We start from the raw sequence: 144,179 nt of genomic DNA, 5'->3' as shown, positions 1-144,179 counted from the left end.
TTAAACAGCACATCGACAAATATCAAAATAATATTCTGCGAATGTAATTTTGGTTTTAAAATATTGATTTTCAGCCAAAATCACACTCGTCTATAAATGTCGAAAAGCACGAGTACAGATCCTTAATACATTTTGGATTGCCAAACTGGTCGACAGACTTTCCGTTAGCAGCTGTAAACGAGATGATATCGCCCCTCTGTGGTTAAGACGACTTGTGAATTGGGTCGTAGAGTCCACCGACAGATATCTGGGGAGAACACAACATATATTTACACTGCGAGAGCTATACTGATCACATAACAGATCACGAGGTATACGAGTTCCGTCACAACAAGCGTACAATCCGGACGTAAGGTGCACACCTATGTATACAAATTCCCAGTTAGGCTCGGACAGGTTACTGTAGCCCGGGGCCCTGTAGGAAGCGCGCTGCATCCTTGTCACATGCTGATCATCACATACTGAAGGCAGTAAATTCCTTTACACAGCATGGCGTCCATCGAAAAAACAGGTTTCTTTCATTTGATGACAGTGGTAGTAAGTCGAATTCCATTCTTTAGAAGTGCTATTTGGTCCGTTATTCAAGTGAGCTGTGTAGGTGAGGTAGCTGAGTGGTTAAAGTGATATCTCGTTACGACCGGGTTTGGATCCACCATATGGGTATAACGTGTGAAGCTCATTTCTGGTGTCCCAGACCTTAATGTTTCTAAGAGCGACGTAAAACTAAACTCACTCAGTGGAGTGCCCTGTTATGTAAGGCGTCGCATCCCGCAGTACAGAGAAGAGTGTTTTAAGTGTGCAAGAATCATGGTCGTTGGTTGGAAACTGACTACACACACGCACGCACGCGTGCGCACACACACACACATGTTATGTACTACTCTCTTAGCATCAAGCAAAGGCCTATATTTTCGAAGTTCTCTTACAGTTAAGTAGTCGTAAGTTAAATGTTGATGTATGACACTTACGAACATCTTATCACTAGGAGAGCTTCGAAAATCTGGGTCCCGAAGGGTATGGTGCTGACAACCAAAGACTAGTTATGAGGACGGATCCTGGACCTGGATCCTCTACGCATATAATTCTGACTCACCTTATGAACTCAACTCTGCATTTGAAGATACAACGCCTAAAACAAGCTATATTCAGTGTGGGTTTGACCCACGTAGCTCACCTGAGAAAGACAGAGTGAGTGAGTAAATGCTTGTTTCACGTCGCACACAGCAATATTCCAGCTATATGGCAGGGGTATGCAAACATTCGAGCTTGGACCAAACAACCCAGTGATCAACATCATGAGCATCGATCTGCGCTTTTCGGGAACCGATGACGTGTGTCATCCAAGTCTGTGAGCTTGACCACCCGATCCCATTAGTCGCCTCTTACGACAAGCGTGGGTTACTGAAGACCTTCGACAGGTATTTCGAAAGGACCTTTGAAATCACGTGTTGAACAAGATAGAAATGTTATAGAAGAACGCCATGCCCTGACAATCAGACATGTCCCGAAATTACCTATGACATGACCTCGTTTTGAGGCTGATCTGTTAACACAAGTGGTCACGAGTAGCCACTGTCAGAAGTGAGGCTAGCCGTCTAGTGGTGATACTGGGACAGGTTGTCGGAACAACCACTCCACTCAACTTGGGAGTAATATTACTCCTGCCTTGCAGGCAGACACTGGTCCAGTGTTATATATGGCGGCTTACACTGTCGCGGGCGGTGCAGTTAAAGGCTGTACGTCTGGGTTTGTCAGCTGAACACTTTCCCACGATATGTGTGGTAGAAACTATTATGACACACCTGGTTTCACAACATAACGTATACCGTGTAATGGAAGCATATGGTTTTACGTTTGAGTCAACCTGTAAAGGGGAAACATGTATTCTATGATAAAAACCATATGTCCTTTAATACTGTACATATATATTTGAATAAATGATTGTATATATATCGGTATAGATAAATACATCTTTAAGAACATATGCCTAGAATTATTAATGTGTTTACACACTTTACGTGCATAGAGATTGAGCATTTTTTATTTTGTGTATAATTCTATTCTAATTATACATGTTGATCTCATACACACATACACTTATCTAATATACCGTATTTCTAGAACCTGTTACTGAGTCATTCTTTTATATCCTATGAAGGTGTCCACTTGTGCACACACGCACTCACGCACAGACACATACATACACACACACACACACACACACACACATACATACATACATACATACATACATATTATCCGAGTACTCTTTCATCATAAATACTCTATCTAGTATAACTATATATAGCTACTGCTTATTTAATCATCAACATACAAAAAAGCTGTTGAAGGAAGAAAACAGTGACACCTTTTAGCGCAATAACGAGCAACTCAAGCCTCTCCCATTATATTATCAGTAGTCGTTAGCGGAGGGGAGGGTGTGTGTGTGCAATGTCTGGTAGGTGTATGGAGACACAAAGACGCACGCTTGTCCTTCCAGTGCCATAGAATCACTTGCAATATACTTCCGGATTTATATCTCTGAATACATGAATATATATCAGTGAATGAGTGCGCATGTATGTTTGACCACATGTACGAGTAATATCTTTGAAAAACATGCTCATATATCTTTGAATATATCCACATATGTTTTTGAACACATCGTAAGAGGGTGATCCATTTAAGGTCATTTTGTTTAACGACAGTCCGTATACTTTAGTCATTTCACTTAATAACTTAATCCACAAAAGTGGATCACAATTTCAACATCACTTATTGTCACTAGCAGTTAAAACTGTTGTGACAGCGACTGTTGCACTTCAGCTTCGCTTTGAGGCATCACACCGGTTTTTCGACACATGCTGTGTCAAGAACAGCCACACCCAACAAATCCCTGTCCACCACATATAGATGAAATGAAATTTCATGAAATGGCTGAAGAACATTGATTGTTGTTACAAAAATGAAGAGAAATGGCTGACCCTCTCAGTCATTTCTCGAAATGACTGATGTCACAATCTGACTGTAACATGTATAGTTTTTAATACTCAATACTTGCAGCCGAGTGGCAAAACATTTGACAAAGGGATCTAATGCGCGGCCTTCTGTTTGGCATGGTGGGCGTCCGCTGTCCGTTATATAGTGAGGCAATTGCTCACTATACCTCTACACCGTAATGTTTTGCAAACTTTGTGTATGTTAATCCTACATGGCCATATGTAGGCTTAATCATACGCATATATTGTTATTACTAAACGTTTTTGTGTTTAAACATTTCCATAATTATGTACTTCCGCTGCAAAGACTAAAAACACACACAACTGTGCAGTGTAGGAATATTTTGTCTGTTGTGAGAAAATTATTTAGGAATATTTATTGAATAGCTCTGTGTGATCTTTTAACATTTAAGTCGGATATGACGCATTGTGGGTTATTCCAAACGAAAATACGTTTCACAGCAATATGTCTAAGTCATTGTTCATAGAAGAGATTGGATATGTCAGCATACATGTTAGTGGATATTATAGTCCGTGTCACCATTTATGGGTATGTCCATTTGTTTGTTCGTCCGCCTTACAGCGCTGCAGTTGGTTAGCCTAGTGGTTATTGCGTTTGCTCGTAACGCAGAAAGCCCAGGTTCTATTCCTCACATGGGTACAAAGTGTGAGGTCATTTCTGGCGTGCCCCTGCTTTGATATTGCTGAAATATTGCTGACTATAAAGCCTAGAACCATACTCACTCACTCACTCACATTCTGAATCTCCCAAGTCACATGAGTTCCTCTTCAATCGAAATGGGTTTATTGGTTACCATAAAAAATTAAATGTATTCTGGGACTAAGTGTAGTCTAAACTGCCCCAGACGACCAGCTTTACTGCAGAGAGATCCTGCGAAACATCTCCAACACATCACGCCTATGTATCAACTACCGGCTGTGAAGGAACATACTGTTTCATATCCGACTTCCAGTACAGTCTTACATGTATGCACTGATTGAGACGGTCATATACATAACTGTATATTTCCTTTAACATCTGTATTAAAAAAACCTCGATATTCTATTTATGAATACAATACATACACTTGAAATCTTGCGACAAACATGAAAAAGAAGTTGATTTGGATTGCGACAAAGAGGTATTCTTAGCCCGTACCTATTATCACAGTTGTGAAAAACACCGTACCCTTCCGTCTCCCTGATGACTGGCCGCGGTGGGGGAGCCGGGGCGCTGTGGTCGACACGGGGACAGATGGACAACACATGGCTCCACCTACCGGCAGATCCGACTCTGCTTCATTCCTGTGTATTATGAGGGAATTTTCTCTAAGTGCTTGTCTATGGCGAGGTGCTCAGTGCAATTCACAGTACTGTTCAGACGCACACACGAGTTGGGAATCATACTACCAGATATACGGGCATACAATTAGACAGACAAAGAGACATACAGTGATACTGACCAGCGGACATACAGATTGCATGAGATGGTGACTTTGACAATGGGTTAGATAGAATGTCTGAAGCACCCTGTTACTCAATCGCCCCGATACAAGGAAGAAAGAACGATTTAACCTCTAGACTGCCCCCATCAAAACCTGTGGAAATATACTTAGTCTAGTAAACTGTTTCATTTAGGGTTTTAGCCCTGCAGGGAGTGACAGGTAGTTGGGAAAATAATGTGATTCGGGGATTGTGAGACAGACTAGGGACCACTCATTCTTGGCAGTATTGCGTCCCCTATGTACGCCACAAAATGAACATAGGGAGTTCGAATCCCGGTTTGTCTCGATCATTTTTCAGACATGTTGTCATCATGCAGATGTCGAAGAGTTTTCCACGTGGTGAACGCGTTAGAGCTGCATCTCTCTGGACTTTCTTCTCACATTAAGTGTGAGTGAGTGAGTTAATATTTTATGCCACATCGGCAATCTTTCAGCCATATCGTGACTATAGCAAGGCATTATTTATGATTAAAATTAAATTTTATACATGTGTCAATGAAGCACAGTAAAACAACTAGATTTTCACAGATAGATATCTACTGTTTGCAATTAAATCTAAAAAAGCTTAACTACAGAGGAAGATATAATATGAAAATGGGCTATAGATCACCAACAAGTGAATGTACCATACTAGGGATCTCATATTAAGATATGATGCGATATAACTAGAAGACTGTTCAAACTGGCTGTAAACCCAATTCACTCACTCACACATGACATCTTCAACTTCAACCTGAAAAAGCTCAGATTGGAGCAGATAGCGGTGTCTATTCGAGGACAAAAGAAACCGGCACATTCGGGATGACAAACGAGAACATTAATGCATTCACGCAGGCAGGAATACTTTGAATCAGGAGAAATTATTTTGACAATTTAGTTTAGACAGGAAACACAATGCCATCTTTGTTTGACGGGATCCAGTGTTGCGAGTAAAATAAAAATATTTATATTCCGGCGGCACAGGTGATATAGACCCTCCTACATGACATTTAAACTCGGTTCTTGAGTACATGACACACAAACTGGGTTAATGGCATCCGAATGTGTTAACAAACTGGAACTCGTGATATTGTGATATATGAATATGTACATCAAGATATACCTCGTCCTTTGCTTTGAAAATGATAACAATAAAACTAAAGGACTAAAACGTGTATCGCCACGTAGAACAACGATACAACTATATTTAGCACATATGGTTGCTGAGACGGGACACCGCAGTTTTGCGGTCTCGAGGAAGCAATTCCAGTGTTAGCTGTCAATAATACAGCCCTTCTGACACTTTGGTTCATGCAGAAGGCTGCGGTGTTGGTGAGTCTTCACGTTTTCCGTAAGTTCATAGTTGGTTTGACAAGGCAGCGGTTCCTGGAAGAAGTCCCATTCGCTGCCTAGGCTGCAACCATGGAACAAATTTGTGCGTTGGGTTTTACGCCGCGTTCAGCAATATTCCAGTGGCTGGAACACCAGAAATAGACTTCATTAATTGGACCCATATGGGGAATCGAACTCAGGTCTTACATTTACAGTGTTAACTTTACCTAAAGGTTGCAGTTTATTGCCACAAATGTGTGACATTGTTTTGGCAGCGTACAACAAAACCAAAGACTGGACTCCAATACCACGAGAAAGTCGAACACATCCCTCAATTAACAAAAAAGTTGGAGAAATAAAACAAGCAAACCCAAGCACAGCTGGACTAAGTGTGCGGTACACTGTCCATTTCATTGCACTATTTAGAACATGATACAATACCAAAATCTCTATTTGCACGAACATAAGCAAGACACTTTGTTAAAAGACCACCGGCATATATCGTATAGTACGTATGAAACGGTGAAGGTAGCTGAAGCCCGACGCGTAAAACAGGAGATTTAAACTTTAAGAAAAAGCTCCCTCAACGAATGCAGCACTACCTATACTACTGGAGAGTTTACACTACCAGACACCCGTGGTACATTGTCACGAAATATACAATCAACACATGATTAAGCCTCGTAAATACATATATGAGTATAAAACGACTCCGCAGTCAAATGAATTACGCAGAAGAGTGTCATAACGTAACAAGTATACAGACTATTACGAATCTCCGCTCCATGGAACATGGATAAGTGATGAACAGTGGAACACTGTATAGCCACACCACATGCTGCTCATACGAAATCATTTAATGACGTCAGTACACCCGTTACACATAGACTACATAAATTACAGAGTATTGCATATATGTCCATGGCTCCTTCCTACAGACACGTTGGTAGGGTATGGAAAACCAGACTCCAACACCACGATAAGGTCCGACACATTAATTTCGAACTGAAATATTGCAGTACCTCACCATCATGTGGTCCCAGTCTTAAGTGGGAGCAGAGATACTTCGGGGCTACCATTAGACAAAACTCGTCCCATCGGTCGCTCGGAAAAGCAGTGTACTGAGGTGTAGAAGTGAGATACAATGACACAACACCAAAATCCAGAATGCACCAAGGATCCTGCATCTGAAAGAAACATGTCATGGATAAGTATAATTATTGACGCTTGTCACTTTTGTTGAGGTGTTTGAGTACAATGGATCAGAATGGTTTTACGCCGGTTTTAGCAATATCCAAACTGTATCATGGTGGGGGATATCAGAAATGGGCTTCACACATGTATCTACGTGGGGAATGGATCCACGACCCTCGGGATGACGAGCTCACACATTAAAAGCTAGGCTAACATTAACAGTTTATAAATGCAGGCAAATAAATACTGATGAATTGGTGAGATCTGCCAAATACGTCACACAAAGATTCTAATAAAGATGATGTTAATTTCAAATATTTTCAGTCGGAATATAAGAAAAATGGCAAAATATAGAATGACAATCTTTGTCAGTAGCTGATGCATTACCTGGAAGAAGTAACGTTGCACTACATGTACAGCCAACGATCTCTACACGCATTAAAAGGTTGTGCGGTTTACACAAGACATCATCGTGATCAACCATATTGTCATTGTTTTCTTCATAAATTGGTTTGAAACAATTACCTGCATGGCCCTCTGCTGTATTGTTGGCAACCGTTTCTTCCCCCTGAAGGGTCTTGTGAGTCTGGGAGTCTTCTAGGCGTTCCCTCGCCGCAGAATCCTTTAGCTGGTCTATTGCATCGCCTAGTCAGAATAGGCATATTTGTCAAGACTCGGTGTAAATAAAACGAACGAATCTGCAATACAAGAAGCATCGATCACAACCATCATTTATCAACAGTGTACCACAACCTGAGACATTAGCATCACTCTAAAAATTATAGTGAGTGAGTGAGTGAGTGTGTGAGTTTAGTTTCACGCCACACTCGGCAATATTCCAGCTATATGACGGCGATCTGTAAATAATCGAGGCTGGGTCAGACAATCCAGTGCTCAACAGCATGAGCATCGATCTGAGCAGTTGGGAACCGATGACATGAGTCAACCAAGCCAGCGAGCCTGACCACCCGATCCCGTCACTCGCCTCTTATTGACAAGCGTAGTCACCTTTCATGGCAAGCAGGATGAAGGTCTATTCTACCCCTGATGTTCACGGGCCATCACTGTATAGGACACCACCACAGTAGTATCGAATTGCTTTAAATTAGTCAAATAACATATTCAACATTTGTCACAACTTGTCTTGAGGTTACAACGTAGTAGTGCAAGGTCAAATCTGATATGTATGGAATACAAGAATGGACACTATCGCATTGCCTGCTTTGGTCTGTTGTCGCCCTTGCTGGAACAAGTACAAAGTGTCAGAATGAACTAACGAACTAACGCGAAACTATGCGACAACGCGACAATGGCCCTTCCAGGATTTCATTCGTAAGCGGTTTTGCATCCATTTGACAAGCATTAACAGTGTGACAAGTCAAGGTCTTCATCTCTCATGCGTAAACAGTCATGCCCATTTTATGTTCATTTGCTTGATATTGAGTGCCTCGATGTTGCAGATATATAACTACAGCAGAGAAATCAGAGACTTTTGACCAAACGATCCAATGATTGACGTCATGAGCATCGAAAACGCAATTAGCATAAGATGACACGCACCAGCCACATAACCCAGTCGGGCTAGTCATCCAACCAGCGTTATGGTCCGTATGGATGCTGTCGGCCAATAACCTAAGCTTGCATGAAGTACCCATTGACAACCCCAGAACAAAAATCCTGTGAAATATGTGAAACCCGGTAAACAATCAATGTGAAGACAATGCGAAATACTTTCCAGTGCTGCCATATATTATTATATGTATAAGTATGAATATAACATACAAAATGCAAAAGTTAAAAACACAAATTGGTTTTGCTTTCACTTATAGCTCACCCTGCAGTTTTTATCAGCCTGTAGTTTTTATCAGCCTATAGTTCTGATGGGAGTTTACCAAGTTTTCCGACTCATTGGATCGGTCCACCTGTCCCGACATGGATATAAGCCTGATGCAACCGACCGTGACCAGTATTGTGTTCGACAGTTCAAATGGGACACTAACAGGTCACTTCGCAGTGTTGCAACGTGCCTCCTGTAATGGTGTCAGAAATCTGCATATAAATCGCAGTTTTGACTCAGTTCCTGTAACACAAACCGACCGATACCAATCACCAGACTGTAACTATGTAACTACATGCAGTATGTTATTGGGTCTAGGCTAGAGCATCGTGTTACTTAGACCAGACCTTGCGCAGAACAGGAGTTTATGGTTTGAAAATTGATTTGAACAGCCGGGAGAAATAACGCACCCACGTTTGATGGACAGTAGAGTATGGATGTGCTAAGGGGTTTGTCATATTTAAAAAAATCTAAACAAACTAAACCGTAATTCAGTGATAACGTCTTTGATGTCATAGCTCTGTTTTGAATAAAAATCTTTGATGACATTTTTCAGTCTAGCAATGATTTTATAGAACATGAAGTTTGGGCGAATCCAGTGTTCAAGTGCTTTCAGCCAATTAGAATTAAAAGGTCTTGAAGCATGGTAATAAAACATGTATGAGTTCTCATCATTACGTTTATCTTTTGACTCCGATGATGCTTACAAATAGGTTGAAAAATGTTAAAGCATTGATATATAAGCATAGCTACAAAATTGGCTGTCATCATTACATTTCTGTCTTACTCCAAACAAACATCTGGACCACGGCGACAGCTGTATGTGCCGTGCTGAACAATGCCACACAACACGTGATTGCATGGTGATGTATGTTGATCATATTTTCATCTATTACAGCATGAATTAGAACCGCGCTCGGCCCTACTATCTGAATGACTTGTGCACCGCGTGATTTACGACAGGGATTTCCAAAGGCCCCATCCTTGGGCGCCGGAAACGACGCTACATATGCCGTCAAGGTGCTGAAACCAAAGCATCGTCGCTACAGAACCGGTTTCCTGCTACAGCGAAACGTGCATGCATCTTGTGGTTATGTTTTAACAATGCACGCGTCTCACGACTGCACAATGCAATGTATGCTGCACTTAGTGATATTGTCTGAGAAAGATGAAAAATGTCGGGCGTGTTATCGAGTTTTTAAAAAGAATAATGAAATGACCCATTTTTCATGGACAATTGTGGTGTCAAGGGACATACCGCCGGTTTCAGTGTAATAACTCAACGAACGAGTTTGTAGTGGAGGTGATCGATATCACGATGTTTAATATCGATAAATATAGTTGTAGTTTTAGAATAACAACAGGAAAATTTCTGCTTGTATTTGCATTATTTTTTTCATTTTGTATCATGCATTAAAGTGGGTGGGAGGAATGAGTAAATTTTAGACAGCATAAATCCTTTGACCTGTGGGTATTATCAGTTGGCTGCAAACTCAAACATGAAGGTGTGTCGCTGAATATGGACTATATACGTTGTAATTCAGAGAACAACTTTTTAATTGGGTTGCGGGAACATTAAAGCAGAAACTAAACGTATAAGTTAAGGGGGTGAAGTTTGGGGGGTTAGGGGGGGGGGGTATTTTGTTGAGGCGTAAACTGAGTACAGTGGTACAGATTATGTGAATGGATCCATGAAAAAAAATTAAAATCGCCAAACAAAGAAGATTCTAACACGTTTTTTTTTTTTAAAAAAAAATCTCTCCCAGGTGAATTAACATGGGACAAACCTGCTAAAGGTTGACGTGCCTCCGCCTGACATTTTCTCAAAGCAAGGGTGTAGGCACCGCCATCCTGGGTGACCCATACCCTAAGTCACTCTGATTCACACGGATGGCATATGGCATCCGAAAAAGGTTAGTATTTCTCATAAATCTTTCGAATTAAACAAATCAGGGCAATCATGTGACTACAACGTCACTTAAAGTCGCGCCCATGTGTTCTGCTGTAGTCACGAGTCTGTGAATGACAGCGCCCGCCTGATATTGACACCTGTGTGAAACACAGTTCACTCGATCACGTGCTTTCGATGCTGTAGTTATGCTAACACCTCGCCGCGCTGTTTTTGTTATAAACAACTCCCTTCAGCCTTAGGCCACCTCTGGCTGCGAAAGCTTTCTTTCATGAAAACCCCGGGGTGTTTTAGTTACAATTATTGAAAAAATAAACATAGTTTTTTGTTTAAGAATCAGTTTGATATTGTGTGCATTTATTATTGAAAATCTAAACATCCCATTAACGTCTAGAGTTTCGGAGCCTTACTAAAACAAATCCATGCACTTGAAGCATATTCTAATAATGGTCGTATATTTTGAAATCTTTGAAGGTGTGTAAGTTCAATTGTTTTTATTGTGGGCTACACATTATTAAAATGCTTTGGGTAATTTATATCCCACGGCGCATATTTTGGCTAACCTGTTTCACATACAAACCAAGAATATCTTTAAGCATTTCGTTTCATTGGATATACATATATGTGGTGAGAACATTTATCAAGTTTATATTCTAATAATTTAGACTTGTGGTAATAGGTTTCATGTACACAATTAGACAATTATGTGGTGGCCATATATATTCCATGAGACCAGCAGACATATTGGTCTGGGAGGAATTGCGTTCTATTGATGCCCATACTAACCCATGAAGCTGTTGAAATATAACATATTCTTTTTGTGCAGAGTTTTGTGGTTTTATTCTTGTCTATCTCTTTGTCATAAGCACGTACACGAGAAGAATTAAGATTAATGATTATTAACCAGTTGATTTAATTTAAAACTTTTGCAATTTTTTATCTAGGTAAGTAGTAGCCAAAACACGATAATTTTACAGACACAATTTCTTTATTTAAATATATAACATGGAAACACACGAGGGAACACCTGAACAGGTGTTCTTTACCCACAATATCTACAATGTACCTTGTGAAGAAACTTGGAAAAGAATAAGGGAAAACTTGTACTTTCATGTCTTGCCTTATTCGTTTCAATGAGTATGGAAGGAAACTGTCTTCAGGAAACGTGTCTTGCTTCCACGACTATTCAAGTTCTACCATTTTTGTACTGCACCAAGGTTAACTGATTCAATATTTCTAAGGATAACTATCAAACCGTATTTCGACATTAAACTTGAGAAACAGCAAAATAAACGAAATCTTAAAAATAGTTTTCACAAGCACCAAATGCGAAAAATGCAAAATTAAACATTCGCCTTAATGTCACATTTTGACAAACAAGTGTGTGCCGTTTAAATTCTATGATAATAATCGATATTGCTCAACCCATTCTGCATGTCCCTCCGATAAAAAACGATTAAATAATTTTTACGCGTATGACAGTGAATCTTAAGCACGACAGATGAAGACGAAATAAATAATGGTCTCAGTGACATTATGCTACTCATCAAAACTTTAACCTCACTTAAAGTACTTTACCCGTGAAGGTTCCGGGGTAGAATAGGCCTTCAGCAACTCATGTTTGCCATAAAAAGCGACAATGCTTGTCGTAAGAGGCGACTAACGGGATCGGGTGAGGCTCGTTGACTTGGTTGACACATGGCCGATCGATTCCCAAGTTGTTGATCACTGGATTGTCTGGTCCAGGCTCGATTATTTACAGACCGCCGCCATATAGCTGGAATATTGCTAGGTGCGGCGTAAAACGTTAACTCGCTCACTCACTCACTTAAAATACTCACTATATATTATGTTTATATTTAAGGTTGCATCGAATGTGATTTTCTAATATAACTTGAGGAACCAACTGCAAACGTTATGCAGGTGAATTGCACACGTTGGTAAAATGCATGTGCAAATATTATGCATGTGAAGCGCTGCGTTTTAGTGTACACTTTTGTTAAGAATTCGCCAAGTTTCATCATTTATTGAGCAACTTACAATAGTTTTCCACGTTACGAATTCGTTTTACAATACATTCGTTCATATGTAAACAGAATCTTTAAACAGAATCGAATACTTTGCAAAATCTAGTTTAGAACATTTGACTAAAATAAGTGGCTACATTACAATAGTGAGTTTAAACATTTGATGGATAGTATTTCCGACTGGATGTACACCTAGGCTGCGGACAGGACGCTTTTAATACTTCGGTGATTGCGAACTAGTTCCACAAGGGTCTGAAATAAGTCCCTTCCTATTCCTAGTTCACTCAAATTATAAACTGACTAGCCTAAAACATTCGACGATGACACATGCCAGGAACATCTATGAACATCCGGGTTAGAATTGGTCTTCAGCTAACCACTTGTGTCGCTAAAGGCGACCAACGGGATCCCTGACACAAGTCATTCCAACTGCGTAGACTGATGCACGCGCTGTTGATCATCGGTTTGTTTGGTTCAAGACCGCGGACTTTTAACTGGAATATTCTTGAGAGCGGCGTTAAAGAACGAACGGATTCTTGCAGGTGAAAACTGAGTCAGAATCAGACCGGGCAACAATAAGACTGCATTCGATGATGGGTACCAAAGTATAGACTCAAGTGGGAAGTCGGTTCTAGGCTATCAGTATCATGACTGGGGAAACTATATAGAAACATCCATCACAGATTCCACTCACGCGGTACCCGGAAATGGAAACACACAACAACACCACCCATCTTAACCACGACGGCGACACCCATAACTAGGTCAACTAACTCGGCTTGTATAGTTTCATAGACACAGATATCCTGTCGATCTGGGGAAGCAGGGAGTCTTCTCTCTCCAGCTGACACTGATACTAACAAGTACCCGGATGTTTACACCATGACATCATCAACCACAGTATCAACATGGCTTCATAACTTCCTCCGCTTTAAGACTAAATCTTATTTGCGACAATAACGTAAAGCTGACATTTGGAAAAGTGGATGTTTATTAGAACAATGTGGAACATGACAAAGGAAACGTAACTCTCACCCAAACACCTATATAGAAGAAGCTATATGATATTTCAAAGGTTCTTGTATTAAGCTCTGAGGTGAACATATATTGCTCAACAAGTGACATTTCCGCGGTGCTCTAGTTCAGGGGATGGAAGACATGCTTCCTCAATGTGACTGTTAATGCTTTAGGGAAACAAAGTTACTGATCACATGTGTGTTTCGTATTTAATAATAAAGTAATTAATAATCAAAACAACACCTTTGATCGTAATTATATATATATATAACATATCAAAGCAACTTCCTTTTAGCTGTTTGTCATTATAAACTATTCCTTGCAGTTTGTACATAATCAAAATGTAGGTGGGAGTTTTTTATTACTTTTTAGACCTTGCAGAAAAGTTCAGTTTTCTCGTGACATTCTGATACACCACACCCGTCTATGTGTAGTAGCTGGTATGAATAGACAATGTTTATCTCGATGGTCTGCTGCACAATGTTCTCAGAAATATTTCGCTTCAAACGATACGATTAGATCATATCGGTCCTGAAAGACCATTTCAGCCATTAATCACAGACGATTCGCATGCATTCCATGACTGACTCTGGAACTTACTCTGGAAGTATTCGTTGAATCGACCTGAGGGTACAACTGAGCTAGTCCAATAAGGACTTGGAGGGATTCTAGAGCTAGTCCATGGGACACTTGAAGGTACATTTGAGGTAATCCTTTGAAGGACCTGAAGGTATTCTAGAGCAAGTCCATTGGACACTTGAAGGCACATTTGAGGTAGTCCTTTAAAGGACCTGAAGATACACTTGAGTCAGTACATGGGCGACATGAAGATACATTTGAAATAGACACTGGGCGACATGAAGGTATATTGGAAACAGATAATAACTTGAAGAGAGCAAAAATGATTCTATTCACAGTATGTCTCAAGAATTTCCTTTCGGTTACTCCAGTCATGTCATTACCGAAATTCTGGAGACTGGCACCACTTATCACTGGGTGACAAAGTGTATATTCTGACCAGGCTATGTATATCTTCAAAGAGGTACGTCTATGAATTGTCACATCTCATGAAGTGCAACACAATAAGAAGATATACACCAACAAATGATTCGCCACTTTCTTCATAAATTCAGGGGCAGTTTGGTGGTTAAAACGTTCGCTCGTCACGTCGAAAGCACGGGTTCGATACAGCGTGTGAAGTCCATTATTGTTGTCCTCGCTGTGATATATTAGTGCTAAATGCGGCTGAGAACCATTCTCATTCAGTCAGTCATCAATTACGGTTGGTGTCGTTGAGGCGTCATCACACATTTAAATAAAAAAAACAAACTTTGATTTATAAATGCAAACATTTACGTACGAAAGTAAAACAAATGGCATATGACGTGTTCGAAACAGAGTTCCCTGTTCCATCTGTCTGAAACAACCGCAGATCCTCCTCTTGCATCCGAATTGTTTAGGCTGCAGCTTTTAGAGACATGGAATAATTGTAGGCGGATACCACGTATTCATCTGTTTATCTATTTATTCACATTGTGCCTGTGTAATGAGGATGCGGTGATTGCGGTCGTGGGTTGATTGCAAACATGTGTCCAATACCAGCCCCATGTGCACCATGCCTCAATGTGCCACCGAGCCATGAAGGAACAGAGTGACTTTTGTATATGCGGGTCTGGCATGTTAGACTTATGTTTGGCAGCACTCGTGACACTGTTTCGTTCGTGTGAAGTCACAATAGTAGAACTTTCCATCGCTGGCCGTGCCCGACTTTCAGCTCCAACATTTACACAGAAGGTTGTGTGTATTACAACAGCTATAAGCTACGCTTGTTTTTTTGTGCCTCTCTTGAATAATAGTGACATGATTGTTTGGCAGGTTCAGATGCCATCAGAAGTTCATAAAGAGCATTTTGTGCTTTTAAGTACTTTTAATACCGCCATGTGGGCGGTTGGGTAGTCCATGTTCGATTCCTCATATTCTGATGTCTCCCGCCGCGACATTGCTGGAATATACCCCAAAGCGGCGTAAAACTAAACTCACTCATTTTAATACCTAATAGTATGTGTGTGTGTGTGTGTGTGTGTGTGTGTGTGTGTGTGTGTATGTGTGTGTGTGTGTGTGTGTGTGTGTGTGTGTGTGTGTGTGTGTGTATCTATGTGTATTTCATCTTAGAACCATATCGCACGCCTTTGGGGAAGAGTGGGTCTTTTCACAGTGACATCGCTGACTTTCGACTTGTAAATATTGCGAATCAACGCTTCGATTATTCCACCAAAACTATTCCTTTGTGCGCGGAAAAGGTAAAATAGCAGGAAGCACTCTTTGAGTGGATCACCGAAAATCACCACCAGAAGCTAAAACTGAATATATCTTGCATTCACCTACAGTGTCCATTCTTATTTCCCCTTTCCCATCAAACCTTCACTCATCAGTTTAAGGGACCCGCGAAGGTCCGGGGTAGAATAGGCCTTCAGCAACCCATGCTTGCCATAAAAGGCGACTGTGCTTATCGTAAGAGGTGACTATCGGGATCTGGTGGTCAGCCTCGCTGACTAGGTGGACAAGTGCCAGTGACTGTGACTTGCTCTTTTCTCTACATCCTGTGAATATTCGTGTTAGAATATTGATCTTTAGCAACCCATGCTTGTTGTGACTAACGGGATCGGGTGGTTCCCATTTCCACAGATCGATGCCCATGCTGTTGATCACTGGATTGTCTGGTCCAGGCTCGATTATTTTCAGACCACCGCCATATAGCTGGAATATTGCTGAGTGTGGCGTAAAACTAAACTAAACTCGCTCACTCACTCACTCCAGTTCAAGGACTCAAGGGTTTATTTTCAGTCGTATTTTATATCTAACACTTTATGTACTATTACCCGGACACACTGTCATTATAATGGTATAAGTGTAACAAAACATTTCACATGTACATTACTTTACTGTCAGTTACGTATACACTGAACATTAAAAGAAACTTTATGAGATTTTGCTTTTTCGAAACTTTCGTTTCTTTTGCTTTTTAGTATGTAATTTTCTGGGGCATTTGTTGTTTGAAGTATTATATCTTTTTACACCGAGCTGTAAATTTCCTATCATCGAATCTTGCCCAGACAAGAGCGATGGGGTAGTGGTTAAAGCGTTTGCTCGACACGGTGAACCCAAATGTCTTGAGCCTATTTCTGGTGTTCCCCGTCGCGAATTTACTGGAATGTTGCTGAAAGCGACCAACTCACCCACTCATTTGGCCAGACAATTCAGAGATTGATATCATGAGTACCGATCCACCCCGCTAGAGGCCAATAACCAGCAGTCAATCAGGTTACTGAATCTGACCACCTGATCCACTTGGCCATCTCGGACACGAAGGGGAGGTAGCTTGGACGCAAACAGAACCCAGAAAAAATAACGCGGGATCCCTGCCTGTGGAAGACTTTGCCAAACGTGACGCACAGTATGTTCGTATAAACAAGTACCACAGCAACATGTCGAAATGTTTGCTGATGAATTAGTGCTCGGGGTATTGATCATCAGGACAGGACTGGGTGGTCAGGTTCTCTGACTTGGTTGATCCTATTCCAATTGCGTTAATCGATGCTCATGTAGCTTTGTTTGTTTGTTTGTTGCTTAACACCGCATCAGCTGTATTCCATCTATAGATGTCAAGTCACTGGATTGTCTGGTCCAAACCAGATTATTTAGCTTCCATATTGCTGAGACAGTACTAATCACACCGTTGAATAGTTTTGAGCAGTGTATAATGATTCAATGTGTTGTTGCGGGTGTTCGGTGTCGTTCACCTCATACCCGCAGGCGCTCGTACAAATAATATCTTCACTCAGAGACCCGCCGTCTGCTTTCAGCTGAGCGTCAACAGTTTACACTAGGAGGCGAAAGTTGATGTTTAAACTAACTTTACAAAGGAAATCTGCCTTTTGTCTGTCACTGTAATTTTTGTGGCACCCCTTTTCCATATGCGTGGAATCTGCACCAGACTGGGTGCGCAATATTGGTCTGTGCTAGGAGTCTAGCGTTGTCCTTCAATCGATGTTATCAATTCTACGTCCTTCATACGGTTTCATCTCGACTGGGCTCGTTCAGGGCACTGATCTTTGAATCACAAATCGTAAGACAATAGTCTGTCGTACAGACCCTGAACAAATATACTCAATACAACTCGTGCAAGTTCAGAATGTGTGCCAAGTCCAGATTACCACAGTATCGGGATGAAGAAAGTCACTGGATTCCTTTTCAGTGACATTTTAAAAATAAAATTATAAAAAGATCCGCTTACTCTGTACAATAGGTTCATCGCAGTATAGCAAGAAACGAGCAAAGCTTTTTTAGGAAAGTGTTGTTTTCTGAAGTTTTACAATGACGTCACTTTGAGTGTACTACGCGTTTAAGACGGGGACATTTGTATGTTCTGTTTGGTTATCATATTGTATTGTACTTTGTACTACAGTAGTGATGTACGGATAGAGTAAAAAAAACGCTGTTACTGCTTGACAAGTATTAAATGAGTCACGATCTGACAAATTTGTCATTCAATGTTGAGTGGTGACGATGAGAAATGAGCCTTTCGTTTTGTTGTCAAGTCGTGCTTGATATCTCAAGTCAAAAGAAACATATCACTCCTGAGAAAAAAACCCCCAAAACAAACAAACACACACAACAAAAACACGTACAACATAGAATGTACATGTGCAGGACAGTTGGGTAGCCCGGTGGTAGACACAATCCAAAAACAAGAATGTAAGGACGTGAAAAGTTGGCACAACCGTTCAAAAAGATTTTGTTTGTCTTGTTTGGTGTTTGACGCCGCACTCAGATATATTCCGATTACATAGCGATGTTCTTTAAATAATCGAGTCTGGACAATCAGGTGATTAACATATCGTGAGCATCGATCTTCGCAGTTGGGACACGATGACATGTGTCAACCAGGTTAGTGAGTCTGACCACCCGATCCCGTTACTTGCCAATTACGATAAGCATGGGTTACTGAAGACCATTTCTTACCAAGATCTTCACGGTTCCGTTCAACGAGAGGTTATGATTAAATAAGAATACAACCCACCTGGCTGGAATGAGTGTTAAATCTGTTTATTCCCTAATTTACGGAGACTGCAAGTGCGATGTTTGTTTGTTGTTTCACGGCGATATTTCAGCAATTTGACTGCGGTCTTGACTGCATGATCTAGTGACTGACCACATGGGCTACAAGTCGGATGCAATCCCGTTTAGCCGCCATTTATGACAAGCATGGGTTACTGAAGACAGATTTTATCCCTGGTATTAAAATGCATTAACACTTACCCGTTCATCCGGGTGACAATTTTGCAAACTGGGTGAACATTATGGGATAAGGAAGCCTGGGCATATCAGAATGTTTGTTGCTACTGTCTCACAGTCACATGTGACAGTTTTGCAAAGCAGCGATACACCACTATTACATGCCACACTTTGCATCCCCTTCATGAGACAACAGGACACATCACCGCATTTAACGATTCGAATATATTTTATATTGCTGACAGACACAAGAATATGATCCGTATGCGAAATGGAACACCCAATATGAACCACAAAAAATATCATGACGTAGACGTAGGTCACAAGGAATTCACCATGTGGGTAATCGAACTCGTCTTCGGAGTGACGAACAGACGTTTGGCTACCCCACTGTCCTATACACTGGGGATTTTTATATTTAACGTTTAGTTTACATTCCAAGCTAATGTTACGTGTCTCTGATATTAGGCAGAGATATAGCAATGCTTCAAACTGAGCCAATGCAACGCTGCACAGTTAGTTAGCTGGTCTTAGTCGAAGAGTGATTACTGGGAGGAAGATCACTAGGATGAAGATCACCAGACCTTTAGACCACATATCCATTCAGTAACATGCAGGTGGAGGACAGCACTCAAACACACAGTGGGAAATCTTTCAGCACGTCGTGATCACCATATTTAGAAACCTTTTTCGGTACGCTAGTGCCGTTACAATTTTCTTTGTCAGACTGGTCTTCATGCATTCCCATCCCACTGATGGGACTGGCAACCTCACATACAGGCAATGCTGAATTTGTCATACTACAGTTGATCAAACCAGGACTGTGCTACAAGAATCAAGAAGCATCGTCGTGCCCGAGTATGAGTTGATAAAGAGAACGATATCAGGATTCCATGACTGCTATGGAAGCAGGATTCACTTATGATTTGGTTAGGCATCACTAGGACAGCTGCATGATGACACTGTTCGTGTATTGTGGAACCATATGCCTGCCTAAGCGGTCATTAGAGGTCAAGTCCGGTCATTAGTAACCAGAACAAGGAGTAACGAGCTGCTCATCATCCACTCACATATGTAGCTATCAGGATAGCTACACAAACCTGGCAATGCTCTTACAGAAGAGGGGAATAATCTTCCATTCGAAACCCGACAACACTGCTCCGTGAACTGGAGAGGCCAGAAATATTCAATATAGGGTAAAATCAGAGTTGAAGCTCCAACAGATAAAGCCTCTAGTGTAAACCACGGGATTATGATTTAACCTGTTAGCGAAAATATCTTAAAACGTGTGAAATTTAAAGAAATCACCAAACATAAACAAATGGTTTGCACATCTGATGGGATGTATGAAAATGGTTAATATTCAGTGTAATTCGTCATCAAAGCAAATAAACTTCAATTTTGCTGTTGGCGTTATTTGAAATTTCTGCACAACATATTGACAAATCGGCCACGTGGCCCCTCCTGAAAGAACATCACATATATCAAATATTATCAACGCACGTTGTTGAACTGAGTAAATATGTATCAAATTAACGTTAAATCATATGCCTGAACCCCAACTCTTTCTTTTGCGCAACCATCACCGGACATGAAACAGCTTTATTTTAAAGCACCACCCTCAAACACAGACCCAGAGCTGGCCTTTCCATCATCGTCAACCACTGCGAACGACTGGTTTCTCCAGATGTGCAACGCAGTTCATTTGATCCACCAGTCGTCCCAATCCTAAACCATTTACCGAGTACCGCACACTTACCGTCTCAAGTTTACGTCATCAAAGGTCAGGGGCGCACCCTGGTGGTAACCTTGGTAAGAGGCAAAGGTATCGGGTTTTTCTGTGGCTTTCCATAACAATGGTGTATGAATGATGGAATTGTAAACGAGTGCATCTAGATTTCCAGAGAGGCGCGGGAAGAGGAAGCTATGTTCTGGCGAGGGTTCCTCCCCACATGTGGCGGCAATGGTTCTTCTGGGAGGGGAGAAACGCCCATTTATAACAATCACATCACTGTCATATCCACCATCCGCGAAAAAGTAGGGATGAAATCGCACAGACCTGACAAATATGAAAATAGCATGAAATTATTTCAGAATTGTTATAATCGTCGGTCTGCAGCGTGTTACATATGAATACATAGAAAAAGCAAATTACACGTTAATGTTGAAGGAATAAAGGTAACAGCAATGATAAAGACATTCAAACAATGATAAAGACATTCAAACAATTATACTGACAATGTGATGACTAATCGACATCGTTTTAAAGAGTTTGGTGTGATCGTTTTGAGTAAGTACACAATATTGAAATCCAACGCTGATGAATAACCATTTTGCATAAAAATTCGGACGCAGCGATATATTAGTGATGACACCAGGTGTTGGCGAAAAACGACAACATGTCCTAACTGCATCACCGTGAGGGATATAGTTGCATCAACGTTGGTAAGACAGAAAGCGTGAACGGAAATGTGATTAGAGTTATCTGCCCTTTAAAACTTAGATCCGCCCTGATGACTAAGTACCGTTGTACAAAGCGACCATAACTCCCATACCATAACATAGACTTCAGCTAGACTTACTGCTAAGGATTTTTACAGGTAGACACCAGAAGTTAATGCTTGTTGACTCAAGGTTAATTTCACGGTGTGGGATAAATATTCAAGGTGTGGGATAAATGAGCAAGGTGTGGGGAGAAAGTTCAAGGCTTGGGGTGAATATCACTATTGATATTACTGATAAATTACTGTTGATGCGATTTACTACGTCGATGGCTCTCAGTTTTGTTTTCGAGAGAAAATAACAGACAAAACATGCTTGCCATAATTGACAAGTTGTGAAATAGGATTGGCAGCAAATGCGCAGTTACTACAATCTCGCATCGTTTCCGGGTTTAGTATCGCGAGCAGCTAATGAATACGGCCTTCAATACTGTACACGATCGAGTATCACAGCGTCATAGAAAATAATCTTTTTCTTAAAAAAAACTCACTCCCAGACGTCACGTGGTGTCGGTGAAAGCTGAAACTCTTCACACCGATTTCCCCATATGGATGAAATGTGTGGAGTTCCATCGACGTGTCCTCTCTCCGTCATTCATTGCGGTTCCCTAACAGTTATCGTATCAATACACAGGAAGCCTCACGACTTAATGGGTACGATATTGATGATGATGAAGGCAATATTCACTCAGTGTTTCTTTCAATATATGTGAGGTTCATTTCACACTGTGCCTATTTTACTGAACACGTGATGTCATAAATGGGTTTTCGTGTCTGTTCACATAATTTTCACTTCTATTTTGCCTTCAGAAAGCTGTTTGTATTGTTACGACTGAAGGTTCTATTCGCCTTTTATTTTCATAATTAAACAAATAACCCCATGCAATGCTGAAGCCCTAAATATCTATATTTCATCAGGTTCAAGATCTCTGAAAAAAATAAACGCTACCCAACGGAGGTACCTCTTCAGCTTTGTTCTTATACGTGGACGTCCTTGTTATGGTCAGTGTGAGGTGATCCTAGTCTCTCTGTAACGCTGAATAAGTCATAAAACCGCGATACGGTGACACCCGGGTTCGTTGGCGACAGCATTGCATGTCGACCCCATTTGCACCACCAAATGGGGCTTTCTCTCTCTGCAGCTGTCAGTCGTCGTATATCGTACTATCAATCGTACTTGTGTATCATATCATGCATTCTAGCCTCATAGTATACCCTGTAGAATAATTCTATACGTGAAATGGATGCAAATATTGCTTAAATAATGCTGCGTTTTGGCGATTGGTATGGCTATGTGTAAACAGAAAATGGAAAAATGCTACTGTACAAGCTGTTACGAGAGAGTGTTTTTTGTCATTTGTGTTATCATTGACTACGTGATAGTTAATGTGGGGTCACAATGTTTAGCGTTTTGAGTGTGGATTGTGGGTCACATTTCGCATCATGTATGTTCAAGGGTAATAGTATTTTTAGCGGCACGCTGTTTTTGATAGCGCTCCAGAGTTGCATCCCTTGACTGGTTTATGTCGCTGACTTCTGGCTGTCGAGAAAGTTCTAAGTGAATGGCGATACACGCTTTGCTCGAATGTTCCCGACTCTTTGTCCGTATATATAAAGCTGGTTCTCGTGTTGACGGTCAAACACGGACTTACACTCGGAATTATACATGAGTTCTCTGCCTCCTGACATCGTCTGTCTGTCAAATGATCTAACCAAGAAGACTGACACTTTGTGCCTGACCACTGACTTTGTAAACTACCTTCAGTTAGTATCTCACGGTAAATGTCAAGAGTCTGGTGAATTGATATTTTATATTTGTGACCCAATACCTTAGAGTTGTGTCTCAACTGCAATTTACTAGAAATCTGTATTGTGAGTCATTGTAACTTGCTCAGTGCTTACCCAATATATTATTGAATAGTTTAGACGTGTCTGCGCTGTATTTCGCCGGTTCAAAGGGGATTTCTTATACCTTTTGTCACGGCAATGCCATTAACCGTAACAAAGCACACATGTTAGTGAAGATTATGTACATATATTCCTAAGCAATTTTTCATAATATGTATAAAGGACATGTTTTACATGTGGTCACTTTTGAAGCTCCATAGAAATTGTATGAAACGACTGAAATCACAGGAATGGTTCTCTTATAATTTTACACGCTCTACATCATTTTTTGTTTTAATAGTTGAAAAATAGTGACTTTAAATGGTTTATCTTGGTCTCAAAACAACATTTATTCCAAAGTTTCTTTTGGACGTATAAATCACTATTTTGGTTTATTTTGGCATGGTCGAGAATATCAGAATTTAAATCTTTTGAGAAAGAAATGCTTCACGTAAATATGAATGCATTTGAGAATGTTTTTGATCTGTAAAGCTGTGATTGTAAACTAATGTCTTTTAACAAATCTTTGATAGTTTTTCAGTAATTCGTTAAAGTAGAATGGTAACGTTTCTTTTGGAGTTCAGCATATAGTCTTCATCTCTGCTTCAGTGAAAGATGAAAGAGAGGACCAAAGACACAGATGGCCCAGTTCTGAACGGCGCCACACACCGCTGTGCTTCGCTGAGGCACAGCCGCGTCCTGGTGTCATTGCTTAATTTCAATGATCCATTTATGTAATTTACACAGCTGTTTTGTTCTTTTACAAACAATGAAAGCTATTTCGTCTAAACGTCGAGAGTAGTTGTTTGGCATTGACACGACATACATAAATAACTTATTAGCAATGTCCCGTATTTCTAATATAGCAATGCTCAAGATTGATGAAGGCTGTCTGTGTGTGCATAATCCAGTTTGGACCAGGCAGGCACACAACTGGCTGACATAATAAGCAACGGTGACAATCAGTCAAGTCACTCAGTCATGTCACAAAGTTTGTTTTTAACAGAGGGCATGTATAGAACTCGTTGCCTCACAGATATTGTTTTTTGCAATGTCAGAATTCACTATGCGTACAAAGAACATCATATCATGAAAGCAGCATCACGTTATGGACTGCTAGGTGCATTTGTCAACACGAAGCAAAGCAAGAACACACACAGACTAAAGCAAAAATAATAAAATAAGTAAATTACAAAACAAAAAAATAATAAAACAAGTAAAAACAGATAACCATCCAAAACAAAAGCCAAAAACAAGAATAACACACACACACACACACACACACACACACACACACACACACACACACACAAAGCAAAACAAAAACAAAACAACACAAACACAACAAAACAAAGCAAAACAAAACGTAAACCGAGAAAGGGAAAAAAAACTTAGTGCCTAATTAAAGATACAGATATGTCATGTCACGAAAGAAATACACGGATATATTAAATCAGGAATACGTGAGTTCATCTGTTAAGTATTGGGATGGAAGGAAACCAAAGGAATAAAGCAAGTAACCCATGATGTGGTTGTTATAAAGATGCTACGCCTGAAAACAAACTTGAGGCAGTCCACTGCTTCGGTATGACCGGCTAGTGTGTTATATATCACGGTCAATAACCCACTTCGACTGAGCAAGTGATCCGCACGTTGTGTACGCAGAAGGTTAATAACAGCTACAGATATGAGCCTGACTCTACTGAACATATCCAATAGCCGACTGATATCATGATAGTCCTGAGATTATAATCCTTGTTACCCAAGCTTCGATATAACTTGTCAGAGACTAACGGATTCTGGTTCTGGTGGTCAGACACGCTGACTTGACTGACACGTGTCATCCAAGTTACTTAGAATGATGCTAATGCTGTTGATCACTTGATTGTTTGCTCCAGACTCGTTTATTAACAAACCGCCGCCAAAGAACTGGAATATTGTCCGCTCACGGCGTTTCACGAAGAAATAAAACAAAACAAACTAAAGCAAACGTATGCGTCGTCTAACTAAAGACATAGACAAACCTGAGCTAGAAGATCAAAGTGCAGTAGTAACAGTAGTAACAAACTGCCCATGGACAATACACAGACCTACGATTTGGTTAGGAATATTGAATTCACCATGGAAAATGTCGAGTACAACTCAGGTGTGCTACTACCCCAGGTTGTACTGTAAAATACACCTTCAATGCCCATATTGGTTTAACAAAGCACCCGTCAAGAAAGTGAAATCAGAGTGCAGAATATTTACCTTGTGAGTACGGCATTTCGATACTGATTCTTGTACTATTCCTCATAGTTATCATTGTGGAATTTTACTCTGAAGACAACAACATCGCCATTTGTAGATTTCAAGGTGACGGCTTGGGGACGCCGCTGTACCAAATGCACAGAAGATTATAATGAAATGGAATGTGAGAACAATTTTTATTCCAGACGATTTTCTCTGTAAAACAATTCTAACCCGTTCGATTCATCCACGTAATATAACCATTTAGACCCACCCGGACATTTGGGGCGTGATGACAGCTCCTTGTCTAATGCCCAAGAATGTATGATATAATAAAGAGCCAGTTTGGCATATCTGAGCTCCCATAACTCACGGAAGATGAAAAATAACGAAGTTTTATACTCTTTAATTTTCTAACTGATTGAAACTCGTATTCTAACCTTGAATCGCCACCTGTCCCTAGTAAGCTTGTTCCATGTATATATAATACATAAACGTTTATGATGTACAAGGCTAGTTTGACATGTCACAGCAGCCTAATAGTGTAGAAAGAATTGTTTGTACGTGTCGTTGTGTGCAGATGTCCGAAATAGTTACAACTGACTCCACCGCGCCCAGAATGCCCTTGTAGAGTCGGGGGTGGCAGTTATGAGCTGCCCACAGGCGGAGATAGTGACATTAACAGCTACACCAGCTGATACTCTATCGGGATGGCAGCTTTAGACAAGAATACCGATACCAAAGTCAGGCATAGTATTAAAGACCCGTGAAAATCCAGGGTAGGATAGATCTCCATAACAGGCGACTATGCTTGTCGTCAGAGGCCACTAACGGAATCGGATGGTCAGACTTGCTTGGTTGACACATGTCATCGGTTCCTAACTGCGCAGATTGATTTTCATGTTGTTGATTACTGGATTGTCTGATCCATTATCGATTATTTACAGTCTGTCGCCATATAACTGGGATATCACTGCGTCGTAAAACTAAACTCACTTAATACAGAGTGTGACGAATAATTGGCAAGAGGACTCTTGAATTCACTATGCTTTGCACATCTATATTAGATTTACTCCCATTTTGCAGTTTCTTTGTTAGGGTATTGATTAAGGTGAACGACACAACAAGGGATATTAATTTGGATTAATTAAGGAATAACAGAGGATTCACAGTTCACTTAGAAAGACAGTTCGATTCAATATTTAAATCCATTTCACATTCACATACTGTAGTTTGACATAATGAACACACGCTACCTATATCCCCTACCTAACATGTCAGTGATGTTAAAGCACTAATCAAATGCATAACATTTTCCATCCATTTACATGAAGTGTTACGTTTTAAGCCACTGAACAGTCTCAAAATTGTTCTAGACATCTCCGTCCGTGAAGGTCCCGGGGTTGAATAGGCCTTCAGCAACCCATGCTTGCCATAAAAGGCGACTATGCTTGTCTTGTCGTAAGAGGCGACTAATGGGATCGGGTGGTCGGGCTCGCTGACTTGGTTGACACATGTCATCGGTTCCCAATTACGCAGATCGATGCTCATGTTGTTGATCACTGGATTATTTACAGACCGAAGCCATACAGCTGGAATATTGCTGAGTGCGGCGTAAAACTAAACACACTCATTCACTCACTCCAGACATCTCGCTGACCTCCTTCCACCCACTGATCAGTGAATCAGCACAAGTCCAGAATAGTCTCATTTCCTCGTCTGCCCTTATGACCTCGATATACCAAACTTTGGCCACCACGACCATTTGGTATGAAGCTGACATCTACCTTTGCCATCTTGTGATATCTGACAGATGACACTGGTTCCATATGCATAGTGTCCGCAGAAATAACAGATTGTTTATTTATGTATATGGTGAACACAGTTCACTCCATGAAACTTGCTAAATTTATTTTGTCACCCCGCCATGCATGGTCACCTTAATTATGTGTTAATTGTAATTCGATATTCGTTAACTGTCAAGGGAAAGTGGGAGGACACCCATTGTGGGTCTTATTTACAAGGCTATAGAGAAGCCTCGTGGTCAATGCGTTTGCTCGTCACGCTGAAAACCCGGATTCGATATCCTACATGGATGCAATGTGTGAAACCCATTTCTGTTGTCTCCCGCAGTGATTGCTAAAAGCGGCGTAAAATCATACTCACTCAGTCACTCTTAATTACACCAGAATCAGCAATGCAGTATATGAATCGTTGCATTCAAACTAATTCAAAACGGCAATGTCAAATATTGCCTTTTAAAAATCTATTCATCCAAAACTTAATCATTACTTTCAGATTTAAAAGAGACATCAGGTACAGAAATGAATGGATTACTAAACCAAAGGAAAAGAACACCAACTAGAGATGAGATCCGGATATCCGGGTTCGATTCCCCACACGCATATGATTTGCAATGGGCACGATGTATGAAGCCCATTTCTGATGTCCCCGCTGTGACATTGCTTGAATATTGCTAAACTAGGCGTAAAACTCACCCATTCATCTTGCAGCTGAGAGTTGATAAAATTGTGTGGTCATGAGTAGAGCAAAGATATATGTTTCAAGAAATAATAATAAAAAAACTCTCGGAAAGGTAACGATGTGAGAGTGACTGAGTGAGCCATTTTGAACAATATTTTAGTTTCATCTCCCTTTTGGAAGGAAAAGTCCATATTGTCAGGGACTCGAGTATAGAAACAAATTTTTATACAAAATCAGAGCGAATTTGGGATTCGAACCCACGATAATAGGTACTAGGTAATTTAAGTCACTCAACTCTCCACAGTAAAATGGAAAACGGTGTAAGTTTTAGCTTTACGCCACTTGGATCAACATTCCAGCAATATCACGGAGGCGGGACATCAGAAATGGGCGTCAAACATTGTACACATGAGGAATCGAACCCAGGTCTTCATCATGGCGAGCGAAACCTTTAACCACTAGACAGTCCAAAAAAGACGGCATCAACGGTAAATGGTGTTACAAGTAGTTTGATAGAAGCTTACAAAGCTGGTAGACGATATTTCATTTAGACGTCGTCCTTGCTGGCACGACGTCTAAAGTGGAATCTGGGGGTGGGGAGGTCGAAAGGGACGGGGCAGTAATGTTCCTTACCATGCCGGTTGTAATGTCTGAAACTTACACCCCTTTTAAAAGCAGGTCACGTGACATTGCTCTGATGTATAACATATTCCTGTCTGGAAATGATGAAATGTACATTTCAGCCCGATTTAAGATCACGGCTAAATGACCTTCAGCTAATTTTATTCATTTTGGGTTCTATGCAGTATGAATGAACTGCGTTCGCGAATTTGCTAGGACGGATAGAAATACTGATATATGCCACGTTCTCGCTTCTGAAATGGGAACTATTGCCTGTTATTACCAGACTATTTTCGTGTTTCCTCAAACGGTTAAAACTGAATAGCATAGATTGCCTTATATTAATATAAATATTTGATCGTTGCATAAACAGGTAAAGGTAATATGGTGCGGTTATCAATATAAAGGGTATAAGAAGAAATACAGTGAATTAACAATGCTTTTCTTAGATTCTATTTGAAATGACTCTGAGTGTCAGATCAAGGAGAGCAACCTAGTCTAGACCAGACAAACCACTGCTTGAAAGCATGAGTGACCACGTCACCGAGAAACAATACCAAGCAACTTGAGAGTCACTATGCTGACCAAGCGTTCCTTTATGATTGTCGTTTGTGGTAGTCGCGGGGCACCCGATAGGGAAGCGAAAGAAAATCGCAAAAGCGAGTTGGTACGGTAAATACTGACAAACTTGATACTCGCTATTGATCGCTTGTGGTAGTCACGGGGTACCCGGTAGGAAAAGCGGAAGAAAATCGTAAAAGCCGTAAATATCGCTCTCTGGTGCTTCATATAACGTGAACCTAATTGTTCTGAAATTTAGGATAGTTTACAAAGGTGAATTATAATGAGGGTCGATATAGATATTAGCTATATACATGCTGACATAATGTGTGTGTGTGTGTGTCTGTGTGCGTGTGTGTGTGTGTGTGTGTATTTCACTTATATCAGGGATGTGTTTCGTAGTCAGAGTTGAGTACAAAGCGTATACGAATAGATACGTAGATAATTGGTCATTTAGATCGGAATGTCCGTTGTGCAACACTTCGCATATCAAGAACATAGTTTATCAAATGGAAAGGTCATAGCCACCTTTATTGTCTCCATTGTCTGTCGAAGCGACTCTATAATATACGCAAGTGAAAGGCAGGATGTTGATAGTGAATTTTAAATTCTTGGCGATTTAATTTAATTTTATGTCTGTCGCATCACTCACTATATATTACTAATCAAACGAAAGACGAATTGAAAGCCATGAACAAAAAGAGACAAAACCTATATTGGTACACGGGAGTTGTCTGCCCATAGCAACTCCGTGACATGCAATGGTATATCATCAGACACTCCAACTGTAAAACATATATATTCATAAGATAGTGCTTTTCGATAAAGCCTTTTTATCTAAGGCGGTGAGGTAGTAATACGGATTCGATTCCTCACATGAGTACAATGTGTAAAGCCCATTCACATGTCTCCCGCTGTGAGATTGCTGGAATATTGCTAAAAGCGGCGTAAAAACAAACTCACTCTCTCGCTTGATTGATCAGTTTATGATAATGATAACGTTTGTAATCTTGTAAACTGAAAAGCAGTCTCTAGAGTTCATGTTCTTTAGCCCGGTATTGTAGGTTCTTCCGCGTGTTCTGTAATTGTGTATTGTCAGAGGTTTGACACCGATAGCTTGACAATCATGAAAGCGGACACACACCCGGCCCTCCCGAAGAATCACAAATCCATAACCTGACACACAACTTAAAATATCCACAAGACAAACAAAACCCTTCCATAAACGTCAAAACCCCAGAACACAAGACCTTCTGAAGTGCAAAGAGGTCTATTTTCTAAAACAGCCACTGCGTCTATGACAACTTCCTACAAAAGCCTACCTCTGTCACACTGACCCAGAACAAACCGGCTTTCAAGACCTTTCGCATTCTCTGACCCAAACTCTTGCCCCAATACACATCGATGTCTGTGGGAGGACACCGTAAGGTGTTTGTTGGGAAATGACCCGCGATCAAGGCGTATCCGGGGAGGGAACCAGAGAGGTGTTCATTCTCAGGCAGAAACAATGTGCTAGCCAGTCGCCACCAGAACGCTGTTCTAAGCGACTCGCCACCACGTACTCTCCTTGCCGCATACTGTACATATGTCTCTAACCACATCTACGGTAGAGACGGGACCACATGATATAGCTATCCAATCTCTTCACGGATGGAACACACACTGAAAAGACATTCTTAATGAAGAGACATGTGGATTGTTGCGTTTTTTTATGTGATAATTCTTGAGGTAAGCTGGATTTTACTTATGTTTTAATTGTTTTTCATTCGCGTTGGAGTTTTTGCATTGGATGATATATTATGGATTATACCATATGCTCACGTCCTGTTTAGAGGTAAGTAATGGTTTGTTATTTATCTACACGATTATATTTTTTAATGAATTGTTATAATTGTTTTATGCAAAGTTGCTCTGTGATTTTTAATTAATTTTAAAATAATAATGATGTTTTCTGTTCTAAAGGCATGTTGGAAATGTAAAACGTATGAAAATCACTTTTTTGCTTATACTATATAGTAAACCTTATCAGCCAAGAGTCATTTCTTTTTAAGTATTCCAATAAGACAAGTTAAATAATAGTTTTTAGTTTTCAAATAATAATATGATTTATGATAAGCATGATTAAAAAAGGATATCTGTACGCGAAGTTGACTTGGCTAAAATACCTTAACAGATGTTAAAGCATATAAACAGCCCTTATTTCAGCGTATATAACTCCCCAAGGGACTCTCGATAAATATATAGGCGTTGATCTATGAAGAAGTTGCACTTCAAGGCAGTATAATGTCTTGTTGTAGGAGGTGCATTCGAAGAATATGAGCTGTACTGGTTATAAACGTTTCAGTATGGTAAACCACCAAACAAAATAGTTAAATGTGTTCGTGAAATCATCGTATAGCACACATAATATGGGGAAAGTGTATGTTAATTCAGTTAATTCAATTTAACGATGACATTCCAAATATGAAACATATGTCATTATTATACAGATTATAGCATGAGCGGAGCATTTTACATTACATACCTGTTCCGCCTCTGAATTATGTAGCTTTTATAATATTCGGTGTCATAATAGAAGTTACAGCAGGGGCTGGGATGTGTTTGTTTCTGAGTGGCACAGAACACTTAGGTTAAAGTTGGGTCATCGGGTTCTGTGTTTTGTCTACCTGTTTCGTGTTAGCACGAGTATTTTCTGCTGGAAGTTAAAGTAAAACAGAAATTCTAAATCCGCGAAAATTTCATTTTTTGTCGCATTACTACATACGTACACGGCCTTAATAATCTGACGTATGTGTCTGTTCTTGTCCTTAAAACCTCAATTTCCAATTGAAATGAACATGTTATTCAATACTTTAACACATACACATATAAACCGAAACATATTAGCGTTTCAAAGCGTTGACAGCTATGTACATGATATCTGCTTGTCGTTTAGCTATCGAGCAGGCATGTTCCGATGGGGTACATGTGCTTGCAAGCATTTTGTTAAATTTGCTTTTTAATGGACAACAAATGTCCGTCTACCGGTTATGTCATCTGCTGTAGGAAATATCCCAGACTATGGACTAAGGTTACAATATGGAGTCCATTGTTACATTCACGTACTGGCTTCTATTTCACGCCATCACCGCCTCCACGTCCATGGGAAAAAAATGACCATCGCAGAGGTCATTAACCTCCTTGGACTTTGAGTGATTAGAATTTGGGTTAAACCTGTTGACCCAGCGCCGCTGCATCTGGTACCGGTGTGAATATAGAGGTACAGCTTCTTTCTCAATGGTATTCCATTGTGATGGAGTCTTGTGGTGATGCGGCTGAAGTGGTTGTTGTTGCAGGGCTGTCGTTACTGCTGCTGTGCTAACCGATCTCATTCATAATGATTTGTTTTAATCTTGATAAAAAGAAGCAGTGCAATATTTATTCCCTCACTCTGTTTACGTTGTCCTGTCAGTGAGTGAGAATGGTTTTACGCCGCTATCGGAAATATTCCATCAGTATCGCGACGGACGACGTCAGTTATGGGCTTCACACATTGACATTCTTCACACATTGACATTCTTCACACATTGACATTCTTCACACATTGACGTCAGCTGAGTGTGTGAGTGAGTATGGTTTTACGCCGCCTCTAGCAATATCACAGCGGAGGATACCAGAATTGGGCTCCACATATTGTACCCATGTCCAGAATCGAACCCGGGCCAATAACACCTTAACCCCTTGGCCCTCCCATCACCTCGAATCCCGTACGATATTCACTCATGCATTCTACTATAAACGTCAAAGCCACAAAACAACATTTCCATTGAGCATAAAAGGCAAACAGAAGTGAAACATACTGAATGAATGAAATCAGTGTTGACACCGGGTGCTCGGTTAAAGGTTAAGCATGTCCTACCTATCGGTGGCGCTCTCCATTCACAATTTGTAAAGGGCGTCTTCTACCACTTGTTCTGGTTTTGATATTGTTGATGCTTACATAACACAATCGTCCAACTTGACCTTTCTGAAGGAGCTAGGTTAAAGGGGTACTTCACGGTCATGGTGTCTGGGTCTAGGCACCGTAATGAACACCACGTGAGGGACATGGACATTTCTCTGTAAATAGGGTTACCATTTACCTTTATTTGTATATAATATTATTTGAACCAGCAGACCACAAACGTAAATCTGTGCGGCGCGAGATCCCCTTTAAGAGATTAGTATAACAAGCTATCCATATAGTTATGTTAAACCCCTATACTGTTGATACGGTCAAATCCATCATTATTTGTATTTGGCAGTGCTGTGGGAAATGATTACTACGCATAGGGCTCAAACACCCACAGTAAGAAGACGCCCCAGCGTCAGAGGTGTGATTCCCAATCGAGCATAAGCATGAATCACTGTCAAGGTGTGATTAAACGTAGTGTTTACGAAAAGCATGTGTCTCATAGATCTAAGCGTCACAAACAAATACAACACCATGACAATTATTTACATCAACACATTTGAGAACAGATGTAATAACCAAAAACGATTCCTTGGCTGAATTATGATTTAACCATATAGTGTTATCAAATGCTTTGGGAAAGTCACTGTAGAACTTATAGTAACTCAACACTATGCTACGATACGTTACGTTAATAATGAGTAATTCAGCAAAAAAGCCCCCCACCCCAAAGCAAAACAGACAAACAAACAAACAAACAAACAAACAAACAAACAAACAAACAAACAAACAAACAAACAAACAAACAAGCAAGCAAGCAAGCAAGCAAGCAAGCAAGCAAACAAACAGACAGACAGACAGACAGACAGACACACAAACAAACAGACAAGCAGACAAACAAACAAACAAACAAACAAACAAAAACAAAAACAAAAAACCCAAACGAACAAAAAAAACCCACACACCATAAATTATAATATCTAACGAGGTATGTTAAATCATATGACACATATAAACAAATTATTTAGATACATATGAATAAGGTATATGGTTTATACCTCCTGTACCCAGAGCAAACACACAAAATCAGAGCGCAGTTAATCGCATTAATATTTCATTCATTCACACTTTGTACTTCTTTGGTATTTTACATTTAGGTATACTACGTGTAACAGAATGTGAATACATTAATACAACAACAATTTACAAAAGTAAACGTACCAATACAATAGGCATACAACACATATACACACGCAGTGATGACAATGTTGAGTTCTCCTCTCCACGTGGTTGGGGTAACCGGAAGTCAAGTGTGCGTTACGTATGTCATGGTTACGTCATATTTATGTTACACTTATGTCACGTTTATGTCATATATATGTATGTCATACATGTGCCCTGCGTGTCCTATGCTCATTGCACATTGTTGCTATAATTATAGCATAACTGTTTTATACTTATGCCATACATACATTTGCTGATGGTATACTCTGCCAGACGTAAGACTTACTGATATGAAGAATCGGTATCTGTCATAATGGTTCATAGGCGGTTAAGGGTTTTCAGAGAGGAAGTCTATCAAGTTACATCTGGAGAGCCATTTGGTAGCAGCGTTTGTATTGATAACCATTACTGGGACGAATGTCCAAATATTCCAACGCATTGAAAGCGTGCTTCAGTGATTCAAAGGGTTCTGGCTACAGGCGGATAAACAACGCCCATTGGGATTCGTTGTTGGCGGCATGTTACTGTACATTTCACTCTTTCTCTCTCCCCACAGTTCCCTGGTACGGTAAGAGGGATCATTCATGTAACACACTTCCATGAGGTTACTAGGACACAGGTGTGTTCTTCACGGAAAACCCCAATCCAACAGATCACATGGCGTGTATACAAATATACTGTTGGTTATACATTACATCTGTCTACACCCTTCTTCCAGCTAACACGTCGAGTCGTATCGGAAATAGTGTTTAAAGCGGGTATTAAACCATCTCACTCACTCACGAACTGCCGAAAAATAATTTCTAAGGCTTTAAGAAAAAGACTGAGCATAGGACTATCAGTGTGTTGGGTGAGGGTGGTACATAAGACACCATTACGTTGCATTCAGCTTGGCAATATTAACATTACGTTATATCGACACAGAAGATAGCGCCAATATAGACAAGGATAGTTAGGGATATACGTAAATTTTGAAACTATGAGTAATGATCTACGTATTCACTGAAAATCTGATGAAATATCATTCATAAAAATACCAATATCCCTAAATTATTTTGTCCAGTGTATTATATAGATGTAAACCATATCTCTAACATGTTACATAGGTCACAGCAGGCTACATAAATGTAGGTCATGCCACAAACATATTACATAGATGTAGGCCATATCGAAATCAGCTTACACTAATGTAGGTCACGTCACCATCAGGTTACATGGATGTAGTCCACATCACCAACGTATCACATAAATGTAGGTCAAGCCACCATCATGTTACATAGATGTAGGCCATATCGAAATCAGCTTACACTAATGTAGGTCACGTCACCATCAGGTTACATGGATGTAGTCCACATCACCAACGTATCACATAAATGTAGGTCAAGCCACCATCATGTTACATAGATGTAGGGCACAATGGTATCGAGTAAAGACTTAGGCAATATGACTTACATGTTACATATACATATAGTGGTTACTTTGCTAGGGTGTTACACCAATGTAAGCATTGTCGCAATCAGATTACATATGTATGGTACACATCGTCATGGTGCATAGGTTTGGGACCCATTTGCCACAAGGTCAGATAGACTTATTTGCCTTTACCATCTGGTTATATAGGCCCCCGTTGCCATCAGGTTACGTAGATGTAGGCCATATTACAAGTATATTACGTAGATGTGGGCAATATAGAAGTCAAGTTGCGTTAATCTAGGTCGTACTCAAAGAAGTTGCATTAGTTACATATCTAGGCATATCATCGTTGGGTTACATCGTTTTAGTGCACTTTACCACTACATTACTTAGACACATGTATTAGCCGACGTTACAATGAAGGTATATAAGTATAAGGTCCGTCACCATCAGATTACATGGGAATTGCTTACATGGTCATGTTGTTACACTTATGAATGACACCTCGCCATCATGCGACACATATATATTAGCACACCATTACCATCACGTTACATTGGTGTAGGACACCCCGCAAAGGTTGCATCGATGTAGGACACTTCACCACCACGTTGCATGGGTATTGTACACTTCACTATTAGGTTACATAGATTTTGGACCCATTACCGTTAGGTTACATAGACACCGGACACTTCACCATCACGTTAAATAGGTATTGTACTGTACACCATTCGGTTACATTGATATTAGATCTATTACGAAAATACTATATGGACATAGAACACTTAACTAAAGACCAGGTGACAACGATATCTGAGACCATTATCATGTCGTTACATAGATGCAGGACACTTCACATCTAAATACAGGAGACATCAACATTCAATGAGATGGATCCGCCAACAATCACCCGTAGGCTGTGTCAGGCCAGCTGCTCAACTTAGCCGTCCGATCTGGGTTTGTATAGGAGTTCTGATGTTGTTGCCGTAACGTAGTAATTTCTTCTAAAATCTGCCTGTCAACAGCTAAATGTGTACCGAGTTTACTGATGTGTTTCCATGCTCATGTAGAGAATAGCAGGGTGTGGCAGTACAGATAAAGTCATTCACATAACATAGAACGGCATGTTCTACATCCTCATAGAAAAGATAATGCAGTTCATGTGACATATGTTCAATATTTCCACATTGTCAAAGAACAGATAAGGAAACATGAAGCTTGTTGAAGATTTCGGTTTGTTCAACATTGTCATAAGACAGATAAGAAAACATGACATATGTTCAAGATTACGGTATGTTTTACTTCGTCGTAGAACAGATAAGGAAACACACATGACATATGTTCAAGATTCTGGCTCGTCTACATTTTCTATTTTTTCTAATATTCACACAACACGTGTCCAGGATTACTGCCTCTCTGCATGTTCTACATCCTCATCAATGATACACAGAGTACTTTCACATGACGTATGACCCAGAAACACACTGCACAGGGAATCCGACCCGTGGAGAGCTAATGGTGGACAGACGGACAGATGGTCACCACCTAGCCTGTTTGAGGAGCAGCTTCAGAGGCCTGGAATTCAGAACAGCTATAGGTTACTACGCAAAGAAGGCCTCGATGGAACTTGTACGGAAGCACTTCACACACTGGCTGTCTTTGTGAGAAAATCCCCGTTTCCTATGGGATATGGGTGTGAGGGTTAGAGAAGAGGCCTTTGAGTGTATAGAAGGAAGTGTTTTCTCATGGTAATGGTGTTCGTGAATTTGGTTAAATATTTGTTCTCTAGTATATGTCCTTCACGTGGGTAGTATAGCCCTATTGCTGAAGCTTTCCTTTACCATTCCCAAGACCCTGGGGCAGTGCCTCAGTGAAATTGAAATCGGCTTAAAGCAGTAAGTGTGTCAGAAATACGTTCACACTAAAGGATTTGACCCTAGAAGTCTTTACACGTTCCCTATGTGATGGCCTGCATCCGCAAATGTTCACAGCCGTGACGAAACCGTGGCTGAAACATGAGTATATTAGGAAACTTGATTGTGTAGATTTTGCCAATCAAATGCTAATCATGGTCATCTTTTAAAAAGAAATATTATAAAGATTTGGAACAATTTCTAACGAGTTAATATGAATAGATTTGTCTTGAAACCACTAATGAGTATATCTTCCGTTATCTTCTTCCTTCTTTGTATTGTTTGCAATGTGCTGCTCTCGACCCATCTTCAAATCTGTTGGGAACTATAACGAATCGTCTTTCGATAATCTTTTATTTCACTCTATTAATCCTTTTCGAAGGATATGTCATCCAGAGGAAAGATAAAGAATCATATTTAACTGTCAAGGGGCAGTTAGAAATGTAATGTTAATATCCAACTTTTATGTTTAACTGTGTAGATGTACCTGTGGACGGAGTAGTCTTTTCGCACATAGGGGGAGGAAGAATTATTAATGGTGTAAGAAGAGCATGTCTACTCATTCTCATCCAGAAATCGACATCCGTTAAATATGGTTCTTATTTTCACCTGTTTGACAGAAACGATATTCATAAAAGAATAACGCAACGAGTGGCCCAAATGCCCGTGAAAGGCATTTGATTTCTATTAACGTTGTTTGCACAACATCTAGTAGCAAACGTATCTTACAAGCCACACAATTCGAGATTCCAATAGACATTGTACCACTTAAGTGTTCTTTCGTATATGCCTACTCACAAGCGTTTGTTCAATGAGAGATGCACAGTTGACATCACAGAACGTCTGAAATAGAGATTGAGCATGGTGTAATATCGCTTTTATCAATGTTCCATGTGACACGGGCCTCGCCTTCTGTAAGACGGATGTCATGGTTTGACCGTAATAACACCGGCGGTTCCATGTGTTTTGGACGGCACGTTCTGTAACGGATGCCATGATTGCACCGTAATGCTACCGGCGGTTCCATATGACAAGAGCCTCACCTTCTGTAACATGGATGTCAAGCTTTCACCATAATACTACCGGCGGTTCCATATGACAAGAGCCTCACCCTAAGTAAGACGGATATCATGGTTTGACCGTATTACTACCGGCGTTTCAGTGTGACACGGGCCTCACCTTCTGTAACACGGATGCCATGGTTTCACCGTAATACACCATGTGGCCACCTGTGACACGAGCATCACCGACTGTAATACTGGTGTCACGATTTGACCTTTCTAAGAACCTGACCGAGAGGAAGTCGTTGGCGCGGCGATCCTTCAAAATATATTGGCAACAATATTTGTCGTAGACCACACAAACATTGTTCTTGTGTCTCCGCCCGTCCACTTGTCGACCAGATGACACTGTAGGGCAAGGATACACAGTTACACATCCTGTGCCACAATCCCGTATATGTCGTTCCTGTTTGTTGTTTATAAAGACAACATGTTTAAAATTAACGATATGGCGGCTGTATGGCAGTTGTCTCTACATAAGTCATATTCTGGAACGGAAAATAGAGTGATCGATATTGTGAGCAAATGTCTCACTCTTATTCATTCTTACAGACGTCGGTCGCTTGAGATCTATTTTAACCTGGAATCATTCATCAGTCCGATGGACTGCTTTTCATTTATGCTCATTAAAACTATTTATTCGTTAACTCGAATCTCATATAACTTTACTATTCCACAACATAACCATAAGACTACTCTTCTTGAACATGCCAATTTATTGGAGTGGTCAAAGGCCTATTACAGTTGTCACAGATATATACTGTAGATGGACATTTGCAAGTACTCTCTCCGTCTTAAATTACAGGATTGAGATTTTCTACTTATTCATTAAAATAAAGCTTTACGATAGTGAGATTGCCACCAATTTCCTCTAAAATGCGTCTTTAGTTAGTTTTGTCTGAGCAAATTGAACACACGTTCATGTGTACGTTTCATTAGGTTACTGGGTTTTTTCAAAACGAGAAAAAACAAACCCACATGTATGTTCATATTCCGTTTTATTATTGTTATTGAGGTGATGTACAACAATTAGGGGATGGTATCGTATTGTATATTACTTCACTCTCCATCGATACTGTCCTATTGGTATTTTGACTTAGTGAGTGAGTGAGTTTAGTTTTACGCCGCACTCAGCAATTTTCCAGCTATATGGCGGCGGTCTGTAAATAATCGAGTCTGGACCAGACAATCCAGTGATCAACAACATGAGCATCGATTGCGCAGTTGGGAACCGATGACATGTATCAACCAAGTCGGCGAGTCAACCCGATCCCGTTAGTCGCCTCTTACGACAAGCATATATTGGTATTTTGCAAAAGTATGATGTCTTCGTACTATGTCTGGAAAGGATACACAACTTACGAATCCTTAACGTAATGCCAGCTGGCTATTTCACACTTCCGGATTTCATTAAACAGTTGACAAGAACGACCCTTGCTTTGTGGCCCTGATTGTTTCAATCAGTCTTGTTTCAACATGTGAATCCACTACACTGTGTAACACAGTGGTATTATTTATGAACCACCGTTGAGAGTTAAATACACCTTTCCTGCCCTGCCTCGTTGAATCTGCACTACAAACATGGATAGCATTTGGGTGTAATGTAAGACGAATGTGAAGACATGGACGTTGGAATGCATCCCGCATGGTATCGACAGCTGATCCCAGCTGTTACAGGTGGCCGGCATGTCACTCATCACCTGGGAGAAGCATCAGGAGCATCTTCTCAACGTGGGTAACATGCTTCTACGTTCATTGATAGACCGTGTTGAAATGGTGTGGTACAGATCAGAGTGGATTATTCCCGATATAGTATTGTGTTGTCAAGACTACACGTCTCATTTGCACATATTCTGACATTTAATCATTTCGTTCTTCTTAGGGTTTGTAAATATAGGTTAAATAGGATAGTGATTCATAAACACATGCTCAGTCATCATACTGCATGGTGGGAATCACTGGATTGTTCGGTCAAGGCTCGGTTGTTTACATTCAGCGTCGTGCAACTGTAATGATGCTGAATGCGGCGTCAAGCAAACACTCATGATATAGTCAGACCGTACAAATGATTCAGCAATTTGATATCTATTTGATATCATCTGGTGAGGTGAGGTGAGGTGAGGTGAGGTGAGGTGAGGTGAGGTGAGGTGAGGTGAGGTGAGGTGAGGTGAGGTGAGGTGAGGTGAGGTGAGGTGAGGTGAGGTGAGGTGAGGTGAGGTGAGGTGAAAGGGGTTTCACGTCAAGATTATTGCATAAATGTGTTTGCTCACTTGCACTAGTCTGCACAATGACACCTCACACAAACGAAATGCTGACTCCGAACCGGCCAATCGTTTTGTTATTTCTTAATGCTGAGCTCCAGGTGGACAACAAGTATCAACTTAGAAGTGTGGATCGAACCACCTACCTTTAATTTGTGGGGCAAAGTACCGGTTGTGCAATGTGTAGGTTGTGAAGATTTGTCTGGAAACTTCATTTTTATGGTCATACTGTTGACCTAAAGGGCTGGGACCTAAATAAGCATGGCATTGTTCTTGGTAATGTGCCTTAATGTCTATTCTTTTATGTTATTTCAGGTAACTGACACTTGTTACATTCACCTGTGACTATTTCTTTTTGCATTCTTAGTTTCTGTCGTTACTGTGGTATGGAACTTGTTTGCTTACTTACCTATTGTTAGTATTATTATTCGCCTTTACTATTGCTGAATACGGCGTAAAACTGAACTCACTCACCTTTATTATTTTGTGCTTCAGATGAACTGTGCATCCTCAGCTTTGTTGACTTGTGGAAGTGATTTAAACAAGGCAATTTGTATCTGACCCTACGTGAAATTTGAACGTAGTGAGATGAAAAGGTTGCCTATATCGCGGTATTGCTGTTTAGGGGACAACCGGTGTGAAAGTAATTAATGTTTTGTACAGGTTTCATTCGAGACATCTCGTCCAAGTGGTCATGGGACAAATGACCTTGATAAGAGATCATGATTCACGTTACCCGGATGTACTACTTCAGTGTTCCGATAATGTATGTTTATCGTATGAAGTACTTGTGTCATGTGATATTTATACGACAGAAACGGGCATGTGGTTGTTATTAAACATCCACTGGTCAACACACGTCTGAACTCATTGTGGTGAGATTTACATTTGGATGCATTGCACTGTCGTAGATTTGTGTTGTTTCAGGAAATGCAAGAACATGCTATAAATATATTCTGGCAATCACTGAAACTTATGCAGGTAATGTCAAGAATCCTTGCCAGCATACATAAGCTTAAACATGTCAATGTAGATAGAGATAGGTTTTTAATCCTGAATCGGGACTAGCAAGCACACTAGCTATCAGTTGTGCTTCCTGTGGTGAAAACTGAGGTAAAACCTTGGATTAAACGTCAACACTGATTTATACTGGTGTGCATCTAGGAGTGAGTATTATGACGCATATTATGCGGAAATCCGACCTCATGTAGGGATGAATATTGAACTAATACTTAGAGTAAATTACAAATTGTGAATAGTGAGGTGAATAGTTGGTTCAATATGTGGAAGCATAAAAGCATCACATGGATGTGACTACTGACATGGTCACTGAGGTGAATAAAACATTTACTAATACTAATACTGCATTAATACTGCAGTAAAGACGCTTGATTACCCTTAGGTAGATACTGAAGTGATTACTGAACTGAATATCGCGGTTATACTGAGGTGAATTGTGAGTGGAACGCAGGGTTAAATATATTACTTACTTGTGGGTCAAGGCAATTTGTCTGACGCGCCATAATATGTAAACAACATTTACACATTTGAGTTCACTTGTTAATGAAATGTTCACTTGAATCTTTAAATGTTGTAGTTCCACGTATTCAATGTTAAGAATGATATTAATTCCTAAAGATCGATTTAAATATGTATTTTTTTCTAAGACAATTGCCGAAGTGATGTGAAATTTCCACTGAGAAACTGTTTCAATATATCACGCCCACTCGAGAAAGTACCATGTCCCTACACCCGATCAACGTTTCCAGTCCCTTTGCAATAAGAACGAGTAGGAATAACACATAAATGCACGTGGCACAAACTTTGGCAAGGGTGCATTCAGGATCTCTTAAAGACCTGCGTGAATGAAATCTTGCTCTCCTCAACCCGTTTGTCTAAAATATGGTATGTTCAACAAAAACTGCTAATGGTTACACATTGTGTCTAATGATGCCATTTTCTGGTGCCATATCAGACCTCTGGTGTTTACATTCCATGGCCAGTCAGATAAAAACGCCAGCGGCACCCCTAGAATCCATTGCTTTGTCCAAGGAATCTGACCAACTCTCCAGAGCCAGAATTCTAGTGTTTACATTCAAAACAATAGTAAGTGCGAAACATTACTTGTCGGATGTAACGATAGCAGCGTATGCCAGAAATGATGGCTTGGACGGTTGTCGTCTGTCATCTATTGCTTGCAGATGACTTCCGGTGGAAACGGAAGGAGTAGGAAAACCCGAATTGATTGTTGGTAGGCACGTTTACAATTACTGTCTTGGGTTCATTGAGAAATTTAAATTTGAATATGTACATGCATTCAAGGATATTGTTTTCATTTGCTCTTTTTCGGGGTTCAGAGAGCGACACACCGAGTAACACGTGGGAAGGTTGCATTACAGGATACGCCAAGAAGCAGAAATCATGTCTCCAGTTGTTGTAAGGTGTCTCATATACTGTTAATGTCTCTGGATGAGACTCTACATGAGGTAAACACCCGTTGACGCATTGGCACTTGATTTCACGAAACTATGGATAACACTGGAAACTACAAACACACAGAGAGAAGATCTCCATTCCATTATATCTAAAAACTGAAACTACAAACACACAGAGAGAAGATCTCCATTCCATTATATCTAAAAACTGAAACTACAAACACACAGAGAGAAGATCTCAATTCCTTGTATATCTAAAAACTGACTGGTCATGTAGTGTAGTTCTGTAACAGACACGAACAAACACATAGCTGATAATAATCGAATTGATTCACAAGTCCGAGAGTGAATCAACACTTTTCATCTAGTTTCAGAATGAACGGTCCGGCCGTTATATCTTCTCGAGGGAGACACTTGATTATGTGCTCGGACATGGTCATCGTTCAATTCAAAATTACTTCCGATAATTCCAGCGAATGTGCTTACTGATCAGTCAAAATGAGTGAGCTGGTGAATTCAGTTTTAAGCCGCCTTTGGCAATATTCCTGCAATATCACGACGGGGGACACCAGAAATTGGCTTCACACATTGTACGCATATGAGGGATCGAACCCGTGGCTTCAGCGTGACGGGCGAACGCTTTATCCACTAGACTTAGTCCCTAGTTAAAATGAATTACATTATTATTACAGGTGACGGCATATGGATATACAATCATATAAACAACAGTATGGGTATGTTAACAGTTTTTGTCTAAAGAGAACTTGCTAGTTGATCAGGTAACTTAGACTCCGCAGATCACCTCAGACCAAGCGCGGCAGAAGCTTTTGTCTTTTTCTCTACCAGCCGGATGCTTCCGGCGACCCCAAGAAAATTCAAAAGGAATTGTTGCACTTCAAATACAATTACATATTCTTGAAAGTGCATGCTCATCAGTTTCGTCTTGTGTGTATATAGTGGGCTGTGACAGCGGAACAGGCCCTTGAGGAACAGTCACCATGTGTAGAAACAACTTCCTGAGCTACAGTGCCACTTGAGGTTGTTTCGAAAGAGCTGCCTGAAAGCAGTCTGCTTGTTGTAGTACCAAAGTGGTCGACGGAAAAACAGAAATTGCGGAGTGGACATGTTGACCTGATGGGATAAGACGGATTTCGTTGTTTAGTTCATGCGTTGTTACACCCCAGAATGACAAAAGTACATTCTGTTACCAATGCCATGCACACGTAGAAGAATATCTAAGTCAAGATAACATAAATGTTGTGTACAAATAAATGTCACGTCATATCATGTCATGCACCTTTAAAATTTTAAAACGTATGTCACGTCCTTAAATGAAGGTATTCATGTGTGTGACATCGAAGGACACGTGTGTATCGGCCAAGAAGAAAGACGTGTAACACCCATAAAGGACAACGTACATGTAACATCCATGACAGAAGACATGACTGCTGCATGTTTCGTCCATGAAGGAAGACATGTATGTAACATCCATTGTGTGTAACCTCCATCTATAGCGACACATGACATTCTGGAGTGTAACAACGCATGAATTAAACTACGAAAACCGTCTTTTTCCATCAAGTCAAAATGTCCACTCCGAAATTTCTGTTTAGCGACATACATGTAACATTCATGTCGGAAGACATGGCTGTTGTATGTATCGTCCATGAATGAGGACATGTTACACCCATAAAGGACAACATACATGTTACATCCTCCACGGAAGACATGACTGTTGTTTGTGTCGTCCATAGGGGAAGACATGTATGTAACATCCATGTATAACGGCACATATGTTACATCCATGACTGAAGACGCGTGTGTACCATCGAAGCAGGAAGACCTGTGTATCTGCTATGACAGAAGCCACGTGTGTAACATCAATTGTGTGTAACATCCATAGCGGACGATTTACATGTTACGCACATAAGTGAGATACGTGCGTATCGTCAGTGACAGAAAACATGTGTGTAACATTCATGATCAAGCTTCAGGTTGTAGCAAGGGTCCTCTTGAAAATGCTCCAGCTATATGGAGTACATGTATATAGTCGAGTTTGAGACAGACAAGCCATCTACACAACTGGGATAGATGGCATGTGTGAACCATGTCAGCCAGTCTGACCATCCGGTCGGGTCAGTTAACACATATATTGTTATCATGTTAAAGTCACCTTTATCATAGTATCGCCAGTGACGTATTGTCGTAAACGTGTGAAAACTTATATAATCTTCTATACGTCAGCTTCTCTTGCTGTGGTCTGCTTTGTTTATTGCCTCATTTCACTATCAAACATTTGTTTTCAGTGTTTATTATATATTTTAACATGCACTAGAATACTACATGTACAACGTAGAGCTGTGTACATCAAATACCCCCAAAGCAAAGGTATCATAATGTTGCTCTTACATCGAAAGACCGTTAAATGGTTGTAGTATGTGTATACGGGTGAAATGATGGCCAGCTAATACAAACATAAAGTGAAGGTGCAATATCACTGACCCGAATAAAGCATATCTGAAGTACCTTCAGTGTTTAAAGTGTTTGATAACATGCCCGGAATCCATATTTCTGAATTATTTGCGCCGTCTGTGGTGTTCGGTCAATGATAACATTCGTTTATCGTTGTTCCTGTAAAGGCGGACTGACGCACTTACACCTATACTATCGGCCGTCGAGAGCTTTGTTTTAACTGAATCATCGGTTCTATGTGGAAAGGAGGATAGTATAAGTAGGCCCTTGTCATTTCAGATGACTCTCACTTGGGATGTCCGTTTACATCATGAATCAATGGCCTTAGGAAATTTGTATTTAAACCTTTGGCAAAGGAATCATTATGTTGCTCTTACATCGAAAGACCGTTAAATGGTTGTAGTATGTGTATACAGGTGAAATGATGGCTAGCTAATACAAACATAAAGTGAAGGTGCAATCTGTCTCTACTAACAAGGGTCGAGTTAATGGCGGTCGACTTCTTGAACAGTCACTAGTTAAACAAGCTCTGAAAGGAATCTGACTGACTGGGTATGGTTTACCCCGCTTCAGCAATATCACGGCTAGGACACCAGAAATGGGCTTCACACATTGTTCCCATGTGCGGAATCGAACCCGGATCTTCGGTGTGACGAGCGAACATTAACCACTAGGCTACTCCAACACCCCTGAATTGAATCAAATCAACAACAATACGTGTTTGCTCACATGAGGGTTGTGCAGGGCGGGTTGGCACTTGGTGGCTTCATATGTTTGCTGCGATATACTTTCGTTAAAAGCTACTTCAACATGTATTGTCAAATGTGGATACCTTCCTTGAATTTGTTCAAATGGACACACGATAACAATGTTAGGCATTGGCAGTAGATTTGTCTTGCGGTGGTATCCAGCCTTTAAAGATACACCCTGTATGATAGTAAAAATATTCACGAAAGACTTGAATTATTGATCAAACCTACTTGTGAAAGTCATCGCGGGCACATTTTATAGGGTACCAAGACAGATAACCTTACATAAAAGAAAGGTAATTAATAGATTAAACACAAATATTTAATTGCTCCTTTAAGGTCACTGCTTGAACAAATCATTGCGATATCGTAGACGCCCACGCCCGTCGCTTCCGGGTTTCTGAAGGTCGTTTACCAATCCCTGTCTGGAACTGGAACTCCTGTTTTCGTCACTGATAACATGTTGTCTTTAGGAGCTCGGGACACATTTCGTGACGTGTACCAGAGCTATGGGCGCGATGAGAACTCCCGAGGGGATGATTCAACAGTGCAACACATGCAATGATGAGTGTGTGAACGAATGAACGATCCTGTCGTCAGTATCACATATCAGTATGTTCAGTCGAACTTGTTGACACTTAGGCCGGGGTTGTATGAACGTTTTCATGTGATTGTTCTGTATTGTCAAACTGTTGGTGCACAGGGCCCTACTTAATCCTGCTATATGAGGTGCCTACTGATATGCTGGCTCCTTTGCTAAGTGGTGGTTCCGTGGTTTCGTGGTACGAGATAATGATACTCTGTTCTCCATCATAATCACTTGGGAGAAACGGATAATGCTAGCCTGAAAGGCTCTAATTAAAGTGCAACACAAACAACAACTATATAGGAATTATGACACATAACGGTTATATTGAAAACTGTTATAAAATATGAATAGTTTTAGTTATACTTAGGGGAAAGCGTATAAGTAGTCGGTCTGGAATATTATCGCCGTTCATTCTGAGCTGAAACAGACCTGTTAGAATGACCACGCATGGAGCTGATCTGCCTCTGAGTATTTGAAAGCGATTCAGTCAGTTCCGACCAACATTCCATATGGGATTTTAATCCTCAGTTATCCTTTCGTTTCATTTAGTAATCATAAAACTGATAGTAATTGACATTATAACAAAACAGATAAATAAGAGATTCATGTTATCGCTATTACAGGATCATTTCACAATCGAAAGAAAAGTGTTTGAAGTTATGAATTGTTTTCTTAAAAACATTCATGCAAGTAAAATTGTGGGCCTCGTGGTCATATTCTCCTTCTACTCTGTCAACACCATGCCACACGATGTGTCCCAACGCACGTTGAGTGAGTGAATGTGGTTTTACGCCGCCTGTAGCAATATTGCACAACATCACGGCAATAGACACTAGAAAGGGGCTTCAGACATTGTACCCATATGAGGAGTCGAAATCAGGTCTTCGGCGTGACGATGGCACGTTTTGACCACTATGCTACCCCAAGCCTGTTGAGACTATGCACGTCAGTACTTAAAGAAGTTTTCAATGCCAATATTTTTTCTGGTAAGACATAGAGCGGTCATTTCATTCATGTAGGAACCGAGGGACATTGTAGTCCACTTTGGCAGCGATCACACTAAACGGGGGAATCTGTATCCGTCAGTGACCGCCATGCTTTGTTATTCTCTGATGTAGATGTTATAGTCCTCCGCTTAGTGACATTTCTGTCAGGATTTTGCGGGCTCAATAGTCCCTTTACAATAACAAGGTGGGATTACAATTCGATATATGAATGAATATGGATATTATTACAATATCCGTGACTCTAAAAACGTTTTAGTGAAAAATGACTTAATTTCTTAATTTTGGTCTTCATTTAATTTAATTTAGCGATACGATCGGTTAATTATCGATTAATTGTAACATTAATGTATAATCACGGATTGTCTCTTCCGAGTGAATATTTTTCGCAAATCCTGCACAGATCAGATAATCGGTAATTCAAATTTGAGAATTGCTTTCCCATGTATCAATTTTATAAAGAGAATATCTAACCATATTGCCTTCCTCATCCACAAGTAGCGACGGAAGTCGATAAAACAAAGTTCCCTAAACTCATTGTACGTCATGAACTAAAGATAACAAGATAGTGAATTATTACCAACATGGTGTTATTATTATGCCACTTTGGTGGCCTCGCATATTGTGAACAAAACAGACATACAAGCATGAACTACTCAATATGCGTTCAGCCGGAACTATAATCAGTTTGACGCGTTAAGGAGATACAGTTGAAGCTCCGGCACTCTTTGGGACTGAATAAATAATCCGGTTTTGATAATGTGCCGGATAGTAGAGCTGATGATAAATGTACAAGCCACAGACAGGACGGAAATTTCATGCCTGTGTTGCTGGATTGGACGGATGCCGGTTTTGACATCTTCCACTGTATATATGATTCGCTTGATTTGGACAAGAATATACATATGATGGGTAACTGGATGTTGTTGCTTTTTCAGAATGCATTCCGAGTGCTCTGTTCAGGAGTAGTGGAGGTCAAGTTTAAGTCTTTCGAGAACCGGGAGGGGAGGCGTTTCGATGGCTCGCTCTGTGACAGCAGCTGGTGGTGGTTCTTCAGTGATGGAACAGACCTGTGTGACCATAGATTCATCATATGCATGGGCAACATTACAGAGTGAGATTCTCGAGAGGCATTTAGAAGTTGGTGAATAGGTAAGACGAGTATATGGATGATAATAACGAAGAAGGTGCCATCCATATACTCGTCTTATATTACAGAGTGAGCTCATCGTTGTCGGGAACAGACTGAGGCACCAACTCGTCAGTGCACAGCTTGGGTTGCATGTTATTGTTTAAGTAGTAGAATGAGATACTCTTAACAGCATATGTCTTAAGTAACTTGGTGTACCCCCGTGAATATCCGGGTAAGACTTGACCTCCCTCAACCCAATCTTGTCGTAAGAGGCGACCAACGGGATCGGGTGGCCAGGCTTGCTGGCTTGGTGGACACCTCTCATCGTATGCCAGTTGTGTAGATCGGTTTTCATGCTGTTGATCATTGGTTTGTTTCGTCCAGACTGCATTATATATAGACGTCTTCCACATAGCTGTGATATTGTTGAGTGCGGCATTAACCAATGCGTTAACCAACCAGCCAGCCAAATAATAGCACGGCTAATAGCGTGCAGGTGGTTAATAGATTAGTTGACCTGAGCTACCGTGCCGAGTCGAAGTGTTGTTTAAGTAGAAGTTGTTGTAGTTGCCAAGGTGAAAAAGTGAGAACGCGTTTGTCCAGAAAAGACGACTGCAGCTGTCAATGTGAGATAACTTACAGCTGTTAAGGTGAGGCCCCAGGTACCTGTTATTAAAAGAAAATATTATGAAGCTGTCAAGGTGGAAAAAACCGAGTTGTCAAGGTAACAGCGGCACGGCGGATGTCATAGCAGTATTAGGCAATGTAGGCTTATAGGCATGTGTTAGAAATCATTCCCATCAAAATTGTGCCGTACTGCAAAAGGTACACAATGACGTGCCATCCTGCAAAAGGTACACCATGACGTGCCAGCCTGCAAAAGGTACACAATGACATGCCATCCGCCAAAAGGTACACAATGACATGCCATCCTGCAAAAGGTACACCATGACGTGCCATCCTGCAAAAGGTACATCATGACATGCCATCCTGCAAAAGGTACACCATGACATGCCATCCTGCAAAAGGTACACCATGATATGCCATCCTGCAAAAGGTACGCCATGACATGCCATCCTGCAAAAGGTACACCATGATATGCCATCCTGCAAAAGGTACATCATGACATGCCAGCCTGCAAAAGGTACATCATGACATGCCATCCTGCAAAAGGTACACCATGACATGCCATCCTGCAAACGGTACACCATGATATGCCATCCTGCAAAAGGTACATCATGACATGCCATCCTGCAAAAGGTACACCATGACATGCCATCCTGCAAAAGTTACACCATGACATGTATGACCTATCATGGCGTGTTTCAGGTCGAGTGACATGACAGCTTGTGAGTTTGGCCGCCAGGAAACAGGCTCCACGGCTGGAAACAAAATATATTTTAATGGAAACATTGGGGGGACTCCCAATCCTATGAAGTTTAATTTCAACCACTGGCCCGTAAGTATATATCCCTTTCACCATATATAACATCACTTGGTTGAAAAATGTTACATCACTGAAATAATCCCACTTAAGGCACATCAAAATAAATATCAGAATAAATATCAACATCGAAGACGCAACTCTTTAACGCAGCAGGATCCAGTAATCGTGGGTTTCAGTGTCATGAAGGTTCGTGTCTCCATTGTTTATCCATGATCTGCCAGAATTGTGCCCATGCTTATGTTTTCCACCAACGTGGTTATAATTAAATGTAATTTTGTGGCATATTTCACCGTGTGCTTATATGCTGTTGTGACATTAACTGATCGAGTGCTGATGGTATCCAGCCTACTCTTTGCTTACATACACATCCTGTTTCAGAAAGTGTCGACGGTTCGCTCTTGAATAAAAAAAAATCATTACAGTGTTAAGAGGGAAAGTCTTAATGGACATGTTTATATACGATAGATATTTCGGTTTTGGTGTAGATACCTACAACGTCATCAAGCAAGTGATGTGACAACAACGGTGTTCTACACCAAAACGTCTCATCTAATGCCTTACAGAAATTATATTGATATAACTTGTTTCTCGTCATCATACCAGCCACTTAAAGTTATAATGGAGATAAGCAAGAATTCCTTTCTACTCAGGGTATCGTGAAGGTGAAGTTAGATGTGGTTGACGACGACGATGGCAATACGTACGACTTTGTCGACCACTATGAGTACCAATATGAAACAACATCGTTGGGAAAGGAGGATGACGCTCCGGTCAAAGACCTTCTATTGACTGGAACGAGATCTAGGTAAGAACGTGGAGCCTGTTATTTGCATAAATCAATTATTGTGGCCGAATCAAGTAGTGGCCGAACATAGGTACACATAAGTGACATTATACGTGACATAATGCTCTGGAAAATGCACATCTACTTGATGAGGACACTGTTACGTGAGAGACGAAACACTTGGTGGTATACCTGTCTCTGCGATATATAACTAAAAGGTTTTATTATTTTGGCTTGGTTTTAATCTGGCAGTAATGCGAACTTCGAAGTTCAAATTAATGTTAATAAATTTGCATCCAAGAAAAGTGAATTGTTTACTATTTTGTCTGGTTTTGATCTGGCAGTAATGCGTACTTGAGAGATGACATTCATACGATGTTAGTGAATTTGCATCCAAGAAAAGTGAATTGTTTTTCAGTAAAAACAGCGACAAAAAAGAGGTTGCCAAATATTGTGTTTTTATACTTTTATGTGTATTAGGTTCTATGACATTTAAGATCCTAAGAGCAGCAATGTTCACATAAAAATACTGGACTTTTCTGGTAATGACGAAACTAACTTCCTGGCTTGGTATAGGGGTTTATCATGATTCTGTTGAAACCAGCATCGACCTACAGCTGAAGGTGTTCTGTGATGCCCATTACTACGGCCAGGAGTGTCTGAAGTTCTGCAAGCCAGCAGACGATGAGACAGGCCATTACACATGTGATTCCATCACAGGGGACAAGATCTGCCTCACGGGTAGGCATCTCGCTGCATAACAGGGCACAGTTACCTGTTGTTGTGGAACATTTAACACATGTGATAAGTTGCTAATGAATATCAGGCTACTATACGTGGTGTAAAAACTGTAATTATTAAATACAGACCTAAGTACAAGTGAGAATAACGCTCCGGGTATTCCTGGAATAGAAGTCAGGATCATTGGATCTTGGTTGAGTTGTATGCATCACAAAAACGACGGTCACATTGTAACGTGTGTAAAAAAGGGAGGTTGTTGAATGAAGTTATATGTGATTATAGGTCATTGGTTTAGAAAATGGTGCTCTTATTCTTTCAAGGTTGGACCGGTGATCTTTGCTTGGACAACGTGGACGACTGTGACGGTCATCGATGCTACCCGGGCGCTATATGTGTGGATGGCATCAACATGTATACCTGCCAGTGTCCCCCGGGCAGAACAGGTGACTGGTGTCTGTTCTTGTAATCTGTCTTGGTATGACGACACGAACATAACCTCCTGTAACAAGGTAACGACGGACATCGCTGACATGTTCCTATTGTTATCGATTAGTGCTGTTGTCATGTTTGTCATGAATCCGCAAAACAGGGGTTAGTTACAATGTCAGGTCTGACGCTCCTTTCACGAAACAACCTTTACAACTTCCATTCATTAACATTGCACTAAGGTTACCTAGTGACTTCGATCACCTTAGTGCTTTGTGATGACAGGCCATGGGCGAGTGTGTATTCAGGTTTCTCGCCAGTGGTGATGGTTGTTCATGCTATCAACCACTAGTTCCCATAGACAAGCTCATGTACACACGTCAACGTCTTCGTATGATCACGAACCTCCTAATTCTACGATGACAATTACTTCCAAGGACTATTATTTCTATGCCGACTATTTTTATAGGACTGCTTATTTGACTACAACGTTTCTGACGACTACAAAATGTACGACGACATTTATGGCAACGTCTACAATGCCGAAGGACAACTGAAGAAGCCGTTACTTCCTCTACGACAACGAACATCTCTTTGACGCCTGTCACTGCATTTATGTAAATGTGCACGGCGGTAACTTGCAGTTAGCGTTACCAGGCAATAACCATCGACTTGACAACCACTACTACTCTTTTGTAAATGTAGACAGTATTGGCATGTAGCTATGAGTTGCTAAGCAATAACCATCTCTTTGACAACAACATCTACTCCTACGTAAAAGTAAAGGGCAACAACATGTAGTTATGTGTTGCTAGGCAACAACCATCACCTTGACAACCACCACAACTCCTGTGTAAAGTAAGACCTCAACTCCTGCGTAAAAGTAATGGCAACAATATTTGGTCATGAGTTACCAGGCAATATCCATCTCCTTGATTCTACAACTTCTCCTACGTAAATGCAGCCGGCAATATCATTTAGTTATGAGTTATCTCCCTTTCCCAGGTGTCGTATGTGAAGCCGAGATTAACGAGTGCGCTAGCAACCCTTGCCTGAACGACGGCTCCTGTCAAGACGCATCAGCTGGCTTTCTCTGCATATGTCTGCCAGGTTTCACTGGACGCTTATGTGAATCCGATATCAAAGAATGCATCAGCAACCCCTGCCTGAATGAGGTGTGAACTTGTGATTACATCAGTTGGTAATGTTGACATATGGCAGTGGCAGATGCTTCTTGAAACAGAGTTAAAATGTGTTACTATAATTAATGAATAATAATATTAAAATAAATAAATAAATAATATTAACCACTAATCAAACAAATAATAACATTTACTGCAAAATAATCTAAACGGTCATAAAGCAAGGGAAACAGAGTCGAAATTTTAACATATTTCGGTTGGAGGTAGACTGTCACACAGACCCTGCAGCAAATTTATCCATTAAAGTCTAGAAAATGTGGCAAGTCTACATTTCCACAAATGAAGAATGTCTCTGAGCTCCTTTTCATTACATTTTTTATCAGCTTTACTATGGACATTTTTCTGTAAAATATGTTCATTTTAAAGACTAGTTGTTAGTCTAGGTTGGAGGATGAGGATAGGGCATGCCATTAAACCCTTCACGGCTTCCTCCAGCCAAACCCCCAAATCAGACATAATGCATTCATGTCACAGGGCACGTGTGAGGAAGGCGTAAATGGCTACAACTGCACGTGCATGCAAGGTTGGACAGGTTCTCGCTGTGAATTCAACATTGACGAATGTGCAAGTGCACCTTGCCTGCACGCCACCAACTGCCACGATGGTCTGAATGACTACACTTGTGACTGTTCCCCTGGCTACACGGGTATGTATATCTCTATCGACGCAAACATTGAAAGAAAATTACCCTAAATGACGTTGCCGACTGTGTACTCACATGTGGGTCAGTGGTACAAGTTCTAAGAATTCGTCTTGTCGAGTTGTGTCTAATATGCTACCTGCTTTGAATCCTAAATCCTAAAGACTTGGTTATGTCTCTGGGTTTGTAAGCATTATGCTCGAACTAATATGATGTTACAAGGACATGCGTCGTTAAGCAAACTCTCGTGCCAAATTACCAAGTCATAACCTACAACGTGTATTGTGTAACAAGTACATTTACCCACACGTTCAAACATACCCGTCAACATGAGGTCAATGATTGGTTTTCGTTAAACTGCCGTAACGAGTAACTGACGTGATTGACACATATAATCCCAGTTGCGCAGATCAATTACAGTTGATCACTGGATTGTCTAGTTCAGATTCGGTTACTTACAGACCGTATTAGTGGAATGATGCTGAGTGCGGGGCTACCCAACCAACCAATCAACCAACAAAATCATAGCACGGCTAATGGGTTAATAAATTAGTTGATCTCAGCTACCATGCCGAGTCGAAGTGTAGTTGCATTAGAAGTTGTTGTAGTCACCGATGTGAGAAAGTGAGATACGAAAGCAGTTGTCAAGATAAGATGACCGCAGTTGTAAAGGTGAGATAACACACTGTCCTTAAGGTGAGGCACGACGTGGATGCAAAGATAAAATAATGTGTAGCTGTCAATGTGGAGTAAGGTGAGATACCAAGGTAACATCTTCAACATAGATGCCCTTGCAGTGTATGGCATCGTGGGTTTTATTATCATGTGTTCACCATTTTGCCACATGTCATCGTATCCCAACTGCGAAGATTGATGCTCACGTTGTTGATCACTGAATTGTCTGATTACACTCAGAACGCCGCCATTTAGCTGGAATACTGCTGAGTGCGGCGTAACGCGACTGTTATCCATTATCACCTAACCGAACCGTTATATTTCAGGCAAAAGCTGTGAATTCAGTACCAACGAATGCGCCAGTAGCCCCTGCCTTAACAGTGGATTTTGTGAGGACCTAAACAACGCCTATCGCTGTCACTGTTTGAAAGGAACTTCTGGAACACATTGTGAGGTCAATGAAGATGAGTGTGAATCTGAACCCTGTCAGAATGGAGGGTCATGTTTGGATCAACTTGGAACTTATCTGTGCTACTGTGCAAAGGGATACACTGGGGAAATGTGCCAGAATAAGCTGGGCGGCTGTGATAGTGGCCCCTGTCTTAGTGGAGGGACATGTATGGACACTGTGGATGGATTTCTATGCAAATGCCCAGTCGGACTTACCGGAGAGGTGTGTGAAGTCAATATCAACGATTGTGAAAGCTTGCCTTGTCGAAACGGTGGTCAGTGCAGCGATGGAATCAACAACTTTACGTGTTCGTGTCCTGACGGATTTACTGGCTCGTTGTGTGAGATTTCAGTTGAGAATGTAACGACACAGAAAACGTCTGAAACGGCAACACTGGCATCGATCTCGACATCATCAACTACAACACCAATGGTTGTTTCATCTGAGTCAGCTGTAACTGCATCAACGGTATTTACTACAGACAGAACAACTTCACTACAAAACACGTCCGAAACATCAACTGCTTCATCGGAATTAACTCCAACGGGTAGTTTCGTTAACACGACCGATGAAGAATTGGCCACGTTTACTGTTTCCGATTCAGACATTCCGGTAACACACATAGATCTGGATCAAACATCAGACGTATTATCATCGTCTCCAACAGTAGCGTCACGATCAACGCACGATACAATAACTACCACCGCAGGTGATCACACAGCGATTGAACTCTTCCCAGCCTCAACTGACGATATTCACACCACATCCCAAACACCATCAAACAAAACGAAAAGACCCGAAGGGGAAGAGTCATCACAGAGAGTAAGTACTGAAGCGACTACTTTACACGAGCCTGATTGTTCCAAGACTGGTTGTCAGAATGGTGGTACCTGTGAAATCGTTGATGACGTAAATAAATGCGTTTGTCCAGGTGAATACACAGGTGTACGCTGTGAGAGCAAAATTGGACCCTGTCACACCCAACCCTGTTTACATAATTCTTCCTGCACTGAAATGGAAGACAGCTTTATATGCATCTGTGAAGATAACTATGACGGAAAGCTCTGTGAAATTAATCTGAAAGGATGTCTTGCAAGGCCTTGTGAAAACGATGGGACTTGCGTCGAAAATGAATTCGGATATACATGTTCTTGTACTGAAAACTGGACGGGGAGATTATGTGAAGTTAACATAGCTACACCAAAAACAGAAACAATAACTGAATCACCAAGCGGTTCAGTAGATGGAAAAACAAAACATAATTTCAGTACATCAGACACTAAGACTGGTTCTGGTCTGACAGAGGAACCACTCCTCGAATCAGGAGACGAAACCACCAGCACTTTCACACAAGAGCCTGACAGCACAGTCACTTTTCCAACAAGTACAGTTCCAGAAGGGACATCATCGGGTGATAAAGAATCAGGTGTCACAGAGGAAATGATAACATCCTCTGGGGAAGAAACAACAAGCACTGCTGAAGTGGAGACAATGTCGCCATCTACCTCAGTGACATTTGCTCCAGACGAAGAATCTCTTGTAACTGAAGAAATGGTCACCTCTTCTGGAGATGAAGTGTCTAGTGGAACAGCAGGGTATACCACAAGTGGCATGACTGACATGACCACACCTCTCAGAGAGGACACATCAGCAACCGAGACTGGTTCTGGTCTGACAGAAGAACCTTTCACTGCATCTGGAGACGAAACCACCAGCACTTTCACACAAGAGCCTGACAGCACAGTCACTTTTCCAACAAGTACAGTTCCAGAAGGGACATCATCGGGTGATGAAGAATCAGGTGTCACAGAGGAAATGATAACATCCTCTGGGGCAGAAACAACAAGCACTGCTGAAGTGGAAACAATGGTTCCATCTACCTCAGTGACATTTGCTCCAGACGAAGAATCTCTTGTAACTGAAGATATTGTCACCTCTTCTGGAGATGAAGTGTCTAGTGGAACAACAGGGTATACCACAAGTGGCATGACTGACATGACCACACCTCTCAGAGAGGACACATCAGCAACCGAGACTGGTTCTGGTCTGACAGAGGAACCTTTCACTGCACCTGCAGACGAAACCACCAGCACTTTCACACAAGAGCCTGACAGCACAGTCACTTTTCCAACAAGTACAGTTCCAGAAGGGACATCATCGGGTGATGAAGAATCAGGTGTCACAGAGGAAATGATAACATCCTCTGGGGAAGAAACAACAAGCACTGCTGAAGTGGAGACAATGTTGCCATCTACCTCAGTGACATTTGCTCCAGACGAAGAATCTCTTGTAACTGAAGAAATTGTCACCTCTTCTGGAGATGAAGTGTCTAGTGGAACAACAGAGTATACCACAAGTGGCATGACTGACATGACCACACCTCTCAGAGAGGACACATCAGCAACCGAGACTGGTTCTGGTCTGACAGAGGAACCTTTCACTGCACCTGCAGACGAAACCACCAGCACTTTCACACAAGAGCCTGACAGCACAGTCACTTTTCCAACAAGTACAGTTCCAGAAGAGACATCATCGGGTGATGAAGACTCAGGTGTCACAGAGGAAATGATAACATCCTCTGGGGAAGAAACAACAAGCACTGCTGAAGTGGAGACAATGTCGCCATCTACCTCAGTGACATTTGCTCCAGACGAAGAATCTCTTGTAACTGAAGAAATGGTCACCTCTTCTGGAGATGAAGTGTCTAGTGGAACAAAAGAGTATACCACAAGTGGCATGACTGACATGACCACACCTCTCAGAGAGGACACATCAGCAACCGAGACTGGTTCTGGTCTGACAGAGGAACCTTTCACTGAATCTGGAGACGAAACCACCAGCACTTTCACACAAGAGCCTGACAGCACAGTCACTTTTCCAACAAGTACAGTTCCAGAAGGGACATCATCGGGTGATGAAGAATCAGGTGTCACAGAGGAAATGATAACATCCTCTGGGGAAGAAACAACAAGCACTGCTGAAGTGGAGACAATGTCGCCATCTACCTCTGTGACATTTGCTCCAGACGAAGAATCTCTTGTAACTGAAGAAATGGTCACCTCTTCTGGAGATGAAGTGTCTAGTGGAACAACAGAGTATACCACAAGTGGCATGACTGACATGACCACACCTCTCAGCGAAGACACATCAGCAACCGAGACTGGTTCTGGTCTGACAGAGGAACCTTTCACTGCACCTGGAGACGAAACCACCAGCACTTTCACACAAGAGCCTGACAGCACAGTCACTTTTCCAACAAGTACAGTTCCAGAACAGACATCATCGGGTGATGAAGACTCAGGTGTCACAGAGGAAATGATAACATCCTCTGGGGAAGAAACAACAAGCACTGCTGAAGTGGAGACAATGTCGCCATCTACCTCAGTGACATTTGCTCCAGACGAAGAATCTCTTGTAACTGAAGAAATGGTCACCTCTTCTGGAGATGAAGTGTCTAGTGGAACAAAAGAGTATACCACAAGTGGCATGACTGACATGACCACACCTCTCAGAGAGGACACATCAGCAACCGAGACTGGTTCTGGTCTGACAGAGGAACCTTTCACTGCATCTGGAGACGAAACCACCAGCACTTTCACACAAGAGCCTGACAGCACAGTCACTTTTCCAACAAGTACAGTTCCAGAAGGGACATCATCGGGTGATGAAGAATCAGGTGTCACAGAGGAAATGATAACATCCTCTGGGGAAGAAACAACAAGCACTGCTGAAGTGGAGACAATGTCGCCATCTACCTCTGTGACATTTGCTCCAGACGAAGAATCTCTTGTAACTGAAGAAATGGTCACCTCTTCTGGAGATGAAGTGTCTAGTGGAACAACAGAGTATACCACAAGTGGCATGACTGACATGACCACACCTCTCAGCGAAGACACATCAGCAACCGAGACTGGTTCTGGTCTGACAGAGGAACCTTTCACTGCACCTGGAGACGAAACCACCAGCACTTTCACACAAGAGCCTGACAACACAGTCACTTTTCCAACAAGTACAGTTCCAGAAGGGACATCATCGGGAGATGAAGAATCAGGTGTCACAGAGGAAATGACAACATCCTCTGGGGAAGAAACAACAAGCACTGCTGAAGTGGAGACAATGTCGCCATCTACCTCAATGACATCTCCTCCAGACGAAGAATCTCTTGTAACTGAAGAAATGGTCACCTCTTCTGGAGATGAAGTGTCTAGTGGAACAACAGAGTATACCACAAGTGGCATGACTGACATGACCACACCTCTCAGAGAGGACACATCAGCAACCGAGACTGGTTCTGGTCTGACAGAGGAACCTTTCACTGCACCTGGAGACGAAACCACCAGCACTTTCACACAAGAGCCTGACAACACAGTCACTTTTCCAACAAGTACAGTTCCAGAAGGGACATCATCGGGAGATGAAGAATCAGGTGTCACAGAGGAAATGATAACATCCTCTGGGGAAGAAACAACAAGCACTGCTGAAGTGGAGACATTGTCGCCATCTACCTCAATGACATTTGCTCCAGACGAAGAATCTCTTGTAACTGAAGAAATGGTCACCTCTTCTGGAGATGAAGTGTCTAGTGGAACAACAGAGTATACCACAAGTGGCATGACTGACATGACCACACCTCTCAGAGAGGACACATCAGCAACCGAGACTGGTTCTGGTCTGACAGAGGAACCTTTCACTGCACCTGGAGACGAAACCACCAGCACTTTCACACAAGAGCCTGACAACACAGTCACTTTTCCAACAAGTACAGTTCCAGAAGGGACATCATCGGGAGATGAAGAATCAGGTGTCACAGAGGAAATGATAACATCCTCTGGGGAAGAAACAACAAGCACTGCTGAAGTGGAGACAATGTCGCCATCTACCTCAGTGACATTTGCTCCAGACGAAGAATCTCTTGTAACTGAAGAAATGGTCACCTCTTCTGGAGATGAAGTGTCTAGTGGAACAACAGAGTATACCACAAGTGGCATGACTGACATGACCACACCTCTCAGCGAAGACACATCAGCAACCGAGACTGGTTCTGGTCTGACAGAGGAACCTTTCACTGCACCTGGAGACGAAACCACCAGCACTTTCACACAAGAGCCTGACAACACAGTCACTTTTCCAACAAGTACAGTTCCAGAAGGGACATCATCGGGAGATGAAGAATCAGGTGTCACAGAGGAAATGATAACATCCTCTGGGGAAGAAACAACAAGCACTGCTGAAGTGGAGACATTGTCGCCATCTACCTCAATGACATTTGCTCCAGACGAAGAATCTCTTGTAACTGAAGAAATGGTCACCTCTTCTGGAGATGAAGTGTCTAGTGGAACAACAGAGTATACCACGAGTGGCATGACTGACATGACCACACCTCTCAGAGAGGACACATCAGCAACCGAGACTGGTTCTGGTCTGACAGAGGAACCTTTCACTGCACCTGGAGACGAAACCACCAGCACTTTCACACAAGAGCCTGACAACACAGTCACTTTTCCAACAAGTACAGTTCCACAAGGGACATCATCGGGTGATGAAGAATCAGGTGTCACAGAGGAAATGATAACATCCTCTGGGGAAGAAACAACAAGCACTGCTGAAGTGGAGACAATGTCGCCATCTACCTCAGTGACATTTGCTCCAGACGAAGAATCTCTTGTAACTGAAGAAATGGTCACCTCTTCTGGAGATGAAGTGTCTAGTGGAACAAAAGAGTATACCACAAGTGGCATGACTGACATGACCACACCTCTCAGAGAGGACACATCAGCAACCGAGACTGGTTCTGGTCTGACAGAGGAACCTTTCACTGCATCTGGAGACGAAACCACCAGCACTTTCACACAAGAGCCTGACAGCACAGTCACTTTTCCAGCAAGTACAGTTCCAGAAGGGACATCATCAGGTGATGAAGAATCAGGTGTCACAGAGGAAATGATAACATCCTCTGGGGAAGAAACAACAAGCACTGCTGAAGTGGAGACAATGTCGCCATCTACCTCAGTGACATTTGCTCCAGACAAAGAATCTCTTGTAACTGAAGAAATGGTCACCTCTTCTGGAGATGAAGTATCTAGTGGAACAACAGGGTATACCACAAGTGGCATGACTGACATGACCACACCTCTTAGCGAAGACACATCAGCAACCGAGACTGGTTCTGGCCTGACAGAGGAACCTTTCACTGCATCTGGAGACGAAACCAGCAGCACTTTCACACAAGAGCCTGACAGCACAGTCACTTTTCCAGCAAGTACAGTTCCAGAAGGGACATCATCGGGTGATGAAGAATCAGGTGTCATAGAGGAAATGATAACATCCTCTGGGGAAGAAACAACAAGCACTGCTGAAGTGGAGACAATGTCGCCATCTACCTCAGTGACATTTGCTCCAGACGAAGAATCTCTTGTAACTGAAGAAATGGTCACCTCTTCTGGAGATGAAGTGTCTAGTGGAACAAAAGAGTATACCACAAGTGGCATGACTGACATGACCACACCTCTCAGAGAGGACACATCAGCAACCGAGACTGGTTCTGGTCTGACAGAGGAACCTTTCACTGCATCTGGAGACGAAACCACCAGCACTTTCACACAAGAGCCTGACAGCACAGTCACTTTTCCAGCAAGTACAGTTCCAGAAGGGACATCATCAGGTGATGAAGAATCAGGTGTCACAGAGGAAATGATAACATCCTCTGGGGAAGAAACAACAAGCACTGCTGAAGTGGAGACAATGTCGCCATCTACCTCAGTGACATTTGCTCCAGACAAAGAATCTCTTGTAACTGAAGAAATGGTCACCTCTTCTGGAGATGAAGTATCTAGTGGAACAACAGGGTATACCACAAGTGGCATGACTGACATGACCACACCTCTTAGCGAAGACACATCAGCAACCGAGACTGGTTCTGGCCTGACAGAGGAACCTTTCACTGCATCTGGAGACGAAACCACCAGCACTTCCACACAAGAGCCTGACAGCACAGTCACTTTTCCAACAAGTACAATTCCAGAAGGGACATCATCAGGTGATGAAGAATCAGGTGTCACAGAGGAAATGATAACATCCTCTGGGGAAGAAACAACAAGCACTGCTGAAGTGGAGACAATGTCGCCATCTACCTCAGTGACATTTGCTCCAGACGAAGAATCTCTTGTAACTGAAGAAATGGTCACCTCTTCTGGAGATGAAGTGTCTAGTGGAACAACAGGGTATACCACAAGTGGCATGACTGACATGACCACACCTCTCAGAGAGGACACATCAGCAACCGAGACTGGTTCTGGTCTGACAGAGGAACCTTTCACTGCATCTGGAGACGAAACCACCAGCACTTCCACACAAGAGCCTGACAGCACAGTCACTTTTCCAACAAGTACAATTCCAGAAGGGACATCATCGGGTGATGAAGAATCAGGTGTCACAGAGGAAATGATAACATCCTCTGGGGAAGAAACAACAAGCACTGCTGAAGTGGAGACAATGTCGCCATCTACCTCAGTGACATTTGCTCCAGACGAAGAATCTCTTGTAACTGAAGAAATGGTCACCTCTTCTGGAGATGAAGTGTCTAGTGGAACAGCAGGGTATACCACAAGTGGCATGACTGACATGACCACACCTCTCAGAGAGGACACATCAGCAACCGAGACTGGTTCTGGTCTGACAGAGGAACCTTTCACTGCACCTGGAGACGAAACCACCAGCACTTTCACTCAAGAGCCTGACAACACAGTCACTTTTCCAACAAGTACAGTTCCAGAAGGGACATCATCGGGAGATGAAGAATCAGGTGTCACAGAGGAAATGATAACATCCTCTGGGGAAGAAACAACAAGCACTGCTGAAGTGGAGACAATGTCGCCATCTACCTCAATGACATCTGCTCCAGACGAAGAATCTCTTGTAACTGAAGAAATGGTCACCTCTTCTGGAGATGAAGTGTCTAGTGGAACAACAGAGTATACCACAAGTGGCATGACTGACATGACCACACCTCTCAGAGAGGACACATCAGCAACCGAGACTGGTTCTGGTCTGACAGAGCAACCTTTCACTGCACCTGGAGACGAAACCACCAGCACTTTCACACAAGAGCCTGACAACACAGTCACTTTTCCAACAAGTACAGTTCCAGAAGGGACATCATCGGGAGATGAAGAATCAGGTGTCACAGAGGAAATGATAACATCCTCTGGGGAAGAAACAACAAGCACTGCTGAAGTGGAGACATTGTCGCCATCTACCTCAATGACATTTGCTCCAGACGAAGAATCTCTTGTAACTGAAGAAATGGTCACCTCTTCTGGAGATGAAGTGTCTAGTGGAACAACAGAGTATACCACAAGTGGCATGACTGACATGACCACACCTCTCAGAGAGGACACATCAGCAACCGAGACTGGTTCTGGTCTGACAGAGGAACCTTTCACTGCACCTGGAGACGAAACCACCAGCACTTTCACACAAGAGCCTGACAACACAGTCACTTTTCCAACAAGTACAGTTCCAGAAGGGACATCATCGGGAGATGAAGAATCAGGTGTCACAGAGGAAATGATAACATCCTCTGGGGAAGAAACAACAAGCACTGCTGAAGTGGAGACAATGTCGCCATCTACCTCAGTGACATTTGCTCCAGACGAAGAATCTCTTGTCACTGAAGAAATGGTCACCTCTTCTGGAGATGAAGTGTCTAGTGGAACAACAGAGTATACCACGAGTGGCATGACTGACATGACCACACCTCTCAGAGAGGACACATCAGCAACCGAGACTGGTTCTGGTCTGACAGAGGAACCTTTCATTGCACCTGGAGACGAAACCACCAGCACTTTCACACAAGAGCCTGACAGCACAGTCACTTTTCCAACAAGTACAGTTCCAGAAGGGACATCATCGGGTGATGAAGAATCAGGTGTCACAGAGGAAATGATAACATCCTCTGGGGAAGAAACAACACGCACTGCTGAAGTGGAGACAATGTCGCCATCTACCTCAGTGACATTTGCTCCAGACGAAGAATCTCTTGTAACTGAAGAAATGGTCACCTCTTCTGGAGATGAAGTATCTAGTGGAACAACAGAGTATACCACAAGTGGCATGACTGACATGACCACACCTCTCAGAGAGGACACATCAGCAACCGAGACTGGTTCTGGTCTGACAGAGGAACCTTTCACTGCATCTGGAGACGAAACCACCAGCACTGTCACACAAGAGCCTGACAGCACAGTCACTTTTCCAACAAGTACAGTTCTAGAAGGGACATCATCGGGTGATGAAGAATCAGGTGTCACAGAGGAAATGATAACATCCTCTGGGGAAGAAACAACAAGCACTGCTGAAGTGGAGACAATGTCGCCATCTACCTCAGTGACATTTGCTCCAGACGAAGAATCTCTTGTAACTGAAGAAATGGTCACCTCTTCTGGAGATGAAGTGTCTAGTGGAACAACAGAGTATACCACAAGTGGCATGACTGACATGACCACACCTCTCAGCGAAGACACATCAGCAACCGAGACTGGTTCTGGTCTGACAGAGGAACCTTTCACTGCACCTGGAGACGAAACCACCAGCACTTTCACACAAGAGCCTGACAACACAGTCACTTTTCCAACAAGTACAGTTCCAGAAGGGACATCATCGGGAGATGAAGAATCAGGTGTCACAGAGGAAATGATAACATCCTCTGGGGAAGAAACAACAAGCACTGCTGAAGTGGAGACATTGTCGCCATCTACCTCAATGACATTTGCTCCAGACGAAGAATCTCTTGTAACTGAAGAAATGGTCACCTCTTCTGGAGATGAAGTGTCTAGTGGAACAACAGAGTATACCACGAGTGGCATGACTGACATGACCACACCTCTCAGAGAGGACACATCAGCAACCGAGACTGGTTCTGGTCTGACAGAGGAACCTTTCACTGCACCTGGAGACGAAACCACCAGCACTTTCACACAAGAGCCTGACAACACAGTCACTTTTCCAACAAGTACAGTTCCAGAAGGGACATCATCGGGTGATGAAGAATCAGGTGTCACAGAGGAAATGATAACATCCTCTGGGGAAGAAACAACAAGCACTGCTGAAGTGGAGACAATGTCGCCATCTACCTCAGTGACATTTGCTCCAGACGAAGAATCTCTTGTAACTGAAGAAATGGTCACCTCTTCTGGAGATGAAGTGTCTAGTGGAACAAAAGAGTATACCACAAGTGGCATGACTGACATGACCACACCTCTCAGAGAGGACACATCAGCAACCGAGACTGGTTCTGGTCTGACAGAGGAACCTTTCACTGCATCTGGAGACGAAACCACCAGCACTTTCACACAAGAGCCTGACAACACAGTCACTTTTCCAGCAAGTACAGTTCCAGAAGGGACATCATCAGGTGATGAAGAATCAGGTGTCACAGAGGAAATGATAACATCCTCTGGGGAAGAAACAACAAGCACTGCTGAAGTGGAGACAATGTCGCCATCTACCTCAGTGACATTTGCTCCAGACAAAGAATCTCTTGTAACTGAAGAAATGGTCACCTCTTCTGGAGATGAAGTATCTAGTGGAACAACAGGGTATACCACAAGTGGCATGACTGACATGACCACACCTCTTAGCGAAGACACATCAGCAACCGAGACTGGTTCTGGCCTGACAGAGGAACCTTTCACTGCATCTGGAGACGAAACCAGCAGCACTTTCACACAAGAGCCTGACAGCACAGTCACTTTTCCAGCAAGTACAGTTCCAGAAGGGACATCATCGGGTGATGAAGAATCAGGTGTCACAGAGGAAATGATAACATCCTCTGGGGAAGAAACAACAAGCACTGCTGAAGTGGAGACAATGTCGCCATCTACCTCAGTGACATTTGCTCCAGACGAAAAATCTCTTGTAACTGAAGAAATGGTCACCTCTTCTGGAGATGAAGCGTCTAGTGGAACAGCAGAGTATACCACAAGTGGCATGACTGACATGACCACACCTCTCAGAGAGGACACATCAGCAACCGAGACTGGTTCTGGTCTGACAGAGGAACCTTTCACTGCATCTGGAGACGAAACCACCAGCACTTTCACACAAGAGCCTGACAGCACAGTCACTTTTCCAACAAGTACAATTCCAGAAGGGACATCATCGGGTGATGAAGAATCAGGTGTCACAGAGGAAATGATAACATCCTCTGGGGAAGAAACAACAAGCACTGCTGAAGTGGAGACAATGTCGCCATCTACCTCAGTGACATTTGCTCCAGACGAAGAATCTCTTGTAACTGAAGAAATGGTCACCTCTTCTGGAGATGAAGTGTCTAGTGGAACAACAGGGTATACCACAAGTGGCATGACTGACATGACCACACCTCTCAGAGAGGACACATCAGCAACCGAGACTGGTTCTGGTCTGACAGAGGAACCTTTCACTGCATCTGGAGACGAAACCACCAGCACTTCCACACAAGAGCCTGACAGCACAGTCACTTTTCCAACAAGTACAATTCCAGAAGGGACATCATCGGGTGATGAAGAATCAGGTGTCACAGAGGAAATGATAACATCCTCTGGGGAAGAAACAACAAGCACTGCTGAAGTGGAGACAATGTCGCCATCTACCTCAGTGACATTTGCTCCAGACGAAGAATCTCTTGTAACTGAAGAAATGGACACCTCTTCTGGAGATGAAGTGTCTAGTGGAACAGCAGGGTATACCACAAGTGGCATGACTGACATGACCACACCTCTCAGAGAGGACACATCAGCAACCGAGACTGGTTCTGGTCTGACAGAGGAACCTTTCACTGCACCTGGAGACGAAACCACCAGCACTTTCACTCAAGAGCCTGACAACACAGTCACTTTTCCAACAAGTACAGTTCCAGAAGGGACATCATCGGGAGATGAAGAATCAGGTGTCACAGAGGAAATGATAACATCCTCTGCGGAAGAAACAACAAGCACTGTTGAAGTGGAGACAATGTCGCCATCTACCTCAGTGACATTTGCTCCAGACGAAGAATCTCTTGTAACTGAAGAAATGGCTACCTCTTCTGGAGATGAAGTGTCTAGTGGAACAACAGGGTATACCACAAATGGCATGACTGACATGACCACACCTCTCAGCGAAGACACATCAGCAACCGAGACTGGTTCTGGCCTGACAGAGGAACCTTTCACTGCATCTGGAGACGAAACCACCAGCACTTTCACACAAGAGCCTGACAGCACAGTCACTTTTCCAACAAGTACAGTTCCAGAAGGGACATCATCGGGTGATGAAGAATCAGGTGTCACAGAGGAAATGATAACATCCTCTGGGGAAGAAACAACAAGCACTGCTGAAGTGGAGACAATGTCGCCATCTACCTCAGTGACATTTGCTCCAGACGAAGAATCTCTTGTAACTGTAGAAATGGTCACCTCTTCTGGAGATGAAGTGTCTAGTGGAACAAAAGAGTATACCACAAGTGGCATGACTGACATGACCACACCTCTCAGAGAGGACACATCAGCAACCGAGACTGGTTCTGGTCTGACAGAGGAACCTTTCACTGCATCTGGAGACGAAACCAGCAGCACTTTCACACAAGAGCCTGACAGCACAGTCACTTTTCCAGCAAGTACAGTTCCAGAAGGGACATCATCAGGTGATGAAGAATCAGGTGTCACAGAGGAAATGATAACATCCTCTGGGGAAGAAACAACAAGCACTGCTGAAGTGGAGACAATGTCGCCATCTACCTCAGTGACATTTGCTCCAGACAAAGAATCTCTTGTAACTGAAGAAATGGTCACCTCTTCTGGAGATGAAGTATCTAGTGGAACAACAGGGTATACCACAAGTGGCATGACTGACATGACCACACCTCTTAGCGAAGACACATCAGCAACCGAGACTGGTTCTGGCCTGACAGAGGAACCTTTCACTGCATCTGGAGACGAAACCAGCAGCACTTTCACACAAGAGCCTGACAGCACAGTCACTTTTCCAGCAAGTACAGTTCCAGAAGGGACATCATCGGGTGATGAAGAATCAGGTGTCACAGAGGAAATGATAACATCCTCTGGGGAAGAAACAACAAGCACTGCTGAAGTGGAGACAATGTCGCCATCTACCTCAGTGACATTTGCTCCAGACGAAAAATCTCTTGTAACTGAAGAAATGGTCACCTCTTCTGGAGATGAAGCGTCTAGTGGAACAGCAGAGTATACCACAAGTGGCATGACTGACATGACCACACCTCTCAGAGAGGACACATCAGCAACCGAGACTGGTTCTGGTCTGACAGAGGAACCTTTCACTGCATCTGGAGACGAAACCACCAGCACTTCCACACAAGAGCCTGACAGCACAGTCACTTTTCCAACAAGTACAATTCCAGAAGGGACATCATCGGGTGATGAAGAATCAGGTGTCACAGAGGAAATGATAACATCCTCTGGGGAAGAAACAACAAGCACTGCTGAAGTGGAGACAATGTCGCCATCTACCTCAGTGACATTTGCTCCAGACGAAGAATCTCTTGTAACTGAAGAAATGGTCACCTCTTCTGGAGATGAAGTGTCTAGTGGAACAACAGGGTGTACCACAAGTGGCATGACTGACATGACCACACCTCTCAGAGAGGACACATCAGCAACCGAGACTGGTTCTGGTCTGACAGAGGAACCTTTCACTGCATCTGGAGACGAAACCACCAGCACTTCCACACAAGAGCCTGACAGCACAGTCACTTTTCCAACAAGTACAATTCCAGAAGGGACATCATCGGGTGATGAAGAATCAGGTGTCACAGAGGAAATGATAACATCCTCTGGGGAAGAAACAACAAGCACTGCTGAAGTGGAGACAATGTCGCCATCTACCTCAGTGACATTTGCTCCAGACGAAGAATCTCTTGTAACTGAAGAAATGGTCACCTCTTCTGGAGATGAAGTGTCTAGTGGAACAGCAGGGTATACCACAAGTGGCATGACTGACATGACCACACCTCTCAGAGAGGACACATCAGCAACCGAGACTGGTTCTGGTCTGACAGAGGAACCTTTCACTGCACCTGGAGACGAAACCACCAGCACTTTCACTCAAGAGCCTGACAACACAGTCACTTTTCCAACAAGTACAGTTCCAGAAGGGACATCATCGGGAGATGAAGAATCAGGTGTCACAGAGGAAATGATAACATCCTCTGCGGAAGAAACAACAAGCACTGTTGAAGTGGAGACAATGTCGCCATCTACCTCAGTGACATTTGCTCCAGACGAAGAATCTCTTGTAACTGAAGAAATGGCTACCTCTTCTGGAGATGAAGTGTCTAGTGGAACAACAGGGTATACCACAAATGGCATGACTGACATGACCACACCTCTCAGCGAAGACACATCAGCAACCGAGACTGGTTCTGGCCTGACAGAGGAACCTTTCACTGCATCTGGAGACGAAACCACCAGCACTTTCACACAAGAGCCTGACAGCACAGTCACTTTTCCAACAAGTACAGTTCCAGAAGGGACATCATCGGGTGATGAAGAATCAGGTGTCACAGAGGAAATGACAACATCCTCTGGGGAAGAAACAACAAACACTGCTGAAGTGGAGACAATGTCGCCATCTACCTCAGTGACATTTGCTCCAGACGAAGAATCTCTTGTAACTGAAGAAATGGTCACCTCTTCTGGAGATGAAGTGTCTAGTGGAACAGCAGGGTATACCACAAGTGGCATGACTGACATGACCACACCTCTCAGAGAGGACACATCAGCAACCGAGACTGGTTCTGGTCTGACAGAGGAACCTTTCACTGCATCTGGAGATGAAACCACCAGCACTTTCACACAAGAGCCTGACAGCACAGTCACTTTTCCAACAAGTACAGTTCCAGAAGGGACATCATCGGGTGATGAAGAATCAGGTGTCACAGAGGAAATGACAACATCCTCTGGGGAAGAAACAACAAGCACTGCTGAAGTGGAGACAATGTCGCCATCTACCTCTGTGACATTTGCTCCAGACGAAGAATCTCTTGTAACTGAAGAAATGGTCACCTCTTCTGGAGATGAAGTGTCTAGTGGAACAACAGGGTATACCACAAGTGGCATGACTGACATGACCACACCTCTCAGAGAGGACACATCAGCAACCGAGACTGGTTCTGGTCTGACAGAGGATCCTTTCACTGCATCTGGAGACGAAACCACCAGCACTTCCACACAAGAGCCTGACAGCACAGTCACTTTTCCAACAAGTACAGTTCCAGAAGGGACATCATCGGGTGATGAAGAATCAGGTGTCACAGAGGAAATGATAACATCCTCTGGGGAAGAAACAACAAGCACTGCTGAAGTGGAGACAATGTCTCCATCTACCTCAGTGACATTTGCTCCAGACGAAGAATCTCTTGTAACTGAAGAAATGGTCAACTCTTCTGGAGATGAAGCGTCTAGTGGAACAGCAGGGTATACCACAAGTGGCATGACTGACATGACCACACCTCTCAGAGAGGACACATCAGCAACCGAGACTGGTTCTGGTCTGACAGAGGAACCTTTCACTGCATCTGGAGACGAAACCACCAGCACTTCCACACAAGAGCCTGACAGCACAGTCACTTTTCCAACAAGTACAGTTCCAGAAGGGACATCATCGGGCGATGAAGAATCAGGTGTCACAGAGGAAATGATAACATCCTCTGGGGAAGAAACAACAAGCACTGCTGAAGTGGAGACAATGTCGCCATCTACCTCAGTGACATTTGCTCCAGACGAAGAATCTCTTGTAACTGAAGAAATGGTCACCTCTTCTGGAGATGAAGTGTCTAGTGGAACAACAGGGTATACCACAAGTGGCATGACTGACATGACCACACCTCTCAGAGAGGACACATCAGCAACCGAGACTGGTTCTGGTCTGACAGAGGAACCTTTCACTGCATCTGGAGACGAAACCACCAGCACTTCCACACAAGAGCCTGACAGCACAGTCACTTTTCCAACAAGTACAATTCCAGAAGGGACATCATCGGGTGATGAAGAATCAGGTGTCACAGAGGAAATGACAACATCCTCTGGGGAAGAAACAACAAGCACTGCTGAAGTGGAGACAATGTCGCCATCTACCTCAGTGACATTTGCTCCAGACGAAGAATCTCTTGTAACTGAAGAAATGGTCACCTCTTCTGGAGATGAAGTGTCTAGTGGAACAGCAGGGTATACCACAAGTGGCATGACTGACATGACCACACCTCTCAGAGAGGACACATCAGCAACCGAGACTGGTTCTGGTCTGACAGAGGAACCTTTCACTGCATCTAGAGATGAAACCACCAGCACTTTCACACAAGAGCCTGACAGCACAGTCACTTTTCCAACAAGTACAGTTCCAGAAGGGACATCATCGGGTGATGAAGAATCAGGTGTCACAGAGGAAATGACAACATCCTCTGGGGAAGAAACAACAAGCACTGCTGAAGTGGAGACAATGTCGCCATCTACCTCAGTGACATTTGCTCCAGACGAAGAATCTCTTGTAACTGAAGAAATGGTCACCTCTTCTGGAGATGAAGTGTCTAGTGGAACAACAGGGTATACCACAAGTGGCATGACTGACATGACCACACCTCTCAGAGAGGACACATCAGCAACCGAGACTGGTTCTGGTCTGACAGAGGAACCTTTCACTGCATCTAGAGACGAAACCACCAGCACTTTCAAACAAGAGCCTGACAGCACAGTCACTTTTCCAACAAGTACAGTTCCAGAAGGGACATCATCGGGTGATGAAGAATCAGGTGTCACAGAGGAAATGATAACATCCTCTGGGGAAGAAACAACAAGCACTGCTGAAGTGGAGACAATGTCTCCATCTACCTCAGTGACATTTGCTCCAGACGAAGAATCTCTTGTAACTGAAGAAATGGTCAACTCTTCTGGAGATGAAGCGTCTAGTGGAACAGCAGGGTATACCACAAGTGGCATGACTGACATGACCACACCTCTCAGCGAAGACACATCAGCAACCGAGACTGGTTCTGGTCTGACAAAGGAACCTTTCACTGCATCTGGAGATGAAACCACCAGCACTTTCACACAAGAGCCTGACAGCACAGTCACTTTTCCAACAAGTACAGTTCCAGAAGGGACATCATCGGGTGATGAAGAATCAGGTGTCACAGAGGAAATGACAACATCCTCTGGGGAAGAAACAACAAGCACTGCTGAAGTGGAGACAATGTCGCCATCTACCTCAGTGACATTTGCTCCAGACGAAGAATCTCTTGTAACTGAAGAAATGGTCACCTCTTCTGGAGATGAAGTGTCTAGTGGAACAACAGGGTATACCACAAGTGGCATGACTGACATGACCACACCTCTCAGAGAGGACACATCAGCAACCGAGACTGGTTCTGGTCTGACAGAGGAACATTTCACTGCATCTAGAGACGAAACCACCAGCACTTTCAAACAAGAGCCTGACAGCACAGTCACTTTTCCAACAAGTACAGTTCCAGAAGGGACATCATCGGGTGATGAAGAATCAGGTGTCACAGAGGAAATGATAACATCCTCTGGGGAAGAAACAACAAGCACTGCTGAAGTGGAGACAATGTCTCCATCTACCTCAGTGACATTTGCTCCAGACGAAGAATCTCTTGTAACTGAAGAAATGGTCAAATCTTCTGGAGATGAAGCGTCTAGTGGAACAGCAGGGTATACCACAAGTGGCATGACTGACATGACCACACCTCTCAGAGAGGACACATCAGCAACCGAGACTGGTTCTGGTCTGACAGAGGATCCTTTCACTGCATCTGGAGACGAAACCACCAGCACTTCCACACAAGAGCCTGACAGCACAGTCACTTTTCCAACAAGTACAGTTCCAGAAGGGACATCATCGGGTGATGAAGAATCAGGTGTCACAGAGGAAATGATAACATCCTCTGGGGAAGAAACAACAAGCACTGCTGAAGTGGAGACAATGTCTCCATCTACCTCAGTGACATTTGCTCCAGACGAAGAATCTCTTGTAACTGAAGAAATGGTCAACTCTTCTGGAGATGAAGCGTCTAGTGGAACAGCAGGGTATACCACAAGTGGCATGACTGACATGACCACACCTCTCAGAGAGGACACATCAGCAACCGAGACTGGTTCTGGTCTGACAGAGGATCCTTTCACTGCATCTGGAGACGAAACCACCAGCACTTCCACACAAGAGCCTGACAGCACAGTCACTTTTCCAACAAGTACAGTTCCAGAAGGGACATCATCGGGTGATGAAGAATCAGGTGTCACAGAGGAAATGACAACATCCTCTGGGGAAGAAACAACAAGCACTGCTGAAGTGGAGACAATGTCGCCATCTACCTCAGTGACATTTGCTCCAGACGAAGAATCTCTTGTAACTGAAGAAATGGTCACCTCTTCTGGAGATGAAGTGTCTAGTGGAACAACAGGGTATACCACAAGTGGCATGACTGACATGACCACACCTCTCAGAGAGGACACATCAGCAACCGAGACTGGTTCTGGTCTGACAGAGGAACCTTTCACTGCATCTGGAGACGAAACCACCAGCACTTCCACACAAGAGCCTGACAGCACAGTCACTTTTCCAACAAGTACAATTCCAGAAGGGACATCATCGGGTGATGAAGAATCAAGTGTCACAGAGGAAATGACAACATCCTCTGGGGAAGAAACAACAAGCACTGCTGAAGTGGAGACAATGTCGCCATCTACCTCAGTGACATTTGCTCCAGACGAAGAATCTCTTGTAACTGAAGAAATGGTCACCTCTTCTGGAGATGAAGTGTCTAGTGGAACAGCAGGGTATACCACAAGTGGCATGACTGACATGACCACACCTCTCAGAGAGGACACATCAGCAACCGAGACTGGTTCTGGTCTGACAGAGGAACCTTTCACTGCATCTGGAGATGAAACCACCAGCGCTTTCACACAAGAGCCTGACAGCACAGTCACTTTTCCAACAAGTACAGTTGAAGAGGATAGAACATCAACTTCAGAAAATACACAAAAGGGAGTAACTTCATTGCTATTTGATCCAAACTTAGCATTGACAGCATTGAACCGGGAAAAAGAAACATTTATAGGGATTTCAACAACTGATTTAAAAATATATGGACGAATACACTCGGGAGAACAAACGACTGCTGCAGATGAAAGTCTTTCCGTTCCAACTTCCACCACAGACATTGTCCAAACTGGAACACTACCGGATGAAGGGTCGGCAATAACTGGGGAAATGGTAACATATTCAGGAGAAGAGACTTCAAGTGGTGCAACCACAGAAACAACAAGTCCACTGACTCTTACCACTCTAGCAGCAGATGACAAACAAACAGTGACTGAAGACTTCTCTGGCATAACCGAAGACATGCTGACAGCCTCAGGAGATGAAACGGGAAGCACAACAGTTGAGCCCACTAGTCCTGCCACAATGGCCACTAATCAGGCAGGTGAAACGACGTCTTCAGGAGATGAAGGGTCAGGTGTGACGGAGGAAATGTTGACGTTCTCGGGAGAACAAACGACTGCTGTAGATGAAAGCCTTTCCATTCCAACTTCCACCACAGACATTGTCCAAACTGGAACACTACCGGATGAAGGGTCGGCAATAACAGAGGAAATGGTAACACATTCAGGAGAAGAGACTTCAAGTGGTGCAACCACAGAAACAACAAGTCCACTGACTCTTACCACTCTAGCAGCAGATGACAAACAAACAGTGACTGAAGACTTCTCTGGCATAACCGAAGATATGCTGACAGCCTCAGAAGATGAAACGGGAAGCACAACAGTTGAGCCCACTAGTCCTGCCACACTGGCCACCTCTCAGGCAGGTGAAATGACATCTTCAGGAGATGAAGGGTCAGGTGTGACGGAGGAAATGTTGACGTTCTCGGGAGAACAAACGACTGCTGTAGATGAAAGCCTTTCCGTTCCAACTTCCACCACAGACATTGTCCAAACTGGAACACTACCGGATGAAGGGTCGGCAATAACTGAGGAAATGGTAACATATTCAGGAGAAGAGACTTCAAGTGGTGCAACCACAGAAACAACAAGTCCACTGACTCTGACCACTCTAGCAGCAGATGACAAACAAACAGTGACTGAAGACGTCTCTGGCATAACCGAAGATATGCTGACAGCCTCAGGAGATGAAAGGGGAAGCACAACAGTTGAGCCCACTAGTCCTGCCACAATGGCCACCTCTCAGGCAGGTGAAATGACGTCTTCAGGAGATGAAGGGTCAGGTGTGACCGAGGAAATGTTGACGTTCTCGGGAGAACAAACGACTGCTGTGGATGAAAGCCTTTCCGTTCCAACTTCCACCACAGACATTGTCCAAACTGGAACACTACCGGATGAAGGGTCGGCAATAACTGAGGAAATGGTAACATATTCAGGAGAAGAGACTTCAAGTGGTGCAACCACAGAAACAACAAGTCCACTGACTCTTACCACTCTAGCAGCAGATGACAAACAAACAGTGACAGAAGACGTCTCTGGCATAACCGAAGATATGCTGACAGCCTCAGGAGATGAAACGGGAAGCACAACAGTTGAGCCCACTAGTCCTGCCACAATGGCGACCTCTCAGGCAGGTGAAATGACATCTTCAGGAGATGAAGGGTCAGGTGTGACGGAGGAAATGTTGACGTTCTCGGGAGAACAAACGACTGCTGTAGATGAAAGCCTTTCCGTTCCAACTTCCACCACAGACATTGTCCAAACTGGAACACTACCGGATGAAGGGTCGGCAATAACTGAGGAAATGGTAACATATTCAGGAGAAGAGACTTCAAGTGGTGCAACCACAGAAACAACAAGTCCACTGACTCTTACCACTCTAGCAGCAGATGACAAACAAAGAGTGACAGAAGACGTCTTTGGCATAACCGAAGATATGCTGACAGCCTCAGGAGATGAAACGGGAAGCACAACAGTTGAGCCCACCAGTCCTGCCACAATGGCCACCTCTCAGGCAGGTGAAATGACATCTTCAGGAGATGAAGGGTCAGGTGTGACGGAGGAAATGTTCACGTTCTCGGGAGAACAAACGACTGCTGTAGATGAAAGCCTTTCCGTTCCAACTTCCACCACAGACATTGTCCAAACTGGAACACTACCGGATGAAGGGTCGGCAATAACTGAGGAAATGGTAACATATTCAGGAGAAGAGACTTCAAGTGGTGCAACCACAGAAACAACAAGTCCACTGACTCTTACCACTCTAGCAGCAGATGACAAACAAACAGTGACAGAAGACGTCTCTGGCATAACCGAAGATATGCTGACAGCCTCAGGAGATGAAACGGGAAGCACAACAGTTGAGCCCACTAGTCCTGCCACAATGGCCACCTCTCAGGCAGGTGAAATGACATCTTCAGGAGATGAAGGGTCAGGTGTGACGGAGGAAATGTTGACGTTCTCGGGAGACCAAACGACTGCTGTAGATGAAAGCCTTTCTGTTCCAACTTCCACCACAGACATTGTCCAAACTGGAACACTACCGGATGAAGGGTCGGCAATAACTGAGGAAATGGTAACATATTCAGGAGAAGAGACTTCAAGTGGTGCAACCACAGAAACAACAAGTCCACTGACTCTGACCACTCTAGCAGCAGATGACAAACAAACAGTGACAGAAGACGTCTTTGGCATAACCGAAGATATGCTGACAGCCTCAGGAGATGAAACGGGAAGCACAGCAGTTGAGCCCACTAGTCCTGCCACAATGGCCACCTCTCAGGCAGGTGAAATGACATCTTCAGGAGATGAAGGGTCAGGTGTGACGGAGGAAATGTTGACGTTCTCGGGAGAACAAACGACTGCTGTAGATGAAAGCCTTTCCGTTCCAACCTCCACCACAGACATTGTCCAAACTGGAACACTACCGGATGAAGGGTCGGCAATAACTGAGGAAATGGTAACATATTCAGGAGAAGAGACTTCAAGTGGTGCAACCACAGAAACAACAAGTCCACTGACTCTTACCACTCTAGCAGCAGATGACAAACAAACAGTGACTGAAGACGTCTCTGGCATAACCGAAGATATGCTGACAGCCTCAGGAGATGAAACGGGAAGCACAACAGTTGAGCCCACTAGTCCTGCCACAATGGCCACCTCTCAGGCAGGTGAAATGACATCTTCAGGAGATGAAGGGTCAGGTGTGACGGAGGAAATGTTGACGTTCTCGGGAGAACAAACGACTGCTGTAGATGAAAGCCTTTCCGTTCCAACTTCCACCACAGACATTGTCCAAACTGGAACACTACCGGATGAAGGGTCGGCAATAACTGAGGAAATGGTAACATATTCAGGAGAAGAGACTTCAAGTGGTGCAACCACAGAAACAACAAGTCCACTGACTCTTACCACTCTAGCAGCAGATGACAAGCAAACAGTGACAGAAGACGTCTTTGGCATAACCGAAGATATGCTGACAGCCTCAGGAGATGAAACGGGAAGCACAACAGTTGAGCCCACTAGTCCTGCCACAATGGCCACCTCTCAGGCAGGTGAAATGACATCTTCAGGAGATGAAGGGTCAGGTGTGACGGAGGAAATGTTGACGTTCTCGGGAGAACAAACGACTGCTGTAGATGAAAGCCTTTCCGTTCCAACCTCCACCACAGACATTGTCCAAACTGGAACACTACCGGATGAAGGGTCGGCAATAACTGAGGAAATGGTAACATATTCAGGAGAAGAGACTTCAAGTGGTGCAACCACAGAAACAACAAGTCCACTGACTCTTTCCACTCTAGCAGCAGATGACAAACAAACAGTGACTGAAGACGTCTCTGGCATAACCGAAGATATGCTGACAGCCTCAGGAGATGAAACGGGAAGCACAACAGTTGAGCCCACTAGTCCTGCCACAATGGCCACCTCTCAAGGAGGTGAAATGACATCTTCAGGAGATGAAGGGTCAGGTGTGACGGAGGAAATGTTAACGTTCTCGGGAGAACAAACGACTGCTGTAGATGAAAGCCTTTCCGTTCCAACCTCCACCACAGACATTGGACAAACTGGAACACTACCGGATGAAGGGTCGGCAATAACTGAGGAAATGGTAACATATTCAGGAGAAGAGACTTCAAGTGGTGCAACCACAGAAACAACAAGTCCACTGACTCTTACCACTCTAGCAGCAGATGACAAACAAACAGTGACTGAAGACGTCTTTGGCATAACCGAAGATATGCTGACAGCCTCAGGAGATGAAACGGGAAGCACAACAGTTGAGCCCACCAGTCCTGCCACAATGGCCACCTCTCAGGCAGGTGAAATGACATCTTCAGGAGATGAAGGGTCAGGTGTGACGGAGGAAATCTTGACGTTCTCGGGAGAACAAACGACTGCTGTAGATGAAAGCCTTTCCGTTCCAACTTCCACCACAGACATTGTCCAAACTGGAACACTACCGGATGAAGGTATGGCAATAACTGAGGAAATGGTAACATATTCAGGAGAAGAGACTTCAAGTGGTGCAACCACAGAAACAACAAGTCCACTGACTCTTACCACTCTAGCAGCAGATGAGAAACAAACAGTGACTGAAGACGTCTTTGGCATAACCGAAGATATGCTGACAGCCTCAGGAGATGAAACGGGAAGCACAACAGTTGAGCCCACTAGTCCTGCCACAATGGCCACCTCTCAGGCAGGTGAAATGACATCTTCAGGAGATGAAGGGTCAGGTGTGACAGAGGAAATGTTGACGTTCTCGGGAGAACAAACGACTGCTGTAGATGAAAGCCTTTCTGTTCCAACTTCCACCACAGACATTGTCCAAACTGGAACACTACCGGATGAAGGGTCGGCAATAACTGAGGAAATCTTAACATATTCAGGAGAAGAGACTTCAAGTGGTGCAACCACAGAAACAACAAGTCCACTGACTCTTACCACTCTAGCAGCAGATGACAAACAAACAGTGACTGAAGACGTCTTTGGCATAACCGAAGATATGCTGACAGCCTCAGGAGATGAAACGGGAAGCACAACAGTTGAGCCCACCAGTCCTGCCACAATGGCCACCTCTCAGGCAGGTGAAATGACATCTTCAGGAGATGAAGGGTCAGGTGTGACGGAGGAAATGTTGACGTTCTCGGGAGAACAAACGACTGCTGTAGATGAAAGCCTTTCCGTTCCAACTTCCACCACAGACATTGTCCAAACTGGAACACTACCGGATGAAGGGTCGGCAATAACTGAGGAAATGGTAACATATTCAGGAGAAGAGACTTCAAGTGGTGCAACCACAGAAACAACAAGTCCACTGACTCTTACCACTCTAGCAGCAGATGACAAACAAACAGTGACAGAAGACGTCTCTGGCATAACCGAAGATATGCTGACAGCCTCAGGAGATGAAACGGGAAGCACAACAGCTGAGCCCACCAGTCCTGCCACAATGGTCACCTCTCAGGCAGGTGAAATGACATCTTCAGGAGATGAAGGGTCAGGTGTGACGGAGGAAATGTTGACGTTCTCGGGAGAACAAACGACTGCTGTAGATGAAAGCCTTTCCGTTCCAACTTCCACCACAGACATTGTCCAAACTGGAACACTACCGGATGAAGGGTCGGCAATAACTGAGGAAATGGCAACATATTCAGGAGAAGAGACTTCAAGTGGTGCAACCACAGAAACAACAAGTCCACTGACTCTTACCACTCTAGCAGCAGATGACAAACAAACAGTGACAGAAAACTTCTCTGGCATAACCGAAGATATGCTGACAGCCTCAGGAGATGAAACGGGAAGCACAACAGCTGAGCCCACTAGTCCTGCCACAATGGCCACCTCTCAGGCAGGTGAAATGACATCTTCAGGAGATGAAGGGTCAGGTGTGACGGAGGAAATGTTGACGTTCTCGGGAGAACAAACGACTGCTGTAGATGAAAGCCTTTCCGTTCCAACTTCCACCATAGACATTGTCCAAACTGGAACACTACCGGAAGAAGGGTCGGCAATAACTGAGGAAATGGTAACATATTCAGGAGAAGAGACTTCAAGTGGTGCAACCACAGAAACAACAAGTCCACTGACTCTTACCACTCTAGCAGCAGATGACAAACAAACAGTGACTGAAGACGTCTCTGGCATAACCGAAGACATGCTGACAGCCTCAGGAGATGAAACGGGAAGCACAACAGTTGAGCCCACTAGTCCTGCCAGAATGGCCACCTCTCAGGCAGGTGAAATGACATCTTCAGGAGATGAAGGGTCAGGTGTGACGGAGGAAATGTTGACGTTCTCGGGAGAACAAACGACTGCTGTAGATGAAAGCCTTTCCGTTCCAACTTCCACCACAGACATTGTCCAAACTGGAACACTACCGGAAGAAGGGTCGGCAATAACTGAGGAAATGGTAACATATTCAGGAGAAGAGACTTCAAGTGGTGCAACCACAGAAACAACAAGTCCACTGACTCTTACCACTCTAGCAGCAGATGACAAACAAACAGTGACTGAAGACGTCTTTGGCATAACCGAAGACATGCTGACAGCCTCAGGAGATGAAACGGGAAGCACAACAGTTGAGCCCACTAGTCCTGCCACAATGGCCACCTCTCAGGCAGGTGAAATGACATCTTCAGGAGATGAAGGGTCAGGTGTGACGGAGGAAATGTTGACGTTCTCGGGAGAACAAACGACTGCTGTAGATGAAAGCCTTTCTGTTCCAACCTCCACCACAGACATTGTCCAAACTGGAACACTACCGGATGAAGGGTCGGCAATAACTGAGGAAATCTTAACATATTCAGGAGAAGAGACTTCAAGTGGTGCAACCACAGAAACAACAAGTCCACTGACTCTTACCACTCTAGCAGCAGATGACAAACAAACAGTGACTGAAGACGTCTTTGGCATAACCGAAGATATGCTGACAGCCTCAGGAGATGAAACGGGAAGCACAACAGTTGAGCCCACCAGTCCTGCCACAATGGCCACCTCTCAGGCAGGTGAAATGACATCTTCAGGAGATGAAGGGTCAGGTGTGACGGAGGAAATGTTGACGTTCTCGGGAGAACAAACGACTGCTGTAGATGAAAGCCTTTCTGTTCCAACCTCCACCACAGACATTGTCCAAACTGGAACACTACCGGATGAAGGGTCGGCAATAACTGAGGAAATCTTAACATATTCAGGAGAAGAGACTTCAAGTGGTGCAACCACAGAAACAACAAGTCCACTGACTCTTACCACTCTAGCAGCAGATGACAAACAAACAGTGACTGAAGACGTCTTTGGCATAACCGAAGATATGCTGACAGCCTCAGGAGATGAAACGGGAAGCACAACAGTTGAGCCCACCAGTCCTGCCACAATGGCCACCTCTCAGGCAGGTGAAATGACATCTTCAGGAGATGAAGGGTCAGGTGTGACGGAGGAAATGTTGACGTTCTCGGGAGAACAAACGACTGCTGTAGATGAAAGCCTTTCCGTTCCAACTTCCACCACAGACATTGTCCAAACTGGAACACTACCGGATGAAGGGTCGGCAATAACTGAGGAAATGGTAACATATTCAGGAGAAGAGACTTCAAGTGGTGCAACCACAGAAACAACAAGTCCACTGACTCTTACCACTCTAGCAGCAGATGACAAACAAACAGTGACAGAAGACGTCTCTGGCATAACCGAAGATATGCTGACAGCCTCAGGAGATGAAACGGGAAGCACAACAGCTGAGCCCACCAGTCCTGCCACAATGGTCACCTCTCAGGCAGGTGAAATGACATCTTCAGGAGATGAAGGGTCAGGTGTGACGGAGGAAATGTTGACGTTCTCGGGAGAACAAACGACTGCTGTAGATGAAAGCCTTTCCGTTCCAACTTCCACCACAGACATTGTCCAAACTGGAACACTACCGGATGAAGGGTCGGCAATAACTGAGGAAATGGCAACATATTCAGGAGAAGAGACTTCAAGTGGTGCAACCACAGAAACAACAAGTCCACTGACTCTTACCACTCTAGCAGCAGATGACAAACAAACAGTGACAGAAAACTTCTCTGGCATAACCGAAGATATGCTGACAGCCTCAGGAGATGAAACGGGAAGCACAACAGCTGAGCCCACTAGTCCTGCCACAATGGCCACCTCTCAGGCAGGTGAAATGACATCTTCAGGAGATGAAGGGTCAGGTGTGACGGAGGAAATGTTGACGTTCTCGGGAGAACAAACGACTGCTGTAGATGAAAGCCTTTCCGTTCCAACTTCCACCATAGACATTGTCCAAACTGGAACACTACCGGAAGAAGGGTCGGCAATAACTGAGGAAATGGTAACATATTCAGGAGAAGAGACTTCAAGTGGTGCAACCACAGAAACAACAAGTCCACTGACTCTTTCCACTCTAGCAGCAGATGACAAACAAACAGTGACTGAAGACGTCTCTGGCATAACCGAAGACATGCTGACAGCCTCAGGAGATGAAACGGGAAGCACAACAGTTGAGCCCACTAGTCCTGCCACAATGGCCACCTCTCAGGCAGGTGAAATGACATCTTCAGGAGATGAAGGGTCAGGTGTGACGGAGGAAATGTTGACGTTCTCGGGAGAACAAACGACTGCTGTAGATGAAAGCCTTTCCGTTCCAACTTCCACCACAGACATTGTCCAAACTGGAACACTACCGGAAGAAGGGTCGGCAATAACTGAGGAAATGGTAACATATTCAGGAGAAGAGACTTCAAGTGGTGCAACCACAGAAACAACAAGTCCACTGACTCTTACCACTCTAGCAGCAGATGACAAACAAACAGTGACTGAAGACGTCTTTGGCATAACCGAAGATATGCTGACAGCCTCAGGAGATGAAACGGGAAGCACAACAGTTGAGCCCACCAGTCCTGCCACAATGGCCACCTCTCAGGCAGGTGAAATGACATCTTCAGGAGATGAAGGGTCAGGTGTGACGGAGGAAATGTTGACGTTCTCGGGAGAACAAACGACTGCTGTAGATGAAAGCCTTTCCGTTCCAACTTCCACCACAGACATTGTCCAAACTGGAACACTACCGGATGAAGGGTCGGCAATAACTGAGGAAATGGTAACATATTCAGGAGAAGAGACTTCAAGTGGTGCAACCACAGAAACAACAAGTCCACTGACTCTTACCACTCTAGCAGCAGATGACAAACAAACAGTGACAGAAGACGTCTCTGGCATAACCGAAGATATGCTGACAGCCTCAGGAGATGAAACGGGAAGCACAACAGCTGAGCCCACTAGTCCTGCCACAATGGCCACCTCTCAGGCAGGTGAAATGACATCTTCAGGAGATGAAGGGTCAGGTGTGACGGAGGAAATGTTGACGTTCTCGGGAGAACAAACGACTGCTGTAGATGAAAGCCTTTCCGTTCCAACTTCCACCATAGACATTGTCCAAACTGGAACACTACCGGAAGAAAGGTCGGCAATAACTGAGGAAATGGTAACATATTCAGGAGAAGAGACTTCAAGTGGTGCAACCACAGAAACAACAAGTCCACTGACTCTTACCACTCTAGCAGCAGATGACAAACAAACAGTGACTGAAGAAGTCTCTGGCATAACCGAAGATATGCTGACAGCCTCAGGAGATGAAACGGGAAGCACAACAGTTGAGCCCACTAGTCCTGCCACAATGGCCACCTCTCAGGCAGGTGAAATGACATCTTCAGGAGATGAAGGGTCAGGTGTGACGGAGGAAATGTTGACGTTCTCGGGAGAACAAACGACTGCTGTAGATGAAAGCCTTTCCGTTCCAACTTCCACCACAGACATTGTCCAAACTGGAACACTACCGGATGAAGGGTCGGCAATAACTGAGGAAATGGTAACATATTCAGGAGAAGAGACTTCAAGTGGTGCAACCACAGAAACAACAAGTCCACTGACTCTTACCACTCTAGCAGCAGATGACAAACAAACAGTGACTGAAGACGCCTCTGGCATAACCGAAGATATGCTGACAGCCTCAGGAGATGAAACGGGAAGCACAACAGTTGAGCCCACTAGTCCTGCCACAATGGCCACCTCTCAGGCAGGTGAAATGACATCTTCAGGAGATGAAGGGTCAGGTGTGACGGAGGAAATGTTGACGTTCTCGGGAGAACAAACGACTGCTGTAGATGAAAGCCTTTCCGTTCCAACTTCCACCACAGACATTGTCCAAACTGGAACACTACCGGAAGAAGGGTCGGCAATAACTGAGGAAATGGTAACATATTCAGGAGAAGAGACTTCAAGTGGTGCAACCACAGAAACAACAAGTCCACTGACTCTTACCACTCTAGCAGCAGATGACAAACAAACAGTGACTGAAGACGTCTTTGGCATAACCGAAGATATGCTGACAGCCTCAGGAGATGAAACGGGAAGCACAACAGTTGAGCCCACCAGTCCTGCCACAATGGCCACCTCTCAGGCAGGTGAAATGACATCTTCAGGAGATGAAGGGTCAGGTGTGACGGAGGAAATGTTGACGTTCTCGGGAGAACAAACGACTGCTGTAGATGAAAGCCTTTCCGTTCCAACTTCCACCACAGACATTGTCCAAACTGGAACACTACCGGATGAAGGGTCGGCAATAACTGAGGAAATGGCAACATATTCAGGAGAAGAGACTTCAAGTGGTGCAACCACAGAAACAACAAGTCCACTGACTCTTACCACTCTAGCAGCAGATGACAAACAAACAGTGACAGAAGACGTCTCTGGCATAACCGAAGATATGCTGACAGCCTCAGGAGATGAAACGGGAAGCACAACAGCTGAGCCCACTAGTCCTGCCACAATGGCCACCTCTCAGGCAGGTGAAATGACATCTTCAGGAGATGAAGGGTCAGGTGTGACGGAGGAAATGTTGACGTTCTCGGGAGAACAAACGACTGCTGTAGATGAAAGCCTTTCCGTTCCAACTTCCACCATAGACATTGTCCAAACTGGAACACTACCGGAAGAAAGGTCGGCAATAACTGAGGAAATGGTAACATATTCAGGAGAAGAGACTTCAAGTGGTGCAACCACAGAAACAACAAGTCCACTGACTCTTTCCACTCTAGCAGCAGATGACAAACAAACAGTGACTGAAGACGTCTCTGGCATAACCGAAGACATGCTGACAGCCTCAGGAGATGAAACGGGAAGCACAACAGTTGAGCCCACTAGTCCTGCCACAATGGCCACCTCTCAGGCAGGTGAAATGACATCTTCAGGAGATAAAGCGTCAGGTGTGACGGAGGAAATGTTGACGTTCTCGGGAGAACAAACGACTGCTGTAGATGAAAGCCTTTCCGTTCCAACCTCCACCACAGACATTGTCCAAACTGGAACACTACCGGATGAAGGGTCGGCAATAACTGAGGAAATGGTAACATATTCAGGAGAAGAGACTTCAAGTGGTGCAACCACAGAAACAACAAGTCCACTGACTCTTACCACTCTAGCAGCAGATGACAAACAAACAGTGACTGAAGAAGTCTCTGGCATAACCGAAGATATGCTGACAGCCTCAGGAGATGAAACGGGAAGCACAACAGTTGAGCCCACTAGTCCTGCCACAATGGCCACCTCTCAGGCAGGTGAAATGACATCTTCAGGAGATGAAGGGTCAGGTGTGACGGAGGAAATGTTGACGTTCTCGGGAGAACAAACGACTGCTGTAGATGAAAGCCTTTCCGTTCCAACTTCCACCACAGACATTGTCCAAACTGGAACACTACCGGATGAAGGGTCGGCAATAACTGAGGAAATGGAAACATATTCAGGAGAAGAGACTTCAAGTGGTGCAACCACAGAAACAACAAGTCCACTGACTCTTACCACTCTAGCAGCAGATGACAAACAAACAGTGACTGAAGACGCCTCTGGCATAACCGAAGATATGCTGACAGCCTCAGGAGATGAAACGGGAAGCACAACAGTTGAGCCCACTAGTCCTGCCACAATGGCCACCTCTCAGGCAGGTGAAATGACATCTTCAGGAGATGAAGGGTCAGGTGTGACGGAGGAAATGTTGACGTTCTCGGGAGAACAAACGACTGCTGTAGATGAAAGCCTTTCCGTTCCAACCTCCACCACAGACATTGTCCAAACTGGAACACTACCGGATGAAGGGTCGGCAATAACTGAGGAAATGGCAACATATTCAGGAGAAGAGACTTCAAGTGGTGCAACCACAGAAACAACAAGTCCACTGACTCTTACCACTCTAGCAGCAGATGACAAACAAACAGTGACTGAAGACGTCTCTGGCATAACCGAAGATATGCTGACAGCCTCAGGAGATGAAACGGGAAGCACAACAGTTGAGCCCACTAGTCCTGCCACAATGGCCACCTCTCAGGCAGGTGAAATGACATCTTCAGGAGATGAAGGGTCAGGTGTGACGGAGGAAATGTTGACGTTCTCGGGAGAACAAACGACTGCTGTAGATGAAAGCCTTTCCGTTCCAACTTCCACCACAGACATTGTCGAAACTGGAACACTACCGGATGAAGGGTCGGAAATAACTGAGGAAATGGCAACATATTCAGGAGAAGAGACTTCAAGTGGTGCAACCACAGAAACAACAAGTCCACTGACTCTTACCACTCTAGCAGCAGATGACAAACAAACAGTGACAGAAGACTTCTCTGGCATAACCGAAGATATGCTGACAGCCTCAGGAGATGAAACGGGAAGCACAACAGTTGAGCCCACTAGTCCTGCCACAATGGCCACCTCTCAGGCAGGTGAAATGACATCTTCAGGAGATGAAGGGTCAGGTGTGACGGAGGAAATGTTGACGTTCTCGGGAGAACAAACGACTGCTGTAGATGAAAGCCTTTCCGTTCCAACCTCCACCACAGACATTGTCCAAACTGGAACACTACCGGATGAAGGGTCAGCAATAACTGAGGAAATGGTAACATATTCAGGAGAAGAGACTTCAAGTGGTGCAACCACAGAAACAACAAGTTCACTGACTCTTACCACTCTAGCAGCAGATGACAAACAAACAGGGACTGAAGACGCCTCTGGCATAACCGAAGATATGCTGACAGCCTCAGGAGATGAAACGGGAAGCACAACAGCTGAGCCCACTAGTCCTGCCACAATGGCCACCTCTCAGGCAGGTGAAATGACATCTTCAGGAGATGAAGGGTCAGGTGTGACGGAGGAAATGTTGACGTTCTCGGGAGAACAAACGACTGCTGTAGATGAAAGCCTTTCCGTTCCAACTTCCACCACAGACATTGTCCAAACTGGAACACTACCGGAAGAAGGGTCGGCAATAACTGAGGAAATGGTAACATATTCAGGAGAAGAGACTTCAAGTGGTGCAACCACAGAAACAACAAGTCCACTGACTCTTTCCACTCTAGCAGCAGATGACAAACAAACAGTGACTGAAGACGTCTCTGGCAAAACCGAAGATATGCTGACAGCCTCAGGAGATGAAACGGGAAGCACAACAGTTGAGCCCACTAGTCCTGCCACAATGGCCACCTCTCAGGCAGGTGAAATGACATCTTCAGGAGATGAAGGGTCAGGTGTGACGGAGGAAATGTTGACGTTCTCGGGAGAACAAACGACTGCTGTAGATGAAAGCCTTTCCGTTCCAACCTCCACCACAGACATTGTCCAAACTGGAACACTACCGGATGAAGGTATGGCAATAACTGAGGAAATGGTAACATATTCAGGAGAAGAGACTTCAAGTGGTGCAACCACAGAAACAACAAGTCCACTGACTCTTACCACTCTAGCAGCAGATGACAAACAAACAGTGACTGAAGACGTCTCTGGCATAACCGAAGATATGCTGACAGCCTCAGGAGATGAAACGGGAAGCACAACAGTTGAGCCCACCAGTCCTGCCACAATGGCCACCTCTCAGGCAGGTGAAATGACATCTTCAGGAGATGAAGGGTCAGGTGTGACGGAGGAAATGTTGACGTTCTCGGGAGAACAAACGACTGCTGTAGATGAAAGCCTTTCCGTTCCAACTTCCACCACAGACATTGTCCAAACTGGAACACTACCGGATGAAGGGTCGGCAATAACTGAGGAAATGGTAACATATTCAGGAGAAGAGACTTCAAGTGGTGCAACCACAGAAACAACAAGTCCACTGACTCTTACCACTCTAGCAGCAGATGACAAACAAACAGTGACTGAAGACGTCTCTGGCATAACCGAAGATATGCTGACAGCCTCAGGAGATGAAACGGGAAGCACAACAGTTGAGCCCACTAGTCCTGCCACAATGGCCACCTCTCAGGCAGGTGAAATGACATCTTCAGGAGATGAAGGGTCAGGTGTGACGGAGGAAATGTTGACGTTCTCGGGAGAACAAACGACTGCTGTAGATGAAAGCCTTTCCGTTCCAACTTCCACCACAGACATTGTCCAAACTGGAACACTACCGGATGAAGGGTCGGCAATAACTGAGGAAATGGCAACATATTCAGGAGAAGAGACTTCAAGTGGTGCAACCACAGAAACAACAAGTCCACTGACTCTTACCACTCTAGCAGCAGATGACAAACAAACAGTGACAGAAGACTTCTCTGGCATAACCGAAGATATGCTGACAGCCTCAGGAGATGAAACGGGAAGCACAACAGTTGAGCCCACTAGTCCTGCCACAATGGCCACCTCTCAGGCAGGTGAAATGACATCTTCAGGAGATGAAGGGTCAGGTGTGACGGAGGAAATGTTGACGTTCTCGGGAGAACAAACGACTGCTGTAGATGAAAGCCTTTCCGTTCCAACTTCCACCACAGACATTGTCCAAACTGGAACACTACCGGATGAAGGGTCGGCAATAACTGAGGAAATGGTAACATATTCAGGAGAAGAGACTTCAAGTGGTGCAACCACAGAAACAACAAGTCCACTGACTCTTACCACTCTAGCAGCAGATGACAAACAAACAGTGACAGAAGATTTCTCTGGCATAACCGAAGATATGCTAACAGCCTCAGGAGATGAAACGGGAAGCACAACAGCTGAGCCCACTAGTCCTGCCACAATGGCCACCTCTCAGGCAGGTGAAATGACATCTTCAGGAGATGAAGGGTCAGGTGTGACGGAGGAAATGTTGACGTTCTCGGGAGAACAAACGACTGCTGTAGATGAAAGCCTTTCCGTTCCAACCTCCACCACAGACATTGGACAAACTGGAACACTACCGGAAGAAGGGTCGGCAATAACTGAGGAAATGGCAACATATTCAGGAGAAGAGACTTCAAGTGGTGCAACCACAGAAACAACAAGTCCACTGACTCTTTCCACTCTAGCAGCAGATGACAAACAAACAGTGACTGAAGACGTCTCTGGCAAAACCGAAGATATGCTGAGAGCCTCAGGAGATGAAACGGGAAGCACAACAGTTGAGCCCACCAGTCCTGCCACAATGGCCACCTCTCAGCCAGGTGAAATGACATCTTCAGGAGATGAAGGGTCAGGTGTGACGGAGGAAATGTTGACGTTCTCGGGAGAACAAACGACTGCTGTAGATGAAAGCCTTTCCGTTCCAACCTCCACCACAGACATTGTCCAAACTGGAACACTACCGGATGAAGGTATGGCAATAACTGAGGAAATGGTAACATATTCAGGAGAAGAGACTTCAAGTGGTGCAACCACAGAAACAACAAGTCCACTGACTCTTGCCACTCTAACAGCAGATGACAAACAAACAGTGACTGAAGACGTCTCTGGCATAACCGAAGATATGCTGACAGCCTCAGGAGATGAAACGGGAAGCACAACAGTTGAGCCCACCAGTCCTGCCACAATGGCCACCTCTCAGGCAGGTGAAATGACATCTTCAGGAGATGAAGGGTCAGGTGTGACGGAGGAAATGTTGACGTTCTCGGGAGAACAAACGACTGCTGTAGATGAAAGCCTTTCCGTTCCAACTTCCAACACAGACATTGTCCAAACTGGAACACTACCGGATGAAGGGTCGGCAATAACTGAGGAAATGGTAACATATTCAGGAGAAGAGACTTCAAGTGGTGCAACCACAGAAACAACAAGTCCACTGACTCTTACCACTCTAGCAGCAGATGACAAACAAACAGTGACTGAAGACGTCTCTGGCATAACCGAAGATATGCTGACAGCCTCAGGAGATGAAACGGGAAGCACAACAGTTGAGCCCACTAGTCCTGCCACAATGGCCACCTCTCAGGCAGGTGAAATGACATCTTCAGGAGATGAAGGGTCAGGTGTGACGGAGGAAATGTTGACGTTCTCGGGAGAACAAACGACTGCTGTAGATGAAAGCCTTTCTGTTCCAACTTCCACCACAGACATTGTCCAAACTGGAACACTACCGGATGAAGGGTCGGCAATAACTGAGGAAATGGTAACATATTCAGGAGAAGAGACTTCAAGTGGTGCAACCACAGAAACAACAAGTCCACTGACTCTTACCACTCTAGCAGCAGATGACAAACAAACAGTGACTGAAGACGTCTCTGGCATAACCGAAGATATGCTGACAGCCTCAGGAGATGAAACGGGAAGCACAACAGTTGAGCCCACTAGTCCTGCCACAATGGCCACCTCTCAGGCAGGTGAAATGACATCTTCAGGAGATGAAGGGTCAGGTGTGACGGAGGAAATGTTGACGTTCTCGGGAGAACAAACGACTGCTGTAGATGAAAGCCTTTCCGTTCCAACTTCCACCACAGACATTGTCCAAACTGGAACACTACCGGATGAAGGGTCGGCAATAACTGAGGAAATGGCAACATATTCAGGAGAAGAGACTTCAAGTGGTGCAACCACAGAAACAACAAGTCCACTGACTCTTACCACTCTAGCAGCAGATGACAAACAAACAGTGACAGAAGACTTCTCTGGCATAACCGAAGATATGCTGACAGCCTCAGGAGATGAAACGGGAAGCACAACAGTTGAGCCCACTAGTCCTGCCACAATGGCCACCTCTCAGGCAGGTGAAATGACATCTTCAGAAGATGAAGGGTCAGGTGTGACGGAGGAAATGTTGACGTTCTCGGGAGAACAAACGACTGCTGTAGATGAAAGCCTTTCCGTTCCAACCTCCACCACAGACATTGTCCAAACTGGAACACTACCGGAAGAAGGGTCGGCAATAACTGAGGAAATGGTAACATATTCAGGAGAAGAGACTTCAAGTGGTGCAACCACAGAAACAACAAGTCCACTGACTCTTACCACTCTAGCAGCAGATGACAAACAAACAGTGACTGAAGACGTCTCTGGCATAACCGAAGATATGCTGAGAGCCTCAGGAGATGAAACGGGAAGCACAACAGTTGAGCCCACCAGTCCTGCCACAATGGCCACCTCTCAGGCAGGTGAAATGACATCTTCAGGAGATGAAGGGTCAGGTGTGACGGAGGAAATGTTGACGTTCTCGGGAGAACAAACGACTGCTGTAGATGAAAGCCTTTCCGTTCCAACTTCCACCACAGACATTGTCCAAACTGGAACACTACCGGATGAAGGGTCGGCAATAACTGAGGAAATGGCAACATATTCAGGAGAAGAGACTTCAAGTGGTGCAACCACAGAAACAACAAGTCCTCTGACTCTTACCACTCTAGCAGCAGATGACAAACAAACAGTGACTGAAGACGTCTCTGGCATAACCGAAGATATGCTGACAGCCTCAGGAGATGAAACGGGAAGCGCAACAGTTGAGCCCACCAGTCCTGCCACAATGGCCACCTCTCAGGCAGGTGAAATGACATCTTCAGGAGATGAAGGGTCAGGTGTGACGGAGGAAATGTTGACGTTCTCGGGAGAACAAACGACTGCTGTAGATGAAAGCCTTTCCGTTCCAACCTTCACCAAAGACATTGTCCAAACTGGAACACTACCGGATGAAGGGTCGGCAATAACTGAGGAAATGGTAACATATTCAGGAGAAGAGACTTCAAGTGGTGCAACCACAGAAACAACAAGTCCACTGACTCTTACCACTCTAGCAGCAGATGACAAACAAACAGTGACTGAAGACGTCTCTGGCATAACCGAAGATATGCTGACAGCCTCAGGAGATGAAAGGGGAAGCACAACAGTTGAGCCCACTAGTCCTGCCACAATGGCCACCTCTCAGGCAGGTGAAATGACATCTTCAGGAGATGAAGGGTCAGGTGTGAGGGAGGAAATGTTGACGTTCTCGGGAGAACAAACGACTGCTGTAGATGAAAGCCTTTCTGTTCCAACTTCCACCACAGACATTGTCCAAACTGGAACACTACCGGATGAAGGGTCGGCAATAACTGAGGAAATGGTAACATATTCAGGAGAAGAGACTTCAAGTGGTGCAACCACAGAAACAACAAGTCCACTGACTCTTACCACTCTAGCAGCAGATGACAAACAAACAGTGACTGAAGACGTCTCTGGCATAACCGAAGATATGCTGACAGCCTCAGGAGATGAAACGGGAAGCACAACAGTTGAGCCCACCAGTCCTGCCACAATGGTCACCTCTCAGGCAGGTGAAATGACATCTTCAGGAGATGAAGGGTCAGGTGTGACGGAGGAAATGTTGACGTTCTCGGGAGAACAAACGACTGCTGTAGATGAAAGCCTTTCCGTTCCAACTTCCACCACAGACATTGTCCAAACTGGAACACTACCGGATGAAGGGTCGGCAATAACTGAGGAAATGGCAACATATTCAGGAGAAGAGACATCAAGTGGTGCAACCACAGAAACAACAAGTCCACTGACTCTTACCACTCTAGCAGCAGATGACAAACAAACAGTGACAGAAGACTTCTCTGGCATAACCGAAGATATGCTGACAGCCTCAGGAGATGAAACGGGAAGCACAACAGTTGAGCCCACTAGTCCTGCCACAATGGCCACCTCTCAGGCAGGTGAAATGACATCTTCAGGAGATGAAGGGTCAGGTGTGACGGAGGAAATGTTGACGTTCTCGGGAGAACAAACGACTGCTGTAGATGAAAGCCTTTCCGTTCCAACCTCCACCACAGACATTGTCCAAACTGGAACACTACCGGATGAAGGGTCGGCAATAACTGAGGAAATGGTAACATATTCAGGAGAAGAGACTTCAAGTGGTGCAACCACAAAAACAACAAGTCCACTGACTCTTACCACTCTAGCAGCAGATGACAAACAAACAGTGACTGAAGACGTCTCTGGCATAACCGAAGATATGCTGAGAGCCTCAGGAGATGAAACGGGAAGCACAACAGTTGAGCCCACCAGTCCTGCCACAATGGCCACCTCTCAGGCAGGTGAAATGACATCTTCAGGAGATGAAGGGTCAGGTGTGACGGAGGAAATGTTGACGTTCTCGGGAGAACAAACGACTGCTGTAGATGAAAGCCTTTCCGTTCCAACTTCCACCACAGACATTGTCCAAACTGGAACACTACCGGATGAAGGGTCGGCAATAACTGAGGAAATGGTAACATATTCAGGAGAAGAGACTTCAAGTGGTGCAACCACAGAAACAACAAGTCCACTGACTCTTACCACTCTAGCAGCAGATGACAAACAAACAGTGACTGAAGACTTCTCTGGCATAACCGAAGATATGCTGACAGCCTCAGGAGATGAAAGGGGAAGCACAACAGTTGAGCCCACTAGTCCTGCCACAATGGCCACCTCTCAGGCAGGTGAAATGACATCTTCAGGACATGAAGGGTCAGGTGTGACGGAGGAAATGTTGACGTTCTCGGGAGAACAAACGACTGCTGTAGATGAAAGCCTTTCCGTTCCAACTTCCACCACAGACATTGTACAAACTGGAACACTACCGGATGAAGGGTCGGCAATAACTGAGGAAATAGAAACATATTCAGGAGAAGAGACTTCAAGTGGTGCAACCACAGAAACAACAAGTCCACTGACTCTTACCACTCTAGCAGCAGATGACAAACAAACAGTGACTGAAGACGTCTTTGGCATAACCGAAGATATGCTGACAGCCTCAGGAGATGAAACGGGAAGCACAACAGTTGAGCCCACTAGACCTGCCACAATGGCCACCTCTCAGGCAGGTGAAATGACATCTTCAGGAGATGAAGGGTCAGGTGTGACGGAGGAAATGTTGACGTTCTCGGGAGAACAAACGACTGCTGTAGATGAAAGCCTTTCCGTTCCAACTTCCACCACAGACATTGTCCAAACTGGAACACTACCGGATGAAGGGTCGGCAATAACTGAGGAAATGGTAACATATTCAGGAGAAGAGACTTCAAGTGGTGCAACCACAGAAACAACAAGTCCACTGACTCTTACAACTCTAGCAGCAGATGACAAACAAACAGTGACTGAAGACGTCTCTGGCATAACCGAAGATATGCTGACAGCCTCAGGAGATGAAAGGGGAAGCACAACAGTTGAGCCCACTAGTCCTGCCACAATGGTCACCTCTCAGGCAGGTGAAATGACATCTTCAGGAGATGAAGGGTCAGGTGTGACGGAGGAAATGTTGACGTTCTCGGGAGAACAAACGACTGCTGTAGATGAAAGCCTTTCCGTTCCAACTTCCACCACAGACATTGTCCAAACTGGAACACTACCGGATGAAGGGTCGGCAATAACTGAGGAAATGGTAACATATTCAGGAGAAGAGACTTCAAGTGGTGCAACCACAGAAACAACAAGTCCACTGACTCTTACCACTCTAGCAGCAGATGACAAACAAACAGTGACTGAAGACGTCTCTGGCATAACCGAAGATATGCTGACAGCCTCAGGAGATGAAACGGGAAGCACAACAGTTGAGCCCACCAGTCCTGCCACAATGGCCACCTCTCAGGCAGGTGAAATGACATCTTCAGGAGATGAAGGGTCAGGTGTGACGGAGGAAATGTTGACGTTCTCGGGAGAACAAACGACTGCTGTAGATGAAAGCCTTTCCGTTCCAAGCTCCACCACAGACATTGTCCAAACTGGAACACTACCGGATGAAGGGTCGGCAATAACTGAGGAAATGGTAACATATTCAGGAGAAGAGACTTCAAGTGGTGCAACCACAGAAACAACAAGTCCACTGACTCTTACCACTCTAGCAGCAGATGACAAACAAACAGTGACTGAAGACGTCTCTGGCATAACTGAAGATATGCTGACAGCCTCAGGAGATGAAACGGGAAGCACAACAGTTGAGCCCACTAGTCCTGCCACAATGGTCACCTCTCAGGCAGGTGAAATGACATCTTCAGGAGATGAAGGGTCAGGTGTGACGGAGGAAATGTTGACGTTTTCGGGAGAACAAACGACTGCTGTAGATGAAAGCCTTTCCGTTCCAACCTCCACCACAGACATTGTCCAAACTGGAACGCTACCGGATGAAGGATCGGCAATAACTGAGGAAATGGTAACATATTCAGGAGAAGAGACTTCAAGTGGTGCAACCACAGAAACAACAAGTCCACTGACTCTTTCCACTCTAGCAGCAGATGACAAACAAACAGTGACTGAAGACGTCTCTGGCATAACCGAAGATATGCTGACAGCCTCAGGAGATGAAACGGGAAGCACAACAGTTGAGCCCACTAGTCCTGCCACAATGGCCACCTCTCAGGCAGGTGAAATGACATCTTCAGGAGATGAAGGGTCAGGTGTGACGGAGGAAATGTTGACGTTCTCGGGAGAACAAACGACTGCTGTAGATGAAAGCCTTTCCGTTCCAACCTCCACCACAGACATTGTCCAAACTGGAACACTACCGGATGAAGGGTCGGCAATAACTGAGGAAATGGTAACATATTCAGGAGAAGAGACTTCAAGTGGTGCAACCACAGAAACAACAAGTCCACTGACTCTTACCACTCTAGCAGCAGATGACAAACAAACAGTGACTGAAGACGTCTCTGGCATAACCGAAGATATGCTGACAGCCTCAGGAGATGAAACAGGAAGCACAACAGTTGAGCCCACTAGTCCTGCCACAATGGCCACCTCTCAGGCAGGTGAAATGACATCTTCAGGAGATGAAGGGTCAGGTGTGAGGGAGGAAATGTTGACGTTCTCGGGAGAACAAACGACTGCTGTAGATGAAAGCCTTTCCGTTCCAACCTCCACCACAGACATTGTCCAAACTGGAACACTACCGGATGAAGGTATGGCAATAACTGAGGAAATGGTAACATATTCAGGAGAAGAGACTTCAAGTGGTGCAACCACAGAAACAACAAGTCCACTGACTCTTACCACTCTAGCAGCAGATGACAAACAAACAGTGACTGAAGACGTCTCTGGCATAACCGAAGATATGCTGACAGCCTCAGGAGATGAAACAGGAAGCACAACAGTTGAGCCCACTAGTCCTGCCACAATGGCCACCTCTCAGGCAGGTGAAATGACATCTTCAGGAGATGAAGGGTCAGGTGTGACGGAGGAAATGTTGACGTTCTCGGGAGAACAAACGACTGCTGTAGATGAAAGCCTTTCCGTTCCAACCTCCACCACAGACATTGTCCAAACTGGAACACTACCGGATGAAGGGTCGGCAATAACTGAGGAAATGGTAACATATTCAGGAGAAGAGACTTCAAGTGGTGCAACCACAGAAACAACAAGTCCACTGACTCTTACCACTCTAGCAGCCGATGACAAACAAACAGTGACTGAAGACGTCTCTGGCATAACCGAAGATATGCTGACAGCCTCAGGAGATGAAACGGGAAGCACAACAGCTGAGCCCACTAGTCCTGCCACAATGGCCACCTCTCAGGCAGGTGAAATGACATCTTCAGGAGATGAAGGGTCAGGTGTGACGGAGGAAATGTTGACGTTCTCGGGAGAACAAACGACTGCTGTAGATGAAAGCCTTTCCGTTCCAACCTCAACCACAGACATTGGACAAACTGGAACACTACCGGATGAAGGGTCGGCAATAACTGAGGAAATGGTAACATATTCAGGAGAAGAGACTTCAAGTGGTGCAACCACAGAAACAACAAGTCCACTGACTCTTACCACTCTAGCAGCAGATGACAAACAAACAGTGACTGAAGACTTCTCTGGCATAACTGAAGATATCCGGACAGCCTCAGGAGATGAAACGGGAAGCACAACAGTTGAGCCCACTAGTCCTGCCACAATGGCCACCTCTCAGGCAGGTGAAATGACATCTTCAGGAGATGAAGGGTCAGGTGTGACGGAGGAAATGTTGACGTTCTCGGGAGAACAAACGACTGCTGTAGATGAAAGCCTTTCTGTTCCAACTTCCACCACAGAGATTGTCCAAACTGGAACACTACCGGATGAAGGGTCGGCAATAACTGAGGAAATGGTAACATATTCAGGAGAAGAGACTTCAAGTGGTGCAACCACAGAAACAACAAGTCCACTGACTCTTACCACTCTAGCAGCAGATGACAAACAAACAGTGACTGAAGACGTCTCTGGCATAACCGAAGATATGCTGACAGCCTCAGGAGATGAAACGGGAAGCACAACAGTTGAGCCCACTAGTCCTGCCACAATGGTCACCTCTCAGGCAGGTGAAATGACATCTTCAGGAGATGAAGGGTCAGGTGTGACGGAGGAAATGTTGACGTTCTCGGGAGAACAAACGACTCCTGTAGATGAAGGCCTTTCCGTTCCAACTTCCACCACAGGCATTGTCCAAAATGGAACACTACCGGATGAAGGGTCGGCAATAACTGAGGAAATGGTAACATATTCAGGAGAAGAGACTTCAAGTGGTGGAACCACAGAATCAACAAGTCCACTGACTCTTACCACTCTAGCAGCAGATGACAAACAAACAGTGACTGAAGACGTTTCTGGCATAACCGAAGATATGCTGACAGCCTCAGGAGATGAAACGGGAAGCACAACAGTTGAGCCCACTAGTCCTGCCACAATGGCCACCTCTCAGGCAGGTGAAATGACATCTTCAGGAGATGAAGGGTCAGGTGTGACGGAGGAAATGTTGACGTTCTCGGGAGAACAAACGACTGCTGTAGATGAAGGCCTTTCCGTTCCAACTTCCAACACAGACATTGTCCAAACTGGAACACTACCGGATGAAGGGTCGGCAATAACTGAGGAAATGGTGACATATTCAGGAGAAGAGACTTCAAGTGGTGCAACCACAGAAACAACAAGTCCACTGACTCTTACCACTCTAGCAGCAGATGACAAACAAACAGTGACTGAAGACTTCTCTGGCCTAACTGAAGATATCCGGACAGCCTCAGGAGATGAAACGGGAAGCACAACAGTTGAGCCCACTAGTCCTGCCACAATGGCCACCTCTCAGGCAGGTGAAATGACATCTTCAGGAGATGAAGGGTCAGGTGTGACGGAGGAAATGTTGACGTTCTCGGGAGAACAAACGACTGCTGTAGATGAAAGCCTTTCTGTTCCAACTTCCACCACAGACATTGTCCAAACTGGAACACTACCGGATGAAGGGTCGGCAATAACTGAGGAAATGGTAACATATTCAGGAGAAGAGACTTCAAGTGGTGCAACCACAGAAACAACAAGTCCACTGACTCTTACCACTCTAGCAGCAGATGACAAACAAACAGTGACTGAAGACGTCTCTGGCATAACCGAAGATATGCTGACAGCCTCAGGAGATGAAACGGGAAGCACAACAGTTGAGCCCACTAGTCCTGGCACAATGGTCACCTCTCAGGCAGGTGAAATGACATCTTCAGGAGATGAAGGGTCAGGTGTGACGGAGGAAATGTTGACGTTCTCGGGAGAACAAACGACTGCTGTAGATGAAGGCCTTTCCGTTCCAACTTCCACCACAGACATTGTCCAAACTGGAACACTACCGGATGAAGGGTCGGCAATAACTGAGGAAATGGTAACATATTCAGGAGAAGAGACTTCAAGTGGTGCAACCACAGAATCAACAAGTCCACTGACTCTTGCCACTCTAGCAGCAGATGACAAACAAACAGTGACTGAAGACGTCTCTGGCATAACCGAAGATATGCTGACAGCCTCAGGAGATGAAACGGGAAGCAAAACAGTTGAGCCCACTAGTCCTGCCATAATGGCCACCTCTCAGGCAGGTGAAATGACATCTTCAGGAGATGAAGGGTCAGGTGTGACGGAGGAAATGTTGACGTTGTCGGGAGAACAAACGACTGCTGTAGATGAAGGCCTTTCCGTTCCAACTTCCACAACAGGCATTGTCCAAAATGGAACACTACCGGATGAAGGGTCGGCAATAACTGAGGAAATGGTAACATATGCAGGAGAAGAGACTTCAAGTGGTGCAACCACAGAAACAACAAGTCCACTGACTCTTACCACTCTAGCAGCAGATGACAAACAAACAGTGACAGAAGACTTCTCTGGCATAACTGAAGATATCCGGACAGCCTCAGGAGATGAAACGGGAAGCACAACAGTTGAGCCCACTAGTCCTGCCACAATGGCCACCTCTCAGGCAGGTGAAATGACATCTTCAGGAGATGAAGGGTCAGGTGTGACGGAGGAAATGTTGACGTTCTCGGGAGAACAAACGACTGCTGTAGATGAAAGTCTTTCCGTTCCAACCTCCACCACAGACATTGTCCAAACTGGAACACTACCGGATGAAGGGTCGGCAATAACTGAGGAAATGGTAACATATTCAGGAGAAGAGACTTCAAGTGGTGCAACCACAGAAACAACAAGTCCACTGACTCTTACCACTCTAGCAGCAGATGACAAGCAAACAGTGACTGAAGACGTCTCTGGCATAACCGAAGATATGCTGACAGCCTCAGGAGATGAAACGGGAAGCACAACAGTTGAGCCCACTAGTCCTGCCACAATGGCCACCTCTCAGGCAGGTGAAATGACATCTTCAGGAGATGAAGGGTCAGGTGTGACGGAGGAAATGTTGACGTTCTCGGGAGAACAAACGACTGCTGTAGATGAAAGCCTTTCCGTTCCAACTTCCACCACAGACATTGTCCAAACTGGAACACTACCGGATGAAGGGTTGGCAATAACTGAGGAAATGGTAACATATTCAGGAGAAGAGACTTCAAGTGGTGCAACCACAGAAACAACAAGTCCACTGACTCTTGCCACTCTAGCAGCAGATGACAAACAAACAGTGACTGAAGACGTCTCTGGCATAACCGAAGATATGCTGACAGCCTCAGGAGATGAAACGGGAAGCACAACAGTTGAGCCCACTAGTCCTGCCATAATGGCCACCTCTCAGGCAGGTGAAATGACATCTTCAGGAGATGAAGGGTCAGGTGTGACGGAGGAAATGTTGACGTTCTCGGGAGAACAAACGACTGCTGTAGATGAAAGCCTTTCCGTTCCAACTTCCACCACAGACATTGTCCAAACTGGAACACTACCGGATGAAGGGTTGGCAATAACTGAGGAAATGGTAACATATTCAGGAGAAGAGACTTCAAGTGGTGCAACCACAGAAACAACAAGTCCGCTGACTCTTACCACTCTAGCAGCAGATGACAAACAAACAGTGACTGAAGACGTCTCTGGCATAACCGAAGATATGTTGACAGCCTCAGGAGATGAAACGGGAAGCACAACAGTTGAGCCCACTAGTCCTGCCACAATATCCACCTCTCAGGCAGGTGAAATGACATCTTCGGGAGATGAAGGGTCAGGTGTGACGGAGGTAATGTTGACGTTCTCGGGAGAACAAACGACTGCTGTAGATGAAAGCCTTTCCGTTCCAACCTCCACCACAGACATTGGACAAACTGGAACACTACCGGATGAAGGGTCGGCAATAACTGAGGAAATGGTAACATATTCAGGAGAAGAGACTTCAAGTGGTGCAACCACAGAAACAACAAGTCCACTGACTCTTGCCACTCTAGCAGCAGATGACAAACAAACAGTGACTGAAGACGTCTCTGTCATAACCGAAGATATGCTGACAGCCTCAGGAGATGAAACGGGAAGCACAACAGTTGAGCCCACTAGTCCTGCCACAATGGCCACCTCTCAGGCAGGTGAAATGACATCTTCAGGAGATGAAGGGTCAGGTGTGACGGAGGAAATGTTGACGTTCTCGGGAGAACAAACGACTGCTGTAGATGAAAGCCTTTCCGTTCCAACCTCCACCACAGACATTGCACAAACTGGAACACTACCGGATGGAGGGTCGGCAATAACTGAGGAAATGGTAACATATTCAGGAGAAGAGACTTCAAGTGGTGCAACCACAGAAACAACAAGTCCACTGACTCTTGCCACTCTAGCAGCAGATGACAAACAAACAGTGACTGAAGACGTCTTTGGCATAACCGAAGATATGTTGACAGCCTCAGGAGATGAAACGGGAAGCACAACAGTTGAGCCCACTAGACCTGCCATAATGGCCACCTCTCAGGCAGGTGAAATGACATCTTCAGCAGATGAAGGGTCAGGTGTGACGGAGGAAATGTTGACGTTCTCGGGAGAACAAACGACTGCTGTAGATGAAAGCCTTTCCGTTCCAACCTCCACCACAGACATTGTCCAAACTGGAACACTACCGGATGAAGTGTCGGGAATAACTGAGGAAATGGTAATGGCTGGTGAAGAGGTCACTTTATCCACAAGGGAAATTTCAGATGGAACAACCGAAGATCCAGAGAAAAGAACGAAATTATGGGAAAAGAAGGAATGGTTGGACAAGTTTGGCAGTACAATTAATGGAATAAAATCTGATGAGCGAATAACTGTTGGTGTTGATAACCTTCAAAATATAGGTTATACATTTACTTCAACCCCTGAAGTAGTTACGGATGAAGAAACTGTTAACAGAATAAGTAGTACTGAAGGAACAACAGAAGTTTACCACGCTAGGACCTATGACACCACGATGATATCTGATGATACCACAGAGAAATTGACATCGTGGGATAATGTAGAGAAATGGTCATCCGGTGATACCACAGATAAAGTGATGCCTGACGCTGTGACAGAGCGGTGGATGTCTGGTGTTACTGAAGACATATGGACATCCGGTGACACCACAGACACAGTAACACCCGAAGCTGTGACAGTGAGATGGGTGTCTGGTGTTACTAAAGACACATGGGCATCCGGTGACACAACAAACAAACTGACAGCTGGCGATACCACAGACACATTATCATCAGGTGACACTTTAGAAAAATGGGCATCTAGTTACACTACAGAAACAATGGCATCTGGTTACACTACAGAGAAATGGGCATTCCGTGACACTTCAGAAAAATGGTCATCCGGTGACACTACAGAGAAATGGTCATCCAGTGACACCACAGAGAAATGGTCATCTGGTGACACCACAGAGAAATGGTCATCCGGTGGCACCATGGAGAAATGGTCATCCGGTGACACTACATATACCTTTACAGCTGGTGATAACACGGACACATCAACATCTGATGCTGTTACAGAGACACTGACGTCTGATGGTACCAAAGACAGAACATCTGGCACCCAGACAACAACCATACCACTTACACATGTTGGAACTTCAATAAGTGATATCAGTGGCGAAACCACAGATTCGTTCATTGCAGAATCCGGTGACACTCCAGACAAATGGATGTCTCTCACCACATCTGGACCAACAGAGACCACACATAATGTTTCCTCCACGCTCTCAACCTTCCCAACGATGACACCAGAAATGAACACAAACAAGGATGACCATAGCCCTGATCATATTGGCACTCAGTACCCGATCGGCGGAGATGGATCAACATCTGTAACACAATCTCCGTTCTCCGTTACAGACAGCAGTGTGGGTGGTTACAGTGGTTCGTTGGACGAGGCTGGGGATACTGCGCAGACATCAACATCTGACTTCTACACGGATGCCATGATTAGCAAACGTCAGACCTCCCTTTCCTCAGCAGAAGATAGAACAACTTCTGGGCCAACACAAGCGACTTCGGGATATGAACCGGACGAAAGGGACAAGAGTGAAAGCACCTTCCAGAGTTTCACAGGACAACCAAAGACTGTCAGTGATATTCATCCCAAAGCTGGAAGTGATAAAACAACAACCAATGCATTAAGTACTGATATGGAATCCGTGATGACATGGTTATACGACACTATGACAACTCTCTCTGCTGATGAAGAAACGAAGTCCCCTACAACAACACCAATACCAACGTCAACGTCATCTCTGAGGAAAAGCACTACAACAGCGACGACGTCCACCACTGAGACGGATGAAGCAACAGAGAGTAGTATAGTTGGTGCATTTACATCTTGGCTATTCTCCGCCGAGCCCACGGTTCCTTCAACAACCAAGGAGGATGACGCCTCGTCTACATCACAACAGAGTGTAATCAAGAAGACAGAAAAGCCTCCCGAAACGTCCACGGTGACGACAATGAAGCCACCATTCTTTATTACCATCATGGTATCAAGGAATAGACACACAAAGGGACTGACGGAGTACGGAAACAAGATCCACACCACAACTCCCACGCGTCCCACAACGACCAAGAAGTACACCAAGCCAAGCATTGGAGGGATCACAGTCAGACTTCGGCGTAAGTTTGGCCGCAAGACACAAACAAAGCCATACATTAGCAGAAACGGAACAATCATCATGCATCGCAGAAACGGCGACTCCAGCAGAAGAACTGTGATACGGAACAACGGCAACGGCAAAGCCAAGGCCAACGGCAAAGCCAACGGCAACGGCAAAGCCAACGGCAACGGCAAAGGTTACAGAGGGACAGGCAGAAAAACAGGCATAAGGGGTAGTTCAAATCAGTCAGTGCCAACTGTAAAACTTTCTGTTTATAGAATGGTGAAAAATGTTTATAATGTTGGTAGAATTGCTATTCGCCAATCGTACTTGAGGTGTAGGGCCTTATTGAGAAGGACGTTGATAAAACTGGCGCACCTTTGGCGCAAGTGTGTCAACGGGGCCGTCAAAGTGGTGTACACACCTTACCAAAAGGTGAGACAGCTTATACACAGAAAACTGAGTTTAGCATACAAAAATATACGTCAGGCATATGATTATGGGCGTAAAGCTCTCAGCAGACACGTCGTCCATGTAAAACTTAAAGTGTATAATTATTATCTTTATCTAGCAAATTACTACAAACAGTATTACAATTACTATTCCAGTTATTTCACATATTATTGGAGTTATGCAAAGAAATATATTGTTATGGATTGATGAACACATTGGTATTTCATCTGTTCAATGACTGAAAACGACAAAGCATTAGCCCATCATTTGCGATATGTGTGACTTGGAATGATCTCTCCTCAGATGTTCAGTTTTATTTTGATCATTTAGAGATAGTGGTCATCATCCATAACGTGTCAGGAGACACATACAGTCAGACTCGTTATCCTAAACCCTAAATTTAAGTTGAAATGTGTCAATTTAAAGCTGTTCTTGTGAAAACCTAGCATGGCAGGTGGTAAAAGTTAAACACTGGAAAAACAATTATATTTTTTTTTCATTTTTTCAGCGCAGTTTCTCAGTAAGAAGTTGGCTTTCTCTGATTTTTCATAACAGTATCTTAGTAAAAAAGGTTGTCTTAGTGAAACGATTTGGTAAAGGGTGAATGTGATGAAACGATTACTTCAAGTTTTATATATGTTTTCTATAATAGGACATTTTGTTGTGAAAAACTGCAGTTCTAAAGTCAGTTTAATGTTCCTGGTAGTACATGTAGGATACTGATTCTGTGTTTACGAGTTCTGATGAAACATCACATTATAATGTGCTAGTTTATACACATGTGACTTGTGCTCTGGAAATAGACGATTAACACATAAGATGCGATATGCAATATCGTAACATTATACAATCTGTACCATAGATATGATAATATATTTGAATATACAGAGATCTACCGGTAAACAAACTTTAGAAATTGCGTTTAGACCCAACAATAAAAAATAGGTTTCGTTGGTAGAATAAGTCAGAAACAGCACAATATGATCGTGCATTATCTGAACACCTGTGCACGTGTGCACGAACACCTGATTATAACCTAAACAAAATATGTCATTTCGAGATATTTCTAAAGTTTGTTCATCGTCATCGATGAAATCTTTGTAGCATCATTTTTGTTAATTATTGTTTTGTTTTGTTAAGCAATTTTATAAATAATATTGGTCAATCATCATTTAACACGTTACATGTGCCTGACATTTATATTACGGTGTGTTAGCATATGTAATTAACTCAGAGTCGGATCTCATGACCTGCCTTGTTTACCATGAAACTTGAGACATGTTACTTAAACACAAGCCCTTAGTGTTATGTAACACTAGCAAACAATGGAAACATATGCCATTCAAAAATTGTAGGCGATATTGGATTTACAAGAATGATAAAATACAAATCATGAAGTCAAGTGTGAAACAGATGATGATGGGAACTTGAGGGAAAATTTGACAATTTCTTCCATTCCTTATATATCACGTACTCTTACATGCATTGGCACTCGCTAGCAGTGAGCTCGCCGTATACAATATCCCCTGCGTTTTAATGGTATATAGTACACAACTATCCGGTGACGAAATATAGATTAAGACACCGACTTTGAAATAGTGTTGATACCTTGTAGACTGCATTACAGTGTTTGAATAATAACAGTGTGAACATTTAATGTGAACATGTGTGGACATCAACTATATATGTGAACATAGGGCACGATAACAATACCGGCAGCCCCATTGCCTTGTCCAAACACACTTCTTGATGACAAGGCGTGAAACAATACCGTGATAAAAAATTCCGTTCGTTAAATTTTTATTCAAAGCATTTTGTCCTAAGTTAACGAATAAATTATGATGATTATTTTCTCAACACAAAGCTGTCGAGGCAACAAGATCGGTTTGCCAAGAACCCCGCGATAGTGGAGCCACCAGTGATTGAGATCACGTGCTCACTCTAATGCGAGTAGTGAAACCTAAACATGTGTGCAAGCCTTGTATATGGAAATGTGTTTCGCATTGGAGACTTACATTGTTACCAACATTTCGTTCATTTTTGTTTCCAGATTTTCGTGCATGATCCCATTCACTGTAGACAGACCCTGATTCCGTAAGAAATCACTAATCATGACCATGTTACGGATCTCGGCATCATTAAAATGCCTGGTTTCATAATGGATTTACATGTTATGGTTCGTTTTGTTAAAAAGATCATTTGAATATTGAACCAATGGTTGTCCCACTTCGAGAGAGTCATCGGGTCATAGCAGTCCCTTGGTACAGTCAACCCTGTTGATAACGCATTCGAGTGACCTGATAGATATTTTCGGGATGCAGAAAATCCCGTGAGGACTTGTTTCTCAAAAATGACCAAAACATAATGGATACGTTGTCGAAAAGACGTATACGAGTACGTACTCGATTATCCAGCCATTTACCTATACAGGTAATTTCATAGTGAACGGTTCCGTCTGGATTAGCGAGGCTGAACTGTATACGAAATTTGTTATAATGTTTCATCCACTGATCGATCACTGGGTCGATATATAGGACAATTATCTTCGTTCGGTATAACCAGGGTTGACTTAATAGGAGCGAACGGTAAAGTAACAGAGTAACCCCAGAAATGTCTATTTTTATATGTCGATGTTGTACTTGCGGATGTTGTATTTGCCGATGTTGTGCCTGATGTATGCAAGCGTGTACAGCACGCTGTCAGAGTGTTCAACTGACTGATGATTGTTTTACATATGTATTGTGTCGGTGTATCCAATGTGATGCACCTCTTTACAAGGAGTTCATGCTTAGTTGGCTTATCTTGTATGTATACGTTTGTAGAAAGATGTAAATATTTGTAAAATATTCCTGTACAGTTTCAGATACGCACTAAAGCTTGGTTTCACTGTGATCAGTGTCCGTTTAATTTATCCCTGTCGTGCGACTGTCGGAGAAGGTATATATGGATGCGAGAGTCTGACAGTTTTACTCTGTATACAAAATGTGTATACACCAACTCATGGCGTGGCAACTGATCGCCTGTCATCATATATCCTAATTGTGTAGATCTATGCTTGAGATGTCATTCATTAGACAGCTTGCCACAACAAGCGTAGATTGCTGTCATAAAGATGGGTAATCAGGTGTCTGAAAATCATATTGCTCTATGCGTGTTCTGTTTGTTGCTGCAAAATTGCCGATGCGGTTTAAAGCAACATGCACTCACTCGTGTTCTGTTTGAAGTTGTCAAAAGATCATCATAATTCTAAAGCAGCGAAATGCAGGGTGTTTACCAAGCACACGACCGACCAACCAACCAGCCAATAGGCTGTTTTTTATTGCAACTGTTCCCCTGTGGTTCATCATCACACTAAAAAAAACATGTGTCACAATAAAAAAACTGCAAGCAGTATCAACCATACACGGATATATGTCCAGCCATAAATTTTTTTTATTATGGTGACCAGATAAAGTCTGCATTCACTAGAAACTAACTTGCACAAGCATTTTATAACAATACGTTATCACCTACGACGGCGAACATATCGGGGTTCATATTTTTCATACGATGCCTTGCGGCAACATATCACTTTGTCATGGTAACGTGACGTCACAGTTCTGTGGCGTTGCGTTCTACATGCTGCGGCGGCGGGTAGTCAGCCCATGTTTGAAAGTAGGTTTGAGTTTATTTTCCTCAATTTAATGACTTCTGTAATAAACAGAATATCATATTCCTGACCTTAACACACTATGTTTACGACACTCGTGCCTATATATCGGTATATCCCTCGCTCTCGCTCGGGAAATACCCTTTCGGCACTCGTGTCGTAAGCATAGTTTGACACGGGCACCCGTGTAACATTATCTCTATATCTGTTTGTGAACATAAAGTTGTAAAATGACGAGCTCTGTCATTAAATGTGTTACTAGGACACATTGTTAAAAACAGAAACGACAGAGGGCATCAGCTATAATTGCAATGGGTTGCTGTGACAGCTTGTATCAAACTGCAATATGGCGACTTCCTACATGCCATGTTAAATTGTATATCTGGCCTCGTGCTAGGCACTCAACCTGTAATGAAAAAATATATATCTGGGCTTTCAGGTATATTTTTGCCTGCAAATTCAAGTTAGTAAAATTTAAAGGAAACAATCAGATTTAAAAATTATTTCGAATCAGAAGAAAAAAAAATTGGAGGAAAAAGGAACTAGGGATGACATACCAGCGAATAGCTTGGTGAGTGAGTGAGTGAGTTTAGTTTTACGCCGCACTCAGCAATATTCCAGCTATATGGCGGCGATCTGTAAATAATCGAGTCCGGACCAGACAATCCAGTGATCAACAACACGGACATCGTCTGCCCAATTGGGAACCGATGATATGTGTCAACCAAGTCAGCGAGTCTGACCACCCGATCCCGTTAGTAGCCTCTTACGACAAACATAGTCCCCTTTTATGGCAAAAACTGGGTTGCTGAAGGCCTATTCTACCCTGGGACCTTCAGGGGTCAACACCTTGGTTGAATTGGTGACAGTTCAGTTTTTGTTAACACTGAACTTAATTCAGGTTGTGGAATAAAAACAATACTGCACTGATTGTTAAATTGTTTATTCGCATTTCATTTTGTAATCAGATTAAAAACTGAGTCTTCAAAACGTCTGGCCTTTGTGGACAAAAAATGCCTTCATCATAAATAACAAAGACTAGTATATAAATTCTCTCTGTGAAGCAGCTCTTCCGGATCACAAATCAAACATATTTCAAACAAGAGAGACAGCTGATATTGTACACTGGCTCTGGTTGTTCATAAATATACACGATATTTGGTTTTCTTGTCACAGACTTTATCTCAAAGTTACCCTACAGAAAAGTGTCACATAATCAGACTAGAAGTAGTTATTACAATATATCAACATTAAAGAAACATTAGTGATATATTTTCAGTTAATGAATCATTCACTATGATATGCACTATCCATAATGATAACATCACAACATTATCCCCCTGGACCCCACTTCACTGAGCAAACATAAGGCTAGGACTGTTGTAAGGCTATATTAATGTACACCGTTCGATGTTCATGACATCTGTCATCGGATTGTCTGCTTCAGACTCTATCATTTAAACTCCCTTGTCATATAGCTGGAATATTGCTGAACAAAAAAACTAATGTAACAGTCCTAATTCTATCCTCATAACGTTGATCAACGTTCATGTTGTCAGTCACTGGATTGTCTGGTCCAGACTCCACTATTTACAGATCACCTTTTATATAGCTGGAATATTGGGGTGTTAAACAACAAACAAGCATAACAGTCATACAACATATCCCAAGTTAGTAGATCGATGTTCATGACGTCAATCACCCGATTGTCTGGTCCAGACTCTACTATTTACAGACCACCATCATATAGCTGGAATATTGCTCATTACAGCATTAAATAATAAACAAACAAATATAACAGTCACAGTATTATGATCACCTTGTAAAACAGGGTGACGATGTGCACCAATTCTATATGTCTCTCTTTGGTCATGAAGTAAGGTTTGCAGCTTAGCCATGAATTTCATGGCCAAATAAGTCCTAAGCACCAAGTAACAAGCAGATTCTGATAGTGCAAGGGAGGCAACTTTTCAGTATAAGCATGTAGTCTTAATAAACATGAAGTAAGAAAATAGAGACTGAAAACAGTGACATCTAATATACCCTGATATGTTACTAAAATAAACTGCATTTGGATGTCATGAGGAAAGATGCTAGGAGACGATAATAGTTGTTACTATGGCTGGTATTTGGCATCTAGTGGATAACTGAGTCAGTGAGTTTAGTGTTACAGTGCTTTTAGCAATATTCCAGCAATATCACGGCAGGGGTCACCAGAAATGAGTTTCACACATTGAGCCTATGTGGGGAATGGAACCCATGGGGTGACAAGCAAATGCCTTAACCACTACATAGAACAAACTTTCTTGATAATGCTACAAGAATGTGTATTGAAACGTCACCCTCACGAATGTAGAAGTTATTATCCATAAACTTTGTCCTACATTGTACTTCCTAACTTCTAAAATGCCAGTCAGAGAAGCCTTAACCGCTGAATAACAGGAACAATTTTGATAATGTTCTTCTTATGTTCTGAAAATGAATAATGCATAAATGCTGTTAAGCAGTTAACCAACTTTCCCCTTGCCTGCTTTAAAATATAATCACATCCACTGTCTAGGAGAAATTCATAACATTACAGAACCACAATATTCTTCATCTGTCAAAGAAAGTTTATTTCCAAAATTACCCTAAATCTAATTTCAAAATCATATTTTAGCCTCAGACAATCCAGTGATCGATGTCATGAGCATCCATCGTTGCAACTTGGTTGCAATAACAAACATCTATCAAGTCAACGAGCAAGCCTGACTGCATGATGGTATTAGTCTCTTGTTATAACAAACTTGGGTTGCTGACACAAGTTCTAACCCTGATGTTCACAGGTTGGGAGGTGTTGGTGTGGGAAGATGGGCTACAACTACCATGTGGAAATACCTCCAAAAACAGTGGGGGTCATAGATGTTTTCCACTTTACTGGAACCTGAGACTAAAAGGTTAAAGCACTGTGTATGCCCTGACCACAGATTATGACTGACTGACTGACCGACCTACAAAGTCTGGTTTTACATGGCTTTTAGGAAAATTCCAGGTACATCACGGCAGGGAGCACCCGAAAGAAGCTTAACATTGTACCTATATGGGGATTTGAACACGGGTCTTTGGCATGACAGGAAACGCTTTACCCACTAAGCTATCCACTGCCCTACAAAGACTATGAGCAATTTTTGGATTTAAAATCACTGGGAAGATACTGACAGTGAAACATATAGGGGATTACTTAAAATATGTCATCATCATTGACATCAATACCCGATATCACCATCACTGATATCAATAACCGATATCACCATCATTGATATCAATAACTGATATCACATCATTGATATCAATAACTGATATCACACAATGAAACATCTCAAGAAAAAACTCAAAGCAATAAACCAAATGATATTCAAATACACTTCATTTGTTCATCCACTCATCATCACTACAAAGTTTGCAGCAGCTGCATCAAGCACTGACATTCGACCTTGACCTTGTGACATCATGTCGGCGTACTGCTGTCCAGTGACTGGTCACTAGGACTCTCATGTATCTGCAAGGGGCGTCGACGAAGAGCTTGTTCCCGGAGTGCAGTATTGAGACGGGAAGCACCCCACATCCACTGCCACTCTGGGATGAGGTTGCACAACCATGACTGGAACAGACACAGTAGGAGGAGGTTATAAAGAACAAGATGATGTCATGAAATGGCATTGAGCAAGTGATACCATTATCCACTGTTCTCGTCAACACAAAAACCTGAGTTTTTCACGCAAAAAAATAAAAACACGCAAAACATATTTAGCTTGTGTGCTTTGGATGCATAGATTCTGATCTAATTTTAAAATCATCTTAAAAAAGCAACATATAGAAATATATTAAATGATTAAATATTAAAAATATTAATGATTCCGGATTGTGTTGAAAATTTCATGCGCAAAAGATTTGAACTACATATTTACACCTGTATTTCTGCAATACTCGTACAAAACCTACCGCTAACACCAATTATCGGAGATTGCAAATGGTTTGTTGTTTTACACCGCACTATAAATTGTATTGTTAAATACACTGTAAATTATCAAATTTGGAACAGACAATCCAGTGATCAGCAGTATGAACAGGGGTGGAAATAACCCATAGCCCGATATCCAAGTCTAGTACTTTTTCTGTCAGGCAAGCTCATTTGTATGTCACGCTGTACTGGTGTCCAGTGGACTTTCCATTGTTAATGTTGTTTATTTAAATAATCAACCAGAAAATTGGCTAGCATAGTGGAAACATTATCAGGGCAAGTGATTTTACTAGTGCTACTGTACCGGGGTACATTAACAATTCAAGAATAATTTCCATCACTGATGAGCATCAATCTATGTAATCGGGATACAATGACACGTGTCAACCATGACAGAAACCTGACCTTTCGATCCTAGTCACCTTTTACGAAAAGAATGGGTTTTCAGAGAATTTGATGCTCTAAAATCTTAATAAGAAATTGATAGGATAAGTTGGATGGCTCAAACCATCTATGTGCAGTCAGATCTGAGGATGTTACTGAGTCTGGGATAGCGCAATTTTTTATTTGGGTCCAGCAGAACAGACTCAAGCATACACATTTACGTGTTATTTATGTAAATATCCTGTATATGGTTGTAGAGGTCATGTCCTCATGATGATCATGCTTCTGAGTGACAGTCACCTGGAAGGCATGTGGCAGATAGCCTGATGTCCGTGCCGTGTATCCTAGTGTCTTGATGGCGTTACGAGCGTACACTGATGCCGTGGGAATGAAGAGGTTGGTGTTGGACAAAGTCTCGCTGTAACGGGTCATTCTCGTTGCAACATAAAATGGCATCAGGGACTGTATGATGATGCCTTTGTCTTTGTACTCATAGTTAAGAGATCGAGCAAAATAGTCGAGAAAACTCTGAAACAGCAACGTGTTACAGTGCTCTGTGTAGATCATGAATGAAACACAACATGGTACAGAACCTGAAAGTATGTTCCACGAACGACAAAAGCTGCTGTCAAGGCTACGGGACAAAACGCTGTAATGGCTAAGTGACACAACTCTGTCATAGCTAAGGGACACAATTCTGCCATGGCTAAGGGACACAACTCTGCCATGGCTGAGGGACACAACTCTGTCAAAGCTGAGGGACACAACTCTGTCATGGCTAAGGGACATGACTCTGTCATGGTTTTAACTCATTTAGCCCTGGAGCCACTCCACTGCCCAACACCTGGCACCTCTCGCTGACTGCCTGATTGCTGCGACAAGGCTAATTAGTGTTAATCATGCCTGATTTCCCTGGCAGGTCTCGGATATGACAGGAAACTGTCTAGTCTCACAAACAAGTACTGATTATTTAATTGTGTCGTAAAGATGTAAATGGGAAAGAGGCCATATTACAGCATTTCATGTAATTTATTACCTGTGTCTCTCATACCCCTTTGCCAGTGTGTGCTGTATTTTTATCAACACATACGCGGTCTTTGTACGTACGAGATGAACAAATATACAAATTCCTCCTGTCTCTCTCATCATATGGACTGAATTATAATATATTATTTACAATAGAGTTTAAAAATAGGGGGGCTTGTATTATAATCGTCTAGACTATTTCAAGGAAAGTATCAATAGGTGTGTAAGTAACATGGAACATATAGAGATTTATAGTTTGTCACTTTGTTCATCTTAACTTAACGCTGCAAACATACATCACCATTCATACACATACATACTGCATGATACATTTATCATTACTCGATGCTAAACAAAGCTTCCCGTCATGTGAAGGGATAAAATATCCCGAATGTAACGCATTATATCTCAGTTACTCATTATAATGGCTGATACTTTGACCAATCGTATCGTGAGAACCTGTCACATAGGAAGGGCAAGGTGATGGGGCGTGGCCTAAATTTCTGAAGAGCACGTTTGGACACTCAAAGTGATATGGTAGAGATTGATTATTGTCTTTATCGTTGACCAATGGCTATGTTGTGTTTCGGCTGTATCAACTATCATGCAACAATTTGTGTATTGTAAACATAACATCAGTTACTGTAATGATGTATGAAAGAAACACATAAGACATATGGGAGTAGACTGACACTATGATGAGTGTATTCGTTCTCAGATGGTGAACACACATGTCTTAGTATTTTGGACATGTAAAAGAATAACAACTGAAATGCAACAATTGAAGAGAATGAGTGAATTTAGTTTTACAGCGATTTTAGCTATATTCCAGCAGTATCGCGCGGGCTTCACACATTGTGCCCAACAACTGACAAGAATGGTATACTGTACCATTTGTACAACAGAACTAGTGCATAAAGCGTTATCGTCCTTGGAACAAGTCTTTATGGTAGGCCTCAAAACAGTCAACGCACAAAAACACATCACAGCTTGAACATCTGCATTTGATGTCTCGACGTTTGCCAGTCCGTTTCATTGTATGTAAGACATACTTAAACCAAATGATGTCCCTCTCATATCATTGTGAGAGATTAAATTGTTCAAAACATCTATGTCAATGGCAGTAAAGACGAATTTACGCACATGCATAATAATCTATGAAAGAAGCGTTTTTGCTGACACATTGCTAGTGTATACTGAATATTTTAAGGAAAGTACTAATAAGCTGGTCTGTGACTTACATATAACAGATTCAGTTTGCCGCTTTGGTTCATCTAGATTTAACGCAGAAAATATACGAACATACATGCATACATATTGTATAATGCTATTCCTTGCACATACATAAGACAAAGGGTCATGGGATGGGCGTCATCAAAGTTCCCGAATAGGACGTTTTGTATCTTAACTGTTCAATATAGTCCCTGATTTGTTATCTATGACCAATCGTATCATGAGATACCTGTCACATTGGAAATGACAGGTGATGGGGCGTGGGCTAAATTTCTGAAGAGTATGTTCGGTCACTAGACAGCTTGGATACAGATTGACTATTGGTTAGATCGTTGACCAATCGATATGCTAGATTTCGGCTTTATCAACTCTAGCTATCATGAAAAACTTTGTGTATCGTGAACATACATAATCGTAAGGATGCCTGAAATGTACACGTAGGACTAACAAGCACTTTGACAAGTTTATTTTTTTTCTAAGCGCTCAAAGCGCCACAATCTGATTATTTTTACCCCGGATAACCCAATCCAATCATTGAGTAGAGATAGTATTTATTTGCGTATACTTTTTGCGCACACTACTTGTACATCAAACATAATGGCTTGCTGAACATTTCAATATAATCTGTACATTGTTATGAATAAATATCATAATTCAAGTACATGTATTATAGAATTAAAAAAAGTAACACGATACTGATTTATTGTGATGTATACACTTGTAGTTGAATCTCCCCAAATATTTATGAAGATGGGCATACTTATATTTGTTTTGAAAGCAAACGAGGTTCAGAAGATTGGCAATGGGCGTGACTCCACAAAACAGGTTGTCCAATGATGTAACAGCGCATAAGTTTGTTTTACACTTGTCACAGGACAAGTTTATCTGGACATGCATTCGACCAGAGGCTGTTATTTTGAGGTTGAAAGAGGTGTTCATATATTTAGTGGTGTCTGATTGAATGATTATACGCATCAATTCCGTAACTGATATATTCTCCTCCTTTTACTGACGATGGATCTGATACACATGTTCATTACACAGGATAAGATAATTACAGAGATCAAATACAAACGTTTCTTACACAATGCTTATGTAAATTGCATTGAAAAATCACATTTCAAATAAGCATGAAACAGCTTGAACAAAATACCCCAGTTACCTTTGTATGGTTTATGTGTACTATATACGTATATTATGAGTAGATGCAAGAGTTATCACTTCATATTCGATTATGTATTATTGTCAACTTTCAAAATCAATAGTCGCAAATGAATTAGGTCTAAATTAGTAACTTGGTTTATTTCAAATCTACACGAACATGAGTGTAATACAGTATTGCTATTTATGTCTACGATTCATTATATGAACTATTACAATGAATGAATGAATGATTTAATTTAGAAGAAGGTTTTGCTTAACCTTGTCACCGTTAATTCAATCAATGTGCAAACATAGTATCTTAGTATTCACTCCCAATGACGAGTAACAAACACGTACCTCCTGTAACAACATCTCATAATCCCTTTTCTCGCAGACATGTGTTCATTTGCCTGTATAAGCCCCCAACATTGCAAGCAATTGTTATCAAAACACATTAATAGTTCTTCTGATTAACACAGAAAGTAATCTCTCTAGTAAGAAAGGCTAATCTTTGATCATTACTGCTAAATTGATTGAAATTAAAGGTAATGTACGAATATAAAATGTAAAACCCCCAATACGCGGCTCTCGCTGAATGAGAGGTGCTTTTCATAACCCCCAATATGCGGCTCTCGCTAAATAAGAGGTGCTTTTTATTACCCCCAATACACGGCTCTCGCTGTGAGAAGCTAATTAATTTGCCGCATATATGCGACTCTCGGCCTTAATGAGTTAAGGGACACGACTCTGTCATGGTTATAAGAGACACAACTCTGTCATGGTTATAAGAGACACAACTCTGTCATGGTTATAAGAGACACAACTCTGTCATGGTTATAAGAGACACAACTCTGTCATGGTTATAAGAGACACAACTCTGTCGTGGTTATAAGGGACACGACTCTGTCATGGTTATAAGAGACACAACTCTGTCGTGGTTATAAGAGACACAACTCTGTCATGGTTATAAGAGACACAACTCTGTCGTGGTTATAAGAGACACAACTCTGTCGTGGTTATAAGAGACACAACTCTGTCGTGGTTATAAGAGACACAACTCTGTCGTGGTTATAAGAGACACAACTCTGTCGTGGTTATAAGAGACACAACTCTGTCATGGTTATAAGAGACACAACTCTGTCATGGTTATAAGAGACACAACTCTGTCATGGTTATAAGGAACACAACAATGTCATGGCAATGGGCCACAGCGTTGTACAGGAAGTTGCTCCCTACCTTGGTAGCAGCATACACTGTCATCTGAGGAGTGATCTGTGAGCAGGCACCAGACGATACCATGACAACAGCACCTTTCTGTCTGGAATATAAAATAACATAAGTACCATGACACTAGCAATGAGTAAGTGTGTTATAGCAGCAAGTTTGCTCAATGCAGTAGTAGACACACTCAATTTGATCAAATCATAAGTATAGGTATTCTGCTCACAAACACTGAAACTTGTGTTTTTGGTACACATAACTAACAGAAACTTGTACAACTGCGCCACCAGTGACTCTCCATAATAAAGAACCTCTGAACCAACAATCTTATAAATCATCTTGTGTAAAACAATTATCTTAAAGATGTACATATATCTTGACAATATGGTCCCACAGATATACACAACAAACACAATGTCAAAACAGACCAGGCCTCAATTTCTAAAAACAAACTTAAGTCTGAGTTATGACTAAAATTTGAGTTTTACTCAAATTTATGAAAAAACATTTCACAGAATGACCTGAAATCAGTATAAAACTCAAACTATAATAGACAATTTGAGTTTGGTGGATAGAGATTACTTAAGTTGTTTGGGCATTTATATTTCAAAAATATACTTGACTTAAAAATTCAGCTGTTTCAAATTGTGAATCTCAAGTTTGAGATTTGACTAAAAACTGAAGTTTGTTTCAAGAAATCAGGGCCATGATAGCTTCCTGCTCTTCAGAAGTGTAGAGGAAATGAAATGTCACACTTCAAATTGTGAGTTTAAGTCTGCAGCTACCATTGATACAACCTTTTTTCCATCCTCACATACCTTTGTACCATTTGAGGAAGAATCATGTGCGTCATCTGAAATATGAAAAAGTAGAAGATATCAGTAATAACAACAAAAAGACGTGGTCATCAATATCTCCTGGAACAGTGTTCTGTTCCCACCATAACATTCATGTCCTGAAAATATATACATTTGGTTTGCCTGTCTACAACACTTACTGAGCAAACCTGGTCCCTTTGGGGATACAGTGCATTAAGTCAAGAAATGCATGACAAGGGAATTAATTCTGAAAAAAAATCAAAACAGTTTCCATTTTTGAACTCCATCAAGACATCTTAGATTGATGTGAGAACAAACACAAAGTTCTACTGGCAAACAAGGATAAGTTGGACCGGCGAAGAGAATGCGTTTATGAGAAGGAGGCAGTGCATGGCAAAGAGCAAAGCCATGTACGGGGCATGTTGATGAAATTGATTCTTTGTGTAGCTGCCCATGCCTTGCTCATAAAACTCTCACATGGTCAGTGTAGTAACTGCAGACAACCTGGGTCCCCTTTGCTCATAATGGCAAATCACCAGCTCTCATACGTCCTGATACAGGTCAGTTGTCAGGTCAGTGCTCAACATATCCTTGTGTGCCAGTAGTATGCAACTGTATTTCCCCCAGTACACTGGAGGTGTAGTATACATACCATGGTTGCTGCTGCCACGTTAACATTAATTAGCTGCCACAGGCGCTGAAACGATACAAGATTTATACACTGTTACTGACCATGGACTGAATGAAGACTATTTGATAACAATATTCACAGGATGACCTATGTCAAGGCTTACACAATAATTGCTATTTCAGATATTTTTCAAATCAAGAAGCAATCATTCTTTGTTACCACCAGTAGATGATTGATTCTTGTGCCTGTTTTGCCAACATGTGAAATTTGTTTTAATATACCACTGACGTAGCTACGAGATAAGTCATAGTGGCAATTTTGAACAGAATTGATACTACAAGTATTCTCGTGATAGGCAGTCAACGTGTTAGCAGCTGATTTGACGATGACACCTCCTTGAATCTATTTTGCAGACACTGCTGATAATCATTGAATAATGAAATGTGAAGTTACAAAATTGATACAAAATTCGGAGAGTAGAAAACGTAACTGATGTTGAATACTATAGTATATTTCAGAGCAACGACCTCAAAATTTTCATTCAGCGGCTTCATACACTTCGCGTTACAACTGACAGATCGGCATGAACTGAGCAGTTGCTCATAAGTCCTGGGTTCGATTCCTCACATGAGTACACATGCCCCCTGCCGTGATGCTTCTGAAATATTGCTAAAAGCCGTGTAAAACTATACTTGCTCACTCTTTCAGAGAGCATACGTAATGTTGGCTTACTATACACTTCCAACATTTGTCATCGTGATCTTTTACATAACACTGCCAAACAATTCTGAGAGGTTGTTATTGATGGTTCATGTAAACTCAGGTAAAAACAACCCACAAAACTAAACGGAACCATACATATTTACAGCCAAATCTTCACTGATACCAAGAGATTGTGTTCCGTTTTGTCAAGTTTGTCTTGAGAGTCACACTGTCAAACACAAACTGTTGTTCATTTTAACCTCTCATACTTACTTCACGGGGAACATCGAGGAAGTATTGAGGATAGTCGTACATGACACCCACATTATTTACTGAAAAGAAAAATATTCTGAATATTGTCGGTGCTTGAAATAAATGGGTTTAGCAAGTAGCAAGCACTTGCTACCTGGTTTAAAAATGGGTAGGAAAATCCTTTACCAGGCAGCAGCATTCGTTTGTATTATTGTTAATTCCTCAGTCCTAGTCCCATTACTGTCGTTGGCCATATGTAACTGTATTAGGTTTCCTTGTACTAGTAGATGATGTTTTATCGTCCTTATGCAGGAAATGATTGTCAAGTATCAGAAGCAGTAATGTTCTACTCAGCATGAGCACTGAGTTGACTGGTTCTGTCGCAATTATTAGTGATCAAGAAAAGCTTCGATGGACATTTTTGGGGAAAGTAAATTTACGAGCGAAAGTGCAATTCCCCCAGCATACTAACTTTCCCCCAGCGTTGGGGGAAAAAGTCGTTTCAACAGCTATGCTGTGCTGTGCTCGTAATGCATGCTCAGTGAATAGACTCACAAGCAAGTCCCGAAACAAGTAAGCAGTAGTCTAACCGTAGTTGTGTAAACAAACAAGTAAATAATCTACATGTTACATAAAAACACATGTTGATTGTGATAATCAGACGCTGTCCCAGAGAAAACTCAATGTCTGGTTTATTCACATCTACACATCTACACGTCTGCCTGGCTGTCTGCTAATGTCAATATGCAATGCACAACTTCAATCATCGACAACATCCAGTTTGAAACTAACACCTCTCGGGCTTATAAGCCATAACCATAGAGCTGGCTAAGCGTATCAGCAAATGAACCAGTGGCCACTGAAAAAGTTTCGTTACACTTGAGTGCACACCCACCGGCTCTGACCGGGTTTGGTATCGCGACTGCTTCGTTTCGAGGGAGGTAAACCCAAGAAGAAAATATTGCACTTTTTATCTTCAGTGATTCTGTTCTGTTTGTTTTATCTTAATCAGGAATGCATTTTATAGATCATGAATAAGTGATATCTGTGTTTTAATCATTTTGTATTCTTTGCATGAGACACTTAAGTAATTGTCATGGTATATGGACAAATTCAGGTATTTTCCACTTCTTTGGTATTCAGGAATATACCACAGAGGGGGCTTGTCTTATACGTGCTGTTGCACTCACTACACATGGTGATATGTCATATATGTTCAGCTAAATTAAGTCTAGAAAAACAATTACAAACCATTTTTGATAACTTTCATGAAACACAGCAATAAGAGTAGAAGTATTACATCAGAGTAGAAAAGACAATATTACCTTACAATGATTCATGAGCTTGAAGAAAATACATACAAGTGATATTAACTCCCTGTTATTAAAAATGAGTGAGTTGGGTTTTACATTCTACTTGATGAGATAATGTCAACTCACTAAAACTAGACAGCGCACTATGGAGCTATTCAGTTCATCACATAATGATTCAGAACAGAGATCCACAAAATATATATTAATGTTAATAAATGTTTCACTGACATTTTGATTATCAAACCTCACCTAATATTCCAATAGTCTTATCTTTAATTCTCGCTTCAATTTTCTTATATGTGTCGGTGGTATTGTTGAAGTCCACAGCAATGTAGCAAGTCTCCACATGAAACTGCTCCGCTGTAACAAGAGTTGGCATACTACAGTGTTAAGATACTAGTATATCATGGCATCTCATAAATCATCAGGCCATGTTTGTTGTACTGTTGTTAAACGCTGCTCTCAGCAAAATGTCTGTTATATGGTAGCGGTCTGTTAATAATCGAGTCTGAACCAGACAATCCAATGATCAACAGCATGACCATCAACCTAAGCATTTGGGATATGATAACGATGACACGTGCAATCGATCAAGCCAGTGAGTCTGAACACTGAAGGGAGGAAACTCAGCATCCTCCAATCCACTGCTAAAGATGTCTACCATATTGACACTCATCCAGCCTGTATAGGGCGATATTCAGACCCAAGTCGGTCAAAATTCTAACATGGTAATTTAAAAATTCCTTATTCTTGTTTCTATGTTTATACATTATGCTATGATAATGGAGTTAAAACTTGACTTGACTAACAAGTAAATCAAAAGTCTAATCAAAACTGCATATCATATCTAAGATCAAGTTTATACCCAAACAGGCAAGTGCCATGTGATTTTGGCTGATGGCAGAGCATGTGTATAATAAACTGGGCAATGACAACGATTTCTTATCTTTATTCGAGATGTTTAGAGCACATGATGCAGTTTATAAGATAAGAGCCATTCATTTTCAATAAATGTTTCAAGCATCACAAGATCAGGTCATCGTCATTGGTCATTTGGAGCGATATAGAAGTAGCATAGCTCATAACAGTCACTGACAGCATGGCTTTCAGCCACACACTTTCAGCCCTGCTCATCAAAGGTGAAACTGGACTTTCACAGTCAGTTATCTCCCTTGTCTCATGAAGATGTCTTAAGACACATACAACTGGAGATTTCTCCAGGGGAGTAGGGTCTCTTGCCTACCCCTTCACCCTTCAGTCCTCTGTGGCGAGGACTGGTCCTCCCGTAGCCTTACCTATCTCTGTAGCTGCCTTTTCTAGTCTCTTCTCGCCCCTGCTGATGAGGACAATGTTGAGGCCCCGACTTGCCAGTTCCTGTGCATAAGCACGGCCAATTCCCTCACTGCTTCCTGTCACCACTGGAACAAACATGGATGAAATGTGTACGGGAGTTGTCTAGGATTGGAACTCAGCGCACCCATCATACAGTGAGTACGTAAGGTTTTACAGCACTTTTAGTAATATTAGATCAGTATCACTGAGGAGACAAAGTAAAATCTCTATAGTCACTTGCCCAACTGGCTAGTGATTTTCATGGGGTCATTTTGCAACTATATCACTGTCTCTCGGACTTGTTAAATTATAATACACTCTTAAATCATGCAAGATTAAGGCCTGACAAAAATTTCATCAGATTAACAGCTTAATGATGAAACCTGTGTCATGCCGACAATATCTTATTCTCATCTACTTTTGACAGTGTGTTTAAGATTTATGTTTCTCTAAATACTTAAGGCAATGGGGAGATTCCTTAAAGACACATGGGCTAGTGTTTTGGATAAAGCTATAGATACTTGCGGTCTGGGGTTAGCTTAAGGCACTCAGGACACGACTCGCCTCATCAATGCTCAAGAGATAAAGATCTACTGATAACAGAGAGGGAGGGAGCATGGAAGTTTAAGACAGGTTGTGAGAGCACACAGAGAGAGAGAAGCTAAACTGGGAGGCTGGGCCTAGATTTTCGAAGCTCTCTTAGTGCTAAGATAATCGTAAGTTATGTTAATGTATGGTACTTACGACCACCTTAGCACTAAGACAGCTTTGAAAATCTAGGCCCTGCTCCATATGCTTCATCACACAGAAGTTACTGATGAAATACAAGATGAACTGGACACACGCTGAATTTAGTGTTATGTTGTTAGACCCACCCTGCTTGGGTACATATTTGTGTAATCTTTTGCTCAGTTTCTACATTCAAATTTCAGGCTTGTGAAGAATTTTGTGGGCCTATAACTTTCAGGCATAGCTACTATGACTGGCTAGCAAAATTTGGCAACTATTTCCCAAACTGGCACCATGAATCACCCTCACACATTGTACCCATGTGGGGAATCAGCTCAGCTACACCACACTGCAAATATTCAAAACTGTGTTTGCTCCTTTCATGTAAAAAGCAATCGAAGAAATCTCATACAATAGTATGGCAGTCCTGGACTTGTCCTGGGGTACTTCTCTATACTGTGATTTTGGCTCTGGTGCATTTCTGTATGGCTTTAAAGTGATATTCATATTATTATCAGAAGAAGCAAATTTCCTCCCAAATTTTGTCATCCTTGATAACCCAAAAGAAATATTTTCATCTTTGTAATTGGTTAAAGGTCACATGCAACCAAAAAATCAAACATAGTTAAAACACATTTATCACTTAATCATGACATATAATATGCATTGCTGCTTCTAAAAAACCAAATAAACAAAATTATAAGCGTACAATTGCGATTCAAAAGTGCAATATTTTGTACTTGGGCTTACTTCTCCCGAAACGAAGCCCTCGGGAGACTGAACCCAGTCATAGTGAGTGGATGTGCACTCAAGTGTAATGACGGCTTCCAATTGGCTGGTTCATTTGCTGATATGCTGAGGGTTCATTGTGTGTACAGAAAGATGATCTATTTGATGGGCATTTTAGAAGTATGGCGAGTCACAAGAAAGTAAGATTCTTTATGGATAACCGCTTCTTTTTGTGCAGTTGATGCATCGTTTCAGTATGGATTCATACACTGTTGTCAAACAAAATCATATACACTAAAAGAAGTCGTTATCCATGAAGAATGTATATAGAGATGTTAGGTTTTGAAAATACATGTTCTCTGAATTTGCACTTGATCCAATCAAAAATCATCTCAGTAGAGATGGTAAACTACTGCATGGCTGGAATCTGTCATTCGTCCAAGTACAAAGCAGGACTTGAAACTGACAAGAGTTTCCACCAGTTTCCGTCAGATCCAATCATCCGACGAAAATGAATGTAGTTTGTTTGCAACCCACAGACATAAAAACATGTCATGTGTATCACACCTGTCTAATTACATAATGTGGCAGAGACGGGCCTTGGGTGCACGAGTCATAAATCAATTTATTTTCTTCATGTCGTATAGGTGTTAAGTTCAAATTGCACGTGGTCAATGATTGAAGCTGTGTAATGCATGTTGTCTTTAGCAGACAGGCAGGCAGACATATAGGTGTGAATAAACCAGACACTGAGCTTTCTCTGTGACAGGGACTGCTTACCACAATCAACAAGTTTTTTTATGTTATGAGTAGACTATTTAAAGTTTGTGTACACAACCAAGATTAGACTACTGCTCACAACCTCAGACTCTGGGCATGCATACTGTTTCAAGCTCCGCGAACCTATTCACTGCGCATGCGTTATGGACGCAGCACAGCGCACCTGTTGAAACCAGTTTTCCCCCAGCGCTTGGGGAAATTTGTGAAACGTTTGAACTCCGATTTCGCGGGCTTTTTTTCATCTCGTTTTTTTTAACTTTATAGGTTGAATTGGCATTTGTTATGATTTGTTTCAGTAAGTGCATGCTGAAAGGTACCAGAATCTGCAAAGTTGTGTTTTACGGTGCATGTGACCTTTAAATTAGTAATGTAATAAGACTTTTCCCCTAAAGCTGGTTACTTCATATGTAATTTCTAAACATATAATTTCATTACAGTTAGAGCCTCTTTACAATGTAAAACCTTTCACATGAATGTCAACTGTAAATGATGATCTATTTGGGCTGCCTAATATTATTTTGAGTGCTTATCTTCAGCTTATGGTCAAAGGGGGACAACTTGTGGTTTTTGATCTCTCATCTCCATGAAACCCGCAAGAGGTTACCCTACATTCAGACATTAGAACAGTTCCGTCACGGATTATCATTAGTAAAATCAGCTGCACACAATTATGCTTTTATATTAAGAAATATTCCAACGCGATTTGTTGCAGTCAGACGATCACCTGCCCAAGGTCCGAACTCCTTCCGAAGGTCCCACTGTCCTCCGAGCTGACTTAGCACGTGGTCGTTCACGACGCTCAAGAGACATCGTGTGAGTCGTATGGCCTTCCGTGCTGTATACAAGGCGCCCAGAATTGCAAACGCATCTCTTAAATGAGAGCAAGTTTTTAATATCTCCTTGAGTAACAACTGAAAACTGTCAACAGCCGCCATGTCTAAACATTACTTCCGGGGCACTGTGTCAAACCGAGTGCGCATGTGTAAGATTGATCAAAGCGGTAGTAATATATACCCACCCGATATCTTTAATCGCTTAAATCACGGACGCAGACTTTGACCACAGATTCAGACTGTTAAATATATGGTCATTGCTAAGATTAGTTTGTTGTGAATGGACTAGTCACCTTCTGCTATAAGGTAGCAAAAAATTAGAAAAACGGCTGGTATTGAGACAAATATTTCGGTAGCGTACAAACTGTGCAATTTGCCAGTTTTGCCAGTAGGCAAGACTAGGTATTTTTAGCATAAGCACAATTTACATATATGCAAATGAATAGTATTTCTGTTATTCATTTCTGCTTTTCAGATTTAATTGAATGCAAAGTAAATCTACCTAGACGTGTTTATGTGTTTATTCAGATTCTTCCGCATGTGATCCTCATCGATAAGTTCGACCAACAAAAGTGAGTGAGTTTAGTTTTACACCGCACTCAGCAATATTCCAGCTATATGACGGCGGTCTGTAAATAATCGAGTCTGGACCAGATAATCCAATGATCAACAGCATATGCATCGATCTGCACAATTGGGAACCGATGACATGTGTCAATCAAGTCAGCGAGCCTGACCACCCGATCCCGTTAGTCGCCTCTCACGACAAGCATAGTCGCCTTTTATGGCAAAGCATGGGTTGGTGCATCCTCGATATCTCCAGGGTATACGTTCGGATGAGGAGGAGGTTGGTGAAGGCCTGTTCTACCCCTGGACCTTCACAGGTGACCAACAAAAGAGATGAAATACAAGAAAAACACGTAAATGTGAAACGTTTTTCATTCATTCTTAAAATCAAGCCCATTCTTCATTGCCTTTAACTTATTTTATAGTGCAGATCGAGACGCTTCTTTTTGAAGATGAAGAAAATTTAAACTGAACTGCTTGGTGTGTGAAAGGACAGAAGTATTTCTTATCACACCAGGTAAAGCAGATTCGTGCAGCGGGACGTCAACCTTAGCAAAGGCGTAAGGTTAAAACCAGAGCATCCAATTAGAGGAAGTTAGGGAGGGGGCAGCGTGATAATGAAAGATTAAGTTTTTTAACGTCCTAACGAAAATTCAGGTCGCATGCAAAAATTGGACATAGAGGAATTATAGGAACAGTCTGACTAAATGAGTGAGTCTAGTTTTGCGCCGTTTGTAGCAATATACAAGAAACGAGAACACCTAAACGAGCCATGTGGGGAACTGAACCCGAATCTTCGGCGTGACGAGCGAACGCTTTAACCATTAGGGTACCCCCACCTTCCCCTGGACAATCAAGGAGACGATAAATGAAAATCGAGAAATATTGATCGCTTCCATCTCTCCACACAAGGTCCACGTGCCGTAACAGTAATACCGAAGTGATGTTACTGGAATGTTGCTGAAAGCGGCCTTAAAGAACAAACTCAATAGCTCACTCACTCACTCACTCACTCACTCACTCACTCACTCACTCACTCACTCACTCACTCACCCACCCACCCATAATAGCAGTTATATGCTCATGCTATCAACCACTACTTTGCTCGACAAAGACACGGCATTATCGTGACTTATCTGATCTATATGTGAGATTTGCACGTGTCCTGAAGCATCATTCAAAGATATAGTCACATAAAGTTATTCTAGTTAAGTTAAGAAAGTTATTAATAAAGTTATTTCTATCTGTACAATTCTGAAATCAAATTAACATTCCTGGTAATGTTCAAAGCATTGCATGTCTCGAATTGATTTCAAACAGAAAATAAGGAAATATGTTTTCAACCGAGGAGAACGATGCCTCTCAGTTTATATGATCAAATGGCTGATTTTGAAATTATCTTGCATTAGCGGCATCATTTATAAAATCATTTGTAGTGGTAATTTGTCACTGCTCAACGAATAATTGGACGTGGCTTCTGCCTGTTAAGATATAGTTTGATTTAAAACTTTTGAGAATTGTAAAATATGTGTTCACAAAAAGCACAACTTCTGCCTCAGTCATTTTATCGTTGTGGATCAGTAAATTCGATTTGTTTTGACAGAAATGTACACCATTTGAAGCATGTCAGGATGATGACGTTAGAAGTCATTTCTTGCCAAAGTCTTCTTTGACCAAAATTATTTTCACAAAAAGTGCATAACCACAGATTACTTTTTCAAACTCACTTCAACCGCAGTGAGTGATGATTCTATAGACATAATCAAATTTAACAAGAGTTAATTAAATTTTGAAATGCATGAAAACCAGTCTAAGTAAACATAACCTTATGGGAGGTCGTGTCAGGTAACCTTTGAGATTGACCAATCAGAACACAGCTTACCAAATCGCGAAAGTGCACATTCGCACATACCTTTTGAACTTTTTATCTCGAAAAGGTTCGTACCCGAACGATTCCGAATGCTATTACAATCGCTTCCGGATGATGCACACGGCGTACGCACAGACACGACAACAGTGAATAAACAGTCGCTGAAAATAGTGTTTTTGACAATATTCAAGGATGTTATCTTGCGGAAATATTAGCTAACGGTAACCATGTCAACAGAAACCCCAAAGCGTATATACTGCAAGTCAAATAACTGTGTTGTATGCTGATTTTTGTTTGTGGAGAGATCTGTGTCGGTGACCTGAATATTTTGAAAGTCCCTCCGATCCCTAAATAGTAGCCGTTGTCTGATTGGTTAAATCTATTTAACCGTCCTGCATTTGATTGGACGGTCATTGGTCGCTCAAAGGTTACCTGACGTGACCTTCTACTAGGTTTTGTTAGACTCAGTGGTGGGGTGTAACGAAATACACTTAGACGAAGTTTACTTAGACTGCGTGAAAACAAATATCGATATAGTTTCTTTTGCCCCTCACTATACACTGTGGATGATTTATGTCTAAATGCATTGTTTGGACCTTAAATTAGAGCAAGGCAGCACCATATACCGCTCCCGGAGCGTCAGTCGGCTGGAGGGAATTTATCTTTGGGTTCAAGCGTCTAATAATGCCCAGAAAATAACCATAAAGAGTCCTGGCACCTTGTCAAGAAAAACTACGCTGGAAGCCAACTTATGCATTAATATGACAATTAAATTTTGAAAACCGAAATTATTACCAAAATCTTTCGCCGTACATCGTTATAAATTTGCATCTGAAATTGAAAAAGATTCTTAATTCTGAAAGGAGAGCAATTAGCCTTCCTACTCTGGCAAAGTTACTGTGGGGAGTTTTCAGCTGTGTCACTACGTGCATGAGATTTGAGGACTCCTTCCACTGTGTGTATCCAATGTGTTGAATAGACTGAATATGGTTTTAAGTCATTTTTAGCAATTTTCTAGCAACATCGCGGCGGGGGACAACAGAAATGGGCTTCAGACATGTATCCATGTAGAGAATCGAACCCGTGTCTTCGGCGTGAAGAGCGAACGCTTTAACCACTGAGCTACCCCACGGAACGACATATACTGCATATATCAAAACCATTTCGTGCAGAATGAAATGGTTTTTGGATTTGTTGGTTTCATTTAGACGGTGTCATGGCAACCTATTTTCAGAGAAATGGCTAGTCTGCCTCACAGTCTCTGAACCACATTATTTTCACTTCTATTCAGTCTTTTCTGCAATGCTGAAGTCTAGATTTCCTCAGGTCCAGGATCTGAATCTTCCATCTCTCAAGGGCTCCTTTTTAGTTCATAATTCTTTGTTTCTATCAACGTTACATATATCCAGATATTAAGCGTTGGTCTCAGAAACTGCGTGCTGGTGTCAATCATGGCAGATGAATTTGTGTTTGTGAATGCAACATGTAATCTTGTGCCTATTCGGTAGAATGCTTTCATACAGCAATTAGCCAAATATCTCTGGGTTCCACAAGTGGAGGGTGTTTGAGGAAAATATTGACGACAAGAATCCACATATTCTCTACCCACAGAAGATACTTGTGACATATTCCAACAGTTGTTACCTGCCGTATCTTCCTACAGAGGGTACTTTTCATATCTTCCTACAGCTGGTACTTGTCATAGCTTCCCACAGAGGTTACTTGTAATATCTTCCTACATAGGACACTTGTCATATTTTCCTGCAGAGGTTACTTGACATATGTTCGTAGGAAGAGTAGGAAGATATGACAAGTACCAACTGTAGGAAGATATGACAAGTACCAACTGTAGGAAGATATGACAAGTACCCTCTGTAGGAAGATATGACAAGTACCAACTGTAGGAAGATATGACAAGTACCAACTGTAGGAAGATATGACAAGTACCAGCTGTAGGAAGATATGACATGTACCAGCTGTAGGAAGATATGACAAGTACCAGCTGTAGGAAGATATGACAAGTACCAACTGTAGGAAGATATGACAAGTACCAACTGTAGGAAGATATGACAAGTACCAACTGTAGGAAGATATGACAAGTACCAACTGTAGGAAGATATGACAAGTACCAACTGTAGGAAGATATGACAAGTACCAACTGTAGGAAGATATGACAAGTACCCTCTGTAGGAAGATATGACAAGTACCAACTGTAGGAAGATATGACAAGTACCAACTGTAGGAAGATATGACAAGTACCAGCTGTAGGAAGATATGACAAGTACCAGCTGTAGGAAGATATGACAAGTACCAACTGTAGGAAGATATGACAAGTACCAACTGTAGGAAGATATGACAAGTACCAACTGTAGGAAGATATGACAAGTACCAACTGTAGGAAGATATGACAAGTACCAACTGTAGGAAGATATGACAAGTACCAGCTGTAGGAAGATATGACAAGTACCAACTGTAGGAAGATATGACAAGTACCAACTGTAGGAAGATATGACAAGTACCAGCTGTAGGAAGATATGACAAGTACCAGCTGTAGGAAGATATGACAAGTACCAGCTGTAGGAAGATATGACAAGTACCAGCTGTAGGAAGATATGACAAGTACCAACTGTAGGAAGATATGACAAGTACCAACTGTAGGAAGATATGACAAGTACCAGCTGTAGGAAGATATGACAAGTACCAGCTGTAGGAAGATATGACAAGTACCAGCTGTAGGAAGATATGACAAGTACCAGCTGTAGGAAGATATGACAAGTACCAACTGTAGGAAGATATGACAAGTACCAACTGTAGGAAGATATGACAAGTACCAACTGTAGGAAGATATGACAAGTACCAACTGTAGGAAGATATGACAAGTACCAACCGTAGGAAGATATGACAAGTACCAGCTGTAGGAAGATATGACAAGTACCAGCTGTAGGAAGATATGACAAGTACCAGCTGTAGGAAGATATGACAAGTACCAACTGTAGGAAGATATGACAAGTACCAACTGTAGGAAGATATGACAAGTACCAACTGTAGGAAGATATGACAAGTACCAACTGTAGGAAGATATGACAAGTACCAACTGTAGGAAGATATGACAAGTACCAACTGTAGGAAGATATGACAAGTACCAACTGTAGGAAGATATGACAAGTACCAACTGTAGGAAGATATGACAAGTACCAACTGTAGGAAGAGAATATCTGGATTCCTGTCGTCATTATTTTCCACAAACACCATCCACCTTGGGCCAGTTATGATAATAACCGCACTTCTAACCAATGATTCTGTTGTAATTTTCTAATGTTAAAGGAATGTATTAATTTTTTACCTTATGACAGTTATCTAGTTTCTAACATCGTCGGATTTCCCCTTTATTGTAGCGTCTTGAACGGGCATTGAATGCATGGATACAGTCGCAGTTATAAATTCCCACTATTATTACTATTTCCAAATGTCAGATGAAGAATAACACATGATTTAAAAATGATTGAATATATACGAATATACTTTTCAGCTTGAAATATTATCTTTTGTGCACGTTTGGTCCTGAAGTGTTGCTTAGTATGGGTGAACATGATTTAACGCTACACAATTCAAGGTACAGGGGACTGATTTTGAAAGTGTTACAAGCTATCTTTAAAGGAACGGATCCCCGATTACGTTTCGTGTACACCTTTATATTTCTAGTTTATATTTCTTTATATTTCTAGCCATGCACAACAACACAGATGATATAGGTATAGGCACCGGCGGAAACTTGGGGGTTGGGTTAGTTTCAGGGGTACACCGTCCTTTCACAACTTTCTTTTTGCACCCGATGACATTTTGTATGCACATTACTTACTATTATAATCTGTTCTCAGGGTAACATGACTAATTGTTTACACATCGTGTTTGTGAGTTTTTGGTGCGCTATGGTGCGTTTCTTAGATTACCCCATCCTCAAATCACTTCCGTAGAAGGGATCGAGTAGTTGGGCTCTCAGACTTAGTAGACACATGTCATCCCAATCGTAGATCGATGCTCATGTTGTTAATCACTGAATTGTCTACCGGTGAAGGTCCCGGGGTAGAATAGGCCTTCAGCAGCCCATGCTTGCCATAAAAGGCGACTATGCATGTCGTAAGAGGCGACTAACGGGATCGGGTGGTCAGACTCGCTGACTTGATTGACACATGTCATCGGTTTCCAGTTGCGCAGATCGACGCTCATGTTGTTGATCACTGGATTGTCTGGTCCAGACTCGATTATTCACAGACCGCCCCAATAGCGGGAATATTGCTGAGTGCGGCGTAAAACTAAACTCACTCACTCACTCACTCACTCCAGTCACATCCATTGCCCTCTTGAAGCAACAATGTAATACTACAAGTATCTTTGTGTTGAACAAGCTTAGAATGTAGACTCGTGAAGGTCCGGGTCAGAGGTGATCTTCAGTAACTCACACTTGTTGTAAGAGGCGACTAGCAGGACTGGGCCGTCTTTCTCACAGACTTGCGAATGGGTTAACACATTGTATCCCTGTTCCAAGATAGATGTTCATGCTGTTGCTCACTGGATTATCTGATCCAGACTCGATTATTTACATACCCCTGCCATATAGCTCGAACATTGTTGAATGCGACATAAAACTAAACTCACAAAGGATGTGTATAACTGAGAGTGAATATGACTTCAACCCGCTCTTTGCAATATTCCAGTGGGTATTTTGTCGTCACCCGTAACACTATTCTAGCAATATAATAGCGGGGAACGCCTGACAAATGTCCAGAGAACTGACCCAACCTCTACGTGGGGACGAGCGTCAACTTTCTTGATCTGTAACCACTGTGCCACTCCACCGCCCAAACAAACCAGAGTAAGTGAGTTTAGATTTAGCAATGTTCTAGCAATATCACAGCGGGCGGACACCAGAAATGGGCTCCCTACTTTGTGCCCATGTGTGGAATAGAACCACGGTTTTTTTGGCGTGATGAGCGAACGCCTTAACCACTACGCTAACCCTCCGCCTAATCAGACAATAAGTAATGGCATGCAAAGATAATCTCGCCTTTGGCAAAACCCGTCGTTTCAAAGTGATTCTCTACATTATTAATTAATTTACAATAATCTGGATATTGCGAGGATGAAATGTACGTTGCTACGATGGTGGCGACAAGCGTGGATTAATCAATCAGAATGTTAGGAACTACGAACACTCTACATTGCCATTTCCCCGTCTGAATGGGTGTCCATTAATTGCCTTAGTCTTCGATCGACTGGTATTAAAGTGCACTCGACACCCATCCAGACAGATGAATCATCCGAATCATAAATAAGAGTCGATGTTAACAGTAAACCTAAGTCAATCCGTGTCTCTCTGTATGGTTAAGTGAAGTTTACGATGTATCCGTGTTTCGTTTAACCAGACTATCAACGGTTAGGTAGCTGCGTGGTATCACGTCACGCTATAGTGCCAGGATAATATGGTCCACATTTGTACGAGTGAATGAGCGACTTTAAGCAGTTTTTATCAATATTCCAGCAACATCACGGTGGGGGACACCAAAAATGGGCTTCATATATTAAACCCACGTGCGCAATCGAACCTGGGTGTTCCGAGTGATGAACTACTACCTTTTAACCATAAGGCTCCCTATAACCGCCCCACAGACACTTGTACGATGCATAGAGCCGAAGGCCCCGTATCACAAAGTAAGGGTGACACTGCGACTGTCGTACATCTAACTCCTAAATTTAACATAGACTTACGATAGTCGGATATCTACGATCGCTCTGTGAAACGAGGAACTGTATCCATGTTTCATGTTTCACACAGGATATTAACGGAATATTCTTTAATGCAGCTAACACTATATTCATTGGAATAACAACACGCAACATATCCATCCAAATCTACCAGCTTTAAACAATCATCGTAAACTGTAGCCCGATACCAACCCTTCACTTTAGCGTAGACATAACGTTGTAATTATATCCTAACGAGAAATGAAGATTGAAGGACCGGTAATGCAATCGAGTCATAATTATTTTGCCAAAATTGAACCTGATTAGACTTTGATCTAATGAGTTAACCAGAAAGTTAGTTGTTGTTTGGGTGACCTCGTTCCAGGTTACAATGACTGTAGACTGCCCCAACCATATCGGTTCCCTAGGCGCTCGTCTGTTGCGTGTATAGCAGTCGGTGTGTTCATCTGAGTATGGACGTACAGCTCATTTACTACACGTGTCCCGTTGACGACCTCAGTCCGTGAATGTATCAAATACATATGTGGTACATATTCTATGGCTAAAAGGATTAGCGTCCTCACGGTATGGGGTTCACTAGACCGGACATGCTTTCAGGAATATAGCACTTTCATCGGACCTAATCAAGTACATATCGAGAGCCTACTAGTGTATCTTATTTGGACGGAATCAAATTAGCACAACCTCATACAGTGAATGAATAGAACTGAAAACAATCTTTTTTCGGGATGATTGTCGTTAGGTAGGTAGGGTTCACCTTACCGTTAGACTTGATTTGTCAATTCTAGATGTCAGAGATGTTTGTATTATTATTCTGGGTCCAGTGTTGTTCATTGTCATTGACGATTATTAAGCAATAAAGAGTATTTAACCGAAAACGTTTCTCATATATTTCAACACGAAATTAATTTGTGGGTTGTGGTAATGGAAGGACGGAACGCATATAGAAATTAATCGAGAGTAAGGTGTAACGTTGTTCTGAGCATTATTCGAACGTCATGTAAGGTCAAGAATACTCAGTGTGAAGGAAGGCTCGAAGCAAAGCAAGTTGCAGATGTTTTCCACTTTAGTGATGACAGAATCATAAACGTTTTGGGGCGAACGGGGAATCGAAACCACAACCACCGATTACTGGTGTGCACAAGGGGCGCAACTCACAACGAGCCGCCACACGTTAATATGCTTGGGCATCCGTCTCCTCATTTTCATGGCACACAGTAAGTGATTGAGTCGACAGTGTCTACGTCTGTAGCTGCCGCTACATTCACAGTAAGGCTATGAGGAAAGCCCACAACCCACCTTCTCATAAGTTCCATGCACAAAAACATCCATTGTGAAACGTTATTACGCCTATTTTACTAATTTACTAAATAACATATTATATAATATACTGAAATGCAAACTAATCATAACTAGGTTTTCGTCAAGTTTTTAATAGAAGCCATGGACGTTTACTTTCATGAGATTTCGTTTCTTCGAAACATTTGCTGTTTCTTTTGCTGTTCAGTATATATCTAGTCATAGTCATAGTCACACTGGGACAGTAACAGTTTTCACCAGTAAGAGTCCAATACAGCACTGACGCTCTGACCCAATGCGAAAGTGACTGTCCGCACCTATACCTGACCAATGCCACATCAACTGCAGTCTGCACCAATACTGGCCCAAATGACACAGTGACAGACTGCACCAATACTGACCCAATGCCACAGTGACAGCACCAGTACTTTGCCAATGCCACATGTACAGTGACAATCATCACAATACTTGACCAATGCCACAGTTACAGTCTGCACCAATACTTGACTAATGCCACAGCAACTACAGTCTGCACCAATACTGGCCCAAATGCTACAGTGACAGTCTGCACCAATACCTGACCAGTGCCACAGCAACTACAGTCTGCACCAATACCTGACCAGTGCCACAGCAACTACAGTCTGCACCAATACCTGACCAGTGCCACAGCAACTACAGTCTGCACCAATACTGGCCCAAATGCTACAGTGACAGTCTGCACCAATACCTGACCAGTGCCACAGCAACTGCAGTCTGCACCAATACCTGACCAGTGCCACAACAACTACAATCTGCACCAATACTGGCCCAAATGCCACAGTGACAGACTGAACCAATACCTGACCAGTGCCACAGCAACTACAGTCTGCACCAATACTGGCCCAAATGCTACAGTGACTGTCTGCACCAATACCTGACCAGTGCCACAGCAACTGCAGTCTGCACCAATACTGGCCCAAATGCTACAGTGACTGTCTGCACCAATACCTGACCAGTGCCACAGCAACTACAGTCTGCACCAATACTGGCCCAAATGCCACAGTGACTGTCTGCACCAATACTGGTACAAATGCCACAGTGACTGTCTGCACCAATACTGGCCCAAATGTAACAACGGCAGTCTGAACCAGTCCTGGCCCAACTGCAAACCTGACGTCGATAGTGGCCCACTATATATGTAGTAAATCAGGACTTCTGTAGTACAGTCCGCGTTGTGTTCGAAATGATTCTAACGTATAAGTGTTAACGGTTCAAGGCAAATATATTCATTTGGCCCTTTGCAAAAGAAGGCTTTTTTGTTTATTTTCTTAAAAAAGAACCCGTATTTCCAAGGCAACAGAATTACTAGTTTCAAGGCAGTGGTGTCTCAAAAGAAGTAATGGTTTCAAGAAAGCGATTTCTGAAAAGAATGAATAGTTTCAAGGCAGTAGTTTCTGAAAAGAATTCATATATTCAAGGCAGCGGTTTCTTCAATACAGGTGTTAGTTCAAACTATACATTTCCTCATAGACAATCCCTGAACTTTGCTTCCGCGACTGACGTGATGCCTGGTCCCAGGCGTCTAAAAGTCTGGAAACCTAACCTCGTACTCCAGGTGCGCGGTATTGAAGACCCAATTAACAAGAACGACAATCCCCAGGAGATTATCTCGTATAGTGCCACCAGGTCAGCGCCAGAAGTCCCCACAGTTGAGGTCATAATATTCCGTCCGTCACATTTTGACAACGGCTGAATATCAACGCAAACATATCCCCATGCTCAGTGGAAATCAAAAGGTCCGTGGAAACCTCGCTTCGGTGCTGTACAATGTGAGAATCATACCCAGGACATTAATGTCCTTTCCTCAACTACTCTTCTCAGCCCTGGCACATTAATGAGTGTTTTATGGCGTGAAAGAGACGCTGTCTTATCAATTATGTAGCATGCATATTATCGTGGAAATGATTGATAACCCAACGACAATCGTATCAGAGCAGATCAGAATAATGGTATAGACTCGCCCGATGTCAAGCACTAACATATACAAATGTAAGTGTTGCATACGGTGGTACTGAGCTAGGTACAGCATTGATGCCCGTGAATGGGTAGACGATGTCGAATGTGCATGGGTTCATATACCAGGGTATGATCAAAATTCCGTATTATTATTTAACAGAGATCAGTGTGTTTGACCACTGTTTCATTCCAGCACGTGCAGGCTGTTTCGTTATTCGTCAACACAGCGAATGACGACAGGGACTTTTTGGTTTGAACTAATTAATACATTCAAAATAAAAGGTAAAACCATGATTGTGTATTTTGAGCGATGGGGTAGCCAAGTAGTTAACGCGTTCGCTTTTTTGCTGAAGACATGGGTTCAACTCCATGCATGGGCACAAAGTGCGAAAGCCCATTTCTGGTGTCCCCTCTTTGTTTTTTCTGGAATATTGCTAAAAGCGGCGTAAAACTAATCTCACTCACCCAGTTTGTGTATCACATTGTATACTCACTGTTGAACCTATTGATGGATCGATTGATGATTCATCGGATGGTTAGCTGGCTGGTTGGTGGTTGGTGAGTGTGGTGAGAGTGTGAGTGGGTGAGTATGCGTAGATATATAGATCACCCCAACCCCCACCCCCACTTCCTCCTTTCAAGTCAGGTGTAATTCGATCTTCCACCAACCCTGATGTAAGACGTACAGTAATGAAATGATTGGTCACACTGACTGCACCTGGTGTGAGGGCACCTGGACACTCCCATGGTAACAAGTCATGACAATGTGCCGATGTTCTCACGCTTGATCACTCGTTTGTCCTGTCCAGACTCGATCATGTGACGACTGAATGGCCTTGTTTATATCCTACTCAGAACAGTATACCAGTTTTATTACGGTATGTCAGCTTAATATGAGATGAAAGCCCGAAGAGATTAACACTTTGGTAAAAATCCAAGAACACCAGCACGACATTGCGAGAACATAATGGGGGCGAATTGGATCTCGAACCTATTAATTATCACATGTTTTGTATACCAAACGGTGTAATCTCTGCAGAGCGAAATAGCTGTAACATCGCTGACTCAGCGAAAACAACTTTCTCTCACACTCTGCCTTCTCATTGTGGGAAAATAATCACTGCATAGCTTCTCAGTGGAACAATCATCCCAAACATATCTTCACCGCAGTGGAAACAGCTGCGCAGGATGCCAACACACAGAGGTATATTGCTGCAGAGAAGGTGGTTTTTACACTAAGGTTCCCGTGAACTCTTAGCAATATTCGAGCTTTGTTAAAGCGGAGAACTCCAGAAACTGGCTTCATATATTCTACCCATTGGGGAATCGAACCCGGGTCTTGTGACGGGTGACGAGCGAACGCTTTAACAACTAGGCTATCCCACTGCACTCTGGGACAAGGGCCGATCGGTCCCAGATTCAGGTGAATTCTGGGTAAATATACATGTTAAACTGCGGAACTGCATCTCAATATACTGTTACCATAAAACCGACATCCGGTTAGAACGATCACACACACGCACGCAACGCGAAATCCCATTTCACCTCACCTCATGTGCGCTGCGTGCCTTTTTGTTATTACAGGTAAATGAAGTCATGAATAATTCATGACACGTGGGTGGATGGCAGATAAACGTCGAAGTATGTATTCAGGGTTATCTAGTCCACGCCGTGTGTACGCCAGCGTTGCTAAGAAGCTTAGTCTTAGTACCACAAGGGCTTTACAGACCTGAGTATTCACGGAAACATATGGACGGTGAGTTGGTTCAGGTGATGTTGGAAGCTTTGATCCTATTGGAAATGGAACGAGCATAATGACTAAAATTCAGTGCCCTAGTGATGGGTGGGATTGACATTGGGAGATTTATCATCCAAACAGATCCTAACACGCCCTTTAATCTTAGTACCACAAGGGGTTTACAGGCCTGACTATTCACGGAAACATATGGATGGTGAGTTGGTTCAGGTGATGTTGGAAGCTTTGATCCTATTGGAAATGGAACAAGCATAATGACTAAAATTCAGTGCCCTAGTGATGGGTGGGATTGACTTTGGGAGAATTATCATCCTAATTCGAAAAAAGCTTTGTCTATGCAAACGTTAGGTGACTGAGTGAGTTTGGTTTTAAGCCGTTTTAGCAATATTCCAGCAATCCCACGGCGAGGGACATCAGAAATGGGCTTCTCACATTGTACTTATGGAGGGAATTGAACCCGGGTATTCGGTGTGAGGAGCGAAAGTTGTAACCACTAGGCCACACCACCGCAGACGTTTTGATCGATGATAAAACCCTTGATCGTAATACCCAAGAGCGTTCGTTTTGGTTTCTCGGATGGTAGTTGAGGATGATGGACGATGGGGACGGATGGGGAATTGTGGTCGAAATGTCGAAGTGCAAGGAAAACACGCTCCAAACGCATACCCGGGACCAAATGGCCAAAGTTCCCGGCTTTGGCCAACGCTACGACTAGCCGTACAATCCGTATGTTGCTGTCGATGATCAGGACCCGTCTCCTTGACCGATCACGTGAGTCAGGTTTCAGAGATGCTCTTGTACACACGTAAAGGTTTCCGACACAACGAGGAGTTAATTGACATTTATTGACATCTTCGAAATTAAGGGTGAAGCCCAGAGGGTGGGTGTGTAGGATGTGTGGGGAGTGTTAACAAGATTGGATGCACCAAATGCTCGATCTTGATGCATTCTTCAAGAACACAGGGAAGATACACTTGAGACATATACAATATACATTGAAACAATTTGGTCTCTTGAATGTAAGACGTTTTAACGAAAGTTATTGAATAGAGGAAGAGACATTGCCAAAATCTAATTTGGGGGTTTTGCAAAGACTAAAATTTACAAGTACCCATGTCAGCATATTTGGTTATCTGCATTCGCTTCAAACCCAGGATTGGTTTTCGTCCGAAGACGGAAACGTTAAACGAAGACTGAAACGCTACAACCCAACAGTTTGTGAGGTGATGTTGAACGCATCTTTGATTCTAAACTGGAAGATGGTGACCAGACGGGCACCTGCAGCTTAATTACAGAATCTCTTGATCCTAAACCGCAAAGGGGTTTCCTAGAAAATTGGCTCAAATATAATGATCCTCTGTGCGTGTACTGAGATGTTAGCTGCTCAAACCACAAGGGGTTAGCGAAAATGAGGAGATGAAGCTACAGTGCATGATAATCGTCAGAGAGTGTTATTGGGAGAATGCCCATAAACCACAGGTATGCTCCTCCGCTGAATATACTTTAATGCAGAGCTTAGTTGCGTGTATAGAAGCGTTACCCACAAACACGATCCAGGGGGATCACCTGGATACCTCTTGAAGAACGTTCCTGATGGCGATGAGTTATGTTCTTTCATGAAAAACTTCAGGTTACCATTCTGTGGTAGATTTGCGACAAGGTGATTGGTGTAAATAAATGGCTATGAGTTCCAGGCAATATGAAATCCGTTTAAACATCTGCAGCGAAAGACAAAGTGAATTTGCTATATGTCTGTAAATAATCAGACAATCGGATGATCAGCTGAGGTGCCTGGCCACCCGAATTAGTTAGTCACCTCTTACAATTCAAACCAGGATTGTCAAAGGTTATTGACTGAATGAGTGAATAATATGAAACCTGTATTCTGCAACAGTCAAGTTATTTCAAAGCGTTTGTAAAAAACAGTATTTGGACGGACAGAGCAGTGATTGATATTATGACGTTAGTCTACTGTGACGTATCATGAGCCTGGGCATTGAGACGATCCATCCGATCTTCATTTTTGCCGTCTCGGAGACTAGGTTCAACTCACTGGGGCGCCGTTTCTAATTAATTAAGTTAGTTGTTAGTTGTTTGAGAGAGAGAAAGAGAGGGAGGTAGGAACAACAGAAAGGAGGGGGAAGGATGGGGGGGGGGGGGGGGGGGCAGCGTGACGGATAGAGGACTCGGCTCAAAGCTAGAGGCAGATCAGCTCAGCAACAGTAATGGAGAGACAGAGAACAGAGCGAAAATAGTGTGAGGGATAGGAAAATATAGAGAAGCAGAGAAAGGAAGCAAGGAGACAGAGAGAGAGAAGAGGAGAGACACGAATACTCAGGCAAAACAGGGAGATAGATATAGAGATAGATAGATAGATAGAGAGAGAGAGAGAGAGAGAGAGAGAGAGAGAGAGTATGTGCGTATGTGTGAGTGTGTGAGTGTGTGTCTATGGGGGAGTTAATAAATTAGATAGGTGATGGATTCCCTAACAGACAGATCCACTTGACTGTTACAAGCTTCCTCTTGGTATGCATACGCCACAATTACAGAGGGTGATGAAAATATCAGTGATGGTAAGGGGCTTCTCTTAAATACCACACGCTCAGCTGGGGGTCCTGGAGATAGCGTGTTTAATCTCACTGACAGTCCACGTAGACCGTAATACGCTCCTGCCTTGCAGTGCGAAGCAATTTCAGTGTCCCTTCCTCCGCAGTTGTGGAGTGTATTACATGTACTCTTGTGTTATGTTTAGTTCCCGCGATACGAAAACAGGAAAGACGGCACGCAGTTGTTTTGCTTTGTAAAAACATCGCTGACGTCCAAAACATATCTCCTGATCTGCCCTCATCAGTGTGTATAAACAACGTCTACCGGGACGTTATCTGTTTCCCCATCTCCGGCCATGGTCGTATCTTCATCTTCACCCTCACTCGCACCTGTTGTAAAGCCCTGACACTGGAAAGTACCCCCTGCCATTCAACTCGTAAACACGTTTTGCCCCATCCCCAGGCCGCACAACAACATAGACTACGGCAACTCATGTGATTCCTTCACGTTCATCTGTTTATCGTAACATATTATATTGACAGTTACAACACAGGTGACTCCATCACGTTCGCCTGCACATCGTAACATTGACTCCTGCAATCCATGTGATTCCTTCACGCCCCTTTGCACATCGTAACATTGACTGTTGCAACACATGTGGTTCCTCTACGTTCAAGTGCACATCGTAACATTGATAGTTACAACACATGTGATTCCTTCACGTCCGTCTGTTATTGTAACATTGACTGTTGCAGCATATGTGACTCCTCCACGCCCCTTTGTCACAGTGACTGCTGAAACATATGTGATGCCTTCATGCTGATCTGTAAACCTGACCATTTATAAACTGTAGGTGACAACATACCTTACGTTTTCCTTAACCCTTACAGACATTATATCACGCAATCAATCAAATACGTATTGCATGTAAAGCCCCTGGCCCATATGCAAAGGAGCAAGCAGGGTTTACATATTCGGATATGCTCTAATCTACAACAGTTTGCTTTGCTTAAAAGTTATGACAGTTGACAAATTCAGTGTTCATCTGATCGAGTATACACGCAAACGCCAATGCAAACGCAAACGCAAACGCAAACGCAAACGCAAACAATATACGCGCACTCACATTGTTGTATCGTCTCCCAGAACGCAAGAAGAAACACTTCGGCACGTCCTTGAGGATTGTAAGTCATTGTAAGTCAAATGTATGTCCTTGTGGAACACGAGAGCCATATTTTATAGACTAGTTGGCTGTTGCTGTCAGAACGCCAGCAGATCTTCATCAATGGTCTTTTTGTCTTGTGTTTTCAGTCACTATCCAGAACGTCTACTCACCGCAACCCTCCACCGGTGCCCACTGACGCGTCCATGCTGTCAACACTGCGGGAGTCTGGGAGGCCATTAATCATTCAGTGTTGCATCTATTCACTTCTGTTTTAATTGTCCAAACCGAATAGTATCAATTATACAATAATTCCTTCATTGTTTACATATGCATTTCTTCTGTTGTCGACATGGCGAATGCCTTGTGTTGGGATCGTACAAGTAGTATTTTATGCCAGAGCGAACTGAATGTTCACATGTGTGAAAACACCTGTCGATGCTAATAATTGATGGTTACGAAAGACCTGTCCTGGAAATTGAATTGTTTGTTTCTTGTATATAGATCATATGTTTAAGGCAAATGTGTTGCTATGACAGAAACGTTTTCTCTTGGCAAAATTCCGATTGGCAATTCGATGATGAGGTGGGTTCTGTCGGATGGGACGAGAGTGAGACTTGCACGGTGCGGTGACTTGAGATAGATACATGTGTGTATAGAGGTGTATGCTAAGAGGAAAGTTTGAGTATGGTGTAGTGTCTTCAGAGATATATATATATTTGGAAGGGTGGGGTGAGAGTGAGAGTTGCACGGGGTGGTGTCTTGGGAAAGATATGTATAGAGATGTATGGTGAGAGGAAAATTTGAGTATATCAGAGTCTTGGGAGAGATATATTTGGAAGGGTGGGGTGAGAGTGAGAGTTGCACGGGGTGGTGTCTTGGGAAAGATATGTTTAGAGATTTATGGTGAGAGGAACGTTTGAGTATGGTAGTGTCTTGGGAGAGATATATTTGAAAGGGTGGGATGAGAGTGAGAGTTAGAGTTGCACGGGGTGGTGTCTTGGGAAAGATATGCATGGAGGTGTATGGTGAGAGGAACGTTTGAGTATGGTAGTGTCTTGGGAGAGATATATTTGAAAGGGTGGGATGAGTGTCGTGACAGATATTTATGGAAGAGCAGAGTGAGAGTGAGATTGAGATTGAGATTGAGATTGAGATTGAGATTGAGATTGAGATTGAGAAAGAGAGTGAGGGTTGCATAGGAAGGTGTCAGGGTTATGTGTATGTGGGGATGTGGAGATGTGGAAATGAGAGAATCACCTGGTACTAACAGAACCAATCAGCACAACTTTCTTGTCTCCGTTAGCTTATATTTCTGACGGGCAGTGCTACACCGCAACTCATCAGGCGCTCTCACTTTCCTTACCTCATTACTCTGTCAGTATCCGACCACCGACACAAATGCTACATCAGTTAACATGGGTGAGCCTCGCGTAATTTCCTTCGTTGCTTAGCAACCGGTGTGGAATCGACACAAGGAACCGAACGCTCGTCCGGAATAGGATTCTAAGACAGTTGGGTTGGATTGGAGTGATTATTACAGGTCGTTTAGGGCTAACCGTAT

At 42.9% G+C, this 144,179-nt stretch overlaps 4 protein-coding genes across 4 annotated transcripts; 3 read left to right on the top strand and 1 right to left on the bottom strand.

Moving 5' to 3' along the window:
- Positions 1–47,296: 47,296 nt before the first annotated feature.
- LOC137260662 (fibropellin-1-like) lies at positions 47,297–57,371 on the top strand. The gene is made up of 9 exons (XM_067798260.1): positions 47,297–47,383; positions 49,368–49,543; positions 50,891–51,020; positions 51,659–51,813; positions 52,397–52,533; positions 53,965–54,134; positions 54,636–54,807; positions 55,803–56,395; positions 57,231–57,371. Exons 1-9 carry the CDS (start codon positions 47,297–47,299, stop codon positions 57,369–57,371), a joined length of 1,761 nt encoding a protein of 586 aa, XP_067654361.1.
- Positions 57,368–84,032, top strand: LOC137260661 (mucin-12-like). Its single transcript, XM_067798259.1, has 4 exons — positions 57,368–61,816; positions 62,087–68,566; positions 68,837–83,866; positions 83,988–84,032. Exons 1-4 carry the CDS (start codon positions 57,368–57,370, stop codon positions 84,030–84,032), a joined length of 26,004 nt encoding a protein of 8,667 aa, XP_067654360.1.
- An 8-nt stretch (positions 84,033–84,040) lies between these two features.
- Positions 84,041–105,433, top strand: LOC137260660 (pneumococcal serine-rich repeat protein-like). Its single transcript, XM_067798258.1, has 2 exons — positions 84,041–104,624; positions 105,390–105,433. Exons 1-2 carry the CDS (start codon positions 84,041–84,043, stop codon positions 105,431–105,433), a joined length of 20,628 nt encoding a protein of 6,875 aa, XP_067654359.1.
- A 4,024-nt stretch (positions 105,434–109,457) lies between these two features.
- LOC137261123 (inactive hydroxysteroid dehydrogenase-like protein 1) lies at positions 109,458–125,801 on the bottom strand. The gene is made up of 9 exons (XM_067798817.1): positions 125,548–125,801; positions 122,549–122,671; positions 121,503–121,613; positions 119,962–120,020; positions 119,008–119,052; positions 118,356–118,390; positions 117,553–117,634; positions 113,215–113,442; positions 109,458–112,170 (listed from the first exon to the last, which is right to left on the bottom strand). Exons 1-9 carry the CDS (start codon positions 125,756–125,758, stop codon positions 112,018–112,020), a joined length of 1,047 nt encoding a protein of 348 aa, XP_067654918.1. The 5' UTR covers positions 125,759–125,801; the 3' UTR covers positions 109,458–112,017.
- Between the last annotated feature and the right edge of the window lie 18,378 nt (positions 125,802–144,179).

Source organism: Haliotis asinina, chromosome 14 (genome assembly GCF_037392515.1).
Source record: "Haliotis asinina isolate JCU_RB_2024 chromosome 14, JCU_Hal_asi_v2, whole genome shotgun sequence".
Lineage (NCBI taxonomy): Eukaryota > Metazoa > Mollusca > Gastropoda > Lepetellida > Haliotidae > Haliotis > Haliotis asinina.
This window is presented reverse-complemented; position numbering and strand designations above follow the sequence as displayed.

Coding starts and splice junctions, on each gene's coding strand:
- LOC137260660 (XM_067798258.1), top strand. CDS start 84,041: ATGGTAACATATTCAGGAGAAGAGACTTCAAGTGGTGCAACCACAGAA. Junction 104,625..105,389: donor AGCCAACGGCAACGGCAAAG/GTTACAGAGGGA, acceptor TCATTTTTTCAG/CGCAGTTTCTCAGTAAGAAG.
- LOC137261123 (XM_067798817.1), bottom strand. CDS start 125,758: ATGGCGGCTGTTGACAGTTTTCAGTTGTTACTCAAGGAGATATTAAAA. Junction 122,672..125,547: donor GGAGTTCGGACCTTGGGCAG/GTGATCGTCTGA, acceptor TGTTTGTTCCAG/TGGTGACAGGAAGCAGTGAG. Junction 121,614..122,548: donor AAAGGCAGCTACAGAGATAG/GTAAGGCTACGG, acceptor CTCTTGTTACAG/CGGAGCAGTTTCATGTGGAG.
- LOC137260662 (XM_067798260.1), top strand. CDS start 47,297: ATGTTGTCTTTAGGAGCTCGGGACACATTTCGTGACGTGTACCAGAGC. Junction 49,544..50,890: donor TGCATGGGCAACATTACAGA/GTGAGATTCTCG, acceptor GGCGTGTTTCAG/GTCGAGTGACATGACAGCTT. Junction 52,534..53,964: donor GGACAAGATCTGCCTCACGG/GTAGGCATCTCG, acceptor TCCCTTTCCCAG/GTGTCGTATGTGAAGCCGAG.
- LOC137260661 (XM_067798259.1), top strand. CDS start 57,368: ATGATAACATCCTCTGGGGAAGAAACAACAAGCACTGCTGAAGTGGAG. Junction 61,817..62,086: donor TCACTTTTCCAGCAAGTACA/GTTCCAGAAGGG, acceptor TCAGCAACCGAG/ACTGGTTCTGGCCTGACAGA. Junction 68,567..68,836: donor TCACTTTTCCAGCAAGTACA/GTTCCAGAAGGG, acceptor TCAGCAACCGAG/ACTGGTTCTGGCCTGACAGA.